The 105041-nt window shown below is 41.9% G+C and overlaps 12 protein-coding genes across 14 annotated transcripts; 6 read left to right on the forward strand and 6 right to left on the reverse strand.

Moving 5' to 3' along the window:
- The first annotated feature begins 6503 nt into the window (after positions 1 to 6503).
- tpp2 (tripeptidyl peptidase 2) lies at positions 6504 to 24360 on the forward strand. 2 transcript variants are annotated; one of them, XM_070959245.1, is made up of 29 exons: positions 6504 to 6776; positions 7707 to 7835; positions 8042 to 8137; positions 8490 to 8594; positions 8719 to 8843; positions 8971 to 9134; positions 9411 to 9565; positions 9654 to 9730; positions 9820 to 9947; positions 10181 to 10429; positions 10544 to 10659; positions 10770 to 10941; positions 11071 to 11228; positions 11324 to 11400; positions 11491 to 11597; positions 13635 to 13789; positions 13973 to 14089; positions 14191 to 14291; positions 14376 to 14472; positions 14556 to 14693; positions 14784 to 15028; positions 16644 to 16722; positions 18326 to 18364; positions 18801 to 18952; positions 19051 to 19147; positions 19278 to 19408; positions 20163 to 20415; positions 20797 to 20916; positions 21060 to 24360. In XM_070959245.1, the coding sequence occupies exons 1-29, from the start codon at positions 6612 to 6614 to the stop codon at positions 21147 to 21149; spliced, it is 3837 nt and encodes a 1278-aa protein (XP_070815346.1). In that variant the 5' UTR covers positions 6504 to 6611; the 3' UTR covers positions 21150 to 24360. The 2 variants fall into 2 exon arrangements, with proteins under 2 accessions (XP_070815346.1, XP_070815354.1); XM_070959253.1 differs by lacking the exon at positions 18326 to 18364.
- A 647-nt stretch (positions 24361 to 25007) lies between these two features.
- On the reverse strand, positions 25008 to 29029 carry LOC139331115 (uncharacterized). The gene is made up of 7 exons (XM_070962446.1): positions 28870 to 29029; positions 28638 to 28774; positions 28319 to 28436; positions 27253 to 27948; positions 26681 to 26841; positions 26456 to 26573; positions 25008 to 25393 (listed from the first exon to the last, which is right to left on the reverse strand). The coding sequence occupies exons 1-7, from the start codon at positions 29027 to 29029 to the stop codon at positions 25008 to 25010; spliced, it is 1776 nt and encodes a 591-aa protein (XP_070818547.1).
- A 4226-nt stretch (positions 29030 to 33255) lies between these two features.
- Positions 33256 to 36542, reverse strand: mettl21e (methyltransferase like 21e). Its single transcript, XM_070962457.1, has 5 exons — positions 36491 to 36542; positions 34316 to 34476; positions 34095 to 34212; positions 33867 to 33964; positions 33256 to 33615 (listed from the first exon to the last, which is right to left on the reverse strand). Exons 1-5 carry the CDS (start codon positions 36540 to 36542, stop codon positions 33256 to 33258), a joined length of 789 nt encoding a protein of 262 aa, XP_070818558.1.
- Positions 36543 to 37131: 589 nt separating this feature from the next.
- ercc5 (excision repair cross-complementation group 5) lies at positions 37132 to 44337 on the reverse strand. Its single transcript, XM_070964680.1, has 15 exons — positions 44052 to 44337; positions 43715 to 43890; positions 43510 to 43625; positions 43242 to 43343; positions 42944 to 43010; positions 42691 to 42834; positions 42400 to 42610; positions 40783 to 41730; positions 40415 to 40701; positions 40069 to 40188; positions 39725 to 39938; positions 38770 to 38914; positions 38293 to 38493; positions 38118 to 38202; positions 37132 to 37956 (listed from the first exon to the last, which is right to left on the reverse strand). The coding sequence occupies exons 1-15, from the start codon at positions 44137 to 44139 to the stop codon at positions 37417 to 37419; spliced, it is 3444 nt and encodes a 1147-aa protein (XP_070820781.1). The 5' UTR covers positions 44140 to 44337; the 3' UTR covers positions 37132 to 37416.
- Positions 44338 to 44816: 479 nt separating this feature from the next.
- Positions 44817 to 49177, forward strand: blzf1 (basic leucine zipper nuclear factor 1). Its single transcript, XM_070961980.1, has 7 exons — positions 44817 to 44888; positions 45225 to 45306; positions 45841 to 46301; positions 46543 to 46742; positions 46935 to 47063; positions 47422 to 47644; positions 47738 to 49177. The coding sequence occupies exons 2-7, from the start codon at positions 45288 to 45290 to the stop codon at positions 47921 to 47923; spliced, it is 1218 nt and encodes a 405-aa protein (XP_070818081.1). The 5' UTR covers positions 44817 to 44888; positions 45225 to 45287; the 3' UTR covers positions 47924 to 49177.
- Positions 49178 to 49245: 68 nt separating this feature from the next.
- trmt10c (tRNA methyltransferase 10C, mitochondrial RNase P subunit) lies at positions 49246 to 51166 on the reverse strand. The gene has a single exon (XM_070963857.1). It carries the CDS (start codon positions 50908 to 50910, stop codon positions 49336 to 49338), a length of 1575 nt encoding a protein of 524 aa, XP_070819958.1. The 5' UTR covers positions 50911 to 51166; the 3' UTR covers positions 49246 to 49335.
- Positions 51167 to 51417: 251 nt separating this feature from the next.
- txnl4b (thioredoxin-like 4B) lies at positions 51418 to 52593 on the forward strand. Its single transcript, XM_070965506.1, has 3 exons — positions 51418 to 51618; positions 51699 to 51850; positions 52119 to 52593. The coding sequence occupies exons 1-3, from the start codon at positions 51487 to 51489 to the stop codon at positions 52282 to 52284; spliced, it is 450 nt and encodes a 149-aa protein (XP_070821607.1). The 5' UTR covers positions 51418 to 51486; the 3' UTR covers positions 52285 to 52593.
- Positions 52594 to 53328: 735 nt separating this feature from the next.
- LOC139331130 (tyrosinase-like) lies at positions 53329 to 57089 on the reverse strand. Its single transcript, XM_070962470.1, has 6 exons — positions 56280 to 57089; positions 55988 to 56198; positions 55565 to 55706; positions 53804 to 54000; positions 53601 to 53702; positions 53329 to 53333 (listed from the first exon to the last, which is right to left on the reverse strand). Exons 1-6 carry the CDS (start codon positions 57087 to 57089, stop codon positions 53329 to 53331), a joined length of 1467 nt encoding a protein of 488 aa, XP_070818571.1.
- A 3368-nt stretch (positions 57090 to 60457) lies between these two features.
- mrpl16 (mitochondrial ribosomal protein L16) lies at positions 60458 to 63815 on the forward strand. Its single transcript, XM_070962656.1, has 5 exons — positions 60458 to 60678; positions 61185 to 61256; positions 61497 to 61645; positions 61989 to 62282; positions 62799 to 63815. The coding sequence occupies exons 1-5, from the start codon at positions 60612 to 60614 to the stop codon at positions 62988 to 62990; spliced, it is 774 nt and encodes a 257-aa protein (XP_070818757.1). The 5' UTR covers positions 60458 to 60611; the 3' UTR covers positions 62991 to 63815.
- An 87-nt stretch (positions 63816 to 63902) lies between these two features.
- cenpq (centromere protein Q) lies at positions 63903 to 68716 on the forward strand. Of its 2 annotated transcripts, none has more exons than XM_070965837.1 (9): positions 63903 to 63950; positions 64189 to 64295; positions 64380 to 64446; positions 64608 to 64716; positions 65257 to 65325; positions 65830 to 65959; positions 66394 to 66513; positions 67344 to 67418; positions 67821 to 68716. In XM_070965837.1, the coding sequence occupies exons 2-9, from the start codon at positions 64194 to 64196 to the stop codon at positions 68037 to 68039; spliced, it is 891 nt and encodes a 296-aa protein (XP_070821938.1). In that variant the 5' UTR covers positions 63903 to 63950; positions 64189 to 64193; the 3' UTR covers positions 68040 to 68716. The 2 variants fall into 2 exon arrangements, with proteins under 2 accessions (XP_070821938.1, XP_070821947.1); XM_070965846.1 differs by having other exon boundaries at positions 63918 to 63950; positions 64192 to 64295.
- A 457-nt stretch (positions 68717 to 69173) lies between these two features.
- Positions 69174 to 71328, reverse strand: LOC139334375 (prostaglandin D2 receptor 2). Its single transcript, XM_070967214.1, has 2 exons — positions 71188 to 71328; positions 69174 to 70830 (listed from the first exon to the last, which is right to left on the reverse strand). The coding sequence occupies exons 1-2, from the start codon at positions 71323 to 71325 to the stop codon at positions 69886 to 69888; spliced, it is 1083 nt and encodes a 360-aa protein (XP_070823315.1). The 5' UTR covers positions 71326 to 71328; the 3' UTR covers positions 69174 to 69885.
- A 14364-nt stretch (positions 71329 to 85692) lies between these two features.
- On the forward strand, positions 85693 to 93511 carry LOC139333001 (ephrin-B2a-like). Its single transcript, XM_070965232.1, has 5 exons — positions 85693 to 85997; positions 86767 to 87050; positions 88164 to 88256; positions 91086 to 91202; positions 92730 to 93511. Exons 1-5 carry the CDS (start codon positions 85891 to 85893, stop codon positions 93119 to 93121), a joined length of 993 nt encoding a protein of 330 aa, XP_070821333.1. The 5' UTR covers positions 85693 to 85890; the 3' UTR covers positions 93122 to 93511.
- Positions 93512 to 105041: the final 11530 nt, after the last annotated feature.

Genomic DNA, 105041 nt, shown 5'->3' on the forward strand with positions numbered 1-105041 from the left:
AACCCTTTTTAGACACAAAAGGACATTGAGAGTGAACTAGAGAGCAAGATGGGCTTTGGCAAATTCACTTGTTTGTTTTGCTTCCCTGATTTCCTTTCAAAACCCTCATGCATCTTGTACTTTATATGTCATTTTTGCTAGAATAAGCTGTAATAATGTAAATACTGATCACCTACGGCCTTTTAAAGTGAAAACAATTTAATTTTAATTGGGAAAATGTTCTAGATTTGTTCAAGCCTGCCACTTATATCAATAATTGTTGACAAAATGAACTTTCTTTCTTTTCTGTTTGACCATCACGACTGTGTAAATGAGAACTAGAGTTAGTATCCCTGTGTAGGTCAGGATGCCAAGTGCCAAAAGGCCACAGTCTGTATACTAATGAAACATTTATTTTTGATTTGTCATTAAAAGTGAATCTCCTCAATTCATCGCAAGAGCAATATGCTTTCAAGCAGCTTCAGATTTTACAACTTTGGCAGCAGTTACCAGCACATAAAACACCATCCACTGCAAAAACCAGCATGCCAACAAACATGTCTCTATGTTGTCATGTTCAAATATTTGACATACCAAATCACTATAAAAATAGCTGCATAAGTGTTGTGGGTGGAAACGTTTCTCCTCTTCCAGCTCCTTGGCATTAATCACCCCTCAAATATTCACTCCAACGTTCCTGCTTCTCTATGGCATGAATTGCCCCTCATACATAAGCTTCAGTCAGGAGGATGGCCAGACTCTGAATTGACAACACCTAGCTCCTAATGTTGAATGATTTAAAAAATATATAATTGGAGCCACTGGCAAAGCAGCTCACCAGACTGCTATACATCAGCATTTTATTTGTCCCCTCCCTCTCTGAGAATTGGCAATGTATCATCTGTGGCCGTCCACTGAATGTGAGGGTTACTCCCCCTTTATGGGCCCCACATGCAGCAGCATGGCCTGACTGTCGGTCTCCCCAGATTATTTCCTACATCAGACTGCAGATGGATGAAGCAACGAAACAGTTTTACTCTGTTATTTCTGTAGAGCAAAGATCTGTTGCTATTCCCATGATTTGAGCTTCACAGGCTGTAAATGAGCAAAGATTAGCCTTGCTCCTAATTCAATGGCTGCACAGACACTCTGAGGACACAGCATTCGATAATATGCTCTAAAATCTGTCACAAGTGTCGCCTTTCTCAGGGAGAGTGCACAGGCATCAGCTTTGGCTTCTGGAGCCTAAAACGAATTGGCCGCTATATTTCATACAGAAAAATGGGAATTTGGGTCGAGTCAGGATATTTATTTACTTTTTTTTACAATATGGCCTTATGGTAATGGAAAAGTAAGGTAAAATGCAGGAAGAAAAAAAAGAATTTGTTCACAGCTTATTACTGGGTGATTCTTGGTAACATTTCATCAACTCAAACAACCTAAATTTACTCCATAAACAGACAGCATATGTCAACTTTACTTAGCAATTAAGTAAGTTAACTTTTTTTATATTTTGGATTCATTATTTTTGTTATCTACTCTGCACAGTTTTCACAAATATAATTAAATTGCCATTAATTTATCTGAATCACCACCAAACTCTTATCAAACTATCTTGGTGACAGATATAAAAGAGCTAATGGACCCATGGAAAGAATAACCTGGAAAGAACAAACAACCTGGAAGTAAGAAGTGGTCCCTGTTTTCCTGTTGACACTGATCTTGGGCCAAATTTAACAGATGGAAGTATAGACAAGGTGCTGTCCTGCCCTGTGGGAGAGATGTCTGGCCAGGATTTAAGATCCATTCAGGTGAAAGGCACAGGGTCATCATCAGCCCACACTTGAGCCTATTGGGCCACACCTCTGAGATCACTATGACCACATTCCTCAAAATAGCTCGACTCTGGTCTGGAACACTCTACAAACCCAGCTGGCCGAGCCCAACCCAGCGGAGATGTGGGACCAAAGAACAGTCGGACAGCCTCTCTACCAGGAACGACAGTTTGCTGCAGTGCTTCTGCTGCTGGCCAGCGTCAGGATTAGCTGTGACTCCTTTAGAATAGCTCTAAATCTAATTAGGTTACATGTCTCATCGCTACCGTTAGCCTGTTAGACCCAGAGACATTACACACTGCAACAATCCTGACGTGTACTATAGCTAACTGAATGCAGTAGTGGTAGTATATTTACTCAAGCAGAGCACTTATTAGTACAAATTTGAAGTGCTTATACTTGAGTTTTTCCATTATACATCTACTCCTGTACATTTCAGACGGAAACACTGGACTTTTTTTACTCCACTATATTATTTGACAGCTTCATTTCCTTGTCACTTCAGTCTTCAGTGGTGAAAAGTAACTAACAGCATTTACTGAAGTACCATACTTGGGTAAAATTTTGAAGTAAGTGTACTTAAGTTCAATCCAGTCTTTTTGGCTTGCTGCAAAATAAAATGCTGCCTATGCATCAGTTCATCAAAATTAATGAACTGCACATTTTTTCGAAGGCAACATGTTTGGTTGCATTTTACTTTTATTCAAATAAAATATCTAAGTGCTTTTTTCCACCACTGACTGGATATACATATTGTGCCTGTGGTGCATATCAGTAGCACATTTAACAACAGGTTGCCTTTGACTGTCTCCTCTCAAACTCTATTTTCATAGATAATAACCATGGCATTACCCATATTGTACAAAAAAAAAACTTTGAAAACAAGTTCATTCAGAAGACACACTTAGTGACAGCATGGGGGCAACAGTAATAATGTAGGTCCTTTATGCTGGCCACATCCTGCCAGCTGCATATTTGTGCAGCTAGTTGCAAGATGGGAGTCTTGGCACTCTAACGTCATTCAAAATTGATTTAGGCCAGAGGGTAAACTGAGAACTCTTGTCTTGACTGTAACTTTGCATGCACAGATGTAACATCAGTCAAATCACCATAAGATTACAATGCAAGAGTCAAGGGTTGCCACTATCACGACATACAACCAAAGTGGTATCATAAATGCAAGCAAAACATGTAGGGTAGGGAGGAGAGAACAGGTTTTTGTAGCTGTATGCACAGCATCACATAGGGAAATAATGCTTTAAAAGACCTTTATGACAGGCTTTATTTCAGTTTAGCTAAAGTGGCTACGCCCTGTGGTAAACCACAAGCCTGTGTGTGTGTGTGTGTGTGTGTGTGTGTGTGTGTGTGTGTGTGTGTGTGTGTGTGTGTGTGCGCGCGCATGCATATGTGTTAATGTTATAAAACATAGGAACAGAGATGCCCCTTATATTTTGGACGTCTTAATTTATCTTGAGCCAAAAATTGAACAGGATATGTGTTCACGTATGGGCCTAAGCATAGCATCAAACAGTGCCTGTGCAAGCATGTGCATATGTTTATATGTGTCTTCGTGACAATGCAGAGCCATTGACAGAAAGAGGAAGAGACAGCAGATGCAGATTCTAATCAGATTAGTGGAAGGATGCTCACTGTTGTTTTATTACGCACAAGCCAGCCACCAGTGCAGGGTTTGAGGGCGTTGCCGCACTTAAAATAACAGTAGACTTACAACTAACCCTCCCTGCTGTGGCTTGTGATTTTTTTTGTAGTACAAGCACACATTGTAATGTACAGAGTACATATGCATATGGATGCAGTACATGTGAGAGACAGAGAGTACTGAGTCGAACAGATGGCGATTGACATGTGCAAAGTTAATCCTGGTATTATGGAAAAAAGCAAAATCTCTATGAACAGAGCATGAATCAAATCTCAGAAGAATGCATGTAATTTGGTTTGTGGAAAACAAAACACCAGTAAAACTTTCATTGAACATCTCTGGGTGCATATTTATCTTTAATATACCCAACTCACATAAGCAGAACATCCATGTTGATCAGATTTGTTATTTTTGATTTGATTGTTTCCACCTTCCCCTATTCTCAACAGTGCATCTGTACAAAATAAAAACACAAAAAGCAGAAATCATGCCGTAGGCCAGAAGTGGGGTTACAGAGATACTAATGAGCAACACATGCAGATATGCTGATAGTTCTTGCTCCTTCCTTTTCAGTTAAACCAGTGATCCAAACATGCATCCAAACTGTCTCTGATTGAAAATGAGGGGAAAAAAGCAGTTTATTTATATATAAGATTCAGTTCAAATCTGGAGTCAAAAGTGATCTGTGGTTTAGATACTGAGTGGCACGGTGGAAAAAATTGGTAACACTGTCGCCTCACAGCTAGAAGGTCCTGGTTTGAATCCCGCTGTGGGGGCTGTGGCATGTCCTCCACCATGCCTACAGTGCCTGCTGCTCGAGGAAGGGGCCTTTCTGTGTGGAGTTTGCATGTTCTCCCCGTGTTCACCTGGGGTTTCCTCCTTAAAAACCCCCACTAAACCCCCCTAAACCCCCACTAAAAACATGCAAGAAGATCACCAACTGACCAATGGTGACGAACAGGAACTGGGTCCCCGGGCGCCGGTCGGATGGCAGCCCACCGCTCCTGGTCTGCCATGGAGGAAGGGTGACCAGGATAAGATAAATGCGGAGGACAAGTTTCACCAATTGCATGGCCTGTGTGTGCATGTGCATGTAACATTGTGTGACAAATAAAGGGGATTTTCCCTCTTCTTCTTCTTCTTCTTCTTCTTCTTCTTCTTCTTCTTCTTCTTCTTCTTCTTCTTCTTCAAAGGAAGCACACATGGTGCAGTATACGGTATAAGCAGAGTCGACCTGGGACAGTGACCTGGGGCCACCAGCAAACGCTGTATCTCAAAAACATAAACCTTCCTCACACTAAGAAAAAAAATCCTTGTTTATGTTTGCTTGCTTTATTATTCTAATAGTTTGGAGGGTGTGATGAGCTCCATCCTTCAAGCCACTTAAATACAAGAAAAACTTCCAAACATATAAGATTATACATAAAATCAAATCTGAAGTACGTAACTATAAAGTGCATGCTCTGCTTGTGACTGGTGCAAGCAGTTGCTCTTCAAAGGACAGACATTTGCATGAAGACTAGATGACCTGAAATCTTTTGACATCAGTGCCGATTGTGCTGTCCCTACCTACTCCACTTATTTTGAATTGTAGCAGCAGCATTGCTGAACCTTATCATGAATGACTTCAGTTTAGCAGCAGCATCACTAGACTTTATCATGAATGACTTCAGTTTAGCAGCAGCATTTCTAACTTTAGCATGAACGACTGCAGTTTAGCAAGGAACACAGAGTCTTGACTGCAGGAATCACATAACTGTCAGTATTATAGCACCACCTGCTGTGCAATTGTCAGGCTGTGAGCCCAACTACTGGGTTTACAGGATGGAGATAGAAGCCCTGGGCCAGTTTCACATACATTTTGGACTGGTCTGTAGTTTTTATGCCAGTCTTAATTTTGTCCTTAGATTGGTCTGATGCAAATAAGGCAGTTTCTCATTTATTCTGAAATGAGAGCCGCAGTCAGTGACAGCTGCAGTTGCACCAAATGACAAAACACAGAAAATCATTACTCATAATTGTCAGAGAGTGAGCAATAAGGAGAGAGAGTTTTTAGAGAGTGCAATAACTTGTGTGTTTAGAAATACGTGTCAGTAAAGAGATTTTTATATTGTTACAATTTTGGCTAAATGTTCACAGTGTAATATATTTGTAACTGTTGCATTATTACAGAAAGCTGCTATAATAATTTTAGTTCTTTTCAAATTAATCAAGATCTTGAAGCTTCGAGCAATGGATGAATTTAGAAGTCCATCTGAGTTTGGTTGGAGCCATCCTGAAAATAAAAACGATGTCACCAAAATGACAAAGATTACATCTCCAAAAATAGAGTGAGGTAAATGTTACTGCACTACTGCACTACTGTACAACTGCAATTTCTACGGGGTGGCAAACTCCTGAGGCAATGTGTAATCAGTCAGCCACAGATTCACCTGTGTGTCTGCACCATGGGAGGCTTACATGGAAGATTTTTTTAGTGTGTGCATTATCAAGAACGGGAAATTTGCAAGCATTGCCCTCTGGGCTTTGATTACTAGATAAGCAGATTGTATTTCCTGAGCTCTGACATCTCCTGATGATTCTCTATGCTGCCAGTTAATTATTTAATTCTTGAAGTTCAAAGACAGCAGATGGTTCAGCTGACAGCTCATGTGAAATTCATTGTTAAACACAGGGCAAATTAGTAAGTGGCCCCTAGCAGCAGTTTTACAAGACCGTCACTCATTATCTTACACTTTCAATGTAAGGCCTCTGTTGTTGCAGTTTGTATTGAGTAAAGTGTTTTAAAAGGTCCTTATATCCAAACAAATTTCAGTTTCAGCAAACTGTCTCAGATAAACTGGCACATGGTGACCGTGGGCCCCCGGGCCCCTGAGGATTCAGGGTCCAGGCTTTAACTGCTAGATATGCCAGACTTGGATATTCAGGTATGATCAGCAATAAAATGTGAAGTAAGAGTGGGGTAGTTCACACATTAGAAACGACACGATCAGGCCTGATGAATAAAAGTTGCATGTAAATGTGGCTGTGCAGCGTTACCCGCACTGCCCCTTTAAACAGCTCTCCTCCCCGTCTCTCCCACTGTGTCACTCTTTTCCCCATTTCGCTGCTTTGTTTTCATTGTCGCTCTTTTGATCATGGCTGCTCATTCTACCGAAGAACCGTTCCCCTTCCACGGGCTGCTCCCCAAGAAAGAAACGGGCGCCACGTCTTATCTCACCAGGTTCCCCGAGTACGATGGCCGAGGAGTGCTCATTGCTATCCTCGACACCGGCGTGGATCCCGGGGCCCCCGGCATGCAGGTAAATTTGACTGGGCTGCCTCACGTTGGCTACGAGCTAGCTGGTGTGAGCTAGCAAAGCTAAAGGCCCAACTCATTCACACAACTTGTAACGTTAATAGTCACATAACGGTAACGGCTGCTAGTTAGCTTGCTAGCATCGATAGATAAACACAACAAATATGACAGTCAGCTTCACAGCTTTTATGACAACCAAATCAACACAGAGTAATTGGCAGTAAGTTTTTTCTCCTGCTGTCAAATCATGTTTTGGTGCAAGACTTACTCGAACCAAAACATACTTGACGTTAGCTGGTTGGCACACTTGCTAGCATGTTAGCCTGGCACCGAACAGCTGAATTTGTCCTCTTCATCCTCCTCATTAATTTATGTTTGTCCTGCCAGTTGGTGAAATATAATTTGGCTGTTGTAACTAAATTAATAGTAGTTAAACTAACATCTTAGTTCAGCTGTCGGTTAATAAGACGTAGCTAACAAACCTCCGTGCTAACTGCCAAGTCACACTGGAATCGAGTTCGTTAGCCTAAAGATGGCTACTATGTCAGTTAAGAAGAACCTGCCAATTTCCCTACAGGTATGTCTGTAGTTGGCACATCTTTCCACTAAATTGAGGTCAGCCATTTCTTTTCGACCACATGGCACCTTGCTGCAGTCGTGCTTAAAAGGACTGAATCTGACCCCTTCAGTGTGTGTAAACAAACGCATAAGCGGGGACTTCAAGCGGGGACTTTATCAAGAGTTTATTCCCACTTAAGGATAGTTTGTACATTACCCAGATTCAGCGTTTAGATTCAGAATGACAGGCTGATTTTTTTAATGATATCATCAGTCCTCCCTGTTCGCTTTAAGTTCCTGAATATGTGTTTTGCATCTTTTGAGCCTGAATTTCTTAATTGACCACTGATTTCTTCCTTCATTACGGTGCGTTTAGGTCACAACTGAGGGAAAGCCAAAGATCATCGACATCATCGATACAACAGGCAGCGGTGACGTGAACATGACCACGATGGCAGAACCGAAAGATGGGACAATCGCTGGCCTCTCTGGCAGAACACTTAAGGTGAGTAGACACCTTTTTTTTATTAAGACTGATAAAAAAGATGAATGAAAAACAGCTGAAATATTCTACTACAAGTATCGTCCCACATCTGAAATTCTGTGTTGTTATTTCTTTCATTGATTCTCCGTGGTCCAAGATCATTAACTCTGCATTTAATGTGTTTTTCTTCATATTTGTCTCACACTGTGTCTTTTTATGTCTTCCAGATCCCTCCTGCCTGGGTCAATCCATCAGGGAAGTATCGCATTGGAGTTAAAAATGGCTATGAGTTCTTCCCTAAGGCTCTTAAAGAAAGAATACAGGTAGGATGACATGACATTATTATTGTACAAGGCCTGTCTTGATTTGATTTTCAACAGTTTTGTGCAGAGTTTAGTGCTCTGGTGATGTATTCGCAGTGCTTGGTGCACGGGGACTGATAACCCGAAGCTTAGATGTAGTTAGGTGCTTAGCTTAGACGCTTAGGTGTGGCTGTATGTCCTGTCCACGCTGATAGCAGTTTATAGGTTTATAGCAATGTTACTGCTTAGTATAAACTTAATCCAGACTGGTATAACAAGAATCCTGTAGATAAAATGAAAGAAAATGTATTGGCTTGCCACCCTCTGTAGGTATTTATTTTACTTCTATTGTTATGCCACTGTTGTCCTCTAGAAAGAGCGAAAGGAGAAGATGTGGGACCCAGCACACAGAGCAGCACTTGCTGAGGTGTCTCGCAAGACAGAAGAGTTTGACCTCTCTCACCCAACACCCACGCAGGTCAGAACTACAAACTTGAATTCTCTGTGTACTCATCAGTGTTTGTATGCATTGGCTAGTCATAGAAATGTGGTGTTTCCTGATTTCTCTCTTTATCTGTCTCTCCCACATGCATCCTCCACAGATGGAGAAGTTACAGAAGGAAGAGCTGCAGAGTCAGTCGGAGCTGCTGGCATCACTAGAAAAGAAGTACAGTGATCCTGGCCCTGTATATGACTGTGTGCTTTGGCATGATGGCGTCACATGGAGGTAAGCCATACCAACCCTTCTCCTCCTTTTGCATGAAATTTTCTTACCTTTTCTCTTCACTATCTACTACTGTTTACCAATACTATATGTAATCCTTCACATTGCCTGTAATCTTTGTTCTCTCTAGGGCTGTAGTAGACACCTCAGAGTGTGGAGAGCTGTCACAGTGCACTGTGCTGAGCTCTTACAAAGAGACACAAGAGTATGCCACGTTAGGAAATGCTGAGATGCTTAACTACTCTGTAAATATTTATGATGAGGGAAACACACTCTGCATCGTCACCAGTGGAGGTAAGATATCCCAAAGCACACTATCAGAATCAATTAGAATCAGCTTTATTGGCATGTGTAGTATGTGTGCATATGCAAGGAATTTGATTCTGGTTTAAACATTGCACTTTAGACAGAACAGTCCAAAGCAAGTCTTCTTATGATTCAGTCAGTTGATAAACAACTGATACACAAAGTGCTTAGTGTGTGTAATGGCGGCCTCGCCAGTTAAAGCTGCATAATGTGTAGAAGCCCACAGTGTCTTCTCCAGCCTAACATGCTTGTGTGGTTTTAAAGGGGCTCATGGGACACATGTGGCAAGCATTGCAGCAGGTTACTTCCCGGAGGAACCTGAGCGCAACGGTGTGGCCCCCGGTGCCCAAATCCTGGCTCTGAAGATTGGAGACACCCGTCTCAGCACCATGGAGACAGGCACAGGCCTCATCCGTGCGGTATATTGCCCACACTGTGAAATATAAATTAGTACTTTGCTTTTTTTTCCCTCACTTTTTAATTTTTCATCTCTCTTGTCACTTACAGATGATTGAAGTCATCAACTACAAGTGTGACCTGGTTAACTATAGCTATGGAGAAGCCACTCACTGGCCCAATTCAGGGTAAGTGTTGCACCGGGGGTGTGCGTGTGATTGTGTGGGTTTATTTTTTATGGCACACTGTCGCTGATTTTTGTCAATTTGTCTTCCAGGAGGATTTGCGAGGTGATCACAGAGGCTGTACAGAAACACAACGTGATATTTGTTTCAAGTGCTGGAAACAATGGCCCGTGTCTCTCCACAGTCGGCTGCCCGGGGGGGACCACCAGCAGTGTCATAGGTGCAAATGCTGATGACACTTTTTTTTTTTTTTTTTTTTTTTTTTCTTTTTTTGCATCTCCAGTCTAGTGGTTATCATTCAACTCTGCACCTTCAAGCAGCATGTAACTGACATAGTTAGCTGATCACACTGGAGATTCACAGCAGGAAAGATTTGTAAATTGTGTAGCCCTAATTTATATCAACTAATTTTCTTTCACACGTGCCGTAACTCTTGCTCTATCCTCTCCCTAGGAGTTGGAGCATATGTGACTCCAGACATGATGGTGGCAGAGTACTCCCTGAGGGAGAAGCTGCCTCCCAATCAGTACACCTGGTCGTCCAGGGGCCCAAGTACAGACGGGGCCCTGGGGGTTAGCATCAGTGCCCCTGGCGGTGCCATTGCATCTGTACCCAACTGGACTCTCCGTGGTACCCAGCTGATGAATGGCACATCTATGTCATCCCCTAATGCCTGTGGAGGCATCGCACTAATCCTCTCAGGTGTGTCCAGGCTCATGGACTGATAACAGGCGTGGGGATATATTGCATGTATGGACGTGTGTGTGTGTGTGAACACAAATCTGATGCTTGGGTGTGATTTTTGTGTTATTAAAGGACTGAAGCAGAATGGGATCAGTCCCTCTGTTCCTGCAGTGAGGAGAGCGCTGGAAAACACAGCTCTGAAGGTTGATGACATAGAGGTGTTTGCACAGGGCCATGGAATAATCCAGGTAACCTTTTCTTCTGTCTCATGTAACAGCCCGAGCATGTTCTTTTGTTTTTACTGCAAGTGTTTTGTTACTTCATTTGTCCAGTAACATAGTCCCCTTCTTCCTCTCAGGTGGATAAGGCATTAGACTACCTCACTCAACACGCCTCTTTACCCACAAGCCACCTAGGCTTCTCAGTAAGTGTGGGAACACAGAAAGGCATCTACCTCAGGGACCCAGCCCACATTCTTTCACCCTCAGACCACGGAGTAGGAATTGAACCCATCTTCCCAGAGAACACAGGTAATGTTCAGACGTCATAGCACAGTCATCACAGGCTTTTTATGTTTGCTTGTACAGCATTTTATTTAAACTTAGACATGTGTTTTCATTATTTTTACATCACCTACCTTCTTTTAACATCTGTCACAGGAAACTCTGAGCGAATCTCCTTGCAGCTGCACTTGGCGCTCACCTGTGCTGCCCCGTGGGTCCAGTGTCCCTCCCATCTAGAGCTGATGAACCAGTGTCGTCATGTCAATGTCCGTATCGATCCTGTGGGACTGAGAGAAGGAGTGCACTACACTGAGGTAGGGACAGTAAAGAGTGTAAGAGAAAAAATGTACATTGTTCCTGAGTCTTTTAACGTTGATCCAGTCACTTTGAATGTGTGTTTTTTTTTCAGGTTTGCGGTTATGATACAGCAGCACCTACCTGCGGCCCCCTATTCAGAGTTCCAATCACGGTTATTATCCCTGCCAAGTACGTTTTTTCATCATGCTACCAGTTAATTGCTGTCTCTCTTTTTGGTTTGTGTGTGTCTGACAGCTTGCTCTCTTTTCCATTTGACAGAGTGACAGATAGTCGTAATCAGGAAGTTTGTTTCACAGACATCCACTTCAGACCAGGCCAGATCAGACGCCACTTCATCACCGTTCCTCAGGGAGCCTCCTGGGCAGGTCAGTGTCTCTGTGTGTGATCAGGAGTTTAGATGTCAAGTTTGTCCTCACTGATTTGTCAAGTGGGTTCTCAGCAGGATTCAGTGCTAATGCTTATCAGTTGTTCCATTTTTGCACTTTGATGACCTTTTTGGGAAATTTTATTTCCTGTGTTTTAAAGAAATGTACATGCAGCATCCCTTGGTGTCAGTGTAGATTGTTCCTCCCACAGTCTTTCTGCCTTGCTGACTTATGCCTAAGTCACATGTGCATAGTTTTTTTTTTTTTTTAACAGAGTTTCTCTCTCATACTCAAAAATTAAAAAAAATCCTGTCCACACATTTGGAAGTTTATATTGGACTTCAAAAGTTATAACCTACAGAAGGCAATCCACAAATGTGTACCATCATCTACAAATACTTCACTATCCACAAACATGTATTTTTTTTATGTTGTGTGTAAATTTTACAAATGTAAATGGTGTCAACACAAAAAAACACGTGGAAGTGATATCACGCATTTGTGTATCCATTTGTAGATGTCAAACAGATTTTGCATATTTGCAGGTCACTTCCTGTCAGTCTGTGGGCTGTGTGGCATTTGTGGCTTCCCTCCTATTTGTTTGCATAATTTTGTCCAAGTTGCACCACAGCAGATCTGTAGAAAAACATCCAGAAATGTGAGGCACCATTAGTAGCTACGCCAGCAGGTGGTGACATTCCCTCACCCGAGCTGAGGGAACCACAGTCTGTGCTGGAAAAAGGCTAAAACAAGAAAACCTAACATCTCAATCCATACAACAATAGACAACAGGGAGAAGGACAGCAGCCTGGCTTCAAGCAGGGAGTGAAAGAAAGTGGAGCATCTTTATTTCACCCAACGATCCTAATTAAAGATTGGGCTCATCACTGTTATCTCTTGGTGGTGTCTATTGTATTTCCAATCCAGTATCTCTGGTTGTGTCTATTTTGTTGCAGTTGGTTTGTAAAACCAACAGCTAGCAGATACATCGGATCGTGAGCCATAGTTTCCTGGTAAACGCAGTCCCTCCTGCCCGGCCTACTGCTCCTCTTGGGGTTTGTGTGTTTACCAGTGAAACTATAGCTCACAATCCACTGAATCAGCGCCACTGTCGGCTGTTTGTTTTACAAACCAACTCAAAGAAAAAGACAGACACAGCTCGTGAATATAGCCTCTATGCTTGACTCAATTCTGAAGAAAAACATTGTCCTTCACAATCAGTGTTTTCTATCTAAGGTTGAGCTAATTTTAACTACTTTAAGTACAGTTGGGTAGTTCAATCCATAGCGGTGCATCATATTCTGTGAAGATCATCATATCTTTGTGGGATCACTGTCCTGTGAGAACCATATATCTCTAAAAAGGCAACTTTTCATGAGCTCAGACAAACTGCCCTGTTTTCAGCTTTGTGACAATGTATTTTCCAGCTAATCCAAGAAGTAGGAGAATCTTCTCAACCCTTAAACAAACACTTAATCTTTTAGTCACTTTAAGCCAGTAAGTAAGAAAGCACAACACAGCACACTCACCTGGAGATAACAATGATAAATCTGATCCTGAATCACAGTCATTTGGTTTTGTGTTGAAACTATTTATGTTTGGAAAACCTATATAATTTTACTGTGCAATTAAAATATACATTTACACAGTAAATTATCCATGCTGTGAGTTACAACTATTAAAGTCCAATAAAAATGCCGTATGTTCACATGGAAAAGCAAAAACACAATTGAAGAGCATGCCAAACCAGCAGGCGGTGGAAGGGTCTTTGTTGTGGGAGTGTTGGAGTATGTTGCAGTGACCTCTGTAGTACATTCCGATGCCTCTTCCTCAATTAAAGTGGAAAGTTAACTGCATTTATCTGTAAATATGCAGAAAGTCCTGTTATTTTTGCCACATCCACCACTATACAAAATCGCCTCATGTAAACAAAGAACATGACGGTGGACACTCTGATGTCTACATCTCAACAGTCAGTAGTGAGAGATGTGACTTGAAATAACTCTCTCTCTCTGTCTCCCTCTCTCCCTCCTCCAGAGATCACACTGACCTCTCATTCGGGAGATGTGTCGTCAAAGTTCGTTCTTCACGCGGTGCACCTGGTCAAGCAGAGAGCGTACAGAGCGAATGAGTTCTATAAGTTCTCTTCACTGTTGGAAAGAGGCTCACTAACTGAGGCTTTCCCTGTGCTGGTAAGTATATTTCTTTTGTAATATACCTTTATTTGACTGGGATTTAAGTCATAAGTCTTTCTGTAAAATACCAATCAGCTTAAAAAAGCTATTTGTCATCTGCTGTTTCATTTCTTAGATGCGCACATATAAAAATGACACAATAGTGAGTTAATGTCTTCCTGTTTTTTGTCTCCTCTCCAGTCAGGTAGGGTAGTAGAGCTGTGCATCGCACGCTGGTGGGCGAGCCTGGGTGATGTCACAGTAGACTACAGCATCTCATTCCATGGACTGAACACTTCCCCTTCACCCCTGCACATAGTAAGAAGAACATAGAAGCAAAGATTAGCAACGCTGACACGTAAACTACGGCCCAGACGGTATCGGCTCTCTGTTTGTAACTTTAATTTGCTTCTTCCCAGCATGCTTCAGAGGGAGTAACAAGCTTTGACGTGTCATCGCCCCTGAGGTACGAGGAGGTGTCCCCAACGATCACCCTCAAGTCTTGGGTTCAGCCTCTGAGGTAGCCGCACACTCTCACACACATGTTTGTTTTGTCTTGTTCCATGTCAGTACCGTTCATTGTTGTTCCCTGTTGTTGTTTTAGGCCCTTAAGTTCAAAGATAAAAGCCCTGGGAGTGAGGGACATTCTGCCAAATAACAGACAACTCTACGAGATTGTCCTCACCTACAGCTTTCACCAGGTACCGCCAACACCATCAGCCCTTTGAATGAGAGGATCTTTTTTCAGTTTGCATGTGTGTTTAATCGTTTGCCCTGTCTTCAGCCGAAGAGTGGGGAGGTGACCCCCAGCTGTCCAATGCTGTGTGAGCTGCTGTATGAGTCTGAGTTTGACAGTCAGCTCTGGATGCTGTTCGACCAGAACAAGAGACTGCTCGGCTCAGGGGACGCCTACCCACACCAGGTACACTGAGCCACATGAAGATCTTGCCCCTGCATGTTTTCTTTGCCAGATGTTCACCCCATCACCCCTGCTTCTCTTTTACCTCTCCAGTACTCTCTGAAGCTGGAGAAGGGGGACTACACTGTGCGCCTGCAGGTCCGTCATGAGCAGTCCAGCGAGTTGGAGCGCCTTAAGGACCTACCATTTGTGGTCTCTCACCGTCTGTCCACCACACTCAGTCTAGATGTCTACGAGACACACCGTGCTGCCCTCATGTCCAAGAAGAAGGCAAACTCTGTCACCTTGTGCCCGGGCGCCACACAGCCCTTCTTTGTCACGGCCCTACCAGACGACAAGTGAGTCACTTTTATGATGGAGTTTCCTCTTATTTTGTCGAATCCTACAGAAGGACTTGCTAAACAAAAAAAAAAGAGCTTAACTTGAATTAGTTAGCTGAGTCTGATTGGTGTCTGATCACAGAACAGCAGAACCCTTACAGAAATATAGAAGATTAAATTATTTTTAATTTACTCCTAGGTCATATTCATCTCTATGATTCAGTTGCCTTTGATACAGTTGATCATGACATACTTCTTGACAGACTGGAAAAGTGTGTGGGACTTACTGGCACTGTACTACACTGGTTCAAATCCTATTTACAAGATAGAGACTGCTTTGTGTCAATTGGTGAGCATGTGTCTGAACGAGAAAAGATGATGTGTGGGGTGCCACAAGGGTCCATTCTCGGACCACTTCTTTTCAATATCTACATGTTGCCCGTAGCTCAGATTATGGAGCATCATAATATTTCTTATCATACTTATGCAGATGATACACAACTTTATATTTCTGTGTCATCACATGACTACAGTCCCTTCCTTTCACTGAGTGAGTGTATTCATCAAATCAATGAGTGGATGTGCCAGAATTTTCTTCAGCTTAATGCAGATAAGACAGAAGTGATTATATTTGGCCCCAAAAATGAAAGGTCAAAGATCAGTGCTCACCTTAACTCCATGTCACTGACAACAACAGATAAAGCCAGAAATCTTGGTGTAATTATTGACTCTGGCCTGAATTTTAACAACCATTTAAAGCTGATTACCAAATCAGCCTACTAGCACCTGAAAAATCTAACCAGAATTAAGGGATGTCTGTCCAAAGAAGACATGGAAAAACTTGTTCATGCATTCATTTTCAGTAGGTTGGACTATTGCAATGGAGTTTTTACTGGCCTAAACAAAAAATCAATTAGGCAGCTACAGCTGATTCAAAATGCTGCTGCACGAGTCCTTACAAACACCAGAAAAATGGACCATATCACACCAGTCCTCAGATCACTACATTGGCTTCCTGTGAGTCAAAGAATAGACTTTAAAATCTTACTGTTGGTCTACAAAGCATTAAATGGTCGAGGACCAAAATATATTCTTGATTTATTAACTCCATATGAAGTATCCAGACCTCTCAGGTCATCAGAGACAGGTCTATTGTGTGTTCCCAGAATGAGAACCAAACAAAGTGAAGCAGCTTTCAGTTATTATGCTCCTCACCTGTGGAACATTCTCCCTGCACACCTGAGGTCTGCACCAACTGTCAGCTCATTTAAATCAGGGTTGAAAACATTATTATTTGCTATAGCTTTTACTTAAAGTAAATATATCTGCTCAATGATTTTAATCATTCTAAATGCTAAATTATTGTCATTTACTGGCTTCTGTTTTTAATTTTCTTTTAAATGTATTTTATTTTTATCTTTCTATTCTCCTCTAATTTCTTTCTTTCTTTCTTTCTTTCTTTCTTTCTTTCTTTCTTTCTTTCTTTCTTTCTTTCTTTCTTTCTTTGAAATGTATGATTTTAATGTATTTTTATGCTTCACTTTGATTTGCCTGGTGTATGAATTGTGCTATACAAATAAATTTGCCTTTGCCTATCGCTGTTGTTCTTCCTTTGTTTCTCTCTTTTCTTCAGGATCCCAAAGGGGGCAAGTCCAGGATGCTATCTTTCTGGCTCTCTGGTCGTCCCCAAGAGCGAGTATGGCAAGAAAGCAGTGAGTGGCCCTTTTTTGTTGTCGGTCTCTGTCCTCCAGAGCAGTGATCAGTCCTGCTCCTCAGGATCTTACATCATAGTATTTTTCAGTGTCCTCTTCTAATCTGGGACTTTTGGCCATTGTTGTGTAAATACGAAAAAAAAGCACTGCAGAATATAGCATCTGGTTAGAATATGAAATTCTCTCACTAAGTAAAAGCCAGAAGTCGTTGGTGGTCCTGAGGATCAGGGGTGAAGCTTATTACGTTACGTTATATTCTGTTTTCTGTATAGTTTCTCTCTCATCACCTTCAGACCTGAGTCTGGTCTGCTGTTTCTCAAATTGGTTGCTGTCCTTTTTGTTACTGCATGCCTTTTTTTTCCGCTCCTTTGCCTTTGCACATGCTTCTGCTGTCAGTCCAAAAACACAATTTGATGTTGCTCATGCTGTCACCTCTGCCAGATCTCTGCCATTTGGTTCAGTACATGGCAAATATGTTTATTCAAAAATCTGTTGGCCAGTCAGCGGCTCCTGGACCATGTTTTCACTGTTGGCTTTCAGGAGAAATATTGATTGGGTATGATGAAGGAAACAAGAATTTTGTGTAAGGTGACTTTGCTTCAGGTTGTGTACCATATGCTCACTAGGGCTGGGTATTATTCAGTGTTAGTGCAGCCAGCCACTAGGGGGTGATCAAGCTGTTTTCATTTCTTTTTGAAGGAGCTGTCCTGTCATTGCTTTTAAACCTTGCTTTGAGAAATCTGAGCATCTTTTTCAACTTCAACTTTTTTCCATTCAACAGAAGAAGTCAACATAACAACTTTCTTTAAATAAAATGGTTTATAAAGGACAAAATTGTGACTGAATTCAGACACTATCTGAACAAAGAAGCTCTCCGCTTTCTGCACTTTCTGCACAGTTTTCCCATACATGTGTGCACTACAGACGCAAACCCAGCCCTAATGTTCACATATGTTGTCTTCAGAGGGAAGTAAATGGTACAAATGGTAATTATCACAGAATGTGCTACTTGAGGTGAGGTGTACGAGCAAAAGAACATGCATTTACTTGAGGGACCAACACAATGGCAAATGCTTTGTTTCTGAAAGCTTCTTCTCACCAGCTCCGCAGGCTGCAGGTGCTCCTCCTCTTTTAACAGCTTTCTCGTGTCTTTGGATGAACTTGCTTTGCTCAGTGGCTCCAGTGCAAAGATCTTCCAGTAGAAACATCAGCACCCATTTGCAAATCAGTATTTTTTTCCTATGTTTTTCATATCATTTCACGTTGCATTGCTGTATTAACTGTGTGTTGTCTCAAACACAGAAGAATTTTAATTACAACCCTCTTGATATATTTAACTGTAGCTTTCAGTACTGCGAGAAGATGCAGAGCTTAACCCTTGTGGCAGAGCAGATGTAGGGCAAACAATCAGATTTGTTAGATAGTAATATGAGCTTGTCAGCAACAAGGCTTACACCACTGTTTTGCCATTTTTTGTGTAAGTGTGACAGGTAGGTGGATTACAGTCGCTGAGTGAAAGTAAAAGACAAAATGAAGAAAGAGAGAATCCTTTTTGGTGTGCTTGTGTTGTCTCTTCCTTACTGTGTGTTATTCTGACCACCAGGGGCAGGCCTCTGCAAAACGACAAGGAAAGTTAAAAAAGGTACTGGATGAGCTAGAAACACTGTACAACAGAGGGTCCATGGCTCTCCTACCATCAGGAAATGGCTTATTCCTTACCTTAAGATGGGATTTGTTATATCTTCTTTACTTATATCAAAGCATGTCAATATTGCTGTACTGAAATATGCAACAGACTAGATGTAAGGCATTTATTTTCTTGTAGAGTAGTCAGACTTTTCTGGTGGTCAGTAAAATTCTTAATATATCTACAAATATCAACATCAACTGATAATAAGCACGACTTCAAACTAATGTAACTGAGTATTAAAAATTAATTCTGAAGTGATTTAGAGAGGGGAGGAGTTTGGAGTCATAGGACATGACAATGGTAGGAAGAGGGTGAGAATGTGGGATGCTGATTGAGAACAGTAAGAGTCAGGTTTTCCACTGTACTGTTGTTTTGTGTGTTCGTGCAGGATATTGTTCCAGTCGTCTACCACTTAATCCCGGCTCCCAACAAAACAAAGAACGGAGGGAAGGAGAAGGACAAGGACGGAGACAAAGAGAAAGACGTGAAGGAGGAGTTCGCCGAGGCCATGAGAGACTTAAAGATTCAGTGGATGACAAAGTGTGCACAGTAGCTCGCCTCCTTTGCTCAGCAACACGTTGCTTGTTTCACCTTTTCACTCTCGTAACGTCCCACACGTTCTTCTCTTTGCTGTTCAGGTTGGACTCCAGCTCCGTCTATGATGAACTGAGGGAAAACTACTCAGATTACCTTCCGCTGCATGTGCAGAGACTTCACCAGCTGGACTCTGAGAAGGTGATGGTACACTTCAGCAAGAGAAAGGGGAAATGGAGGAAGCTCTGACAGGATTCAGCTCGGATGTCGGAGTGTTAACTATGCAGCTGCCTCCACTCACACTCTTTTTTCTCCTTTTGTTTGTGTTCAGGAGCGTCTAAAACGTCTCAAGGAAGTGCTGTCAGCAGCTGACATCGTCATCTCCCAGATCGACCAGACTGCCTTGGCTGTTTACCTCACCATGAAGGCGGACCCTCGGCCTGACGCCGCCTCTATCAAGACGTATGTCTCACTGAAGGATAGCATATTAGAAACATGAACATTAGGCTCCTTCAGCCAGGAATATACGATCATAAAGAGGCGAGCAGGAGGAAAAAGTGCGGTTTCCACAGAAAAAATATATTACAGCGACCTGTTAAAACATATCCTTTGAATGCGTTGAACATTACAGACATGTGATAGCAAACAATATTCTGTGCAGTTAGAAAATTATCAAGCATAGGACATGAGCTCATTGATGCAGTGGCAGGGTTTCCCCCAGCACAGTTTAGCCGAGGTGGTAATCTGCCCAGAACCTGACACATCTCACCTCGTGATCATGTTCTTCAGTATTTGACAGCCTCCACACGCCTTGAAGCGACAGTGTGTGTTCTGGAAGAAGAAATAACAAATTCTGTTTCTCACAGAGGAGTTTAATGCATAAGGAGCAAACACAGTTTCTTATTTCAGTGAAATCGGGGGTTTTGTTGTACAGCCTTATTTAGTTGACATGTATCTTATGGTGTCTAATATTAGCAAACCTATGCAAGATATTGCTGTGTAAGTGACATTAGTTTGTTTGGTGGCTCTCGGTTGGACTTCCTTTTAGCATTTACCAACAAGCAGTGCTTAACCTTACGTAGTCTACCTTTAAATGTATGGTATTAGCAGTGTGAAGTGTGAAATTGCGCGTATTGATTGTTTTATGCTGTCAGCCGACGTGGTCTTTGTTTCAGGCGAGGCAGCCCACCTTCACTGTATAAAATCTGTGTTTCAGTGACATGGAGAAGCAGAAGTCGTCTCTGCTGGACGCCCTGTGCAGGAAGGGCTGCGCTCTGGCTGACCAGCTCCTGCTGCCACCTGCGGCACAGGACGGCGCCAGTGCCGTCACCACTGGTCAGATGGCGACAGAGGTGGAATCTGTGGAACAGGTGGCCACCAGCTCTGACGACACCCCGCACAACCTGGCTAAAGCTCTGATGGATACTTTTTGGGAGGTTCAGAAGTGGGCCGAGTTAACCGACTCCAAGGTGAGCGAAATGTTTGGAGGAAGGGCTGAAGTGTTCTGTTATAATAATGACTGTCTGATGGGAATATATATGCCAAGTGAGAGCCAAGGGGGGACTTAAAACATGCACATTTTGTTGGATTAATGTGTTACAGCAGCAGAATGGTGTAGGAGGGGTTGAGTACAGTGCCCATGTTTTATTCTGTAATGAAGGAGCATGTCATCCAGCGCCTCTGAGTGGCTCTCCGGTGTGCTTTTGGTCAACAGTGGAGCTCTGTGATTCAGAGGAAATGTCAATTTAGTGGATATACTGCGCGTCACCATTCAGCTAACCACTCTGTATTAATTCCACAAGTGTTAAGCGAATGTCTTTTGCTTGTCCCCTGTCTTCTCTGCTGCCCAGGTGTTGATGTTTTCATACAAGCACGCTCTTGTGAACAAGATGTACGGCCGAGCATTGAAGTATGCCTCAAAGATGGTGGAGGAGAAGCCCAGCAAAGAGAACATGAAGAACTGCATCCAGGTAAGAGAGCAGCGATGGCAGATATCTGTTCAACACAAGATCTTTACCAGAAGTGTTTGGCTGCTCACTCTCCAAAAACTGAGCACAATAATAGAAAACATCATTTTGGAATGACTTCCTGTTTTTTGTGTCTTCTTTTCCAGCTCATGCGACACCTCCGGTGGACGCACTGCGCCACCTTCAGCGAGAACTGGCTCCCTGTCATGTACCCCGCAGACTACACACCATTCTAGGCAAAGATGCGCACACACACGCATGAGCAGCATGGCCATACACGGTCCACTACATGGTAACTTCAATATCATGTCCCTCAGGGTCACGTGGTCTATGCATCCGGTTTTTCAGACGTAGATGTAGGCGAACACCGAAATGAAGGATAACGGCGAGTCAAAATGGTTTGATGCACTCGACACCTTAAAAGGCGAATTCATCCCGTCTTTAAATGTCTCGTTGAAGGCCAAGGTGTGTTGATCCTGAAGCTCAGCGCTTAGTTGGCCGTTGTCCTTTATTTTGGTGTCATCTACATATTTGGAGACTTTCACATGCAACCATCCTCAGCTGTCCAGACTCCATATCATATAAATAACCTAATTCTTCAGTGTAAATACTAAGTAGAGGGCCAGTGTGGACTCCAGGGATGCATCCCTAGTCTTTAAGAAAATTGTTTCCCCATCGACTCACTTTCAGAACAGCAGGAAAGCTCAATGTGAATGAGATGACAGGAGGACTTGCTGTTGCACTGTGTTTTCACACACAAGGGCACGCTGACTTCGCCTGACCCCTGACTCAAAAGGGAGGCTTGGACAGAACTTTGCATCTTCTTTTCTTCATCTTTTGATTGTTCCAGCCAGGCTGGGTTGATAAAGTTAACATTTAGTCTTGTTTGTCTTTTTAAGGCTCTGACTCGTGTACACAGTCTCAGAACACAAACCAGTGTTGAGGTGCCTTCCTACATGTACCTTAGCTTTTCTGATGGGGTGAAACACAGCATGCAGGAGAAGCTGCACAATGAGTAGCGTCAGTCAACAGGCAGCCGCTTGCAGTCATTTCACCCATCAGCTTTTGGTGTCAAATGCGGTTTTAAAGCTCACATCAGCAGTGCGCCGTGTCCGTGCACTGCCTGCAGGCCGTCAGTGACCTGTCAGGTTGATGCTAAGCCATGAACACACTTTGAGTGCTTCTGCTTGCCTCCAGAGGTGTTGTCGGCCACCCACTTCGTGCTGCTGTTTGCTGAGCGGCGCATTTGACGACCTTCTTACAGACCTCACTCACATAACAGATGCAGTTACGGGCAGCGTTCGGATGTTCAGATCAGATGTTGTTGTAAAGTGTTCACGCAGTGTTAGACGTTTCTCTGCAGCATTCAGAATACTGCATTTGTACACATTGTCACAGAAAAATGTACATACACACGTAACATAAAAAATATTAAGATGCAATAGGTATATAATACAAATATTATTCTAATTGATGTATTTTGCATATATGCATGTCTTCTAGGATGTAAGGAAGAAAACTAGTTTTATTTGGAAGCAGATTTTAGTTTGTTTCAATTTGAAAGATTTTTAATCCCAGACAAGATTGTGACGATATTGACTCTTGTTCTCATGAATGTGTGTTTGTGAGTGACTTTACATGTACCTGTCAGCATATTTTGTGTTCATGAACATTTTCTCCCCAACAGAACTGAAATTATAGCCATTTAGAGAGGTTACGCATGAGTTTTTCTTTTTCTTCAGGTACCTTATTTACATTAAAGGACCATGCCACTGGTTTCACATGTTTCATCTGATTTCCTACCAATCACATGGACCTCACAGCTAAGCATTTTGCATATCATGTTAGTTTCTACCAGGCAAACATTGGCCTGAGTTGTAAAAATCCACAGGGAACGTGAAGTCTGCACGATGAGCGATGGGGTCCTACCTGAGTGCACAATATTTTGGCCAAGTCAGAGCATCATCATTATTCCACGAGAGGTTGCTGTTTGTGCTGTTTGGTCTGTGTGTTTCTCACTATTGAGGTGGTGCAGGCAGATTTTTGAGCACCATTGCAATCAAATGCAGTGATATTTTGGGGGCTGCCACTGTCAAACCACACCTACACTGTCCCGATAGGGCAGATCAGCTGAATTTTTAAAATTGATCAATAATAACTTTTCTCCAAACTTTAACTTTGATTGGTGCTGGTGTAGTTGTGAATATTAAGCGTAATAGAGAAATACTAGAGATTGGAAACATTTTCAGGGGATTTCTTTAATCCAAGTCATTTCAGTGCGTTACTCTCCAAAAATAATGCAGCTTTGACAAAAGAACAATGCGGACTTGATGTTCACTGTGAATTATACAACTTGAAAGAAACCGGTGGAGTTTGAGCAAGTTTAAGGAAAAGTGCATCTGAAACTGTAAAAGTGCTCTACATGCTTTTGTTAATGGTCAGCAGATGTGTCAGGCATACATGATTTTTCATCAAGGAGCTAAAACCTTCAAAAACACTGGTATGGTCGTTTCAAATATCTCACCCGATTCATGTCACAGACGAGGACACGTGGCTGATTGTTTTCAGTGCCAGAGGACCATACTAAAGGGACAAACTACATACTCACTTTCTATCTTTTTAGGTGTGATTCTCAACCTTTATAGCTCGTCGATCTGCACGAGTGCGATTTCCTGTCGGTCTGTATCAGTCTAACCAAAGAATGATTTTCCCATGTTGAGCTGCTTTCATTATCAAATGAAGTATGAAAGGCTGAGAATGAAAATGCTGAAATCGAACATGACTGTTGAATAGAAGAAGGAAACGGATTCATCGTCATGCGATCAAACAGAAGGTGCAGCTGCATTGAAGCCGAGGCCTTTCGTCCTCACGGGAGTTAATAATCTTTTCTGGGACGTGCATACGCAGCGAATCAGTCGTCACAGCTCGTCTTTACCCGGTGGTGAGAGCACCTTGTGTTTCCGTTTTTTAGCAGCGACTTGTAGCGTTGTCTGCAGCTGCCTCAGCACGGGCTTCTCAGAGTGCAGAGTTGGGTTTGGTTTATTTTTTCTTGTTTTTGTGTCCTCTATTTTCATCGTTTTTCCTCCTCTTTCCCCGTGTTTGTCTACAGTACGCGTTGCCAATGACAGTCTCTCCGATAATGGCCTTAACTTTCATCACAGGACTGTACCGTCCACTTCTGGCACCTCTGTCGCTCTCACTCTGCTGGTGTCAGGAAACATTTCAGAAATGCTTCTTCTAGTGTTGAGTGTTTATAATTCTAGTCATAATATCTAGTAAATGCCAATATTTTCCAGAATGTTATGGGATTAGGTTGTATGCTCTTATTAGTATTATTTTATACCCGTTCTCTTGATGATGTGGGAAAGACTCGAGTTACTGTCACTATTTTGTGGTCACATGGAATTATGTCACAATCAAGGAAAACACTGAATAAAAATGATTTGGAAGAAGTGAAGTGTCCTGGTTGTCTCTTGTACAGCAATTTTTGGGGGTTTTGTAATATGAATTTCACATCATTTGCAGCCTTGCAAGAAAGAAGAGCCTTTATCCGTACAGCACATTTCATGCAAGAAATGCAGCTCAAATTACTTTACAACAAGGAAATTACCTGCACCAAGTGCTTCACATAAGAAAGACAATGAGCATAAAAACAGATAGAAAATTAACATAAAATAAGATGAAAAATTAAACCCCCCTTGATAGTAAAAATAAGATAAAATTAAGATGAAAATAGAACAGAGAATGTTTCATATAATATGGAAAAAAACCCACTGAATAATAGTAAAAAAAAAAAATTTAAAAGAAGTGCAGCAGTGCATATATGAATAATCACTGTGTAATTATAGTATTAAATGAAAATTTTAAACTTGCCTGTTTCAATGCTAACTACATTCTGCTTTACAAATCTAACCTTAAGAGAACCTCTGGGGAATATTCCCTGAACTGGCAGATACTCTTGGATTAAAATCAGGAGCAAAAATCATGATGGAGGCCTGCTTTTGACTTTCCAAGCATTAATAACAGTCACTCAGGGGCCCCAGGGGCCTGTATCCTGCAGGGCCTTTGAGTAATCCACCCATGTTTTCTGTTTCTCATTCTCTACACGTTGCCATGAAGATCTTCATCTCTCCATCTTCAGCCAGCAGCCTTGTGTGAAAAGCCTTTTTAAAGTTCTCTGTGAAAGTCAGATCAGACTCAAACCTGACCTTGTTGGCCCAGATCAGAGTTGTTCCTGGTTTGCAGAAATGCTTCATGGTGACCAGGAGCTCATTCAGGAAGTCGTGATGGTAGACCACATCGGCTGCCAGCACGTAGTCGTAGTGATACACGGATGCAGGGTAGGTGCGATCCAGGTCGTAGCCCCAGGACAGCGCTGCCACCTCGGGTGTGTGCCTGCACCGCCCTCTGGTGTTCCTCATCACGTTGGCCCGGAGGTTACTCAACACCTCGGGTAAGTCTGTAGCTGTGACTGAAGCTCCTGGAGAAACGTGAAAACTCTCGTCACCATAGCTCCAATAACAATGTTTAGGTTCTGCTAATCATCCTGAAGCTGCAGGACTCTTTTTCAATTCACTGTCTGAAAGACTGCAGCTCATATTACCCTTTTCACTCTGACCAAGTTACCCTATTTATACAGACGTGTCAAATCCCTCTCTCACAACCCTCCCCCCAAAACCCTGTTCCCCCTTTTCTTTCAGCACAGGAACCACAGGGGGACGATAAGGCCGAACGTCTTTGAGACGTGCCCCCACCCTGACTCTCCCTCCTTGGTTCCCCATTTGTATATATCAATGACATGGTCCTTGTTAGTGAATGTGAGACAAATGTGCTATCCATCCATCCATCTTCTATACCCCGACTATCCCTTTCGGGGTTTGGGGGGGGGGGGCTGGAGCCTATCCCAGCTGTCAAGCGAGAGGCGGGGTACACCCTGAGCCGGTTGCAGGGCAAAATATATAGACAAACAACCATTCACACTCACATTTAAGGACAATTTTAAATCACCAGTTAATCTAATGAGCATGTTTTTGGTCTGTGGGAGGAAGCTGGGGTGCCCAGAGAGAACCCACACATGCACAGGAAGAACATGCAAACTTCGCACAGAAAGGCCCCGCCCAACCCGGGGATCGAACCAGCGACTTTCTTGCTGTGAGGAACGCACGCTACCTGCTGCGCCACTGTGCAGCCCACATATGTGCTATTTATAGCATACTTAAACAGAGAATAATAGTGAAAAGTGAAGAGTATTTTAATGTAAGAGTGCTTATTAGATTTTTTGTGATGGATGTTGGTTGGTTACGCTGAGCCATAAAGTAGAAAAAAAATCAAGCAATGGTTCGAATGCAGTTGGCTGAAATCAGATCACCAGATCACTGCAGCTTGATAATATAATATAAAACCACTAGTGACAGTAATGTGTTGACTTTCTGTATCATTTCATGGTGACTTTTCCAAACTCCATGTGTCCTGGACTTGACTGACTGTGATTGTTGCATTTGTATTTATATATTCTGTCTGAAATGAATGGGAGACAGCTCACCCAGCAGACTGGCCACGACGGATACCAGTCCTGTTCCTGCTCCCAGCTCCAGCACCTCCTTTCCCTGCAGGTTCACCCTCTGCCTGTTGTTGTCCAGGAAGGAGCACAGAGCCAACGCCTGCAGGACAAAGACATGCAGACCTCTTATGATATCTTATTAATGTTGTTGCTGTATCAACACTTTTCAGAACTGACAATGCTGTTAATGTTTTCAGAGGTACTCACTGCTGGCCACATCACCGCTCCAAAGGAGTCTATGGACTCATAAATGACGATGTCCTGTCCTACGTAATGATAGATATCTTTACCAAGGCTGCTGTAGATGCTGGGAACCCAGGCTGGTGCTTTGTCCTGCTCCTTGGGTGTTTGTTTGATGCGCACCTGTCCTGTGAAGAGACAAAATTAGAAATACACTGTTAACACGCTATGCCACATTAATGTCAAGCACAGGTTAAAAAAGCTGATGTGTCAGTAGTTTGATATGATAGGTATTGGTAGTCCAACAGGTATGAGGTGTAACATCATTTTGTATGTGAACCAAATAACCTAAATGAAATGATAAAAATGTCCCAGCTTCTGTTCCTTATGAATTCAGACACTACACCAGTGAGTGAGTACGTCAGCCCTCTGTTTTTTTGACCCTAGCAATAGTTGCTGACTCATTTCACTCAAAACCATAAAGCTCACGGTCAGAGGATCAAACACTCTTTGCAGCAGCAGGAAACAGGACTTTAATATCTAACTCCCATAATAAAATTGATCATGTTGTTGTTGTTTCACAGATCCTCATGACTCACCTGTAATGTCTCCACCACTGGCTGGACAAAGTGAGGGACTGTTGGGGACCATTATGTCCTCCATCTCCCTTTCATCAGAATCATGTTTTTCTTCCTCATCATCGACTCTTTCAGGCTCTGACGCATAAGATTCATCTGGTCCATCATTATCATTTTCTTTCTTTTTTTCTAGATTGACATGAAGTTTAGCGTCATCGTGCTTCTCCTCCACATGATTTTCTTTGCTCTCTTCATCCTCATCATCCTGACTCTTTCCTTCCTCCTCCTCTCTCAGCAGATCTTGGATTTCCACTTCCTCATCACCTTCACCCTCCTCTTCTCTACACGTTGCCATGAAGATCTTCATCTCTCCATCTTCAGCCAGCAGGCGTGTGTGAAAAGCCTTTTTAAAGTTCTCAGTGAACGTCAGATCAGACTCAAACCTGACCTTGTTGGCCCAGATCAGAGTTGTTCCTGGTTTGCAGAAATGCTTCATGGTGACCAGGAGCTCGTCCAGGAAGTCGTGATGGTAGACCACATCGGCTGCCAGCACGTAGTCGTAGTGATACACGGATGCAGGGTAGGTGTGCTCCAGGTCGTAGCCCCAGGACAGCGCTGCCACCTGGGGTGTGTGTCTGCAGATCCTGGTGTTCCTGGCGAGGTTGACTCTCAGGTTGCTCAGGACCACTGGAAGGTCTGTGGCTGTCACCCAAGCACCTGAGCACAATTAAAAAAAAATTATAATAAAAATATCAGGTTTGTGGTTTCTCCTCTTTCAGGATGGAGAAAATAATCCTACAGTCCATCTGAACTCATAGTGCTTTACCTGACCCCCAATACACACGAGGAAGCTACCCTGACACACAGACTGACCTGCTGTTACAATGGTGCAAGCTAGCACGTGTTCTACCTCTATTTTTAATGTCTACTTTCTTAAACGTTTTATTTAACATGTGACCCAGAAGCGTTCTCTGTGTTTCTTCTTCTTTTTAAATAACCCCTGCATCTCTTCTCTATTTTTTATTTTTAGACCGACATCCACTCTTCCTGTGCAACTGCCAAATAAAGTTGAACTTGAACCTCTTACCAAGGAGTGCTGCTACGACAGACACAAGGCCAGTTCCTGCGCCGATCTCCAGGACTGCCTTGTCCACAAGACTCGGCTGGTCACGATGAGTGTCCAGGTACTGACAGAGAGCCAGAGCCTGAAGACAATCAAGATGAGTTGAAGTTACAGAGAAGTATGTCCTGGATATGACTGTGATAAGTGTTTTAGGATTTGGGCCTCCTGAACCATCATTGTCAGTGTGACATGTGACTAGTAAACAGAGCCGTTCCACAGAATCCAGTACTGAAGTGTCATGGTACTGACAGTCACTGTAAATCTCAGCAAAGGTGCTACTCACCGCCGGCCATATCATGCCTGCAAAGGAGTCAAGACCCTCTTCAATGATGATCTCCTGCCCGACATAATAGTACACCTCTTTATCTACTCTGAAGAAGAAAGATGGAGCCCAGGCTGGTCTGTGTTGCTTCTGGACAGCTGATTGATTTGAATGGTACAAAAGTTACTCATTCAACATGAACCTCTGCTTAGTGTGAGTTGCTTCCTGCTTTTTACTGCATAATTAATCTTACTTTTTTCCTCTTCTTTATCCTCTTCATCCCTATCTTCCTCCTCTTCTTCCTCCTCTTCCTCTTCTTCCTCCCCCTCCTCCTCCTCTTCCTCCTCCTCGTCCTCCTCTCCGACTCTCATATGACTGGTTTCTTCCACAAAGTATGAGGACAAGGTAGCCATATAAAATCCTGTATGCCTGTTGGACAGACAGATATGATCAATTACACATGTAAAAACAGAGGCCATGCATTACAGATTGAGCTTCAGTTAAATGTTTTTTAATGTAATAATATTCTGTTTGTCATTTTCCACCCCTTTAACTCCAACTGCAGCCCTACAGTCCAGCCAGTGAAATAAGGCAAAATAAGTCTGGGAGAACACCCCCCTCCAATGAGACCATCACATATTAGACCATAAGCAGTGCACAATAAATATGTAAAACCTCACTTTAACATTTCCTGGATTATTTTCGGTCAGGGTAAATGGGACTCTTTTCCAAGCACAACATACTGTCCAAAGTTCTCTCTACAAATGCAAGTAATACAGTGAAAAATTGGTCTGCATGTGACCTTTGACCTACCTGCTGCTGCTTTATTCTCCAGTGAAAGATCTGAGGAGCAATCGGACTGCATCTGGAGGCCTCTCACTGCAAGGTTATAGAGACTCAGCATCCTGCTGGACACACCCATCATCATCACCACAAGGGCATAAGAGTATTTTTAGAGCTGTGCTGAGGAGGAATAAACACAAGCATGATCCAAGAGCAGAGCGCACGTAGATAAAAACACACACCAACACTTACCAAGATGACTTGGTGTGAGAGCCAAAAGGACAGGACAGGAATGCCATGACAGGGTCGCTTATGGACTTTCTGCTGGTGATTCCTGGAAGTCTCCACAGTCTGTAACCACATACTGGATATAATATGAAGGAATAGTAACCCTGTAAAAGCTGTTTTTTCTATTTACTGACACTGATTTCCATCTGCAATGAAATCAAATCAAATAACTTTTTAAGATTTTGATCATGGATCAAATCAGTCCAGATATTGCATGTTACACTGGCAATGCATCGGTTTTATTTAATCTACAAATAGTAACAGAGACACAGTGAGTGATAAGTCTGTAGAAAACCAGGCCAGTGCATGATTTGTGTTTGGCTTGAAAGCATCTTTACAGAGAGCCTTTGAATGTGTGTTGTTGTGAATGTATTTGAAACCCGAAAGGCCTCATAAACTCATGTTAATTACTGTAAAGTTGGTGTTCTTCTATACTTTTATCAGCTTAGGAAAGACAGAGGTCTGCATGCAAAAGTCTATCTAAAAAAGGCACACGTGGTCTGGAACATGTCCATGTTGTGCTTTCTTGCATGCTTTTCTAGCAATGGCCTCAATTGCTTCTCCAGAAATGCGCGGTAACAGGATCAGGCTGGCAAGCAATCCACATGCATCAACCCCCCAAGAAAAGAAGAGGGGCCCTGTAATATAAACCTCAATTAGATGTCCATTGGTTGCATTTGAAGAGCCTTTGGCCATGACATATCAACTCCCAGTTTCAGGTATCAGTCTAAATCTACTCACATCCTCAAACTTGAAATCCCTCCAGGACCTCGGGGTGGTTTGGCACATTTGAGTGCTCAGTGGTTAGGTCATTGCCCAACTGTGCTGATTATGTGGAGCCTTGTGGTGGATAAAAGACAAGAATTTTTAAGGTCGATGACAAGCAGCATCTGTCTCTCAGTGAAAAGTTGTTTATTATCAAGAGACTGTTGAAAGAGTGATAAACTATACCTTCACAAAGTCACAGACACTTTTCACCTTCGACAACTCCAACTTTGATAACCTCTCTTTACCTCTTTAATCCAGCTCCTCACCATGCCCGTGTTTTGGCATCCTAACAGCACACATCTCTGGGCAAAAAGACAAGCAATAACTAGGACAGAAAATGTGGAAGATTTGGAATCTGACCTTAGATATCAGATCTAATAGCTGGCATTAGTAATGTGTTGCTCTAATATAATCTTTCCAAGATAATCTGGTGGGTTTCCAAAACATGTAGAATTAGTGTGGGACACATGGTGTTCATGTTACTGAAGCAGCACATACTGCCCAATAGGGATGTGATCTAATTTGACCTCCTTAAAATGTTTTGCTGGTGAAGCATCATCTAGACTTAAACACAAAAAATTAATAATGAAATCCATTTCAAGTTTTCTGTATGTGGCAAAGAAGTAATGAATTTATTGAATTTGTTACATTTGCTAATTGCATTTGGTTAATGGAAAAGGTTTTTAATAGCATTAACCGTATAGTTTGATTAACAGTAATAACGATTAATTGCTGACAATGTCAGTCTTACTTTGATGTTATAATATGCTTAAAGTTCATCAAGTCAAACAGTTTCTGGGGACTAAAGCAACAACACTAAAAGTCCGTTTGCCAGTGGTCCTGTGAGGATGTAAAATGAGAGTTATGAATGTAACTGAGGTTCTATGAATTCTGGATGGCTGCCAGAGACGGTATGTAATACCTGGGTATGCATGATGCGCGTATGCAGGACTTTGAGACACAACACCAACAATATGTAAGTCACATATGTGACCTGACTGACATAAGCAATCTGGAAAAAGGCCTGGCACCCAGCAACTGTGTCCTACAGAAACTGCAGTGACATTGAACTCATCCAGAATTCATAGAGCCAGAGTTACATTGGTAACTTTCATTTTATTTTATTCTTCCTGACCGCCAGCGATGGTATATAATACATGGATGACCCATGCCATCAAGAATTCTGTATTCACCAAGCCTCAGTTACTGCTCATTGGAGCAGACAAAACCTCTATCACCACAGGATGAGGGTGGCCATGTTAACACTATAGAGGCGGGCAAAGGTGCAGGACGAAGCCATTGCCATTCAGTGGAACACAAAAGGTGTAGACAGTCCAGGTTGAATGACATTTCACAGGGGGAACCCGGAAGCCCCTGAGCCTGTATGTTTGGGATAGTGTGGGAGTCTCTGGCACAGCACTTTGAACACCTAAGCTAGGCACAACCATTCCTGTGCCCTCCACGTCAAACAAACATCACCCACAGACTCGTGGAACTCAGCTGGCACTGCTAAGTGTCCCAGAGCCAGAACAGGGCAAAGTAGGCTGATATCAGGCTCCATCCCTGGCTGCAGGGTTAAAACTACCCAAGTGATGGGCTGATTGATGTGAAAAGCTGAAAGCCTCTTAGGAATAAATGAGGGGTTGGGCCGCATGGTAGACCCATCAGAATTCCAATGCAAACAGCCCTTGGCAACAGACAGGACATGAAAGCACTAAACGATTAGCAAGGCACGTCTGCCAGTGAAACAAAGGTGGCTACTAAGCTGGAAACCTCCAACACTTTTTGGTTGGAGTTTCAGCAAAACTCTTGGTGAAGACAAGCACTGGCTATGCAGCTTTTGGGGTCATATTTTTGGCCACTTGGTGAACATAAGTCCAATATTGACTGTCTGCTCTGTCTAACTCTGTCTTTGGTTTGGCTCTTTAGCTGCTAAATGCTCAACTATGTTCAGCAGTTAGCAGCAAATTTTGTGTGCTGCTGAACTGACAGTGTACAGTGGGATTTTACAGCTGATTTTAATGATGAATTAAAACACTATAAAGCTCTGTAAAGCTTAGCAGAGCTTGGGTGATAATTCTCTGTAGGTTCACTATTATGAGTGACCCCTTTCTTTACATTGTTTTCATGGTGTATCTTCTGTATGGTGTCCCTTTCAGGACATATTAGTCTTGGCTCAACTGGCTTAGCTCTGCCTTGTCAGATCTGGTTGATCTTTGACCAGCCTCGGTTATAGCCCCAGCTGTGCAAACTATTACCAATGTAATCAATGTAATCCACTTTCTAATCATCCATGGTCCACCATTAGTGACTGTTCGAACATTACAGGCAATCCATTCAACAGTTGTTGAGATAATGAAATTAATATATGCTTTTACTGTCCTTGTTGAAACTGACTCTCTTGACAGCTAAAGCCTGATCATATTCTCCATGTGAAGTCACACAGCAACAAATAAAATCTTAAAGGTCATCAGACGTCCACATGAAAAGTGTATCTAGACACATGTAGTTGCCAGTTTATTAAAGTTCATCTCCGTGAAATGCAAAGCAACAATACTGCAATAAATCACTGTTCAGCTTTTGTTAAAGATTGAATTCAGTGACCATTTTGGAGGTTGTGCTGTTAAATGGTGTTGCATTACATTGAACTGTCTCTAGTGGAGAAAGATTGCACCAGTAATGAGTAATATAACAGAATGTGTAAAAACAAGTATCACAGCTTGATATTGTGTTAAACTGGCAGACATTTGTACATGACATCCATGAAAACACACAATAAATAAGACTTTTCCTTTCAGCTTCATTGAATATTCATTGTTTTCTGTTCATCAGTCCAGGCAGCAGCCTCTCCTTGGTCCTTGGTACACCTGTCCCTCCTCCAGGCTCGGTACAGTTTGATGCTGAGACTGGGGAGATCATACAGCTGTTCCAGGTGGAAGCGCTGCCGAAAGCGATCCACAAAGCTGTTCTCTGGGTCCAGGCGAAAGCGCATGGCCCACAGGATCTGTGTGTTTTCCTGGCACAGGTGATCAAAGGTCTCCATCAGCTCTTCCAGGTAAGGATGGGCGTACACCACATCAGCTGCCAGGATGTAGTCAAAACAATGTGTGGCACGCGGGAAACGCTGCTCCACCTCCTGACCCCAGATGAGTTCTGTGACCTAGAAACAGAGTGCAAACGTTTGTCCACTTTAAGGGTCTTTTATGTCACTCACTGGTGTTAACTGCACCGCAAACCTGGAATGACATAGTTGATTTTATATTTGGTCCATGACACAAATATACACCAAGGAAAATGTGAAAAAATGCTAAATATATTGCAGATGGTTATTTGTCAACAGTACCTTTTTAATATATATGGATATATTGTGTTGTCAACTTGAGAGTATGAAATATAAATGTAAAAACCTACTAGAGGGATGTACTTGCATCGGCCCTTGGTGTTGCGTGTAACATTGTACTGGAGGTTTGACAACACATCCGGCAGGTCAGTGGAGGTCACCTTAGCACCTGGAGAGAGACGGTGTAGCTGAGCGTTAAAGGGAATGAGATAATAACAGCAACACAGGGAGAAAAAACTGAAGTAATAAAGACTTTAAGTCAAACTGCCAAAACTCATCACTGGATAGCTTTGTTTTACCTAACAGGCTGGATACGATGGTGACCAGCCCAGTTCCAGCACCCAGTTCAATCACATTTTTGTCCATCAGGTTGTATTTGTCTTGGTTGGTCTCTAAGAAATGACACAACACCATCGCCTGTTGGCGGGAAAGGTTTATAGTTCACTGGCAGGACTCAAAATAAAGAGGTTGCACAGCAGCTACATGCAAACATCGGGATAATATATAAGTTTGCACATACTGAGGGCCAGAGTACAGCTCCATAGATGTCTGTGGACTCTTTGATGCGGATTTCCAGGTCAGAAAAGACGTAGCCCTCCCAGGCCTCCGGGCCAATGAGAGAGGGGTGGAATTGCCGGGCCATTATAGCTTTGGCTAGCTCTGCATCTGCAGCAGCACCTGCTTTGGCAGCCACAGGAGAGACAGGTATGGTATCAAAAAATGTGATGCTGTGTAGTGAGCGGGGAAAATGCAGAACCTGGAATAACAAAGATAACACAAGATAGACGAATAGACATTTTAGACAGCAGACATTCACAGTCACAGGAGGAGATGCACAGGTGGAATTAATCACATTAACGGTGGCTAAATTGCATCAGGGTGAGCCACTTATAAGTCGTCAATCCAAAAAAGGTGGAACATTCACGGAGGGGTTGATTGGTAACAGGTGATAGTATCATGATTGGGTATTAAAGGTGGCATCCTGGAAAGGCTCAGTTGTTCACAAGCAAGGATGGAGTGAGGTTCACCACTTTGTGAGCACGTAATTGTATAAAGGATGTTAGTACACGGGCTCAGGAACACTTAAAACACTATTCATCGATTGCAGTCTGTTTTTACTTGAGTTTTACACAGAGCCCCAACTTCTGCTGGAAATGTGGGTTGTATAAACCCTGTTTTTGTATATTCTGGCTCACTGGCATATACAGGTAAAATGAAATGATATTTAAGACATACTTTATTGATCACAACATGCACACGCCATGTTTTTTTGGTGAACACACAACAACGGCACAACATGCACATGCCATGCTTCCGTGAAATTATTTCTTCCACATTTAACCCATCCTGGTAAGTCCTTCCTCCGCAGCAGACCAGGAGCTGTGGGCTGCCAGCGACAGCCGCGCCCGAGGACCCAGTTTCTTCTTGTCACCATTGGTCAGGTGCTGATCTTCTTGCATATTTTTAGTGGGGGTTTTTTAATGGAGGATACCCCAGATGAACAGGGGGAGAACATGCAAACTCCACACAGAGTTAAAGGGTAGCAGGCCCCGAAGGAGTGCCCACGGCACTCCAGGTGGGAATCGAACCCAGGACCTTCCAGCTGTGAGGTGACAGTGTTACCACTGTCCCACCATGGCACCGATATGGAGCTGTGATTCATGTTACTACCTGTGTTTGTCCTGCTATGACAAGCCAAAATGTCTGCTGTGAAAAAAGGTTGTTTTCCTCCTTTGCACATATCATTTTAAAGTGTTTGATGCTCGAGCAGCAATGGTCCATGTCGTTCAAAATTCTTATTTTACCTTGAAAGCTCAGAGTACACAGTGGTGACTGTCAGAGCTCAGTTTAAGTTAAAACACTAATAGCTTAATGTGACTCACCTGCACACCTGATTTGGTACTTACAGAAGTTCTTGCCTCAGCTGCCAGTGCATCAAAATTTTGGGACGATGGGAAAGGAATACATCCAGCATACCAAGCACATTAACTGTTTGAGGTAAACAGCGGCCCCCGGCCCTCACTGTGGACTCACATTTAAGTCTCCATAGTTGAGGAGTGGAAGCAGAAACCCTAAAGTAATCCTTTAACAAGCCAACCAGCTACATCCTGATAGGTGTTTTATCAAGCAGATGATAATCATGTTGTTTTTCTTTCATATCATGTGACATGCAACATTTGATCCTCTGCTCTATAAATGAAACAAATCTAGGCCCATAATGCCCCTGTGATCCGCCTGTGTTTCTTTGTAACGTCATCCCAGCGTGTCGGGCTCCAGCTATGTGTCAGTGCTGATGGTTACTTGGAGTGTCTGACACATGACTTCAGTTATGTCATGTTGGTTTAGAGAAAAGGTCAGGGGAGCCCTCAGAGCCACAAAGCTAAGGTTGAAAAGGGTTGGGGATTCCTCGGGGGCTCAATTTATAGCGCATGTGAGTATAAATATCTGTGTTGTATTTGTCATTAACAAGCAGAGATGCAGTTGTTTGCAGGGAATAAAGATTTCAACAGTCACGTCTTGCAAAGTTCTGACACTCAATTGGTTTTCAGGGATTTAAATTTAACTATCCGTTCATACTATGATATCCTTAAGATAGGTCTTTGCATAAAACAAACCATGCTGCAAACAGTTCATTACTGCCACTGAAATTACAATAATCTCAAGTTTTCTGTTTTCGATAACTCCATATTCTCACCTTCGTCTTTGGTGTTGGAGTCTTCCATTGCTTTGGACTGTTGAGTCTCCATGTCTGAAGGAGTCCAATCATGAGGGCAAGGATACCCAAAACATAAAATCAGTCAACAGCTGTTCAGGGTTGTGCTGGCCCCAGATAGTCCTTTTGGATTTGGGTCAATCTGGATCCAGATCTCTGGCAGGCTGACGTCTTCTGTGGTTTTAAGTTACACACAAATACAGCATTTCCCAACTTCTTGTCCAACTACCCTACCCCGACCGTCATCTCCACCACACATTTCTAGCTGTCCCTGGCGTGCCTTGACCCCTCTCTAAGCAGTAAAGCTGACAGGCAGCAACAGCTGCTCTGCCCGACTGCTGAACTGGAGCAGGCATGTGAAGAGGAGGAGCAGGGATCTATATAAAGAAGAAACTGGAAATGGAATTTGGGGTAAAATGTCAGGTGTTTATTCAGAAACACCAGATTTCATATGTGTTAAAGCCTCTATATGTGTGTGACTTTGAGGCAGGGGGAGGAGGGGGGGAGCATATGCAGAAGCAGAAGGCGAGTGAAATGCAAACTAAAGGGACGTATGGTGCTGAAGAGCTGCACCTGTCTCAGTCTTACTGTTAACACATGAGCATGACAAATGACAAAATCTGATCCACACTGACGTCTGCTGAGGAAATACTTCAAAAAACAAAGAATTTAATGCAAAATGCTGTTCTTCAGGTGCAGGTACAAATATGTTCACAATAGTACAAAATGAATCCTTTCTAATACAGAAAAAGCTTAGTTCATCACTGTAAATGTTCATGATTCATTCACACATTTAAATATCAAATATAATATATCGCTGACATTGTTTGGGAGCGAGTGTCATGTTTGGTGCTTCATATTATGGCTTAGCTCATTTTTAATGTTACATTTGAAGTTCGGTTTCTTCCTCACAGCTTCCTCCCCCTCCCCTTTCCTCTCATGCTTCCTCTCCTTGTGCTCTTCGCTCCACGGCCTCGTCGGCTGCCTTCGAACACAGATCGGGCTGTGACCATAGAAACTTCATCGCCACTGTCGCTGCCCTCACCAGAGCTGCTGCTGCTGCAGCTCCTCCTGACCTTCTGAGGTAGACTCGGAGTAGACTGAGGGACTCTCACTGAGAGGGCCTCCTGGCTGGTGCTGTTCACATCCTTCAGCGATGTAAGAGGAGGTTCAACAGTTGCCCCCGACCCTAGAAACCCTCCTCCTGCCATGGACCTCTCCTCTTCCTGCTCTCCTCCTGCTCCTCTCTTCGGGCTCTTGTTTGCTGCCTTCCCTTTCTTAGATTTGGATGGCGATGGTGTTTCCTCCTCACTGTGCCCCTCTTCCTCTTCTCCTCCTTCCCTCTCCTTCCTCTTCATGCAGGTGACTGCCCGGCGGAGTCGCTGGCTGCGGATCGCCTGCTTTTCCTGTTGCTCCATGCGGAAGAACGAGTCGATCCGCAGCTGAGTCTAAACCGAGACGGTGAGAGATGAGTTATAAACCATGTAAGGCTACCAAGTGTTTTCTCATTATTACCAACTTTTTAACAGTGAGACTTTCCTGTTTGCATTTGTAGCTACGACTACCATTTGGGTAGTCAGTCACCTGACAGGTTACCTGCATCAGTTACCTGTTGGGTGTTAAGCTGCTTGATTACAGGCTGAAGAGTCTCCTCTGTCCTCCGACTGTTCCAGCCAAAACGACTCAGGCAGAATGTAAAAGACTGGTTGAGGAAACTTCATGCATTCATGAACATGCACACACAGACAAATACACACACACACAGCCACACAGTGAAAGGATATTCTTTGATCATGTCGAGTTGTGGGCGTCCCCAGCTGAAGGAGCTGTCTGACTGGTCCACAGCAGGCTGCAGGTAAGCCTGAGCCACCGCAGGGCTGGGGAACCCAGGATGCAGCTCAAGGTCCCTCAGTTTCTTCTTCACCTTTGTGTCCCGAGGATCTGCCACCAGACGCTGCTTCTCCTGAGCCTCTGACCACCATTTACTGGAGGGAAGAAACAACAACCAGTGAAGAAACCACCAACATTAAAAACTGCCACTGGAATGTCCAAAACACACACAGGTTTTGGGACATACTACTGTTATTGTAAATGCTTATGACATGAAAGTACTGCATATTTTAAAAATTAAGGTACTTTAAAAGATATTATCAAATGATTTACAAATTAGCTTTAACACATTTGTCATGTATTTGACTGTCACAGGGGAGAGAGACTGGGGGAATTAAGCATGAAAGACATAAAGGTGACGAAACACACACCTGAACTGTAAGAGTGGCTCCAAGCCTGGCCCCGGGAACTCATTCAGTATTTCCATGCCAGTCACATACCCAACCCCCGGCACCCCCTCTGTGTAGTCACTTCCCAGCAGGTAAGCCAGATTTATCAGTTTAGTCCTGTCCAGGCCTGAGAGAATGGAAAAAACGAGGGCGAGAGCGAGAGAGAGAGAGAGAGAGAGAGAGAGAGAGAGAGAGAGAGAGAGAGAGAGAGAGTAAAGCCCATCACAGCCCATCAGTCACCAGCAACACAAACACGTCTCCTCTTTCATTTCAGCCGCTCACAAAATAGCAAAACATCATCGCCTGCAGCTGCCAAGTTACATACGTGTTCAATTTCATCCTCGTTCTCTGAGTCCTCACCTAAAAAGCACCTAAAGATGAGAAAGTCATTTGGGACATACACACTTGATGACACCAAATGGACTTAATGATGACTGCAGCTTAAAACTGACCATTTAAGGATGTGGGACCATCCTTAAAACCATCCTACAATGGAAAAAGAACAGGTTTCATTCAGATGTTCCTCTATTGCCATCTAGTGTACAGCCCAAATAGTGAATCAATGATGGCCAGAAACAGTGCTTTGTGAGGCTTCCTGTTGTACGTCATGGGGTTTCAATTAGATCAAGCTGTATACTTCAAATGCTCTCATGAACGTTCTGTGCTGAAGTGCCTTTTTCTACTGTGACGTGCGCCAAACAAACTAGCGCAATGTGAGTATTTTGTCCCCCTTTTGCTTGATAGCTTGGCTTCTTGCTGGATTTAGGGTTTATCATCCTCTAAGAGTCCCCCTGTTAAAGCACAACCTCCTTTTCTAATACAATCATCACCTGCGGTTGCACTTCCAGAGACGATGAGGATTATACTGAACACATATGTAACCTGGCAGCTGCGCACACACAAACACACATATGCACAGGTGATGGCGAGCGCTGACCCAGTTGATTTTGCAGGTCACTGTACTGGTAGTGTTCAACATATTTGTTCTGGCTGAAGAAGTTCTTGTAGACGTGCCTCCCCCCAAACAGCCACACATCTGAGTCGTCCGTGATGGTCCCGTTGGTTTGGTCGGCGCGGTCGAGTGCTGCACACTGAGCCTCAGCCTCCATCGGCGCCACCAGGAACGGCACGCCAAACAGCCGCAGCAGCTCCTGGTATCAAAGACGAAAACAGCTGTTGCTTGAAAATCAGGGTTACGTTGCCATGATGTCATGTCGTTAGGTGTGAGGGTGGAAAGCCTGTGTGGTTCATACGCGTCCATGTGTTGATGTGTCTTTTTACCTGGCTCTCCAGGTACATCTGTCCAGTGACGGTGTTTGCCATCCTCTCCTGCTGCTGTTTCAGCTCCCTCAGGCTGTTCTGCTCCACCTGCAGAGAGCTCTCCAGAGCCTCCAGCTCATCCTGCAGCATGATACATACACACACACACACACACACACACACACACACACACACACACACACACACACACACACACACACACACACACACACACACACACACACACACACACACACACACACACACACACACACACACACACACACACATTTAACTGCTGGACAGCTCAGCCTAAAGCACATCGGAACAGCTTGAATCGCATCTCGAGCGTCTAAACAATACTGACCGCATCAAAGTGTTCCCATTCATTGATGGCTGGAGTGGAGCTGGACTCAGTCTCTGCTCCCCCCTTCAGCTCTTCCTCTTCAGTCTGTGTCTTTTCCTCCTCGTCTTCCTCTCCTTTCGGAGCAGCAGCCGGACTGCTGGGAGCCGCTGTCGAACCTTCCTCTGGTTCTTCTCTCTCTGTCCCATCTTCACGGACCTCGTCTGGAGATCCTTTCTCTCTTATCATTACGAGCGAATCATCTTCATCCTCCTCCTCAAATTCTTCTTCTGACACCTCGATGAAGCTCTCTGAAGACACAAACCCAAAAAGCCCTTTCTTTATATATCCCCTGGTTTAAGAAGTTATGAGCGTGTGATCTTAGACTGTACCTTCTGACTCGCTCTCTTCTCGGCCGTCTGCCTTCACATTATCTCCACTCCTCTCCTCTGGAGCTTCACTGGACTTGTTATGCCTCCCCACTGACAGCACAGGATGAATCTCAGTCTCTACACTGAGAGGTTTTGCGCATACCTGAGCAGGGAGATTGATGGATAACGTCTTTTGACAGGAAGCAGCAGCACCCTGTGGTTGGACAAGATCTCCGTTCTTTGTAACAAATCTGTCCTCTGAGTCTTTTCTCTCCGGCTCCTCCATCAACTGTCCTTTCTTTGTCTCCTCTTGTGACTTTGCCTCTCTCTCCTCAGGTTGTTGCAGCACCGCAACACGAAGTGCTTTATTTCTCTGACCAATCACTTCCTCCATCTCATCTTCAGAACTGCTAAGGAGCAAGCTATCTTTCACATGTAAACTGTGGCCTGCTGGGTTACTCTTTAAATCTGGTTTTTCATTCGGTAAAGAGTTCACATTGGCAGGTTCTGGCTCTTCCTCTGAGCTGCTGATGACCACTTGTGGTGCAGGATGATGGATATTTGCCTGCAGTTTGGTGAGTGAGCTGCGGATTACAGTCCCGTGTTCTGCAGCACCGTCTTCCTCCTCAGCGAGAGCTTGATGGATTGCCTGCAGGGTACGTGGGGACACACTGCCACCCTTCTCATCCCGGTCCAGCTTCTCCTCATCCGAGCTGTCATTCATTGCAGCCTGGATTGCCTCAAGCGTACGAGGCGAGGGTGGTGATGCGTGTCCTTGAGATGGTTCTGAGACGGAGGGTTTGGACTCCTCTGAGGAGGGACCCTGCACTTCCTCCTCTTCCTCACAGGCAGGACGCCACAGGGGCTCAGGTCTGCCCGCTGCTCGTCTTTTGCTGCCTGACAGGAAGCTACCAGACCAGGGTGCAGCTGCAGGTCGGCTCTCGGGGGCAGCCTCGCTCTTTTTGGAGCCTATGAATGAAACGTGGAGAGATGTTCAGAACATGAAGACAGAAACAAGTTTGCCTTTTTAGATTTGTATTTAAATGATAGTCTGTTAAACGACCATTCCACATATCACGTTTAAAGAGATTAAAGATCTATTTCCCACCTTCCATGCATTGGTTTCTATAGATTTCAATATAATGTTGTCACAATACCAGAATTGTCAAATTTGTCAAAGACAAACAAAAAAAAACAGTGCTGCTGCTGTGTATAACAGAGCCCTCTGATGGTCAAACAGCGTAACTGCACTACTGAGAAGACTCGTCAAATTACCAAAAATACCCGATATTATAGCATATTCCAAAAGTGTGACAGTCATAACATAAAAACTTAAGACATGTCCCCATGCTATGAACCATGAACTGAGAAAACCATGCCTTACAAACATAAAACACTCAGAAGTGTTTCTGGACTAATAATAAATCAGGTAACGTCTATTTTAACAATACTTGCTGCTTTACTGTTGGTCATGAGTCAATTTCTGCTCACCCATGGAAAATAAGCACAATGACAATGTTAATGTCTTAAAGAAGTGTGACATCATGAACTACAGCAGGTACGCTAAGACCAACATCAATTAGAACTCAATGGCAAAACACTGAAAAACTGTAACCACGCCATCATGGCTGCCCTCACCTTTAATAAGGATATAGTGGGAGTGGTCTTCCGAAACCAGTCTCTGTGACTCTACGCTGTGACTCGGCTGCTCCCCGTCCTGCTCGTAGAGCTGTGGAGCGCTTCCGGCGCTCCGCTGGCACATCTCTTTCTCAACACCCTCCAGACGCTGGTTGAGATGGTTCCTCTGCAGCAGGCCGGCCAGCTGGTACTGGGAAAAGTCTCCCGAACGCTAAGAGGTAGTGAAGAGGAGTCCGTGTTGAAGAGGAGGAGATGGGCTGGTGTGTGAGTGTGAATGAGAGCGAACGGTACCTCTGGAGGTTTGTGGTACATCGTCCGGCGTCTTTTGGAAAACTCCTTCATGTCTTTGAGGATCTCGTGTTTCATTTCAGGAGGCAGGCTGGCAAACTCCTCTGAGTTGATGTCCACGGAGTTGGGGTCTTCATACACTTCTCCCTTAAGTGTAGAAGATTAGACCACTTTGTCATAACAAAACCAGGACTAAACAATATCAAAATATAGTGTTACATACAGTTTGATGCTCTTGTGCATGTGGTAATTTTACCTGATACATGTGATAACTGTCAAACATCTCCTCCGACTCTTTCTCTTCCTCTTCCTCTTCTTCAGAACTGCAAGAGCAAAACACATTAACATGATTATAGCATAAGTATCAGAGGTGAAGTAACTGTATAAAACAAGGCCGTGAAAACAAAGCTCGGCTTCGCTCAGGAGTGTCAGGATTTGTCTTCACGGAGCACCTGACTCTCCTCTCGAACACATCCGAAGATGAGAGGCTTTCCATCCCACTCCCCATTTACCCACAATAACTAGTGAGTCGTGACCTTTCCCAGGCCTCTGACCTGCTTTTGTCCTTCTCCTCTGCAGCTGGCAGGGCTGGTAGAACATACATGTCGTCCACCTCATCTCTCCTCACACTGGAGAGGCTGGGTAGAGGGTCCTTACTGTGGCAGGAATGGAAGTGACACATCAGATAAATCCAATGAGTACAATGGCTCTACTGCCGGGATCTCCTGTGGCTGCAGAGACGGGGTGGGGGTGGGGGTGGGGGGGACGAGTGATGTGCTTTCTTTGCTGTCCCTCCACCTGTGCACTGCCTCTGTCTGTTACCTGTGGTTTCCAAGTGCAGCTTTGATAGCCTGTCTCTTCAGGAATGTCCTGAGGAGTTTCTCATTGGTCTGTTTGGACTCTCGGTTCAGCTCCTCTTTCCTCTGCCTCCTCAGAACCTGGAGGAAATATCCAACATCTGTTAAGCTTGTTTAGAAGACATTTACACAGATTGGTCATGTGGGTCTTCAGGAAGCGCTGGACGTACCAGAGTCTGTTTCTTCAGCAGCGGCGTGTCTCCATCAAACACAAAGACCGGCCTGATGCGGAAGAAGAGCAGCTTACAGATGCGGTGAAAGAGTGTGAGGAGGTGGGCATTCTGGACACTGTTGCCTTCACGGTCCCTCACCCCCTTCACTGCCTGGTTAAGCCATATACTGATATCTGGGGGTGTCTGGTTAAGGTTCATACAATGGCTTAACAGAAGAAAGTCAGTTCCATTTACACATCTAACAGAGAGGTGAAGGAAAGATCGCGAGGCTCTAGTCAAACGATAAATGACAGATTGAAATGGAGATAAATAGATCACCAACAAGCCAGGATACCAACAGCGAGGATCTTTCCTTCCAGAGTCTCGGGGTTGATGGGTTTCCCTGTGCTCTCCAGCAGCCTCCACAGTCCGTGCACTCCCATAACTGTAGACCAAACCTCACCCGCTGATATAAGAAAAAAAAAAAAAAATGATAATAAAAATAAAATAAATAAACACCCCGAAACAAGTTAACTGTAATTGACTGCTGTGAGTGTTTTCTCGTAACAACTCCGAAATCACTGGAGTGGGAAAACAAGAAACGGCATCCTATCGGCAGTAATCAGCGTTTGTTATGTTGTAACACTATTTTTGTCCGTCATGCACATATTACATGGCATGAAGGTTCCGAGCCTGGTCATATTGTTGCACCACCCGCTTCAGGAAATATCGTTTTTCTGATTTCCAATCAGTTTCACGATTAGTTGCTGTTGTAAGAATTAATTTACAATAAAAGGGAACAGATTGGAGATCAGTTTTATTTTATGAGGAACGGGACGGACGATACTCGTAGTGGGCTTTTCTATCCAGAGACACGCCTGTCAGGCGTTCTTGTATAACACTGCCACTTCGACAAAATGGACATATTTGAGTAAATAGCAGAAATTGTTGGTGCACAAACTAAAATCACGATTTGGGATAGTCATCAGTGCACAGTGTCGAAAAATGAACTCCCCGAGGCTTTAGTTTGGAAGACAGTGGCGGTTTCTCGACAGGAAGTCTTGCCTTAGACATTGCTCAGGGCAAAAAAGCCCTCTGATTCACCGAAGGCCAACTGTGTCCGGTGACAAAATATACAGCTTGTGGCTGCGAATTAGCTTAACCGTGGAGGCTGGACCCATTGTTTGGACCGGTATGCTATCTAACAGTTTATCTGAATTCCAAAATAAAAAAGGATATCAAATATTGCTGGGAATTGCCTTCTCGTGTAGCTAATGGCAGTGATGGCAGCAGTAACTTTGATCGTTAAACTTCCCTTGAACTGTTCCTTTACGTCAACGCTGCTCGGCAAACAGCTATCATTAGCAAGCTAGGATACCAGCTACCTACCGGTATCGTGTAACGTTATCAGTGCCTCAGCTGTTAACACTGACCTTTGCCTGGCGGCCTGCTTTGATAGTTACACTATAAACAGTGAGTACTACAGATGTTAACAACAAATCACGTTCCCTTTTGTGAATTGTTCTAGGACGAAAAGTCACCCGGTTTTCACCTGAACCAGACTTCCTTCTCAACCAGCGCCACCTCCACCATGGCTGCCACTGTGAGAGGTATGTGTTATTTGCATTAAATTCACTGTTGTTTACAGTTCTTACCTGTTTGAGATAACCTTTCAGTTTAAGACATGCCCATAGTAATCCATATGTCAGAGCTTTGTTTAATGTTTCTTCGATAAAGTTAACATTAGACTTAAATAAGCAGGGGACTGATTTCCAGTTATCCAGCTTACAAAGCCTTTATCGACTGCGAATGCTGTTTAGACCCGCAAGTGACACATTTTGGTGCGTTCAAATAAGTATTGAGGTTTAATACCCAGCCTGAGCTCAGCTGGATGGGGACTCTGGTGGCTATACCATGAAGTCTTTGTCCATGTAGTTTGGCATTCATAAATCAACTGATTTGCTGTGTAGTACGAATAAAGTTGACCAGATGCTCATGCCCTGTGGTCAGAAGCACATCAGGATTAACATATACGACACAGGCATCCCATTGCATTCTCAGTGAGTCGTAGGAATGTTTGCACCTGTATTTAGAGCAGTCCACATGGATCAGATTGTAAACTTGGTCTTATTTATGTCTTACAGATTCCGCCAAAGTGCCTATCCGAGGTGCTGGCGATGGCATGGAAACTAAAAAACCGTCTGCTGTCCTGGAGGTAAACACAGATACACTGCCCCCAGGTCCAGCTGCACTTCCCCTGCTGAAGGTGGCTAGTCCAAAACACAGCCCCAAATTTATCCATCCTGCTCCTGTTGCCGCCCGCCAGCCTCTTGGCGTGCTCCACCTGGGCAAAGTGAGTCGAGAGGCCTGCACAGAGGTGGAGGCTGTGAGGATCGTTGTCCCACATGCCGCAATTAGCCGGACCGGCCGTGCAGGACCCGTTGAGGGGAAAGGAGAGGCTGGGCAGCAGGCTGAGGAGCAGGGCTCTCCCCCTCTGCCTCTGGTGGAGGACTGGAGAGGACAGCTGGAGAAGCTGCAGAACTCTGAACGCAGGCTGCTGCAGGACAAGGAAGGCCTTTCCAACCAACTCCGTGTGCAGACAGAGGCAAGGCCCAAATGAAGCAGTCACATTTCTTTCTCAAATTTATCATTGTGTCTGGATCCAGCTATACAATAATTGTGCTCCTTATTGTCTCTTTGAGTGGATTTGGCAATGAGACCACTGTATTTGTATCTTTTCAGTGATGAAGTGCTTTTAAGTGAATACAAAGGAAACTGCTCGTTTCCTCATGCATGTGTTCAGCTGTGAAAGGTGTTTTGTAACTTTTATTCCTTCTGTGTGCCAGGTGAACCGTGAGCTAAAGAAGCTGTTGGTAGCGTCTGTGGGTGATGACCTTCAGTACCACTTTGAGCGTATGTCTCGGGAGAAGAACCAGTTGATTCTGGAGAATGAGGCTTTAGGCCGGAACCTGGCACACACTGCAGAGCAGCTGGAGCGAATGAGTATCCAGTGTGACGTTTGGAGGAGCAAGTTCCTGGCCAGCAGGTATGAAATAGACAAAGTAAATGGATGTTTTATTTCAGGGCACCAGCAGCTGCTCTCCTCTCATCCCCAATTCTAACAGAAACTTTATGCAGACAAGCATCTGTGAAGGGCATTTTGACAGTCAAGAATAAGAGTTGACAGAATTGCTGTTATCATGCCGAATAAACACTTGCATCAATGTCATTTTTTCAGAGTCATGGCAGAGGAGCTGACGAATGCCAGAGCAGCTCTGCAGAGACAGACCAGAGAGGCACAAGGAGCCATTCAGGACCTGCTGTTGGAGAGAGAGGAATTCTCAAGGGACATGGTGCTCACTCACAGGTAACATAACCACTAAATTAAGTAGTTAATCGCCCACAATCTAACAATCCTGAACATGAGGCAAAGAAAGGACAAACTCTGTTAAATTCAACATGCCAGAGGTGGCTGTGTGAACATTATATAGTAAAGTATTATATTAGCCAAGTCAAAATTGCTAAAAAATCTTGAATACATAACATTCAAGGTTCACAGCTGAGCCACTGATACTGAAGCGTGAATGAAAGAATGATGATCAATCTGCTGATGCAAGCACAACTTCAATGCTCCATTTCAAAATAATACAGTGTGTGCCAGTGGTTGTTGGCTGCCAATCAGATAGAGTTGATAAGCCGAAGTCTATGTGCTTTTCTGTCAACAGATCTCTGGAGCAGCTCCTGGTGTCTCTGCAGTGGGGCAGAGAGCAGACTTACTACCCCAGCGCACAGCCCCTCAGCACCGGAGAGCTGGCAGCAGCCAATCACAAGCTAGCAGATGCCATCAACTCCCACCTCCTGGGCAACACCAGCAGCAGTGTGGTGAAGAGCAGCAGTGCAAAAGCTGAGCAGCTCTGCAGCACACCGGCTGAGAAGATGGCAGAGAAGGTGCGAACTCTATATCCTCGCATAAATCTGACTGTCGTCTGACGCAAAAATAAAATTCAGAGGTTCACATATATGTTCTCTGTTTTGTCTTAGGTACTGAAGATTTTAGATCCAATTTCCTGTTCAGAAAACAAGGTAGAGCCTCCGCTCAGTGACTCCACGCCCCCAAACTTCCTCAGCAGTAAGAAGAGCATCGGCAGGTTTCACCCATACACCCGCTACGAGAACATCACTTTCAACTGCTGTGAGCGTTGCTCTGGAGACATCCTGGTACTATAGAGGTCAAAGAGCATCAAACTGTCCCATCAGACACCAATGCAGCATCAGAGGTCATTTCTAAAGACTGAGGTCTGAACAGGAGGGTTCTCTGGAGGATAATGCTGCTTTGTACTAAGTGACTTCCTCAGTCATCCCCAAATCTTAGCTGCACAAGCAGGTGTTTCTTTAGTCTTTTGCTGCCCATCTTAGTGTGTAACAGCCCTGATTGTTTGGTTTCCACAATTTCAGATGATGGTTTGAAATTTTCATCAACCTGCTATTTATTTTGCTCTTTAACTTGGGGAAAAAAAAGCTGAATAAGAAAATGGAGTTGTTTGTTCAGTAATCATGGTGTGAAAGTGATGAAAAATGAATGCATTTCAGAGCCGAGGCAGCCTGGCTTAAACCATGAAAGTGCTGTTTATTGCTGGGATGAGAGGTCCAACTCGGTCAGTGTTACTTGATGAAACGAGTGTCTGCATATTCAGACTTGAACAATTGTCTAGAGTGTTGTATTTGCATATTCCTATATCCATAATTCAGTGTGTGGACAATAGAGTAAACAGGCTGGAATGCGGAGGCTTGACTGAGCAGCCTGTTGAGGACATACCCTCCAGGAAGTGAACAGATAACGAACAGATTGCACAGTTTCACGTGCACTGTGAATGTACAATAACAAAGATAGGTGAGGATGCCTCTTGTACTGCAGGGGTTTCTTGGCATGTGGGTGCTATTGTATTTTAAAAATACTGTATTCGTGTATTTTGTATATTGCGTGCTGCAAATGCATTATAATATACAATATTTTGGAAGTGCTTTTTATGGTACCACTACGGACTGTTATTGTGGAGCAGCATTGTTCAAAGAAAGCTCTGATTATCGAATGCCCACTCACACGTCCAGTTATTTGCAGTTTGACTTTTGTGTTAAAAAATGACATTTTTCTTAAGTTTTCCAAAAAAGATTTTTAAGTTATGATGTTTGATTTGTTTTCATTGAATCGTGTCATATTCATTTTGCTGTCTTTTGTAATTCATTATTTTAAAAAAAAAGTCTTTCCTCAGAATACGCAATGAAATTACTCGTAATATATTGCACATGCCTTTTTATGAATATCTAAATCCAAGCTGTATAATATTTGGATTTATTTCATCTGTATGGAAACGTTGCTTTTTGCAGTATAATTTACAGTGAAAGCACACCATAAGAATATTTCTACATCTTTTGTTTTCCACGTCAGATCAAAATAAAGACCAAAGTAGTTTCTATCTTTTTAAAATGTCTTGCTCTTGTGTTGTTTATAACCCTGCATTGAAACAGTCAAAGAAGCAACAAGCACCAGTTAGAACATTTTATTCACCGCTCACTTTCTGACATTTCCACGAGCAACGCTTGCAAACATCTTTATTAACCAAAGTTAGTTTTTGTTGACCTCAGCTGTCATCCCACCACATCTTGCTTTTGCCTGCACCTTTTTTTCCCTCCAGGCTATTCTTAAATGATGTCCGTACTCTGGTGGCAGCTGGTTGGTTTTCTCTGTCTCTGGGCGGTCCAGCCATTCTGTCTCTACCAGTGAACCCAGACTGTTTATAGGGCCTGTAAAGACTTGGGCCGCCATTTTTAAATGTTCTTTCACCAGATCGTACCTGCCTGTCACCATCCTCTCTTTGTCCATGGTTTGTGACACCCCTCACTCTGTTATTTGTTATCTCTTTCTGTGCACGTTCCTGGTGGAAGCCATCATGCTTCCTCCTTGGCACAAACTTCAACGCCTCCTCCCATTTCCCCGTCTCCTTGACAGTGATCATGATGCGGATCATCTGGTCCAGAGTCAGATTTTTGCCTCCCATGTCCCAGTGGAGGTACTCATCCAGCGGTAAGCGGGCTGTGGCCAGGTTCAGACGCTTGGCGTTAGCCAATGACAAGCCTGAATTGATCGACCGGTCCACTAGAGCTCCGATGATGTAGACCTTGGAGTGGTCAAACGTGTGTAGAACATTGCGGGAGTCTGCGGTGAGATACACCAGCTGTTCACTGGGGAACACATTAACATGCTGGCGGTCGGTGCTGGTGATGAGGAGGCGGTCCCAGGCCTCTGCACCATATCGTCTGACCAGCTCCTGCTTGTAAGCCCCCTTTGGCTGCAGGTTGCAGAAGTGGAGGTGGAAGGGCTCAGCAGAACGACGGTTCCACCCTTCTGCCTCCATCAGCTGTTTCACTGCGTTCTCTAGCTCCCGCTTGGCCATGTAGGACTCATAGCTCATGTCAAAGACCAGCGGCTGGCCGAACACCATGGCCTGGGCGGCCCTCCAGGCATGCTGCTTGTCTATGGCGCGATCCCAGAACTGGAGGAAGAATGTGTTTCTAGGTTCTGGCCTTTTCTGATTATCACCTTCCTCTGCATTGCTGTCTTGTGCTTTACTCTGCTCCATCAATGCTTCCCTTTCTGCCTTTTTCTTCTGTTGCTTCTCTTTACGTGTGTTTCTGTGGCTCTCCCTGACAGCCAGATACTTCAGGTACTTCTTCCTGGAGGATTTGGTGGTGAGATCTGCCAGCGCCTGAACCTCTTCATCTGTCATCTCCTGAGGTACAAGCTTCCCAGCTTGCCGCCACATTGTCACAAGATCCCGAGTTGCCTGCAGTGAAGAAACGTTCTTTGAATCATCTCCTGGTTCTTTGAAGTTTTCATCTTTATCATCATCACTTGCTTCCTCTTCATCATTGACTTGTTGTTTCCCCTCTGGTGCAGCTTGGGATCTCATGACATATTTCCATTTGTCCAGATCTATTGTGTCTTTTTCCTCGGATCTGTCTCTCTTTGGCTGGAGGGTATCGCTCCATACTGGGCTCCCAGTACTGAAGTGGCGAACCAGTATGTGTGGCCTGTGACGGCAGGCGCTGTTGACCGGAAGACAACTTACGACTTTCCTCTTGATCACACAGGATGCCCCCTGATGACTGCATTTCCAGAGTACATGTAAATTCTGGATAGAGAACAGCCGTAACATCACGATAAATTACGTTACACTGGAGTTGTGGCAAAAGTTTGGCCTACTGCAACCAACAAATATAGTCCCACTACTGGTCCGTCACGATGATGATGTGTGAAGACTGTAAGCGGAACAAACTTCACCAAAGCGGTTCTCTCCGTCCTTCACTGTCATAGAATGTTACAGAAACATCTGCGTTTTGTCCTAAATACTTAACACTTTTGATTCATCGCAGCCGTACATTCACTTGCCGTAGCGTCCATGCCTGTCAAATACTGTCGGAAGGTCACGTTGTTATACGGTGTCACACTACAATGTGTCGTAGTGAAACGTTCCTGCAGGACATGACACAGCTTATCTGGTCTTGGAAGTTTATTTAACTGGTCAAAATATCGTTATAGCATTTATTATGTATGAGACTTCGATTTAAATTATAACAGTGTTACGAGAGTTAATTTCCTAGTAGTAGTCTGTGAAGATATTCAGTTTTAGTCGTAGTTTCCTGTCGGATTTTCTCACAACGTCGCACAGTAAGTATGACGTAATTTCCTCTTGTTAGCGAAACAACACAGGCTCACTATTTACCCCTCGAAAATGAGTTTGTTTTTGCCTAAATTAAGTTGCAAAAAAGACATAGATGAAGTTATCAAAGGCGTAGCAGAAAAGGTCGTAGTACTGAGGTTTGGGAGAGACGAAGACTCGGTTTGTCTCCAGCTGGACGAGATTGTAAGCAGGACCGGACATGTCAACAGCTGCTCAATGTTGGTGTCGCGACTGGCTAATTTTGTCATTTCTGTCCATTCCAGCTGTCAAAAACTGCCCATGACCTGAGTAACATGGCGTCGATCTACATCGTTGATGTGGACAAAGCTCCCATCTACACGAGATACTTTGACATTAGTTTCATCCCCTCCACTGTTTTCTTTTTCAACGGACAGCACATGAAAGTGGATTATGGGTGAGTGAACGGGTGTGTTTGTTTTACAATGTCACTATAATTGATTGATTAGTATATGCACGATTCTCTGTGTCAAAATACTTCAAACATCGTATGAACGGGCGAATTTCATGAACTTCTTGTTTTGTCCAACATCATCACTGAACATTAAGGATATATATCACCACGTACACAAACAAAATTACCACTGATGCACACATTGTAATTAAAGAGTCTGACCTTGTTTCGTTTATAATGGGTTTCCTCATTTTTTTCTCATCTTTTTCAGCTCCCCAGATCACACCAAGTTTGTTGGCAGCTTCAAGACCAAGCAAGATTTCATGGATCTGATTGAGGTCATATACAGAGGAGCTATGCGTGGGAAGATGATTGTCCAGAGTCCCATAGATCCTCAAAATATTCCCAAATATGATCTCCTTTACCACGGAATTTAGGATCAGCACCTCCACCATGTGGCTTTATGGTCATAATGATTTCCTGCTCCGTGGCATCAACCACTGTTGGTTGAGTAACTGACAAAAAATAGGCCCCCTGATGAGTTTTTGACCACTGTTAACGCTATGGAGCAATGTGTTTATGTGTGAGTCCCCATTATGTCATCTGTCATGCAAACAAACAAATGGGCTTTTGTCGTGTTGATGTTTCCCATGGAAAAGAACTGCATGTCAGCAGAGATACACTTCATTTATGCAATGTGCACGCTCTGTTTTTATAATAAACTTTTGTATTTTATTTTTCACCATTAGTGACCCACCATCTCCCTGAAGCTGTTATTATCAATATTATTATTATTGTTAGAATTATTTTGAGTTAACGTAAACTGACAGTTTCTGTATGTACAATTTTCAATTTCAATTTCAATTTTATTTGTATAGCGCCAAATCACAAAAGAAGTTGTCTCAGGACACTTTCCATATAGAGCTGGTACAGACCAAGCTCTTTTGAGAAACAGAGAAACAGACACATCTGGATTGTGTTGACAATCATCAAGTTTTAAGAAACTATATATTAGATTAATTCTACACAGTTAAACAGCACTGCAAACTGCAGCTGCTAAATTGACCATAAAGTTGAATCAATGCCTCTCTAAAAAATTGGACCAAATACTAAACATTATAACCATGAATGCAGGATTTAATACTGACTAAACTAAACAACCAATAAAAGAAATCAATAGATGAACTAATAGCTAAAAATGTTTTGCAGCTGAAGATTACATAACAGAAATCTGATGCTGTACTGGTATAGAATAGCTGTCAGTCATTGCTCTGATTGTCAGTGATTTGCTCTGCATCCTTTTGAATCTAAAGGTGTATTTCCACATTTACAGCTGACTCCATGTTATCTCTTGTCCATTCTGATGGAAACTGGCATTTTGTGAATGAGCCCCACAAGAGGCAACATCAGCTGCTGCTGATTTGTCAGTGTTCCCGTTCCTCTCTTTAATCCAGACTGCATACACGTAGTTGGACCTGTAATCAACCTGCATTCAAAGACAAAAGCATGGGGGTACTTTAGAAGTAATATGATGTAATAAGTTTTCCAGCTTTGTTTAGTCTCCACCCCTGTGAATCATCAAAAAAAGGGTATAATGTTAAAAAGTGATGACTCACCTCTGTCTGTTTCTTCTCTGTTTCAGAGTCTTGTCTTTGCTGTATTTTGTCTAAATAGAGATCATGTGATGAGAAAATTATAAACCTCCATAATGGCTACTGTAAATCTACTAACTCATAATAATAATAATTCTTACTTTTGCATTTAATAGCAGCTCCAACACTGACACAGAGCAGTACAATGCTGACTACACCCAGAACAGGCCACTGCCACTGGACCCCACTGGCTGTAGATTCCTCTAGAAACCCAAACAATGAGACATGTATGATTTTCATGTCAAGCACCATGTTACATACAGACATGAGTTATTCTTACAGTGCTTTTTACAATCATATCTACCTGCAGCTCCAGGGCGATGGACGCTGTGTTCCTTGTACCTGTAACCCAGGCTCTGGGTGTCCCTGCCCCAGTAGTAGCTGTTGGTGCGTAGAGGGAGGAAAGGGGCCATGTAGGCCTGTGCTCTCTGGGCTGGGTGTACCTGGTCACTGTCAGGGTAGGTATCTTCACTGTGTTCATGTAACCACTTCTCGAGAAGCCTGACATCCATTTACACAACACAGAGAACTTTTAAACTTTAAAAAAAACCTTAATGAATCCTTGTAAAACTGAAAGCACTGAACTCAAATTGAGCACCGCACAAAGATGACACCAAATGTTCTTTTTGTTTTCAAAGACAACGATAGGCTCACAATTTTCTAAATTAGTCTTAAAATTAGGGCTGTCAGTTTAACGCGTTAATTAGATTAAATAATTACGCTGCAAATCAACGCGCTATAAAAATTAACGCAATTAATCATGAGTGGCAAGTCAATGCGCAAGCATTTTAAATATGGCTCTTTGAGTGACCAGGTCGCATCCTACCTGCGCCACTAGTAAAAAGCAGGGTGACAACAGACATGGATGCGACATTGGAGAGCGAGGGAAGCCTACTTGGACCGTTGAACGGCAAGTTTATTTATAAAAAGAACAAAGACGGGACTATTAAAAAAGAATTTTCTATCCTATATCCTGAATGATCATTTAAACGCTCGATCTGTCGATCCTCCGCGGCAGACCAGGAGCGGTGGGCTGCCAGCTGCCAGGCAACGCTGACGCCCGCGCCCGGGGACCAGTACTCCTTTGTCACCATTGGAGGTGACAATGGATTGCATTTTTTTAATGGGGGTTATTACGGAGGAAACCCCAGGTGAACACGGGGAGAACATGCAAACTCCACACAGAAAGGCCCCTTTTTCCTCGAGCAGCAGGCATGGTGGAGGACATGCCTCCCACAGCGGGATTCGAACCGGGGACCTTCTAGCTGTGACAGTGTTACCACTTGTGCCACCGTGCTACCATGCTACCATGCTAAACATGTAGTTGCTGCTAGTGCCGCTAGTGCTACCGTGAGCTCACTCCGCCAACCCACACTTGCTGAGTTAGGAAAACGAATGAGCAGAGCCACGACAGAAAAACTGACAAACTCAATCGCAAAGTGGGTTGCTGCTGATTGCAGGCCGATTTAATCGTGGAAGACGAGGGCCTAAAAGAGGCGTTTCAGATAGCGTCATCTGAATTTCATTTATGAAGCACACTTCACCAATAAAAATGTGGATATCAAATCTTCTCTTCTTGGCGTATTCAATTGATTAGTCATGCACTACAATTTTGTAATGTCCTAGAATTCAAATTCTTTATTTGGGGACCTTTAGCAGATATGAGATTAAAATGCGATTAATTCGATTAATTAATTACAAATCCTGTAATTAATTAGATTAATTTTTTTAATTGCCTGACAGCACTACTTAAAATAATACCAGGATATACAGTATATAGATGTAATAGTTTTTGGTCTTGTGATCATTCCTCCTTTTGAGTAAAAATGCCTTCCAAAGATCAACCACAGCTAGCATTAGGCTTTGGCAGCCTGACTTAGACAAACCAAGTTTGGCATTTTTCAATGTGCAGGGCTCAAGTGGCCCCTATGGACAGGGGAAAAAAATTAGGCGACAGCAACCATTAATTCTTTCAGTGCACATATAGACATGTCAGTAGAAATTTCAAAATGTGGACCTATCCTTTATTGAGAAATTTATTAAGAATTAGAGTGACTGAACTGACTTATCAATGAAGCTGTGATGCAGCAAGAATATGGGGTCATTGGCTGCAGTGGGTACCAGAGACATAGTGCCATTGAGGTATCTGTGGACCAGGTTGTGCATTGAAGCATTCAGGTGTCGGGAATCATCAGGAATTTCAAAACCTGGGAGGACAGAGGAGCACATTTGAACTAGATTTACAATTTCCTTTTGCTTATATTTACAAATTTTATTGCACCCCAGGTGGGTGCTGCACATTGATGGTGGCTGAGATGAGCTTCCTCGCTTCACTGAAGCGCTCTGAGTGTCATAATAAAGCGCTATAGAAATGTAATCTTACTTGCACAAATTACAAGTTGTGGAAATTCTGGCAGCTGCGATTTTGAATAAATGTCACCTGTTCTTAATAAGAAATCTAATTTAAACATAAGGCTATTTAACCTACCTTCTAGTGTGTTCCTGAAGCTGTTCTGAGATGTTATGTCAAATGGAGGGGTGTCAAAAAGTTGTCTTGCCATTGTGTCTTTAACATCCTCAATGGTTGGCAGTGTTTTGTACACTGGATCCTGGCCTGGGTTGCGGATCAGATGTGGAGGATCAGAGGCATCAGAGCGGATGCAGATGATATCAAGACTTTCTTGAAATGGGCATATGGTCTGTAGAGAAAAGAAAGAGAAGGACTTGAGATAGAAGAAGAGAAAACAGGTGTCTGGAAAAGAATAAGAAGGATTTCACACCTTCCACTTTGAGAAAAGGGAAGTCCTGTCTATACGACCATCTTGACCAACTCCCCCAAAATACTGGTTGGTGCAAATGTTGCAGTGGTTGGTTCTGGTCCAGTCCCAGTATGGGATGTAGAAATCTTGGTTCCCAGTGAGCTCCCTGATGTCTCTCTCAATTAAGAGTAGAAAAACTCGGTGCCAGAATGTAAAAGCAGGGCCTCGGTGTGCAGCATTAGTTTCAGAACCAACGTAGCTCTTAGATGAGTAGTAGTGTATCCATACATACAGATCATAGACACTCGCGCTGTCAAATACGTAGTTCCCGTCCACTGTCGTGTTTTCGCTTGTAAGGATCATATACCGGCTGCTGGTGCTCTGTTTTGCCTGGTGCAGGCTTGATAGGAAGGTCTCTCTCTCTGAATCGGTCAGGTCTGTTATCTCTTTCCTCTCCACCTGATGCCTTTGGAGACACAGGGGTCCTCTCCAACCTGGGAGGCACTGACCACAGTCAAAGCCATCATAGTTTCCCCAGCATGTACACACTGAATCATAGAAGGCACGTGGCCAGTTCACCCTGTAGTCCACTGATTTTGGGAGGTATCTTGCAGGATATGGTGCACAGACTCCTCTCCCTGAGCTGAACCCACAAGGAGAGCCGTTCCAGAGGGGGCAACAGATCCGAGTCTGCAGAGCTTCTGGTGTTGTACAAGGACGAGGAAACTGAGCCTTGACCCCTTGGAGGCTTGTCAGATATACCAGAAAGACCAGCCAAAACCACTGGAGTGACAGCAGCATGGTGAAGGAGATGGAGACAGATGAGTGCATTCCCATAAACCACCAGGAGAATAGAGCAAACTCACCAGCATATCACTGGCAGCTTCCTTTTATAGAGTAAACATCAGAAGACTTCTGCACTTTGACATTCATGCTGCAATATTTGAACAAGCAAATAAGGTTAATTTTTAAATGAAATAGAGTTAACGGCACTGCTTGTGTTTTATCAGCTGTGGCAACTTAACACCTAAAAGATCATCTGGTCAGTGTCCTCTGTGTGTGTGTTTGAGATAAGAAAGGAAAATGAGAAGAGAAACATAATTTTGGATGTTGTACCTTGTAGAGTTATCGATCACTTGGCCACGTGGCCAATGTGTGCAAATAGTTGCATGTTGAATCCCCACATAACATATTGGTAAATAAAAACTCCTTTCTCTTAAAGGCAGGGGAGGTCTATCAGATTTAAGATGAGTGAACACTTGATATCCGTCATTTTGATTTTAATACACCATAAAATGTTGCAATGTGGCAATAACAGAGAAGAAAACAGCAAACGACCATTCATGCAAGTTTCAAAAGATTGAAAAAAGCTTTACAAATGTTTTATGATGTCACAAATTCATTTAATAAGTTTAAGTTTCTAAGCTTTTTTCTCCACTGCCATTGCAACACTGAACAAACTACGTCACTTACAATGCTGTGTGCTGGGGTGTATGCAGGTATTCAAGGAGACTGTGTGTGGTCTGGTATATGGCTAATACTAATTCAACTTCTGTGGACAGAAACCTTTCTAGAAATACCTTTGTAATGTCTGGCTGACAAGCACAGTGGCCACCTTGAAAAAGATAAGTGTTGTGCTTCTGGTGAGTAGAAAATGGACAAAAAACACAATATTTCAACATGGAATTAATGATAAAAGAACAGTGTGACAGCTTGGCCCCAATGAGATCCGGTAACCACTGGAGTGACAGCAGCATGGTGAAGGAGATGGAGACAGATCAGTGCATTCCCATAAACCACCAGGAGAATAGAGCTCACCAGCATATCACTGGCAGCTTCCTTTTATAGAGTAAACATCAGAAGACTTCTGCACTTTGACATTCATGCTACAATATTTTAACAAGCGGTACAGAATGTAACCAGTTCTGTGAATACTCTAGTTTGGCCTCACACTTTATCTAAGATCAGATAAAGATAAATCTTTATTGTCTCCCTTGGGAGAAATTCATCTTGGACAAACAAGAGACTCAAGGCGCCACAGCCACACAGCCAAACCAGATCCATGCCCCACATATACAATCAAACCACAATTGTCATACAACACACAATCCACACATTACCCCCAATCCATATTGCACACTGCTCTTGATAAATAAATTCAAACAAACTATATCCTGAAATAAATGAAATGATCTCACAATGCCCTATAAAGAAATTAACCACAGCAGCAATGGCCTATGCCACATTATTGCACATTCCCCTCTTCTCACAGCAGTGCACTAACACACATCCACTTCACTTCCTGCTGTTCAGTAGCTTGACTGATAGTGGGATAAACGAGAATTTGTACCTGTTCAACTTACAGTTTGGTATCCTGTACCTTCTGCCTGAAGGCATCAGTTCATACTCTTTGTAGAGGATGTGGTTCGGATCTGTGGTGATTTTTTGACCTTGTTTCATAACTGTCTGTTCAAATATCTCCTGTAGAGAAGATGGGGGCAGCATGCCAATTATTTTACCTGCCCTTTTGATCAGGTTTTGGAGTTGTGATCTAAATTTGACGGACAGGTTACCAAACCATGTTGACATTCCATAGCGGATGATGGTTTCAATGGCTGCTCTATAAAACAAAAACAAGAAATTTTTATCTACACCATGGACCTTGAGCCTGCACAGAAAATACAGACGTTGACTGACTCTTTAACAAACATAATCAGCGTGATAAGCCCAATGTAACTGGAGTCAACAATGGAGTCAAAATTAATACCTAAATACTTGTGTACTGTAACCTGCTCAACTCTCTTCCCATTCATAAACACAGCACTATGATCACCAATGGACCTGGGATCGAACACCATTTCTTTCGTTTTTTTGACATTTAAAACCAGATTATTTTCCTCACAGCATGGTGAAGGAGATGGAGACAGATCAGTGCATTCCCATAAACCACCAGGAGAATAGAGCAAACTCACCAGCATATCACTGGCAGCTTCCTTTTATAGAGTAAACATCAGAAGACTTCTGCACTTTGACATTCATGCTACAATATTTTAACAAGCGGTACAGAATGTAACCAGTTCTGTGAATACTCTAGTTTGGCCTCACACTTTATCTAAGATAAGATAAAGATAAATCTTTATTGTCTCCCTTGGGAGAAATTCATCTTGGACAAACAAGAGACTCAAGGCGCCACAGCCACACAGCCAAACCAGATCCATGCCCCACATATACAATCAAACCACAATTGTCATACAACACACAATCCACACATTACCCCCAATCCATATTGCACACTGCTCTTGATAAATAAATTCAAACAAACTATATCCTGAAATAAATGAAATGATCTCACAATGCCCTATAAAGAAATTAACCACAGCAGCAATGGCCTATGCCACATTATTGCACATTCCCCTCTTCTCACAGCAGTGCACTAACACACATCCACTTCACTTCCTGCTGTTCAGTAGCTTGACTGATAGTGGGATAAACGAGAATTTGTACCTGTTCAACTTACAGTTTGGTATCCTGTACCTTCTGCCTGAAGGCATCAGTTCATACTCTTTGTAGAGGATGTGGTTCGGATCTGTGGTGATTTTTTGACCTTGTTTCATAACTGTCTGTTCAAATATCTCCTGTAGAGAAGATGGGGGCAGCATGCCAATTATTTTACCTGCCCTTTTGATCAGGTTTTGGAGTTGTGATCTAAATTTGACGGACAGGTTACCAAACCATGTTGACATTCCATAGCGGATGATGGTTTCAATGGCTGCTCTATAAAACAATAACAAGAAATTTGTATGTACACCATGGACCTTGAGCCTGCACAGAAAATACAGACGTTGACTGACTCTTTAACAAACATAATCAGCGTGATAAGCCCAATGTAACTGGAGTCAACAATGGAGTCAAAATTAATACCTAAATACTTGTGTACTGTAACCTGCTCAACTCTCTCCCCATTCATAAACACAGCACTATGATCACCAATGGACCTGGGATCGAACACCATTTCTTTCGTTTTTTTGACATTTAAAACCAGATTATTTTCCTCACACCACTGCACACAACTGCGGGCACAAGTCGCTCGCATTTATTCTGGCACTCCAATCATTTAGCAGACTGAAGAGGTCATGTCGAGCTGTAAGTATGCTTTTATTATGAAAAACACTCGCATGCAGGAAGTGTATTTTCTTGTGGCGGAACTTAAGGAAGCAACGCAGCAATGGCAGCGACCTTGTGCTGAGCATGGTGTTCGTAACAGTTTAATGAATTAACCACCTAAAATGCTCGCATATCGATCCCACGTCGCGGTAGTTTGGTGTTTATAGTGTCCGTTTCGAAGTTAACATCATGATCTCCCTCATCAAGGCTGCTGTCGGTGGATTGACCGGTATCTGTAGAGCGCACGGTCACCAAGGTAACAGAAGTTAGCTAACATTTACGGTAGCTCGATAACTTGCAAGCTAACGTTAACGTAACCATCTTAAACTGAGCAGTGATATTTTAGCAGTAACATAGGGCAAACCTGTATCAAGGCTGCTGTCGGTGGATTGACCGGTATCTGTAGAGCGCACGGTCACCAAGGTAACAGAAGTTAGCTAACATTTACGGTAGCTCGATAACTTGCAAGCTAACGTTAACGTAACCATCTTAAACTGAGCAGTGATATTTTAGCAGTAACATAGGGCAAACCTGTATCAAGGCTGCTGTCGGTGGATTGACCGGTATCTGTAGAGCCCACGGTCACCAAGGTAACAGAAGTTAGCTAACATTTACGGTAGCTCGATAACTTGCAAGCTAACGTTAACGTAACCATCTTAAACTGAGCAGTGATATTTTAGCAGTAACATAGGGCAAACCTGTATTAGGCTGACTTTTGTTAAACATCCTGTCAAGATGTGTCATCTGCTGTTTGTTCCGCAGGTGTTTTTCACAGCCACTTGAAAGTCCTAGCTGCTGGCCTGAAGACGTATGAAATCCCCCCAGACTACAGCGGTAATCATCCAGCTTCTTGTCATTTACTTGTTACGATTTTCCAAACATTTTCGTTTATATATTATTTCATGTAAGTGTAACATTGTTATATGTATGCATGTACATAGTAGAGGGGTGAAAGTGTGGGGAAAACTGTAGAGAGCTCCACAGGCCACAGTCTTTGGATGTTTTGAGTCTTTGTTCAGATGCTCTGTGTTAATGTTGTTCATGATTCCTCTCTCTTGTGTTTACCTCCTAAAGATGTGGTGTTGCCTGAAAAACCCAAGCTGAAGTTTCTGAACAAAGTGCCTAACATAATAAAGACCAGGAAAGAGATGAAGAAGCTGCGAGATATCCAAGGCCCATCTAAGATTGCAAATGCCTTCACCACAGGACAGTACGCTATCGTGGTGAGTTCATTGGTGTCTCTGTAAACACTGTAGTCGAGTGAAATTTGACAGCTGCTTGAAGCATTGAAGTCTGTGAAGATTGTATTTGCTGCAGTATTTTATAGCTTGTGTTTAATATTAAACCTTCCGTAACTGTATATTACCACACTCGTAATGCCAACTTTTACATAAGAACAATAGCACATTTAACTTATTAATGTAAATCAACAGCATCATCTGTCCACATGGTTTTCACCCTCACACACGTTCTGTCTCTAGGTTTATGCCAAGTGAAAAAATACAAAGTGGTAAAGTCATTTAAAAGCCATTTTCCTCTGTCTCTGTTTCTCTCTCTGATGCTCAGGCGTTGGGAGGGGGCTACCTTCATTGGGGTCACTTAGAGATGATTCGTCTAACTATCAACCGCAGGATGGATTCCCGGACTACATTTGCCCACTGGCGCATCAGTGACCCATATAAGCCCATCACACGGAAAGGCCTGGGTCAGCGCATGGGTGGGGGCAAGGGAGCCATCGACCACTATGTGATACCTATCCAATATGGCCGTTTAATCTTGGAGGTTGGAGGAAAGGTGGAGCTGGGGGAGATTGAGCATATCTTGGTTGAAGTGGCAAAGAAGTTACCCTTCCCTGCCAAGGTGAGATGGCAGCTCCTGTATTTACTTTGCCAGTTGCGGTCTTTCAAACATTTCAGGGAATATAATTTGAATACTGTATTCATCGTATTCTGTCCCATGAACACCTCTGCGAAACAGTTAAGTTAAAAAAAAATAGTATTTTAACCTTGATGAAGGCAGAACAAGAAAGATGACTTTCTTAGTTACCTAGAAAACTCTGTAAAATGTCTGCAACTCAGTGCAAAGATGAATGTTCACCAGCATATAACAACTATTAACTCTTTTTTTCCCCGAATCAGTTAAAAAAAGTCTGGCTCACTTCCATGTGCACACAAACTTTGTTGCAATTCACACAAGTAAACATACAGATAAATCTTTTCAAATATCTGTTCTTTTTGGAATGAAACAAGAACAACACTTTAGTGTTAAAAGTGTTTCAGCATTTGAATTTTTAACCACTTTAATCGTTACTGGTTTGAAATTACTCTGAAATTACTTGAAATATGTTATTCCTATGTATTTATTAATTTCTTTTAGGTAATGAGCAGAGAGGACCTAGCAGCTATGAAAAAGAAGCAGAAGGATATGAAGCAGAACAACCAGAATCCATGGACCTTCAAGCAGATAGCACAAGGCAACATGCTGGGAATCAGGAAGGTGCTCAGTCCCTTTGACCTGCGCCACCACGGATGCTTCACAGGCAAATTTCACCTCCGAGGGAGGGTGTGACAGGCCTGAAGGACAGAAATCAATACAGTGTCAATGTGTGACACCATCCAGACCACACCATTGAAGAAGAAACCAACATTTAGAAAGGCTCTTGACTTTCAGTTGTATATTGGGATCTTTCATTTTTGTGTTTTTACGCAAATGTATTAGTGAATTTGAGTTGTGTTAAAGGGATATTTTTTTCCCTTTTCTGCTTAAAAAAACTAATAAAATAGATTATGTATTTAAGTTTCACATGAATTTTAAGTTCTTTCCATCTGATCAGATGGAAAAGATGTAGAAGTGATCTCAAAACAGATGATAGATTTCACTTCGCATAAGTATTTACCCTTTTAATTGTAAATTGCATGATGGGTTGAATTGACTGTGGTTTAATCTGGAATTTCATTGATTGAATACTGTGCATCAATATTATGGGTTAATTTTGTATAGTACCATAATGCTTGTAAAATTTAAAAATTACATATCTCCTTAGCTTTTGTCCTGCTTTTCTGAGCGACATTAACGTATAACATAACTATCTTCGTTATAATGAAATGCTGAAATTTCCCAGGCTGTACAGTAGCTTAGAACGGGACTAGAGAAACAACATTATCATGTTTCATGTTTTCCAAAGGCTGATGAAAATACATGCATGTTTAGTCTCAGTCACATTTTGCTGATAGGGGTTTAGTCCACTGCATTGTGTCTGGGAATATATACCCTGCAGGACCTTACAGGTAACGTTTTCGACCTAACATTTTGATCAACCTAGGATTTGTTTTTTCATCTCATGAAAATGTTTGCCAAAATGCTAATAACTTAATACAGTTTATTTGAGGTATGAATATCGAGCCTTCGTATCATGTGTTTCAGCCTGAGAGGAATAGCTGCCGGACAGGCAGGTTTCCGGGTAAAGAATACTTTTGACGCATGCGCGTTATGAGTTCAACGGTTCGAAAACAGCACCGCGAAAACTAGGTAGGCTGCTGAAAACAACTTATGTTCACTGTAATTTTATGCGCGAAGATGTTTACGAAAGTCATGTCTTAACATTATCTAACTTGTTTTAGCTCTTCTTACATAAATACAGCTCGTGTTTATTGTTGCTTCTAACAGTGTTAGCTTAGCCAGACGTTGTACACATTGCTTTACGTAAACGTTAGCTAACATTTGCTATACATCTACTGTATCTAACGTTAACGCTAACCGTTGCTAGCAGATATGAAGCCCGTGCGTGGTTCTAGCCGGGCCGCGTCAAAAGCACCGAACTTGAAAAAGAAGAAAAAGTCGGATAAGACAACGAAACAAGCAGCCAAGCTTCCGGTAAGACGATGCATACCAACTGATGTTGACCTTACATTGTTCTGTCAGTGTCCGCTTAATTTTTCCCGTTCCTTGTTTATATAGGACCCGGGGCCCAGTAACAATAAGCAAGGCAAGAGCACCGAACCAAAAGCAGCACGGAAGAGAAGAGGTTAGAACAGCTCTTTCAGCACGGAGCCGGCAGATGTGCAAATATTAGACCATGTAGAGACAATGATGCAGCTTACTGAAATATTTGGACCACAAGAAATACGAACCGCACTGTTGTTTTTTCTCTGGTTTCTAGTGATGCTCTTTTTGTGCCCTGAACAGCTGATGGCTCAACTTCAGTCCCTAACAAAGTCAAAGGTCTGGAAAACTGGCAGCTGATGCCGGGGTCCTCCATCACTGCTCTGGAGAACATGATGGACTTGTCAATACTGTGAGTGTCACTGGGTTCATTTACAGCTGAACACTTTTATTACCCACTGGCATAGTGGGAAATCAGCATCAGCCACCAGTTAAGTGTTGGTGATATATGAAAGTGGCTGGTAGATAATAATTTGCTATTGAGTGGCTGGTAAATTAGAACATTTATCTGTCAATGGCTGGTAGATGTTCACATTTTAAAAAGTTAATTTCACATCGTGCCTGCTCAGCTCTTGTCACTCTGAAAAGCAGTATTCTCTCATATCCACTGCCAACTTTATTAGATACATGTGCAAAACTGAATACAAAGTGGTCTGTATCAAGATTGTTTGTTAACGTTGTGTATCGGTTGGTAAACTGTATCATTATCAGACTTCTTAAACTCCTGAATATTGATATTGCTAAAAATCCAGTATGGGCCCGGCTATATTAATATAAGAACTCATTTAATCCATTAGTTTTCTAACTGACAAAACTAGGAGGCACTTCAATTACTGCCAATGAACAATGGCCAAAGACTTCTTTGTAGAGACACTTTGTTCTGTTTTCACAGAGCAACTCTTGCTTTGAAGCGGACAGAGAAGAAAGAGAGCCAGGAACATCTGAGCATTATGAAAAACAGGTCAGCAGTCACTCAGAAATTAAATAGCATGGATCTGCTCTCTAATGGGTATATATCCACTACTACTACTACGCCTTGTTTCATTTTATGCATTTATTTAATTTTTGTATGATTTTTTAAAGTTTGACTTTGTATCTCACTATATCTAACCTAACTGATTTTATTCTAGTTTTTATTGCTCATTGTCTTTGAATGTCATTCTTGTGCTCTTTCCCTGTGGAAAACACTTTGAATGGCTTGCTTGAAACGTGCTGCATAAGTAAAGCCACTTTGCCTTGTCTTGTCTCTTAAAAAGATGGCCTGACATATTATCATATCATCTTGATACGATTTCAGAGAAGCCCTGCTGCTCAGTCTGATTCTCTGGTATTGATGTCATCATTTTTAAGTAGTAATAAACAGACAAAACTTTGTCAAGGATCATGTTGTAGTCGCAGTTCTTTTTTTGTTTAGTTTAAGTTTTTTTTTTTTTTTGCCATGATATATTCCCTAAACTGTTTTTAGATTCCTTGCTGAATGTGCACAGCTTAAAGTTCCAGTGCAGAAGCAAAAAGTTTTGGAGCCTTCATCTAACCGTCACCAGCTGGAGACCAAGAATTCAGTGATTGGAAAGACAACTCTGAGCACCCTCGAGGTGAGAAACACTGTCGTCTGAGGAGGCAGGTTCAGAACAAATACTATTTTAAGATGTATACCTTAATACCTGTTAGTTGGACAAAATAAGGAACTTGATATTGACTGTTATCTTAGTCTCTAGGACTTTGCATTTTTCAGTATGCTGTAGCATTTTTAAAGACTAAATGATTGATTATGCAAAAATAATCAATAAATTAATTAATAATGAAAATAATGCAGTTAACAGCATGGTAATCCAATAAATAATTACTTACATATGTTTGCAAAATGCATTTAATCTGCTTCTCTAGCTGCAAACTACTGCACCTACCCTGAAAAAGGCACAGTGAAGTGTTTGTGTAAGTCAGTGTATTTAATTATCTGTATTATATATTAAAAATGGTATTTGCAGTTGTGTTCCATGATGTCCTGTTGTGTTGTCTGGGTTTGTAGGAAGACTTCAAAGCCGTGGTCAGTGCTCTGGAGAGGACAGAGGAACAAACAGTCTTTTTACAGCAAAGATGCACTATGCTGAGAGACCAAGTGGAGGAGGAGGAGGAGAAAGCTGCAGAGGTGCAAAACAGGAATAAAAAGCATGCACATTCCAAAATATCTTTATGCCCTGAACATTTAATGCACAGTATTTTTTTGTTTCTACTGCAACGTTCCTGTAATATTACTTTACTCTATTACTGAATTGCTGATCAGTTAAAGGTAGATTGGCTTTTGTTTGTCTGTTTTCAGGCGTGCTCGTGAAGGATTATTTCAGTTAACGTTTTCATTTGCATGCAGGAAACAAATGTTTTGGTAAAAATTATTGTTCTGGCTTTCTTTCTTATTTCTTTCCTTCCTTCTAAACACACGCTTTTTATGCATATGGCCATATGTTTTGAATCTGTTTGAGAGTCTTTCATCCAAAGGCAAAGCCTTATCTTCACAGCGTAGCCATTGTCAAAACACTCTTTGTTGTCATAAACTTTTCGTAAGTTCCTAAAATTTATTGATGCCGATAAAAATGCCGGAAATGTTGCTGCATGAAATGGGGCGTTTCATTACCATAGACTTCAGAAGTGAGGTGACCCGCAAACACAGATGGTTGACTGCATTTCTTCACTCAAACCTCAGTCTTTTTGACACAAGTGAGTCTCCACACTTCTTGTTGATTCATATGAACAGCATGATGAAATGTGGCTGTTATGTGGGATCTGACATAATGAGTGTTTTGTTGAGAAACTAGATCTGACCATTAAGTACGAAATATGTGAGTCACCAGTTAGTGTAATACACTTGTTGTCAATCTCATCAGAGATATGCAGCGCAAAGTTTTTCATTGAACTCAAGCATTCGATGAAGTTTAAAATGACACTCATGCAGTCTCTTTCTTTTCATCTGTGTGCATGCAGATCTTACAGATAACTGAACAAACAGGTCTCAACCTCCCCCGCCTGCCTCCACAGAAAGATGAAACAACATTAGCGGTAATCATGAGTGGTGCACAGAACACACTTTCACAATATAAACTAGTATCTGCTTGACGTGCCTGTATTGCACAGTATCTGTTTTCACTATTAAAGGCATTCATACAGTCACCATCACTTTTTTTTTGTGAATAAGATGTGGTCAAAATGTCTGAGTTGGCACTTCCTTTCCAGAGTAACAGGAAAGTCTAAACATGTCTAAACTCTGTGGTGCAACTTCTTCGCAATATTGTGAAAAAACATGAAATTTGTCTTACGAAAGGCACCAAGCGAGTGCGTGACATCTGAGGTTTTCACATCATCTGTCTTGATCTTATCAACCACTGAAACTTTGTTTTTGTTTTTACATTTTACAAAACCACAAAATCACATAGTTGCACTTCATGTTTTTGTTTTTCTCAGGCTCAGATGAGAAAAATTGTGCCGGACAGGGACTCTGAGACCATGGCCCGGAAACTGGGAGAACTCCTGCAGGAATCGGGGGCTGTCCAGGATGAACAGGCGCTGCTTCTGCAGGCACGCAAACACGCTGATCAGCTGTTCAACCCCGGCTTCACCCCGATCAGCGGTGCACCTTCTTCAGACTGGAACCTCACTAAATCTCTCCTCACACAGGTGTGAAAGATGTTGTCAAAAGGCACATTTACAGATGTAAGATCTTCGCAGGTGGACACACATCGTCTGAGGCTTCAAATATTAATTGGTATTAATATTGCTGAAACCATGAAGTTTGTTTTTGTTTTGGAAAAGCAGTTTGGTAAAATAGAAAGAAAAGTAGATAAAATTAGACAAAAACTGCCATTCATCTGTACTCACTGGCATGCACACTCTACACCTCAACCTTTATCTGAGAACTAATAATATAGACGCAGGCAGGAAATGGGGGCAGAGAAGGTGTGGGGTATGATTTGTAAGCCGGAATCAAACCATGGATGATGTGATTATGTGGTTTACATCTTCACCATTTGATGACCGGTATGCACCTTCTGCAGTTTTCTGCCATCAGCATTTTACGGCATTCAATTCTGAATGAAAATTAGAATTAAATCAACTGAATGCATTTGTGTTGTTAGTAAAAAGGAAGTTAAGATATCTCACCTCTCTTTCATTGTGTAAGCCTAAACACCAGAACACATAAACTTCAAGGAATACTGCATCTGCAAATCAAGACTAACTGGTTGTTCATAATTGAAATTGTTTCCTCTGGGACCTTAAAGACATGAGTGCATGCTGCAGACAAGAGTCAGCTGTTGACTGTATGATCAGATGGTATTAAATAGATGACATTTAAATGAATCAACTTTTGTCTAATCGTGTTTTAATGTAGAAAGCAAACAAATATAAAGTGCTACCATTAATTACAATTCCATCCCTTTTTGTCAACTTTGACAGAATGGTTGTGCTTATATAAACAACAGACAATCATAAAACTATCTGGTGGTACAATCACAATGAAAAAAATAGCCTGCAACTTCCTGTTCTGCATATTGTGCTTCAGTCCCCTAACAGCCTATAGACATATGTACATTCATTGGTTTGTGAGGTACAAATAGTACAGATATAGACAGTTGCTTGTTTTAATTCTGATCTTGAGCATGAGTTCAACAGAGTGATGGATCGGAGTCACTTGATACTGATACTTGATACTTCCTCGGACCTACTGAGACAATACACATGTGCAAGCTTAATGATGCGTTATCTTGGAGGAATCCATATGACAGTACCCTGAGGTCAGGAAACTCTGGCACCGATGCTGTGTTGACTCTGGATTGTTGTTTACCATGAAGGTGTTTCCTGCCCACTATCATACAGACAAGATGATTCATGTTCATTTTTATGCCCAATTATGACCCTGCCTTCAGCATGCTGCAACAGAAGCAAAAGCATTTTTGGAGTCTTCAGTCATCTAGTTTAAGTGATGACGCTTAAGCCCATATATCTTCTCGTTTTGAGCTGACAGGACAGAAACCCAGCCAGGCTCAGTGTTTGATGAGATGCTTGTTCTTTGTCCAGTGTAGATGTCTTTCTTTGTCATGCTGAAATTATGGCTGATCCAAGCCTGTAACAGTTTTTCATGCCAAGGTTCCCCCACTGGTGATGGAAGCACGTGAAAGTGACAGAAGGGGTCACTGTCATCACTTTAAGGTACAGTCCAGTCAGTCAGCAGGGTTACGTCTCTACATAGAGGAAATGCATTAATGCTCATATTCATCTATTTCTCCATTTGCGGTGGCTTTCAGACCCATTTGAAAAACACTGGCCCAAAGCACTTGAATTGCTCAACTATAACTCAACCCCTTAAATCTGTCTCTATTTACACACTTTATGTGGGGAATGAGCAATATAATGCAAATTGGAGAAACCAAACAGCTAAAAGCAATATTTAACACAATTTGCACTTTTAAAGCTCAAAGACATTTATCATTTTAACATTTAAAACTGCTGTATAAAACCGTTAACTTCTTGGCTACATCTGTGAGTTCTTAAGTGAATTCTTCAGTGACTTCCTTCGTATGGACTCTGTGGAGTCATCATTGAAAAGGCGTTCAATAGTGGAGACAACTGAAGCTCTGATGGCACGGCTCAAGCCTCGGGCAGCGAACACGTACAGCACAGGGTTGAGAGCGCTTTTGATGTACACCAGGAACAAAGATATGTACACGCCACGGCCTGCGTTTTTATACAGCGCTGACTCTTCCTCAGCCAAGGCTCGCAGGAAGCGACAAACAAAATAGGGCACCCAGCAGGTGAGGAAGAGGAGCATGGTGAAAAAGAGCACGTGGTACATCCTGGTCATCCTGCGGGAGACTAAAGGAGTTGAGGTGGGTGTTGGGGGCACTGCTTGCTGAATGGTGAGCAGAACAGCCAGGTTACTTCCCAAGAAGACCAGCAGGGGCAAGATGAAACCTGCTATTGTTTCTGTGACAAACAGCGCTGCGTTAAACTTCCCACTCTCCTGGCACTGGTATGTCCCGTTTTTTTCTATCAGGACGGCACTGTGGAGGTAGGGAGCAGACAAGATGGTGGCCATCAACCATAAGATGCCACAGGCCAGAGGAACAGCCCAGGAGGGGCGTCGCAGCCGAGCCCACACAGGCCTCAGCAGACACAGGCATCGCTCCAGGGCCACAGCGCAGATGAGGAAAGCGGAGGCGTATAACCCCAGTACTCGCAGGAACATGATCAGGTGGCAGAAGACGCGACCAAACGGCCAGCTGTAGTTGTGAGCGATGTAGCCCAACATAACGGGGGTACGCAGGAGCAGCACCAGGTCAGCCAGGGCCAGGTTCAGGACATATATGCGAAAACTGCTGGCAGCACGCGTCTCCTCACTGCTGCCTCTGCGCACCAGGTGACGATGACTCCGCAGTCCAAGTGCCCAAACCACCAGCCCATTCAGAATTACCCCCACCTTAGGAAGGCAAGAGAACCAGCTGTCAGTCACTTTGAAGATGATAGGCTTTTAAAGTAACTGTCTGCAGGCAGTTAAATGAGAAGTCTTAAATAAATATGAAGCTACACCCAGCACCCAATTAGCTTATCTTAACTTAAAAGAAAAGAAAAACAAAAACACCCTACATCACCTCTAAAACTCCCTAATAAACACGTTATGTCTTGTCAGATAAACCAAAGTATAATAATGATAAATAGTTTGTTTTTTGGGGGTTATGCGCCAGACTATTTCATGGCCAGGCTGCATGAAATCACTGCTCCCAAGCCTACATGCATTGGAAGTGCACAATCTCTGGAGCCACTGAGGATTCCTCACCAGGAAGATGAGCAGAGTAGCTGTGATTTGGACTCCTCTGACTGCCTCCGCCTGCCAAGAGCTGCTGGAGCTGTTGGGGCTGGTTAGAAGCTGGTTCACTGCATGGACAGGAGCCTGTGTTCCATTCATATCAGCCATAGAGGTGATGTCAAGCGGGAGATGAGCTGAAGCACAGAAGACATTATCTCGTCACAGATGCATAGACATTGTGGCTTTTTTTTTTCCTCTCCTGAAATTGCACCAGAAATGTAAAATGCCACAAAATAAAAGAAACGGATTTTGCCGAAGAGGGAAAATATGCCACATGTGATTGCGTATGTAAATATGGATTTCATATATCAGTTGCCTAAAATGCAGACAAGCCAATGTCCACAGCACACCAACATGTCACCACTTCCTTCCTTAGTCTTGTTTCATTGCCTGGAGCTCATTTTTGTCACACTTACCATAAGATAAAATTCACAGTTGGTTTCATGCTACAAAGTGAGAGCAGCACTGCAAGCTCTGTCTTATCTTTTCAACTGCCAAGGACACTTCTTTTTATCACCTAAGAGGACATTGCATGGACTTGCATTCATTTGCTGCAGACTAATCCTAACCTTAACCCCCTACCCTTAGCCTTAGAAAATCCACCTGTTAACCACACAAAGACCAGGTTTTTGCCTCCAGGTGGGAGTGGAATCCCCACAATGTGACCATGCGATGATATGTTTTGACCCCACAATGTGACAGCACACATACATGCAGCACTTGTCAGATGTTGTATTCGCAGTCATGATTACAGAGAAAGGAATCAGTTATTATTTCCTGCATCCAACGCTGCCCCAGGGCTCTGCCTATATGTACATCTAGACTGGGCCTGTTTGAGTGCGGCTGGAATGAAACAGCGTGCATGCAAACACACCCGTGTTAATGAACACACCTGGTCTCCACACCATGGCAGCGCTAACTTGTATCAGAGTTACTAATAGCAGCTGTGGTTTCCTGATTAAACGCTCCTGAAGTTCCCATTTCTAGAATCTATAGAAGTTTAGGATTTAAAACCTGTCTCAAAGCCAATGTTAAGAAGCTGCTTCACATAAGTTAGATAGTAATTTGAAGGGTTAGCTTCTTACCTTTATTTGCCATGTGTGTGGGAGAAATGAAGCACGAGATAAAGAAAAAAGGAGTGTCAGCTTGCTGTTATAAGAACAGTCGCTCTCTCTCTCTCTCTCACACACACATACACTCTCTCTCTTTCCTGTGTGATTGCAACACACACTCCTTCCCAAGAGCATATCTCTGAACATCAGAGACATTAGTTTCGATCATATTATTTTTCAACCAATGAAATGCCATTCCCTCTGAATCCAAACGGCTTTTATCACTTGCAATTGACACTGAGCTCAGAAACAAGTGAACAGTGTACACTGAACTGACTGAACTGGGAAATAGTTAAAAACGTAGAAAGCATTTGCAATGGTTACCTACTCTTAGATTTTAAACAATTTTCTTATTAGCAAGGACTCTAACTGGTTTGCCCGTTTCAATCATTAGTAATTATGTTCTTGAGTTTACAGCTTTGTTGCTCTGCTTGTTCTTCTGGACAAATCTTTGTCACCTGCTGTAAAGATCCCTCATACTTTCAACAAGTAAGTGTTTTTTGGCCACTTTTTGCCTCAATCGTATGTCTAACGACGTGACATCAAAGATCCCCTGGGTGTCCTTGAACTGAACATCCTACAGTTACATGACCAGCGTCTCCTGATCCACCGTCATGCACCATAGTGTACAGTGTACATAATCAGTGTCTAGATATGATCAGCTCCTCACGATTTAAAATTCTTAGATCTGAAGTTATACATTTTGGCTGGTTATTGTCATTTTCCATGTTTCTCTGTAGTTGCATTAGTCTTATCCTCGCTTAATCAGTTCACATGTTGGTTCAGTGGTTACTGTTGTTACCTTAACATATAAAGCTTCCTTGTTTCATTCTCACTATGGTCAGCTGGCACAATAACACTGTCCTGGTTGTAATGACAAGACTACTGCTCACAAGTGCACTGTTTTGTGTTAAGTGTGTGGTTGTGCTCAGCTATCAGAGCTCTGAACCTATAGAGATCTGTGGGTCAATTTCCAGTGTGGTCTACATACATACAGGTTGTTGAAGGTACTGCATGACCATGATGAATGATGCTAGCTTTGCACTCGGGGCTGGGTTTTTAGGGATTTTGAGGCCATTTTAAATGCACTGAAGCACTGCTTTCAGCTAGACAGAGTAAACATAATTACCCACGTGTAGCTGTAATTCCATACTAGAAGGCTGGTGATACTCTGGCTTGTGATGTATTGTCAACAGATCCCAAGGACCAAAACTAACAGTGCAATTACCTGTCTTTCCAAATGTTTTCAAGTCCCTGAGCCTGCCTGTTGGCCATTTTTTCTACTGAGGACACAAATATTAGCTAATGATAGAGAAATATTCATACCTGGCTTTGGCTGCACAGACAACACTTGTGAGGATCAATTCATTGTTGGTTTTTGGTTTGATTAGAATGAAAATGTAGATATTGTCCCACAAATCCTTTAACATAAAATATTTGCATGAAAAATAAGAGCACACACTGTGTCAGTGTTTGCTTTGGTGACAGTTCAATGCTCAGAGTGACCAAAGCCACACCCTTCAAGAGGTCTATATGAAATCATAATGCAACAGTTGCTTTTCACCACTAGATGGCAGTGCTGTTCATTCAGTAAACGATGAGGAAATCTAATTAATCATTTCTGTCTTCATGTGGTTTTTAGGATTTCTTTTTTTTTAAGACTGATTTTTTAATGGACAGATTTGTGACATTTGATGATTACTGGACTATATTTTTTTCAGACGTCGGTCTCCTGCGTCCTCCAAAAGGAACTTCTGAATAACATTTTGGGAGTCAGTCACTTTAAAGCTAATTCAAACTGCATGAATACAAACACAGTCTACATGATAAATGTAAAAAGAATGAAAACATTACAGTTTTTTATTACTGTAATTAGCCTGTTTTTGTTCATTTATTAACAGCAAAAAATAAGCAATTTCAATGCTTGTTTGCATCCATTTTACAGTCAGTACCACCTTTGGTCCACTGACATAACTATTGATAACTTTAAATAACTAATTACATAACTCAGAATGGAAGACTATTTCATACAGAACATAACTTCATAGATGCACACAAACAAACAAACAAACAAACAAACAAACAAACAAACAAACAAACAAACAAACAAAAAAGGATTGGCCACCAAATTATAGTGACATGTTTCAGTTACATTTTTGACCGTGACTGATTGCTACTTATGATCATACATGTGTGTGGGAGAGGACAGACCATCTGAATCAAGGGTATAAACACATGTCCATGTTGCTGCACTGGTGGAAAGAACAAATACAAATCTGATTAACTTGGGTCTTCACAGTGGAATATTGTACTTTTTACTCCACTACATTTATTTAACACCTTTATTTGCTAGATTCCTCACAAATAAAGAGCTTAGAAAATGTGATATTTTATCATAAATTAAACTACCCAACAGTATATACAAGTACAGCTGAGACCATTTAATTTATCAGTTAGCAGAAATTAGCAACCTGCCAACCATTTTAGTCACTCCTATTAAAAGAGAACTGCTTTGCCTTTAAATTATTACACTATATTTTTCAGTACAGGTCTTTTGTTTATAACAGAGTATTTTTACAGTACGGTTTTAGTAATTTTACTTGGGTAAACGATCTGAGTACTTTCTCCACCTCTGCCTTCAGTCACTTCAGTTACACTGTACAATTTGCTCATTCATTAATCAGTCTTGCATCAGCTGAATGTTTACAGAACATTTGGCATAAAAACAAATTAGAGACAAAAACCTGAAATTAATGACACATACACAAATGAAACATATTAATTAACATTTCTGATACACTTCACATTTATTTTGATGACATGAGGGTTTTGAAGCACATGTGAGGATCTGGAGCATTTTCTGCTTTTGAATAGACACGTTTAGATACAGTGTGGAGGCCACTTAATGCTGTCCTCTCAGTCCCTCTGGAAATTTGGTTGGATTAATTAAATTGCTGTAAAGTTTGCGTGGCCTGGAAAAAACCACAAAAAAAAAACAAAACAAAAATGAAAATAAATAACTAACATGCTTTATCTGTTTTGAACTGTCTTTTAGAAAATGATCAAATTAAGTCTGAATCAGTTTGAGGCTGAAATGTTTTCATGACGACTAATTTCCATGACATCAAAGGGACAAAACCTCCTCATTCATTCAATGCAGATTAGTTTCATAAATGTTAGATGAACGGGCCCATTGCAGTACTACAACACAGTTAACAAGTTTCACATTTAAAATCTAATTTAAAGACAACATCAGACACTTTTTTTTAAAATTTTTTGCACACACATTGATTTTCTCGACAAAAATGATGACTTGCTATCAAAATTTTTAAGCATAGCTCGCTAATGTAAGCTAAAGCTTAGACTCAGATGAGACGTCCGTCACACATTTTAAAGCGAGAACCCTGTAAAAGGGTCTTGAATGTGTGCTTGATGGCTGCATACATGGTGTAATGCTAAAAGACTGATGCTAAAGCTACACGTCTCAGGCATAGCATTAGCATCCTCACCAGCTGTTGATCCACAGGAGAGCAGCACTGTTTGAGTAAATCAGTGTCGAGCTAGTTTGCCCTTTAGCATGGTATGAAAAATAAAATGTAAGAATGATCAAATATAGGCTAAATATAATTTGTATGAACATAAGTCTTCAATTGTTGGATGCTTACTACAAAACAATGTTCTTGGAAAAGTGATACAGAGGTTAGATTTAGGCAGGTATATTGTTTGTATTTTCAAAATATATGCTTCACTTTTACAAGAGAGATATCCAAAAACAGTGGATTTAGAAAGCTAGAAAGCTAGCAACTACTGCAGGTATAGCTCGTTAGCCAGGCATGCTAACATCTGCAGCTTATGTCGGGGCAGATAAAGACAAAGTTTAATCCATTTCTAACATGTTTGTTCGTGCTTTAGCTTTTTTTAAAGACTACTAAAAAAAAAAAGCACGACCCTCCAAACTCTTAAGATACCAAATATTAGTCTTCTAACACACATCACATCAACATGTAGAGAAATGGTTGACAGGCCTGCTGGGGCATCGCCAAGCTACGATTGAACAGTGGCTGTTTAGAGGAGGGCTTAAATGAAGAGTCAGTTGCAGCTGATTTGACCTTATAAACCCAGGAAGCAATTCAATTAAAGGGAATGAAATGGTAGTTTTGCTTTAAAAATTACATTTTACTAAATGAAACTCACTTACTTAATACTTAAAATTTACTCACTTAAATACTGAATGCTTACATACTTGCTTTATATTTACTGAATACTTCCTTACTTGCTGACTTACGTCATACATATGTTCATACATTGGAGATATGCCATGTAATGCTTTTTAAATGTTTTTTTTTTTTTTTTTTTAAATCATCATTTATAGAGCTGTGGAAATGAATGGCTCTAGAAACTGAGAATTTCGGTTTTTAGAGTTTTACATAAATGTGACATCACACATTGACCTGACAAAAGACTCCTCTATGGTTTCTGTTTGGAGATTCAACTATGGCTGTGCTAATGCTAACCTGTTGCCTGTGAAATGTGTAATGCATTGCATGGTAGATACTGACAAATCCTCAAAAATACAAAATTTATACACTGAATGAGCGACATTTTGCTGTGCAGCTTGCCCTGGTAGTTAACAATATGAACAGTATCTAACAATGATCATAATAGAATCAGACACTGTGGACTTTTGAATAACCAAAAAACTGAGACGTGTGTATATTTAAAGCAGTTTGTGGAATTGAATCATAACCAGCGCTGGTCTTTCCACCTCTGAAGCTCACCCACACTTCCTTTCAGCCTACTAATTTTAGATGCAGGGGTTTTGATCAGGGGAAACCAAGCGCTCGTACGTCACCGAGAAAGAGCAGGAATGAAAGACAACTCTGTGATGTACTGCTCTTCGTGGCTCATAATGTTTATCTTGATGTCAGATGTCTAATATTGTTTTGGAGTAAAACAAAAGGTGCTTTCTGTCTGAAACAGATGGTGCTAATGATATGAAAATAAATCTACAGTATGTCTGCAGGAGACTAAGAAAAAAGCTGCCTGTGTCGCCTCTGAAATTTTCCCTGTGGTGCCACATGTGTCACACTTTGAGGACACGCAGACCGCGACAAGATGACGGCATAGATAGCTGGAAACGTTATCAGATTATATCAGCTGTACGTCTGTCGGGCCTCTCATGCCTATCCCACATATGACAGGAAAACAGAGTCAAAGCCTCAGGTTGCCCACGTGGAAACACTGAAACAGCTCTGCACTTCAGAAACAGAGAGAAAAAGAAAGTTTTTTTTTCTTTTGACTTGACATAAATACAACTCATAAAATCCTTTGGCTTTAATGAAGAAACTTTCACACTGGCTGCCACGTCTAGTTTATTCAGTCAGAGCTCATAAAAGAATCGAAAGTAGGTGATGTTATGAGTGAAGGTGATGCTGGTGATAAAGTTTTTTTTAATTTTTTTAAAATGTTTTGTCCCTTCAGTTGAACTTCTTGAAAGATCTGGATCTACTTTCTTCTTAAGACCTAAATATGATGTCACTTTCTCACTCAACATATATTTTCACATGAGGTTTTCAGGTCACCAAGATGACACACAACTGCTTTGGAACATATAAAGTGACTTCCTCTCTACATTTGTAAGAGCAGGAGAGCGAAAGCCAGGGATTGCTTTTGAAGTGTCCTCAGCTGGCATATTACAAATTGAGAATTTCCAGTATGTGAGGGGGGGGTCCCCTGTCACATCTCTGCTTCTTCCCCCGCCTCCTCATGTACTTTCAACCTTTTCCCTTCAACTACTACAACATCGACCCGTCTCTTTCAATGTGTTTCCTCTTTAACACGCTCGCAGGAATGAGATGTACTTGACGTGAGTCCACTGAATGAGTGTAAGAAAAGGGTTTGCATGAAGCCAAAGTGCAGCCAGCGAGTCGGAGGGGGGTTGGGGGAAGGGGAGGAGGGGCTGATAGTAGTGAGAATGGATGGGGAGGCACCTTGTCTTCTGAGAAACAGAGCAGTATGACTTGATTACTGGGTTACCACAAGCAAACACTGTGGACGGCGAGATTCTGGGCCAGTTCATAGGCGGCATCTGAGATATGTAATGAGGATAGTGAGCAGGATCACAGTCATTTCGTGGAAAAGGGTCTCTCTCAAAATCCCCGCTGGTGACACTCCCATAACTGTCAAACAGAAATCCATTTCATTTCATGACCCTGCACAGTCATTCTGTTCAATGACTGTACAGGTGGCTTGATAAGAAACAAGTCAAGGTGTAAATATGAAAATGTTAAGAGGCTGATTTTAGAGTGACTGTGACTTAAAAGAAATGATGGGAAATCTATTAAAACATTTTCTCCTTTATTCAAAGTTCAAAATCCTGATCCTCCACGAACATCAATGAAATTTCCTCCTTCTACCATGAAGATGTCATTTGTGGTTTTTAGTGACATATCTCAAACACTACTGGAAAGATTAGCATGAAACGTGGTGCAGATATTCATTTTAGCAGATGATGAATCCTAAGGAGTTTGGCAATCTCCTGATTTTTCATCCGTCACCACCAGCAGGTTAGAGTTTTCACTTAGCCAGTGAAATTTCTTAACATCTCTTGAATGAATTGCCACAAAATTCATGCTTCCCAGATGATGAATCCTAACAATTGCTGGTTTTGAGGGAAAATTAGGGAGAGCTATTGAATGGATTGCCACTAAAGCTGGTACTCAAACATCCACGTTCCCATCAGGATGATGTGTAATCAGGTTGGCGACTCCTTAAGTTTTCCTCTAGTTTATTGCCAAGTATCTCCAAAACATTCCCATCAGCCTCTGATATACTTCATGCTTAGCACGCTAGCATGTTAGCAAGCTTTATGTGTGCATGTATACCTACCTACCTACCTACCTACCTACCTACCTACCTACCTACCTACCTACCTACCTACCTACCTACCTACCTACCTACCATCCATCCATCCATCCATCCATCCATCCATCCATCCATCCATCCATCCATCCAGTGTGCGACTACAATGGCTGCCTCTGTGGCTCATATCTATCTTGCTTAATTTAGCTCCAGCTTTATTAAATCTCTTTGAATATCACATTAAAAATCCTTTAATATGAGTTTGAAGTGGTGGACAATGAGGTTTTATGCATGTTGCTCAAAGGCAGCTAAATATTTCATCTAATTTCCTGTCATGTCTTTGACGTGTCACATATTTAACTGCCAGCGTCTTCATGTCAGTCTCTATTTCTGTCATCAAAATTGACATAACTGTAAATAACCTGTTTAAATCCAAGAAATGAATACATTCTCTCTTCTGTAGGCAGCATTTACATAAAAGATAACTGGCATCTTGCTTCAAATTTGTTGCGTGATTTTCTTTTTCTTTTTAATAGTCATTCTGTCAGAGGGGGATTTCACATGACTCATACACAAGTATATAAGACATGTAAACCCACATTTTGGTTTACTGTTCAATGGGAGTGACAGAGAGAGAGACAAATACAGAGGATGAGGAGGAGAAAGCCACAAGTTGCTGAAAGAGGAAGTGTTGTTGGTGTACTAAGGAGCAAGGTCAGTAACAACCTAACTACCATTATGGCAAACACACACACGCAAACGCAGACTTCCTGACAGCACCTCAGCTTAGATTAGCATCTCGATTCTCAGCCATAGTCGGCATGAAACAGCACCTGTTACATCCTGTTAAAAATCATAACGTCTCTGAAGAGATATGACAGATACTTCACTGTTCGTTCCAGCTGCCACACATCTGGACATTTTCTGTCTCTTGAAACTCGATGAACGCTCGTCCAGGTGCTGTGTTGTTTCAGGGAGTGTGAGAAAGTGAGAGAATCAGGGTTCAAAGTGCTCAATGTGTGTCCAGTCAGCATTTTTTTTTTGGTTTTGTTTCAGTGCAAGTACTATCTTAGAGATATTTTAAAGTATGACCAAAAAAAAAAAAAAAGTACTTAATTGTCCTTGTAATCCATTCTCCAAAACCTTCCAAAATCACAGAAATATCCATTTACAAGAGACCAGCAATGGTTGTAACAGCACCATGTTCACCAAGAAGGTGAAATGACCTCAGAGTCATGTGATCAGTTTCAAGCATGTTCACTTCCTTCTGGCTTTAAATGCAAGACTTCAGAACTGTGCGAGATTTTATAGCCAATACACTTATTTTCAGGTTAGAGAGTCATTTTTTGGGCCACATCCTTGTTTTGAGCAGAACTGATACTGTTGAAGTTTTACCGAGTAGTCTCTTAGGTAAAATGTGAGGCATTTAATCTTTGCTCATTTCAAACTCCCATGCTGCTACAGCTAATTAAACAATGGCTGGCAGGGGCAGGGGTGGTTGTAACACCTTTATAAAAGTGTTCCAGCTAACCCCATAATGAGAACTAAACACATTTTCTCTGTCCTACTCATTGTGTCAGCATGCAAAGGCAGTGGGTGATGAAAACTCATACTAAAAACCTGCATCAGATGAGGTGAGGCAGGAGATAAAGGTGCTTTGTGTCAATATCTGAGAGTTGTAATGCAAAAATTCAGTGGTTTACATGTGCTGAGATGAAAAGTGTTACAACCATCCCTGGTCTCCCTTACTGGCTTATGTAGTTAAGACTTGTGAATGAAACACTGCAGTTCAAATGCATAAAAGATTTCTTGAAACCAACCAGTGATCAGTGTCTCTGTCGCCCCCTGCAGGACAGCCTCAACTCACCAGCACTGATGTAAGTATGAGGATGATGAAACAGCCTTCAAGTCCAGTCCCAGGTTGAGGTTAATGCTAATCGTGATAGGGGTTGTTCATTACCAGACACCTAACATGTTAGCATTAGCTTCACTCTGGGAGATCTCACAGAAAAAACTGACCAAGGCCACCACAGGTACATCCAACACTGAAGCCATGATGCACGAACAGGCACAACAAGTGACTACACGCACACTGTGTCACTGCCATCAATGACCTTCTTGTGTCGAAATGAAGATGTCAAGATGATTTAAAGTTCTTCCCATGTCTTTGGTTCTTGTTTGGAGCAACATACATTTGGGCTGCAGCCTTTTCAACGGAAGCATGTGATTAAAAATGTAAACCCACATACTTACAGCAGCTAATTTGGCTCATTGCACCTTTTCTTAAACATGTTCAGGCTGACTCCTTTGTGATTTAACTGAGTATAGATTAAAGTTTACAGCACAGATCTGAGGATTAACAAATAGCAGTTTGGCTTTGAAGTAATACATCCTTGTAAATGTATCACTTACACCATTGTGTAAAGGAGCATTTTAGTATTCTGAAAGAAGTATTGCTACAAATACTGCACTTATTATATATTTTGACATTGAAAGTGACCAATATGATGAGACACTGTGTGTTTTTATTTTCTTTTTCTTTTTTTTCTTTCTTTTTTTTTAGACATATGGTTTTCATGATGTGATATTTAACAGCAGTTGTATAATGAGCTGAAGAGGATTCTCATTGCAATATATTAGTCATGGCAATTCAGACTGTAATAGATTATAATCTGCTCCATGTTGTGCTTAATTTTCCTATTGTGAATCCATTAACTCCACCAGAGATAACTACCTGAAATTGCAGCAATTAGAGACGAAGGAGGAAAAAAAAAATCTCAATAATATTTGTGAAGTGAAGTGAAGAATCCTCTGGCCTTTTCCTCCTTGGACAAACCTTTTGGTTAGTTGATAAATGCTTCAGACAAAAGGTGGATTCATATAGTTTCTGTGATATCTGTAATGTCTTATGTTTGGAATCTGCCTTGTATGCTGGAAGCGAATGCATGACAAACAAATAAAATCAATCATAAACATCTGATGTTTGCATATCTGAAGTTTGTTCTAGCAAAGTGAGACGTGTATAATTTTGCGTTTGCTTGAGAAGACATCTGTGCATCAGCTTTCTGTGTCGCCAGTGTCAATGAAACTCGAATCTTAATTGAATTATAAACATGAAAGATGTTGCCAGAACTTAGAGCACATGCACGGGAACACAGTCTGTTCCAGATAGAAATGCAGATATTATACATGCAGTGCAACCATCATTTGTGGTGCTCTAGTCTTGTGACAGAAGCCCTTTGAAATCTTTTAAACCACTTTGTCATCAGTTCGGAGTCCCAGAAAATGAGGGTATTACAGCCTCAGCTCCTTTAATGCAGAATATACTGGATTTTAAAGAAAATCCACCCACGCCCATCCCTCAGACAATGATTTCAGATGTATTGATCCAGACGGTAATAAAAATCATAACAATAAAATACAAAGCTTGGAATGTAGTGGAGGATTTCCCAAACTCATTTGATCACTGGGGAATTTACTCATGTTCAGACGTAGATGGACGTCTTCGTGGTCTGAGTCAGAGTCTGTGCGTGTCCTGTAGGTTCATTTAAGGTGATCACTGAGTCAGTTTTCACTCATCTTTCGATTTGTCACCACATCAGTGTTTCCCCCAAGATGGGGGGCCGTACGATCAATCAAATCTGTACTCTGTCATCCTAAACTTCCTCATATGGTTACTTCACAGAGGCAAATTAAAACTTTCAGACGGCTCTTTGAAAACTAAAATATCACCATTGTGTTTTTTATATATGCATGCTGACTTTATGAACAACATCCAAACATATATGCTGATCAATGAGTGATGATTTTCAGATTTTCATAAAATAAAAGAAATTGAATAGTTTATGTGGCCATTGTCTTAAAAACACAACCCTCCATAGCCTGGATGTGTGTTTAGGGTCATTGTCCTGCTGAAAAACAAATGATGGTCCCACAAAGCAAAGACTTGATGAGATGGCACGTCGCTGCAGAATGCTGTGGTAGCCACGGTGCTTCAGTGTCCCTCGTCCTGCTTCCTGCTTCACAGTGGCGTCTCAGATTTCCACTGGTCTAATGTTTCTTGTGCGTCTTAGCCCGAGCAGTTCTCGTCCTCTTGTTGTCTCCCTCAGCAGTGGTTTCCATGCAGAACTTTCTTCTCCCGACAGGTGATGTTGAGATATGTCTGCTATTTGAACTCTCGGATGTGCCGTAATTGGTGATCTCTGAGGCTGCTGACTGTAATGAACTTCTCAGATTCAGATTCAGATTGAGATTGAGATTCTGTTTTTTGTAGCAGTGCTCCATACAAAATAGATTTATAGATTAGAATAAAATTAGAAAGAAAGAACGAGAAGGAATATATATATATATATATAAAGGCAATATATTAAAAAAACAAACAAACAAACAGAGTATTAATACTAAGGATATATCCATCCATCCATTTTCTATACCTTCAAGCTTCTATAGCTTCAACGGGCGAGAGGCGGGGTACACCCTGAACCGGTCACCAGCCAATTGCAGGGCAACATGCAAAGATAGACAACCATTCACGCTCACACTTGCACCTAAGGGCAATTTTAGAGTCACCAATTAACCTAATGAGCATGTTTTTGGTCTGTGGGAGGAACCCACGGGGGAGAACCCACGCAAGCACGGGAAGAACATGCAAACTTCACACAGAAAGGCCCCACCCGGGGATCAAACCGGCAACCTTCTTGCTGTGAAGCACACGCACTACCTGCTTGCTCCACCGTGCCGCCACACTAAGGATATATGTAAATAAGAAATATACAACACAATAAGATAAAATGTACAGCAATAAAACAAATATATATATATACATATACTGAGCAATTGGATGTGCAAAATTGAAAAGGAAAATATATATTAGAATTACTATATATACTGAATATTGAATGTGCAAAATTGAATTAGATGTGCAGAAACTGAAATTGGAAAATCTACATCAGAACAGACAGTGACAGTGAAAGTCCAAGGGCTATTCAGAGGGAGGAGTTGCGTAGGTTGATGGCCACAGGCAGGAATGATTTCCTAGTGTAGTGTTCAGTCCTTAGTTTTGGTGGTATGAGTCTTTCGCTGAACGTACTCCTGTGCCTGGCCAGCACATCATGAAGTGGGTGTGAGACGTTGTCCATGATAGTCTGTAGCTTATTCAGCATCCTCCTCTCTGACACCACCGTCAGAGAGTCACACTCCATCCCCATAATGTCACTGGCCTTGCGGATCAGTTTGTTGAATCTGTTGGCGTCTGCCATCCTCAGCCTGCTGCCCCAGCACGCAACCAGTTTCATCATAGAGTTTGATGGTTTTTGCAGCTACAGTTGGAGGCACATTGAAAATTCTTGAAATTTTCCCGTTTGACTATGATTTGTGTCTTAAAGTAATGATGGACTGTCATTCCTCTTAGATATTTGAGCAGCTCTTGCTGTAATATCAATTACTCCACTAGTCCAGCAGGGCTGTTTACTGTATACCAGCACTGTGTCTGCACAACACAATGGATGGTCTCAAACTCATCGGAAGGCAAGAAATGCCACAAGTGGTCTTTTGAAGGCACATATGTGAACTGAAAACCATTCATGTGATGACCTCACAATGCTGGCTGAGAGCATGCACAGTGAACAGCGTGCAAAGCTGTCATCAAGGCCAAAGGAGGCCACTTTGTGCAAACTAAAATATTAAACGTATTCTGGTTTAACTTTTTTTTTTGTTCACTACATAATCACATAAATGTTCTTTCATAGTTTTAATGTCTCCAGTATCTATAATGTAGAAAATAAAAACAGTAAAAATAAAGAAAAAACATGGAATGAGAAGGTGTGTCCAAACTGTTGATTGGTACAATATAGAGTAGGTTCAATTGCAGGTGGAAAATTAGTTTAAAATCTATATTTTTAAGAAGTCTTATTTTGAAAAGTATACTAAAAAACTAGACATTTTTATTTTTAAAAAAGTAGATATATTCTAAAATGGTGTTATAAAAAACAAATCTGATCAAATTATCATGGGTAATAATCATTCATGCAAACTACAGTAAATTTCCAAATAAACAAAAACAGATATTTACCCAAATCAAGTCATTCAAAATCATAATCATACATCTGCCTCCAAAGGATTAACAATCTGTCCATCCTTTAACAGCCTTATTTCAGATGAGGGAAAACAACAAGTTTCCCTGTAAAGTACATACTTCATATACATATTAGAACTGAAAAAGTACTTTCACCATTTTTCTATATATTTTTTTTAATTAATTTTTAATAAAAAAGGTGTTTGGAGGACAAAACCAATCTCAATCATGTCCACCAAAGACACACCCCTTTTTTTTATTGATATTATCTTAATGTGAAGAGCTGAGAGAGGGCAGAAATAAAACTGTGCCATCCAGCCCAGGTCTCCCGTACGCATGAGCCTGCTGTATGGGCGGACCGGCCAGTCAGCTGATGACTTTCTATCCCACACAATCTCTGTCCTCCATACATGGATTTCGTCACACGGATGATTTTCTAGCCAATTACGCACAATGTGGAACATTTCATTCAACAGGAAGACTCGCAACTTGGTGGGATTTCGCTCAGGAATGTGTGCTCTGCGCGCACCTGGAGCCGCCGGAGACATGCAGAGGCAGCAGCTTTTAGCCCGTTTCCACTCTGTTTTATGATACTGAGCCGCGGTGGACCTGCCATTTATTCCTGTGATGGGGAGAATCACATGGAGCTGTGGAGCCGTCATCCTGCTGGCCATCATTTGCTCATGTCGTGCCGTCACTCTGGAGTCCATCCACTGGAGTAGCTCCAACGCAAAGTAAGTGGACGGAGCAGTTTCACATGAAGGACGTGGCTGCAACTTTCTGAGGCAGCTGTGTCATTTTAATGTGACCTGATTAATGAAGTTCATCAGATGAGGTACAATAACTGAACGGCAAATAGTGACAGGAGAGTTTTAATATTTCACACGAGCAGCTGTAACGCAGAGCCGAGACTATTTATAAAGCAGAAAATGCCAAATATTCTCTGCTTCCAGCTTTTCCAGTGTGAGGTTTCACATCACTGTAAATTAGAAAAGGGCTGCAACTAACAATTATTTTCATTATCGATGAATTTGCTGATCAGTTTCTCATTTTCTTCTTTATTTTGATCTATACGCTATCAGAAAAATGTGTGCGTCTGTTTACTGTCAATTAAGATGAAGAAAAGCAGGAAATCCTCACAACTAAGCAGCTGAAACCTTTTTTTTTATTATTGATTGACAATGATTGAGTCAAAATACAATTGATTAATCAACTCAAATCATTTCAGCTTTAAAATGAAATAGTGGGTTGTGGCCTGTTTCTCAAACAAAACAAGCAATTTGAAGATGCCGCCTCGTGCTTTTCTTAAGATGCGATGGGCCTTTTTCACTCTTCTCTGATTTCTAATTCTTAATTCACGTGATAATAAACAAATGAGCTTTTAGAGCATCTTCAACTACTACTGTCTTGTTAAAAAGCTGATTGGATCAAACAAAGAATGAAACAATGATGCTTCACTCTGTCTCACACTTCGTCTCCTCTCTCACCTCATCTCCCACACAGATTTAGTCCAGGTCAGGGTCTGGTCCTGTATCCTCAAATTGGGGACAAGATGGACATTGTGTGTCCCAGGTCAGATGCTTCCACTGGGGGACAGGAGGAGTTCTATAGAGTCTACCTGGTCTCCCGAAGTCAGATGGAAAGCTGCACCATAGACAAGACGGACACGCCCCTGCTGAACTGTGACAAACCTCACCGGGACGTGAAGTTCACCTTCAAGTTCCAGGAGTACAGCCCCAACCTGTGGGGTCTGGAGTTCCTCAAGGGGAGGGACTATTATATCACCTGTGAGTCACTGTGTGACAGCATGCTGTCTGAGTCTGTGTCTCCGAGCTGAATGAGCATGTGCAACACATTACAATCAGCAGAACGGAGACACAAGCTGCTGCTTCCTACAGGTGGAACAACGTTTGAATCAACGCTTTTCTGTGTTTTCCTCCTGGGAGGAAGAGGAAGCCACCGTCCTCGGCTCCCTCTCGATTTGTCAGTTTGCGTGAGAATCAAAAAAATGTGGCCTCGTTATTGGGCCGCTGTCGGTTAAACCAGCATCTTAGTGGCAAGCGATGCATGAGATAGAGAGCAAGTCTGACCATGTAGCCTCGTCCACCTCGCCGCGGTCTGACAGCACACTTCGCTCTGGCAGGCCAGTGTGATTCCAAGGGCTTACATGCCCCAAATCACACAAGGCTTTTACAGCATCAGGCAGATTTGATGGGAGCTTTCATGGCAACGTGGCTTGTGGCCTGTGAGATGTTGTTATCTGACCTAAATGCTTCTAACAAGTCTGTGTGTGTGTGTGTGTGTGTGTGTGTGTGTGTGTGTGTGTGACAGGGTGAACAAGAGTTCTTGCTGCATGTTTGTGTACATAGATGTGTGTTTAAGTTAATGTAAAAACTTTTTGTCCTCAAGCTGAAACGATCAGTCAGTTCAGTAAGAAAGTTAATCAACAATTTTGCTAATCAATTGATAGTTTAAGTTATTTATGATGGAAAAAAGGCAGAATATTGACAGCTTCCAGCTTCTTCCATATGAGTATTTGCTGTTTTTTTGTCTTATATGATAGTAAACCAAATATCTTTTGGATTTTGTTTAGCAGACAAACCACATAAACCACATAAATTAACTGATTATGATTTTGTGAAGACCTGGTTGCATCTTTTTGTTTTTTTATGTGATTATCTACATACTCTATGTAACGTTATAGTTTGTGCTATGCTTGTCTGCCTTTTCTTGCCTATCTGATGCAACATTCAGCAACTGGCTAAACCGTCTGCAAAGAAATCATAATGGAACTACGAACGGCTTGATCATGCCTGTGTTATGATGAACGCATGAAACCTGAACTTAAAACATTGAAAACAATTGTACTTTAATTTCTGCCTCCTGTCTCTGTGTATCAGCCACTTCTGCAGGCTCTCTGCAAGGTCTGGATAATACTAATGGAGGGGTGTGTAGAAGCAAATCCATGAAGCTGGTGCTGAGAGTCGGCCAAAGTAAGTACTCTGCATTCGTGTGCCAGCGTGCGTGCAAAGCCGAACGTGTGAATGAGAGAGACATGCAGCTATCTGACAAACCATGCTGAAGGAACAATAACAACAATAGTTTCATTCTGGTTATTATTGTAATGCAATAATATCGCTTCCTCTCTGGAGTTACTAAGTGGTCTGATAATCTCAATCTATTCAGTCTTTTGAAGAGAGATTGCCGTCATGAATTATCTCAAATCCTTAATTCCAACCGCTGGCAGCTTAGGGCCATCAGTATTATGTTGCATGTGATCATTGGGACTAGCTGTGGCAGCCAATGATCTTTTTTTCCCCTTGTATTAACATCAGAATAGCCAATGGTCCTTTCTTTTTCTTTTTTTTTTAATATCATTTTGTGCTCCTACCACACACATTAAGATTTAATGAAGCAGATTCTGAACATATTCCCTGCCATTACGTTAAATGTCCTGAGGATAAATCACTCTGAGGATAAATCACTCTGTGATACAATATTCACACAGGAACATGTATTTTTTTTTATTCGTACAATATCAATATCCTATTATGGTGGTGCTATAAGTCTCTTTATTGCAAGTAACCGTATATACTACAGAGGAAAGAAGCATTTAAAGCTACACAGATTCACACAAACTAAACAGATGCTGTGTTTATGTGTGTGTGTTGCTAAAAACTTTAAAAGCTAAGTCAGTTAAAGCCCCAAAATGTAAGTTTTTGACCTCAGCAATGTGAAGTATTATTCGTATAAATTATTCACAAGTTTGGATTAGAGATGAAAAATCAGCATCTTGTGTGTTTCTCAACTGATCATAACTGAAAATATGGGGCTGTTTTCCAGCTCTGTTTACAAACTCTATGTAAACAAACCTTTTATCAGCAACAGCAAACATTAATAACGCAGATGTAGTCGTAATCTCATGTTAATCTCTACATATACTGAACGTCCTGTCAACCAGTTTGGGAGTCATTGCAGTTTCCTGTTTTGTGTTTGCATTTTTGGGAGCGCTACAGCTTTTCGGTTTAGATCAGAATGTGTTTATCTGTACATTCATACTAAATGTGTAGCCAAATTGCATGAACACCAGTGGTGGGTGAACGCTAATGCACTGAAAGAAAACCAAAAGAAACTGAATTTAAAGGATTAGAGCTGGATTAACTCTGGAATATACAGAAATGTTGATTAATGGGTCAGAAATCGGTAAATGAAATTAGATAAAAATCCTGAATTCAATCTCTTGACAAGGAAATTCTGGGTCTATTTTATCCACAGTTTAGTCCAGCCATAGTTTGTGCATTTGCTGCTGTATCTGTTTGGGAAACTCATTTGTACACAGAAGTTAACACTGATCTATGGAGGTAATTTTTTTGAAGTGTTTTTCTGGCCTCCATATTTTCCTCCAAACTTCCACCTTCCTCTTACTTAAAGAGGCCCTTCAGCAATTTCACACTCCATAAAACTAAAGGACTTATGAGAGATTTCAGAAGCAGAAGAAGATCCATACTTACGTAAAAACTGTGTAAAAATACTCCATTACAAGCCCTGCACGAAATAGCCTACTGAAGTAAAAATACACAAATATTATCAGCAAAATGTCACAAAGTGAAATCAAAGTAAAAGTACTTGTTTCAGTGGTTCCTAACCTAGGGAACCCCTCAAAGGGTCACAAGATAAATCAGAAGAATTTTTTTTAAGGTTTTGCACATTTTTGTGGAGTATTGAATAATTTTATCTCTTTGGGCCTTGAATTAAAACCGTCTAAGAACTTCAGAGGGAAATGTCTCTCTGATGGAACTGCTAACAACTCATGACAGACATCTGAAATGTGACACGGGGGCCCAGCTGTGCATACAGCTGTTTTGTAGTGACTCAAGTGGAAATTAGGCTGTAAGCTGCTGGTTTAATCTTTAACAATGTGTTGTGTTTTATCACATTATTTATTTATGTAAAATCTTGATGTGAAAAGTAACTACAGCTCTAAATTGCATGAAGTGGGGTAGAAAGTACGAGCAGAAGTATAAAGTGGCATAAAATGAAAATACTCAAAGTAAAGTAAAAGTTTAGCAAAACTGCACTTAAGTACTTGAATGAACATACTTAGTAACTTCCCACCACTGTTAGAGCATCAGGGCCGTAAAGAGAAAAGATTCAAGCAGCAAAGTCTCTGAAATTCTGACTTTTAGTCTCGAGTGTAGACCAAACTCCTAAATATTTTATCTCACATATCCCACAATGCAGTTCTTTCAGTACACCCTCCCTGCCTGGTGAATGCCGTAAATGTATTCGGGTACATGCCCAAACTCCACGCTCCCACTCTGCAATGCAGGGTTTCTGTTTTTCCATTTTTTACCATTTTAATTCAACCTTTATTTAACCAGGAACTGTCTGAAGAAATCTCGAGAGAGATCTGGTCAAAATCACAGTTACATGAGACCCCAGAGAAAAATCTGAATTGGCTGCGTTCAGTTATCAATGTGTTGAAACTGAAAGCACTGGTGAGATTTTCCAGTCAACCAGAAAACAGTCACAGTCGTGACTCGGAACAAAACTCTGGTGTACTAATTAGGTCAGAAAATGGTTTCTCTTCCTCTTCTGTCATGTTTTCTTACCTGGATAGCACAAAATAATTAGCCAAAAAAAAACCCCCATATTCTTCTTTTTTTTGATTCACCAATGATTCACCAGTAGTTGCAGGACTCGTAAACCCATCTACACAGGGACGACAAAAACACCATGCAGTGAAGATGAGGAGATGAAAGGTGTGGTGCTAATAGCCATAAGTTGTGATTTTATGTCAACTGTCCTGCTTTATATTCCAGGCTCTTCAGATCCACCCTCAACTCTCCAGGAGTCCCCAACCAGATTCCCACCCACACGACCAAAATCCAAGGCCAAGGACCCCCCGAGGACAGAAGAGGATATAAAAAATGAAACTGGTATGAAGATGAGAATTCTGCCTGCGTGGGTGTACTATTAGCGCCTTGACACACATAGTTACAATCTTCACAATTAATTACACGTTTGCATATTTTAGCCTGTAAACTAGAAAGCGTACCCTTCAAGGTTAAGGCTGCCGTTAGTCTGTATTTTTTCAGTCTGTCCCCATGAAGATGCACAGGACACAAACACATACTATACTTTAGGCTTTGTAGGTTTTGGTAATTGTTACTCAAACAGAGTCAATAGAGTATTTGCTGCAGGGTGTTTTCAGCCATGAATATGTTGTTTGAGTGAATAAATGCCCATATCCATTACATTTAAGGAACATGTCACTGAGCGCAGCAGAGTGGCTCATTATTGTGTATTAATAGTTTAAAAAAAAAAAACTGTAGAGCTCTGCGGCGCACAGGATTAAGATAAAGCAGGCTTTGTCTACTCAGACAGACCTTGTTAGTGGGATCAGTTCATTGTTGGCTTTAGTCTTTTCATGGGATTTCTTCACAATAAAAAACAACTCGAATATAACCAGACGCATCCTTGAGCCTTATTGAGGTGATGAAGTTCTTTGTATTTTTAATGAATCTTTTAAAGTATGTCTTGGATGGCTGTCAGTGATTTAAGTCTTACATAATTTGAGGTAAAGCGACAAACATGCAAAAAACTAGTATACTGCATTCCTTCAGCTCACAAATGTTACTGCTTTGCTCTGGAAAGGGATGATTTTCTCCTACCTCTCACATCAGAGGATCCCAAGAATCTGCATGTGGAAAATGTAGAAAATAATGACAAATGTATAAAAGTTGCACACATACAGTTTGCCGTGTCCCAAATCCAGACTGATTCTAAGCGGGGTTTTAGAAAATAGAGACAAAGTGAAATAGACCCAAACCAGACAGCATGCAGACTAAATTCAGTCTTTTTCTTTTTTTGAGTGTGCTGTTGATAGACACCATTTTCCCACAATGCAGCGCACAAAGGAAATGGAGCAGCTCACAGCTGAGAAGAATTATAATAAATTGTCGGTGGTGGTGACACAGCTTCAAAAAAAAAAATCTTGGAAAACAGAAGAATCAGTATTCAATCTTGGAAAAAAACATTTCGATGACTATTTGTGAAGTTTAATCGGCTGCAGCTTTCCCAAAATTGCAGTTTGACTGACAACCGAGATCACACACGCTGTATCATTTCCAAAGTATGTTAATGTTTTTGTATACTCGCTGCTGAAACAGTATACGTCTTTGCTACTCTGTAGAAAGAGTGAAGTTTAGATCTGGGACACAGTGCTTACACTCAGATCTTCCCTGATTGTGACTCAGTGGCCATTCAGTGCCAAAGAAAAACACCAGGCTGTTTAACAGTAAGACACTAAAGATTAGAACATGTTCTGACTGTTTTTTCATGTTAACACACACTGATCAGGCTGTACCAGAGCATAAACAGTGTTTTAACTCCGTGTCCTGATTCACTCTTTCATCTCAGTGTCTCTGAGCTTCTTCCTGCCTCTCCTCTGTTTCTCATGGCAGACACGGCCTCAGAAACAGGACAAACAAACCCCAGTGGCAGCGGTGGCTCTGAGCCAGGACTGTTCATGTGGGTTGTCTCCGGCTGTGTGATCCTCCTGCTGGTCATCGTAATTGTGCTGGCCGTGCTGTGGAGGTACCGTCGCCGTCGCTGCGTCCCAGATAACCAGCAGTCTGCCTCCGTGTCCCTCAACACTTTGGCCGTGCCGAAGCGGGACAGCATCAGCAGCGAGAACAACGGCTCAGACCGCAGCGATGTTGTGCTTCCTCTGCGGGCTTCTGACAGCATGATCTGCCGTCATTATGAGCGCGTGAGCAGAGACTACGGGCCCCCTGTGTACATAGTTCAGGAGATAACACCCCAGAGTCCCACCAACATCTACTACAAAGTCTAACGATTGCTCCTCTGAAGCCAGAAGAACTTAAACTTCAACTGTTGCGGACAAACTCAGGCCACAGTCAATGACCCAACACTTGGTTGTGCAGATTGCAGTGGATGCGTGGGGCTGATCTGAGAGCTGTTGCCTGGGCCAGATGTTGGCGTTATCCTTGTGTCACACTGAACCAAGTGCACAATATACTGTTGAACCATTTTTCTTTCTTGATGTATTGAAGAGACAATCTGAGAAGAAAGTGACGTGTCAAAACACTCACTCAGCAGTTGTGTTCAGTTTGTTTGGAAGCCTGCAGCAAACACCAGTGATGGATTGTAACTAAGTACATTTACTCTAGTACTGTACTTAAGTACAATTTTGAAGTATCCGACACTTTATTCTTCCACTGCGTTAACACATGAACCTATGAAGAACTTTGAGGATTGATGCATTGTAAGAAACTAACTACCCAACAGTAAGTACAGTTTGAGGTTAATTGATAAGTCAATTATCAAAAAAAAAAAAAAAAATCAGAGACAGTTTTGATTAATTACTGATTAATTGTTTGAGTCATTTTTCATGCACAAAGAGGTTGAAAAAGTTCAAGGTTTGTCATAATTTGCTGCCTTTTGAGGTTTCTACTCACCAATCACCAATTATTGAGGTTGGACCTGTTTGTTGGATGAAATATTTGAAGATGTCTCTTAAAGCTCTGGGTGATTTTAATGCATTTCTCACTGTTTTCTAACATTTTACAAACTAAACAAATCAAGAGAATATTCTGCAGATTAATCCATAATAATCAGTACAGTGTTACACTCTTTGTTCTCCCTTCCTTACTTATTTTTTTCCTTTACTTTAAAGCACATTTTCCTGAAAATACTTACATACATTTATTTAAATAATGTTTTGAAGGCAGGGCTTTTAATTGAAGTATTTTAAAGTATGGCATGTGTACTTTTACTTGAGTAAATCTAAATACTTCCTCCACTGCCGGCTAATGATGATTTTTTTTCCTGGTTTTATCTCTCAAATAAGCAAAATCCTCACTGCCACTGCATATGGCAGCTTCATTTGTACAGTAAAAGTGCATTTAATTTAATTTATTGATAAATCTGAGAAAAAGTGGATGGCGCAATCCAACATACTAAATTTGCGACCGCTTTAATGTGAATTTATCACAAATGAATTGTGTAAAGTTTGTTTGAAATGCTGTTCAGTAAAATGAAAATCATGATTTTGTGGCTTTTATTGAAGTAAAACCACTTCAAGGGATACCACTCTTCCAGGTCTAGGCTACTTTCACTTAATATTTTGTCTTCTTTGATTTAAATAAAATCATTTTAAGCAGTGTTCAACGTACAACCAGAAGGCCATGCTTAAAAAAATGTAATTACTCAACAAGGGAATGGTTAAAAGTGGGAAGTTTAAAAACTGGACAGCAGCTTGTCAGTAGTCTTAGTGTCTGTCTTCTCTCTGCTTTCCAAAACCCACAAGAAAATTCTGAAATGAAAGCTTGAATCAGAATAGACTGCTGATAAATCACAGTGCGCCTGTCAGCTTTGCTTGTGCTTACAAAGTTACTAAGCAGCACAGTTCATTTTGACTTCAACAGCTACCGTATTTAAAGGACTTTAAGGCATTTTTGTTGCGATACACCACAGTTCAAAAGTTTGACCTACAAAAGACTGATTCACTACAATCAGACGGCTGAGAGGACGACTTTACATTTCTGAATGGTCTTTCGCGCTGTTGGCTTGTAGAAAGTCCTCCTTACAAATAGATGTAATTTTGTGAGAATGGTTTTCAAAGAAAAGTCATGAACAAAGCACTGTACAATGGCTCAACCAGACTGACATTTGAAAGAGCAGAAACAGACAAAAATACCTTACAGCAATAGTTAAATAAGAATATAAGAAACTACCAGGCGTTAGTGAAGGACACTGTGCAGATTTAAATAGGAACAGGAGCCTGCTTCAGTGTCACGAGCACAATAACGTTCATTACAAACTGGAAGTAACAGGCGTGCTGCTTTAGCAAAGCTATTCTTAAAACTTCAGAATAGAAGAGAAGGTTAGTCTTAGGTTAGCGCTGCTGACAGTTTAAACCCATTCAGTCTAACCGGTGAGTCAACTGTGAAGGCTCCGTTGTGGTGAAGTAATGATCTAGAGTCACTTCTGCTTTTCTGGACTGGAAAACACATTCGAAATGGAAGGGTGAATGGTTGCAGCAGTACTCTCCCCTGTCATGCCACGCTGTGGGGACAAGGACTAAAGGGTTGAGTTTTAGTCATGTAATTATTCTCATTTTGGAGCCGAACATGTTTCATATTTCAGGAACACATTTGGTGTCTGAATTATACTGTTTGTATCTAATAGCTGTTAACAAAGGAAAGGAGACAAACATCAGTACAACAGGTGATTCCAAACTTCTTCTGTATATTTCAGCTGTGGTTGATTCAAAACTTCATTTTACACTCTGAACCGTTTTCTGAATGATTTTGGGTGGGTAGACGCAGCTCAGAGGAGCATGACTCTTACGCTTACTTAATGGTGCTCATGGGATAGTGACTGTCATTCTACGGTGAACAGCACCATGAGGAGTTTTTCACCATGTCTTTTTAGATTATTAATAGAAAGGTTCTGGGATACATTTTGTAACCTCTCAAAATAATAGTAATCTTCTCTCAGCTGGAATAGAAACTGTGCTGTCTGTGCCTAAAAATCTCATCTTTTCCTGCTTTCTCTGGTGAACGTGAACTTCTCATGAACATGTTTGACAGCTGCAGTGTCATCGTTACAGGTCAACAAATTTGTGTAATCTGCCTAAAAGCTATCAAACTATCTGTAAAGATAATATAAACCTTTTTTTAAACGTAAAACACTCATCATTTAATCGTCTTGCAGTCTCCTGTGGCGCTGTGCACAGCATCCATGGGTGAACATGTTTCATGCTCTTTCAGCCACATCATGCCGCACATTTTCAACCTGTCAGCTTCCATGAGCTTCCTCTCCACCGGGGACACTGTTGCCTCTGAAAGCAAGAAGCCAGACTGGAGGATCTTCAGGACATGTGCTCTGTGCATCAAACAAGGAAACTACTCGGCTAAAATTAAAGAGGAAAATCATTGAAGGTAATCATTGTAGGAAAACATTGTAGTAAATTGTGGTTATATTTTGCACAGTACTTCTCTTTGTGGCTTGTAGCCCACCATTCAATAAGATAAGAGATAAGGTCATTCTTTTTTGATGCCACAGCGAGGGAAATATGCATGAACCGATTTCTGATTACCGCAGCAAAGGGGATCGTGGAAAAGTAAAAAGCATCAGTAAAAAAGAAAGCAAGGAATGATAAAAAAGTTAACAATATGATAAGTAAAACAGACAGTGGTGGATTCACATTATTGCACATATATTGGTATTGCAGTCAGTACACATTGATATTGCACATGAGTGAATTTGTCAGTTTCAGGTAAGTGTGGTCTACTGAAAGCAGTGTTGATTGCAAAGAGTCACAGCAGCAGGAATGAAAGACCTGCAGTATCTCTCCTTCACACACTGCAGATGAAGCAGCTGCCAGAGAACTTTTGTTAGTTAGCTGATTTGTGCGTAAAGTCTGCAGTCTGGAGGGTGAAGAGGGAGGGAGCCGGGACTGTTCCTTGCAGAGCCCCTATACGCTGCAGACAACCATGTCAAACTCACAGTCCTGTATCCTCACATACTGTGGTCAGTTGGTGAGGCAGTCCCTGATCCACGCTGTGAGGTGGTGGTGCACCCCTGTGTGCTCCCTCAGAAGTGCTGTATGGCATTGAAGGCTCTGGAGAAATCAAAGAACATGATTCTCACAGTGCTCTCAGCTTTTTCCAGGTGAGATCTGTGTAGGAGGTAGAAGACAGCAGCATCCACCCCAATGCCAGGTTGATCGGTGAAACGGGATGAACCCTAACAAAGAGCTGCAGATGACAGGCGTGCATGGCCTCATTGTTAACCTGCAGCACAATGCAATTCCCCCTCTGGCAGGAGATGTATTTAAAATATCTGAGCGAGACTGAGAAAATGTGCCAAAGATAACTTCATTACTACTTTCTATAATTGACTTCTTTAATAGACCAACGTGTCTAGAGCAATTTCTACCACTCTTAATGACTCCAAGGGAAACGCATACTATCCTGACTATACAACGAACTGAAGCACACTGCCCTTATTCCACCTAATCTTTGAGATTGAGTGTTTGATCTCTTTGGAGTACTCATATATGGCTCTCTTGTCTTGCTACATTGTTCAAAAACAATATAACACAAATTATCTTATGGCTCTGTAACACTGCAGAGCGTGTTCGCTGTCTGCGTGCATGTGTGCATATGTGCATGTGTGTGTGTCTCCCACCCCCTTGGTTGAAGTGATCCTTGCTCTTGTGAGATGTTTTTGTCCTATGTGAAGCTTCACAGCTGAATGGGCTGTGGTCAGGCGAGGTGAGTTCAGTTGACCTTGAGGTCACATGGAGACAATGGTGGCCGGGCCTCTATAGGAAGAACAAAAACAGAGACCCCCAGGCTCATGGCCCCTGTTGTGGGAGGGGCTTGGATATGGTAGGCCATTTTAGAAAAAGGGGGGAAGAAGTGGAGTTGCATCAGAAGGGATGTTTTGGATCTCAAGTGCAAGCTAAAGTATCACAAGTGCTACCAGCATTGTCTTTTAAGCTACCTGAGGTGTCTTTTCTCTGCTCAGCTTTATAAAGCAGAAAAAACAAAATGATTTCATGCCAGCATGTGCTGCTGTATTGTCCTTAGACTGCTTTTCATTTATCTATACCCCAAATATTAAAAACTATCATCTGCAAAATGCCCTAAAATGCTTTTGCACCTGCTCTGATCCCAGTGCATAGATCTTTAACCATCATTTGTGCAGAGAGCGCAGAGCTTTAAGAGGAGGGGGGAGGTCTACCAAGGGGAGTCGTAAGCTTTTATCTGACCCCATGGGACGATGTGAAGTCTGCGGCCTCCCTGCGTCCACCCACCCCCCACCTCACTTCCATATGCAGAGGAACTAGCCCCACCGCTGGCTTTGTGTGGGGGGTTGGGGGTCATGACTGAGCGCTCCCACTCTCACAGTGTGCCCAGAGAAATGTAGAACAACAGATATTCTGGTATTAAGGTGAAAAGTTGTTGGTCATTTGGAGCAGAGAGCATTAAATCTCAAATTAAACACAGCCTTTATTTAAATGACGCTATCCCTGTGAGGACTTTCCAGCTGAGGGTGATTTCCAGCAACATCTGCGGGGCAAAAAAAGAGATTTCACAGTTAAATAATTGCATAGGAAATGTTAAAACTATCAATGAGCTGCTGGAGATACTTCCTATCTCCTCACTGAAACTCAGCGGGTTTCGTAAAGCTGTTTAAAAAAAAAAAAAACCCAGCAGAAAATCCAGTGATAGGGAAGTTGTGGTAAGTGCTTCCTCTTACAGTTAAAAAGCAATCATGTCTTTGTACATGTTGTACAGTACTTAGTTTGCTAGGTCCCTCTGCTGGCCGGCTACCATACTGTACCACACACACGTTTGTGATAATGCACGGGATTTCAACAGATGATAAAGAAAAAGATGAAAGTCATCAGCAGATTATATGCTCGTCAAAAGATAAAGAAGAAGCTTGGAAAAACTCACATTTGTCTGACTTCAGCACAACATATTATCAATAACAATGAGGTGCTGCAGTTCCAAACACCGAAAAACACCTTTCTGCATTTCATCAAACATCCATTATACTATTAACCACCCGAAGGTTGCATCTGAAGGGGGGTGGGGGGGGGGTCGTGGTAATGAATTTGGAAGATTCCAGTGTTGAAGGGATCCTCCAGTGTTCCTTTGTGATTAAACTCTGAGGAAAATGTACTAAAACACACCTCTTTATTATTTACTTAACTTCATTTACATCTTTGTGTTGGGAACAAAAACATCACTGGAAGGATTTTATTGTGCTTGTTCTTACAGCAGCAGGGGGGTATAAACAGCTTTCAGTGGTGGAAAAAGTACTACAAACCTTTACTTGAGAAAAAGCACCAATGCAGCAATACAAAAAATTAATATATTGGATAGTTGTACATCTCTTGGCCTTGAACAATCATTTAAGTGAGAAGTTTAGAGGGTAAATGTCTGCTTGGTGTAACAGCTGACAACTCACAGACATCTGAAACATGAGTTCAGGGATTTTGTACTGTATTTCAGAGCAGTGTCATATTTTTCATTGTAAAACCTTTATTAGGAAAGTAACTGGCAGATTAATTTAGTGGAATAAATGTGCAATATTCCCCTCTGAGATGTGGTGAAGCCGAAGTTGAAATAAAATGGAAATCCTCAAGTAAATTACGAGTACCTCAAAAGTGGACTTAACAGCAGTTCAGCAGATCTTTCTACCATTTCCATCTGTGAGTGGTGAAAAATGTGAGAGCTGCGCCTTTTGAGCTCTGCATTTTAAACATTTTAAGCTTTAAAATTCAACCCAAATCATGTCAACTTTTAACGTCTGATTTTCAAACTTTTCAATAACCGTAACTCTTATGGTCAAAGTGCAAATTCAAAGTCACTGTCATCCCAATATAAACATGGTAGAAAACACAAAAGATGGAAGTTTGGGAGGTTATCTTCAACGGAGTCCACAAAGATGACACAAGGTGCACAAGGTGTTAATACAGCGACTGTCTGACACGTGCATCTGAGGCTGATATTGATCTATGCTTTGTATCTCACTGTGAAGTGTTTTATCAATTCAATGATTTGAAATAAATATGAAAAGCGTTCAAATGATGCTCCTTTAAACAAAGAGCAGAAAAAGTGTGCAGTGTTGACTGTGGGCCCTACATCCTGTCTGGGGGCCCCGGATTTGTTGCAGAACTCGACTTCTCCTCTGTTGTGGTTTGATGGCTTGTGCCTTTAGATGTAAAGTCTCCACAACATGCAGCCGTTTGATTTTAAATATGAGACGAAAGCAGGAGTGGGACATGAGCCCTCTGTGGGCATGAAATGATACAGATATTTTGGTCAATTTCAAAGAGGAGCCTATGCATTCTACACTTACTTATTCTACATTTATAAACCACGTATGTTTTAATTACTGCAACTTTTCACACTTCAAAAACCAAATATCTGTAGTTTTCATTGGTTTATAAAGTAAGAGAAGTACTGATGTATGTTGCCTTCAGCTATTTTGAGGGCAAAATGCAAAAACATTTGTAATAAACTAATGTTAAAAATTGATTTACTGACTTAAAACAACTTTAAATTTCATTAAAAAACTTCTTTATCTCTTTCATTCCTACATTTCACTTATCTGGACTGTAGATTATTATTCTTTCAGTTCTAAGTGTTTCAATCATTTGTGGAGGTCATTTTTGTAAAAGTTTTTGTGGAATTTCTGTTTCTCAAAACTAATTAAGTACATTTCCCCCAAAACAGATAATTTGGATTCCCATCCAAAACACTGTTTTCTCTCTATAAATAACTTTAAAAATAATAATGAACAAGTTTCAAAAGCTAGAGAATCAACTGCAGTCTGATATCACTCTTAGTCTATTTTGATTTAATAAACCGAATAATGTTTCTTTGACCAGTAAGGCCTTTTATTCAAAGACTTCATTAAAAAAGTTAATTATCCCACTTCATAGACCTTTATCCTCCTTTTCACGATTCACAGACTCTGGGTTCATGATGTTCTTAATAAATAAAAAATGTAATTTGATGTACATAGTTATATTAGTTTATATTATACAAACATGTTCATGTCTTCAAGAACATAACTGACCATGTTAACTGCTATATCTTTGTAGAATTAAAGGCAGCCTGAATTAGCCTAAAATGTACAAAAGTATGTAAAACTTGCTTGATTTCACCATGAGAATATAAAAAATGTTATTTTTCTTTATTGTCTGTTTGTCTGGAGGCCGACAGAAATTCAACTAAGTGATGAGTTACAGATCGATACATGTGATAATAACCCACTGTAGGCTGATTAATGTGTTGTGGAGCAGCAACAGGTTAATTAGTCGTTTTAATTTTGCGGTGAATCGAACATTGAGGACACCTAAAGAATGAAATGTGCTCAATATATAGAATAGTTTTACTGATCAGCGCCATTATTTTGGATTAAGATACAAAAACGGAGTCAATGGTTTCAAATTCGATATATTTTCATTATAATGTGAAACTTTAATGGCCATAAAACTGGACGGCTCAGCGGGCTGTTTCCCGTTATGCATGCATACATTTTTTTTAATATATTAAAAGCTGCTGAAAACCGCATCGATCCCTGTCTGTTTCCCTCTCCTTCCCTGAGAGGTGGAGGCTGTTTGGTTGGAGATGTGGGTCGGAAGTACCGTAGTTTATGTATGCTAATGGGGAGAGTTGGGGGTTGTAGCTAGATATTTACGTTCAGTGGGAGCCGCCCTTCATTCACCCACATGGTTACCAACTGGTCGCCTTCGCGCCACTTTCCTAACCCCGCAATCATTTTTAACCAGCGTATCTGGGCTGCAAATTGACTCGCAATCGGCTCGGATTTCACTTTATGTTTCGCTTTTGTCCTCCCGTAGAAAAGTTTTCGGATTAGTTACGTATTTATTTCGCTCTTTTGTCGGCAAGAGACTACACGGCAGCCCAAGCAAGTGAGCGAAGATGGTGGATTTCGGCTGGTGAGTGTCTACCGAGCGCATGTTTATCGGCAAGGAAGTCGGGTTTTGGCTTAATTTTTAATCTATGTTTTGGTGAATGAAATCTCGAACGGTGTGTTTTGCGCCTGATTTACGTATCTTAATATCATGTTGGCGGGGATATCCAAACATTAACACATAAATGATATGCTTGCGATGAAAACAGTGTAACGTGAGGCGCATGGCAGCCCCCTCTGCTCCACCATTGAGCGAATGAGGGAGATTTGAAAAGCTGTCCGGAGCTTTCTCCGCTGCGCTTTAGCAACTAGTTGGAAAAAATACGGCCTCCTAATAACAATCCTCGAGTTTGTATAAATATGCTAGCACGATATTTTAAAAGTAAGTTTGTAAATCTGCTTAATTTGTTGCTTAGTCTCGAGTGCAGTGGTGTGTGAGTTAAAGTGCCCCCCAGAACAAAGCAGCAGCACATGGGGCAGTTTTAGGCCGCGCGTTTTAGCTTAGCTATCTTAGCCTAGCCGCATAAACTTAATAGTAGTTTTGCGGGGTGTGCACAAACACAACGCCACCAGGGCAGGGATCCCAGTTAAATAACGATAAAAGTAGCTAAATGGAGCCAATCCGACGGGATAAATACACCGTTGGCGTATTTTCAAACGTGTGCTCGTTTGTTGTTGGCTAGCGGCTAATCAGTGTCGTCAAACTCAATTTTATTAGCTTGTGAACTAAATATAAAAATGAGGCAGCTGTTTTTACTGAGAACAGCCTCACTGCTCCCGTACCACCCCCAGTGATGGGGTAGCTGTTGTAACGTTAACACGGTTTGCCATGTTTTCGACAAGCTAACACCAGCTCGCAGCAGCTAAGCTACCTGCCCGACCAGCGCACGGCTGCTGTTGGCTGCTAGCCTCTGTTCCTACGGGGACGGTGGCCGTGTTTTCTAGGAAGTCCCAAACCGCAAGCCGTGGTATTTCCTGTAAATAGACAACACGCACTTGGAAATTTCAGTGTACAACACTACGCTGGCGTATGGGTTGATTGGTTTTAAGTCATTTATGCTAAGGTTGGCGCACTTCGAGGCGCCATGTTAAAGACGGTGGGGGAGGGGTGAACAACACCGTTCCGTGCGCAGGCGCTCCCGTGTCGCAGGGAACGCGGGCCGCAGGCTGTGCAGCTCATTCATGTTTTCAGTGACCTCGTGCTGCTGTAATAAATCATAACACCTTGTGTCACAACAACTCGTCTAATTATATACTAACCAACAATGATGGTGCATATTTCGCATGTGGGAAGTATGAACTCCACGTTTTACGTATGTTAGAAGGAATTTGGTACACGTGCACCTGCATATGTAACCTGTTGCAATGTCTTATAATACAATAATAATGATAATCACTTGTCTTTTTTATTTACAGACCCACTCTGAAGTGCAACAACTGCAAAGCACAGCTGCAACATGGAGCAGTGTGACCATCTTTCCCATGATGCTGGAGGGCAGCGATACTGTAGTCAGTCTGTGTATTGTCAAAGTGCTTACAGTGCAGGTAGTACTATGTCATACCTACTGCAGTGGAGGCACTTACAGCAATACCCTGACACTGATGTGCAGATCCATTGATGTTACATGTCATTTGAAGTACTGTCTTTGTGCTAAGGTGCATCTAGTGCAGATAGTGAAATAGACTAGCACCTACTGCCCTAAGTGCTCCTTCTGGCATAAGGGGCTGTGATTTGCGCCACCAGACCATTTGTAATTTCTAATTGGGCTCAAATATCTCGCAGTTCTCTGCTAGTTTTGCATAGTTGCACTACAAGAATAGATGAGTTGTGCAAATCTATGCAAAACTGATGGTGGCCTGCTTGCTCTCCACCTGTTGAGATTTTTTGGTTTTGGGGGTGTCACATCAAACACAATCTGGTTACATAACACTCATGTAACGCTGTTTAAAAGCAAGGAGTACTTGCCAGTTCTCATCCAGTGACGGTTTCAGCAGTACTAAAGTGCTTATAGTGCAGGTAGTGTTTTCTATCTACTGCAATGTGAGCACTTGAAGTACTTCTAACTAACTGCATCTTTCTGAAGCCCAGGTGTTGGTAACTGTTGAAGACTTGCACGTTAATCATCACATGGTCAGTTTTGCTGGTTTGCATTCAGCTTTTACTGTTGTCTGCTGTGCAAATCCATGCAAAACTGATTAGGTTGGTGAACTATGTTCTGCCAAGAAGAATTGCTTTTCATCAAGATTGTTTTTTCACTGCGTGGTGGGTATTTGTACATACCTGGAGGTGTATGACAGTTTGAATATTTGGAGATGTCCCTTCCTGTGCAGGTGGGGATAGGTAGCAATGCTGTGTACGTGGAGGTATTGCACTTGTCCCGGCCTGTGTTGGTACGAGGAGATGGGCGACCTGTGTCTTGTCTTCAGTGTTGATTATAAAACTGCTGTGCTGAACTACATGTCTGGTTTTGGCCAGTTTGGTCACTATGAAATGTGTGTGATTACTGATGAGTCTGAAGTGGAATTGTAATTTTGCTTGAAATATATTAAATTTTTTGTACTTTCTTCCTCTGAATGCTTTATTATACAGATATCACAGTTAATGTGAACATTAAGTTTAGATTTTAGATTGGTGCCTATGGCAGTTTTTGCTCAGTTGATGCTGTAGACATGAAATTTAGGCTTTTGAAACTGATTTTGGAAGCCACCATTACAAGATTGTGTAAAAACTCAGTGTTTTGGGCAACTGTTTTTCAGTCACTTTGATTCTGTCTGCAATCTGATTAAACAACTTACCTGAATTACACAAAGTGGTGTCATGATGAACAACTACCACAATAAATGAATCATGTGGGTTTTTAACTGCTGCATATTGTAAACTTTTCAAACTGAGTTTGCAGCAGTGGTGCGGTCTGCAAAACCCCCTAGATATATCCAACCAAAATCCAGGAGTCTGCATTTGAGAGCAGTGCTGGTTGCAGAGGATAGATTGGATTGGTTATGGGTGTCATTTACATACCAAGACTTATATGCCAAACATGGCATGTGCTCAAGAAATGACCTTAAAAGGACCTGAAATCTAGTTTGTTTTTTCCTAAACAAAAAAAGATCATGTGAACCAGACATTTTAATCAAATGTATAAAACGCCCAAATCCTTTTCAGTGTAATCTTGATGCAGTAACTCCACATTAAGAACAGCACATGAAAGCAGCTCTAATATGATTTTTCATTATCTAATTAAAAAAAAAAATCAAACCCATAACCTCTTATTTGTAGGATTAAG

Source organism: Chaetodon trifascialis, chromosome 1 (genome assembly GCF_039877785.1).
Source record: "Chaetodon trifascialis isolate fChaTrf1 chromosome 1, fChaTrf1.hap1, whole genome shotgun sequence".
In the NCBI taxonomy this organism is placed as follows: domain Eukaryota; kingdom Metazoa; phylum Chordata; class Actinopteri; order Chaetodontiformes; family Chaetodontidae; genus Chaetodon; species Chaetodon trifascialis.

Coding starts and splice junctions, on each gene's coding strand:
- LOC139334375 (XM_070967214.1), bottom strand. CDS start 71,325: ATGGCTGATATGAATGGAACACAGGCTCCTGTCCATGCAGTGAACCAG. Junction 70,831..71,187: donor CTACTCTGCTCATCTTCCTG/GTGAGGAATCCT, acceptor TGCCTTCCTAAG/GTGGGGGTAATTCTGAATGG.
- LOC139331130 (XM_070962470.1), bottom strand. CDS start 57,089: ATGCACTCATCTGTCTCCATCTCCTTCACCATGCTGCTGTCACTCCAG. Junction 56,199..56,279: donor CCCTTTTCTCAAAGTGGAAG/GTGTGAAATCCT, acceptor TTTTCTCTACAG/ACCATATGCCCATTTCAAGA. Junction 54,001..55,564: donor CATCACAGCTTCATTGATAA/GTCAGTTCAGTC, acceptor AATGGATGTCAG/GCTTCTCGAGAAGTGGTTAC.
- LOC139333001 (XM_070965232.1), top strand. CDS start 85,891: ATGGGGAGAATCACATGGAGCTGTGGAGCCGTCATCCTGCTGGCCATC. Junction 87,051..88,163: donor GAGGGACTATTATATCACCT/GTGAGTCACTGT, acceptor TCTGTGTATCAG/CCACTTCTGCAGGCTCTCTG. Junction 88,257..91,085: donor GGTGCTGAGAGTCGGCCAAA/GTAAGTACTCTG, acceptor TTTATATTCCAG/GCTCTTCAGATCCACCCTCA.
- txnl4b (XM_070965506.1), top strand. CDS start 51,487: ATGAGTTTGTTTTTGCCTAAATTAAGTTGCAAAAAAGACATAGATGAA. Junction 51,619..51,698: donor GTCTCCAGCTGGACGAGATT/GTAAGCAGGACC, acceptor TGTCCATTCCAG/CTGTCAAAAACTGCCCATGA. Junction 51,851..52,118: donor CACATGAAAGTGGATTATGG/GTGAGTGAACGG, acceptor CATCTTTTTCAG/CTCCCCAGATCACACCAAGT.
- tpp2 (XM_070959245.1), top strand. CDS start 6,612: ATGGCTGCTCATTCTACCGAAGAACCGTTCCCCTTCCACGGGCTGCTC. Junction 7,836..8,041: donor TCTCTGGCAGAACACTTAAG/GTGAGTAGACAC, acceptor TATGTCTTCCAG/ATCCCTCCTGCCTGGGTCAA. Junction 20,917..21,059: donor ACATGAAGAACTGCATCCAG/GTAAGAGAGCAG, acceptor CTTCTTTTCCAG/CTCATGCGACACCTCCGGTG.
- cenpq (XM_070965837.1), top strand. CDS start 64,194: ATGAAGCCCGTGCGTGGTTCTAGCCGGGCCGCGTCAAAAGCACCGAAC. Junction 64,296..64,379: donor AACAAGCAGCCAAGCTTCCG/GTAAGACGATGC, acceptor TTGTTTATATAG/GACCCGGGGCCCAGTAACAA. Junction 64,717..65,256: donor ATGATGGACTTGTCAATACT/GTGAGTGTCACT, acceptor CTGTTTTCACAG/AGCAACTCTTGCTTTGAAGC.
- mettl21e (XM_070962457.1), bottom strand. CDS start 36,542: ATGGAGACTCAACAGTCCAAAGCAATGGAAGACTCCAACACCAAAGAC. Junction 33,965..34,094: donor CATCGTATCCAGCCTGTTAG/GTAAAACAAAGC, acceptor GTCTCTCTCCAG/GTGCTAAGGTGACCTCCACT. Junction 33,616..33,866: donor GATGCAAGTACATCCCTCTA/GTAGGTTTTTAC, acceptor CTCTGTTTCTAG/GTCACAGAACTCATCTGGGG.
- mrpl16 (XM_070962656.1), top strand. CDS start 60,612: ATGATCTCCCTCATCAAGGCTGCTGTCGGTGGATTGACCGGTATCTGT. Junction 60,679..61,184: donor TAGAGCGCACGGTCACCAAG/GTAACAGAAGTT, acceptor TTTGTTCCGCAG/GTGTTTTTCACAGCCACTTG. Junction 62,283..62,798: donor AGTTACCCTTCCCTGCCAAG/GTGAGATGGCAG, acceptor AATTTCTTTTAG/GTAATGAGCAGAGAGGACCT.
- LOC139331115 (XM_070962446.1), bottom strand. CDS start 29,029: ATGGCTACCTTGTCCTCATACTTTGTGGAAGAAACCAGTCATATGAGA. Junction 28,775..28,869: donor GGATAAAGAAGAGGAAAAAA/GTAAGATTAATT, acceptor CAAATCAATCAG/CTGTCCAGAAGCAACACAGA. Junction 27,949..28,318: donor TGTCGTAGCAGCACTCCTTG/GTAAGAGGTTCA, acceptor AATTGTGCTCAG/GTGCTTGGGTGACAGCCACA.
- blzf1 (XM_070961980.1), top strand. Junction 46,743..46,934: donor AGCAAGTTCCTGGCCAGCAG/GTATGAAATAGA, acceptor TCATTTTTTCAG/AGTCATGGCAGAGGAGCTGA. Junction 47,064..47,421: donor GACATGGTGCTCACTCACAG/GTAACATAACCA, acceptor TTCTGTCAACAG/ATCTCTGGAGCAGCTCCTGG.
- ercc5 (XM_070964680.1), bottom strand. CDS start 44,139: ATGGGAGTGCACGGACTGTGGAGGCTGCTGGAGAGCACAGGGAAACCC. Junction 43,891..44,051: donor AGGAAAGATCCTCGCTGTTG/GTATCCTGGCTT, acceptor AGACACCCCCAG/ATATCAGTATATGGCTTAAC. Junction 43,626..43,714: donor TGCTGAAGAAACAGACTCTG/GTACGTCCAGCG, acceptor TATTTCCTCCAG/GTTCTGAGGAGGCAGAGGAA.
- trmt10c (XM_070963857.1), bottom strand. CDS start 50,910: ATGTTACGGCTGTTCTCTATCCAGAATTTACATGTACTCTGGAAATGC.